At 44.4% G+C, this 144,179-nt stretch overlaps 7 protein-coding genes and 3 pseudogenes across 11 annotated transcripts; 5 read left to right on the forward strand and 5 right to left on the reverse strand.

Moving 5' to 3' along the window:
* The first annotated feature begins 4,628 nt into the window (after window positions 1-4,628).
* Window positions 4,629-5,225, forward strand: LOC136505717 (uncharacterized). Its single transcript, XM_066500859.1, has one exon. The coding sequence runs from the start codon at window positions 4,684-4,686 to the stop codon at window positions 5,026-5,028; it is 345 nt and encodes a 114-aa protein (XP_066356956.1). The 5' UTR covers window positions 4,629-4,683; the 3' UTR covers window positions 5,029-5,225.
* A 23,752-nt stretch (window positions 5,226-28,977) lies between these two features.
* Window positions 28,978-29,304, reverse strand: LOC136503063 (pollen allergen Lol p 2-A-like). Its single transcript, XM_066498264.1, has one exon. It carries the CDS (start codon window positions 29,302-29,304, stop codon window positions 28,978-28,980), a length of 327 nt encoding a protein of 108 aa, XP_066354361.1.
* A 12,589-nt stretch (window positions 29,305-41,893) lies between these two features.
* On the reverse strand, window positions 41,894-42,659 carry LOC136505788 (pollen allergen Phl p 2-like). The gene has a single exon (XM_066500936.1). It carries the CDS (start codon window positions 42,583-42,585, stop codon window positions 42,223-42,225), a length of 363 nt encoding a protein of 120 aa, XP_066357033.1. The 5' UTR covers window positions 42,586-42,659; the 3' UTR covers window positions 41,894-42,222.
* Window positions 42,660-53,476: 10,817 nt separating this feature from the next.
* Window positions 53,477-70,149, forward strand: LOC136503064 (uncharacterized; annotated as a pseudogene).
* Window positions 70,150-75,569: 5,420 nt separating this feature from the next.
* LOC136505545 (pollen allergen Phl p 2-like) lies at window positions 75,570-76,327 on the reverse strand. Its single transcript, XM_066500722.1, has one exon. It carries the CDS (start codon window positions 76,241-76,243, stop codon window positions 75,881-75,883), a length of 363 nt encoding a protein of 120 aa, XP_066356819.1. The 5' UTR covers window positions 76,244-76,327; the 3' UTR covers window positions 75,570-75,880.
* A 4,198-nt stretch (window positions 76,328-80,525) lies between these two features.
* On the forward strand, window positions 80,526-86,096 carry LOC136506057 (pentatricopeptide repeat-containing protein At3g02330, mitochondrial-like). 5 transcript variants are annotated; one of them, XM_066501181.1, is made up of 5 exons: window positions 80,526-80,975; window positions 81,121-82,593; window positions 82,689-82,770; window positions 82,893-85,738; window positions 85,968-86,096. In XM_066501181.1, exon 4 carries the CDS (start codon window positions 82,970-82,972, stop codon window positions 85,598-85,600), a length of 2,631 nt encoding a protein of 876 aa, XP_066357278.1. In that variant the 5' UTR covers window positions 80,526-80,975; window positions 81,121-82,593; window positions 82,689-82,770; window positions 82,893-82,969; the 3' UTR covers window positions 85,601-85,738; window positions 85,968-86,096. The 5 variants fall into 5 exon arrangements, with proteins under 5 accessions (XP_066357278.1, XP_066357277.1, XP_066357276.1 ...); XM_066501180.1 differs by having other exon boundaries at window positions 80,526-80,909; XM_066501179.1 differs by having other exon boundaries at window positions 80,526-82,593; window positions 82,659-82,770.
* A 2,783-nt stretch (window positions 86,097-88,879) lies between these two features.
* Window positions 88,880-99,842, reverse strand: LOC136503065 (disease resistance protein RGA4-like; annotated as a pseudogene).
* A 2,613-nt stretch (window positions 99,843-102,455) lies between these two features.
* On the reverse strand, window positions 102,456-104,774 carry LOC136505854 (ATP-citrate synthase alpha chain protein 3-like). The gene is made up of 5 exons (XM_066500990.1): window positions 104,640-104,774; window positions 103,308-103,484; window positions 102,937-103,179; window positions 102,733-102,784; window positions 102,456-102,637 (listed from the first exon to the last, which is right to left on the reverse strand). The coding sequence occupies exons 2-5, from the start codon at window positions 103,425-103,427 to the stop codon at window positions 102,504-102,506; spliced, it is 549 nt and encodes a 182-aa protein (XP_066357087.1). The 5' UTR covers window positions 103,428-103,484; window positions 104,640-104,774; the 3' UTR covers window positions 102,456-102,503.
* Window positions 104,775-121,701: 16,927 nt separating this feature from the next.
* LOC136506147 (WRKY transcription factor 6-like) lies at window positions 121,702-123,822 on the forward strand. The gene is made up of 3 exons (XM_066501262.1): window positions 121,702-122,146; window positions 122,289-122,396; window positions 122,974-123,822. Exons 1-3 carry the CDS (start codon window positions 121,731-121,733, stop codon window positions 123,566-123,568), a joined length of 1,119 nt encoding a protein of 372 aa, XP_066357359.1. The 5' UTR covers window positions 121,702-121,730; the 3' UTR covers window positions 123,569-123,822.
* Window positions 123,823-134,750: 10,928 nt separating this feature from the next.
* LOC136503066 (transcription factor WRKY45-1-like) lies at window positions 134,751-136,497 on the forward strand (annotated as a pseudogene).
* Window positions 136,498-144,179: the final 7,682 nt, after the last annotated feature.

Here is a 144,179-nt window from a genome sequence, read left to right on the forward strand (position 1 = left end):
TGTTTCTAACGTGTCCAGTGAGAATTAATGTGGAGGCTTCGTTGAAGCCTCTAATTAGTAATATTTAGGAATTATTTTTTATTATCTTTCATAATAGTAGGTGGGTAATTAGATACAAAGTTAGGAGGCCATTTTAAATTATCTTACATAATGATAGATGTGGTTAATTTAGATGAGTCTTATGGGGTTAATTTGAATTATCTTTCGTAATGATAGTGTGTAATTTATATATACAAATTGAGGGGGTTATTTTGTATTATCTTTCATAATAGCATTGTGGGTGATTTAGATACAAAATCAGAGGATTTCATTATGTATTTTTTGTAATGGCTGAGGTAGATATTTCTTATAAAACAGAATAGATCCCATGATTATTATTAGAGATGACGATTACATTCTACCAAATTAAAGATAAGATCTTTTTTTATTATTGTGAGAATTCTTTTAGATTTATTATTTTTCTAGCATGCTAAGGCTTTGTTAGTGCCTCTAATTAGTCATTACATTACACACCTGTTGACTGCTTCACACAGGCCTGGGTCGCTAGCTAGAATCCAGAAAGTTTCGCTAATAAAGGTAAGTACCACTAATCAATTTTACTATTGCTAATTGGAGGTCCCACGTTGATTCTTACTATACGCGCTAGAAAAAAAGATAAATACTAAAAATTTTCACGTCAATCAGAAATATCCGACCATTAAACGAAAGACTAACTATCCGTAACCATTAGATCTATTTTGTTTTTTTAATAATAATTACCACTGTTCTTATATCTATCCTGCTAATGCACCGTTATTCTTATCGCTAAGTCTACCCATAAGACGTCCTCTCCACTGAGATAACCTCCCATCCACTCCCAAAAAAAAACTGCACGTAGAAAAATAACATCTCTCCTTAAAAAAAGAGAAAAATAACATATCTAAAATGAACCGTCTAAATTATTTATGAGTCCAGGATGGTATGTGTCATACTGTCATCCTCCTCGTCTATCCCATCTCTCGCGCCCAGCAGCCACGGTTCCATCCCTCAGCGTGTCTTTTTTTTTTTCCGTCTATTCTTCGCTCGAGTGCGGGGCGGACGCGGCGGACATCCTTCCCCTGCCTTCGGCCACGCGCGATATCCCCGCGGCAGGACGCGGACCGGCGCGGCGACCAAGCGGCCGCGGAGAGAAGACGGCTTGTTGCACAGCGAGGTCAGGCAGGCGGTGGTGGTGCTTCTGTGCAGGGGCGCGGGGCCAGGCGGGGTCGGGACGGGGACGCGGGGCTGCGGCCTTGGCCGCGGGGCCTGGGAGGCCGGCGGCGGCGGCGCGCTGTGCCGGGCCTGTGATGAGGCCGGGCCGGGCGATGCACGTGCTGTGCTTGCACAAGCCGGTGGGGGTCGGGTGGGGCGGCACACGACGGTGCGAGGCGCGGGTCCGGGAGCTGGTGGCCGGAGTCCACCCGGAATCGAAGGACGAAGACGCCGGCCATGGGAAATCTCGACGGAGAAGAAAGTGGACGAACGGGGGAATCGATGAACCAGCGACGGATTTGGGAAACGAAAAGCCCTGCCCGAACACGCGCGACGATGGCGGATGATGGCGGTGCGGAAGCGGAACAGGGTGTGTGCGGCGTAGAAGAGGTCCAGCAGCGAGCAGATCATGGAGAGCGTGAGCACAGAGCGAACAGCGACAGCAGGCAGGCGGACAGGAAGATCTTGTTCCACAGGTGGATCAGGTGCCCGCGCGGGTTGAAGAAGAGATGGTTGCCGGCGTGCATCAGGGAAGCCGCCGCGGAAACCCAGCCGGCATTTCCTGGGATCGTGAGCTTTGCCGTGCTTTCTGCTGTGGTTCTGCAGAGGGCTTGTTCTGAAGCTCTGAACCTCGATCTCATTCTGAAATCTGAAATTTCTCAGAGATGCATGGCTTTCGTCATAAACATTGATCCTGCTAAATCCTTTGCTCAGTAACGTGGCTATTCAGTTATTATCTGATGAAAGTGGCCGTTTAAACTGTAGTGAAAGTTATCCTGAGTTGTAACATGTAAGCACTTATTGGAGTGATAAACTAGACAGAAACTTAAAGGACGAAGATACGCCGCGACCGGTCGCGTGCTCACGGCCACGGAGCTTCGGCGAACCCTAGCACCCCGCGGCGGCCGCCTTCTTCCCCTCCCCCTCCCACGGTGGCGAGCTCCAGCCATGGCGCCCCCGCCCCGACCTAGCCTGGCCGCCGTCCCCGTCGCCTGGCCAGCCCGCCACCCGCTGCTCTTCAGGTATGTTTAAGTTCTGATCCCCACTGTTTGGGCACATAAAGTACATCTAGGGTCCTTGCTCCACTCATATTGAGTGATCGATTCCTAATGACTCCAAAATTTTCAGTTGGAGCAAAACTTAATTTTCTTTAATGGAGCTGGACTGCTGGAGGAATAGAGGATATATAATCATATTGCTATGGCAACTTTGACATGAAAAGTTTTTCCACGGGACACTGAATCATGTGACATGATAAAAATATTTGGTTATATATACAATATATAAGACATGTTAATGAATCTATTTTTCGTTTTATTTTTTTTACAAATTTTATCTTGTTTTGTATTTTACGGTAGGGTTAGCATAGGCAATATACTAGTAGATAAATAAATAGCCTAAAATCTAATTGCCTGTAAAAGCAAACTCCAGCGGCACGGTCAGTTGGTTATAAAATATCAGCACAATTGTAGGGACTACGATTCACGAGGTTAGTTAATGTATTAATTAATAAAATCATAACGGCGTGTCCATGATGTTCACCACCGGTTAAGGCCAGTTTCAGTGGGAGTTTCACGTGAGTTTTATTTGCATTAAATAGGTTGCCACATAGATATTTTTGATGACATGGCAATATATTTAAGAAGAGAGAGAAGAAATAGATGAAACTCTCTTGACACGATTACCAACTCTCTATGCCTATAAAACTATAGAATGAAACTTTGTATTGAGAGTGTGTATTTCATTCAAGTTTTATTTAATTCTATATGACATGGCAGTCTTAAAACAACGCCTTGAAACTATCCACTGAGTCTGGCCTAATAATCTTTTAATATAAAATCCAATAGAAGCTTAATCTATTAATATCACATCATTTATAATAAATCAACCCCAACAATTAAGATTTGCAAAAGAAAAACATATGTGCTGAACTATCCGTAAAAGAGGTTTGATGTGTAGAAGTCTAGAAAACCGAGACAATGCAATTTTCCTCAACCACAGAAAACAAGGAAATCATCCATCCATCCATACTTATCTTAGTATTACTAATTAGAAGCTCCAACAGAGGCTCCATGTTACTCCAAACAGAGGCTCCATGTTACTCCAAACATTTGTCATCAGACGCTCCAAACATGTTACTCCATATTTACTTTTTAGACAATGCAATTCTCATCAGACGCGCCAGAAAAAAGATAAATCTTATAAATTCTCACTATCGTCAGAAACATGAGGCCATCTCAAACAATGGTAGCCGTTAGATCTATTCCATTTTCTAAAGAAATACTGATCCACATTTGTCATTATGAAAAACAATGTAAAATAACCCCCAAAATCTATGTATAAATTACCCACTACTGTCATTAAAAATATATAAAATAATCACCTAAATTTGCATAAAACCCATTCCATTATTGGTCGTTCCTGCACCGAGAATAAGAGGAAGAAGGGTGGGCAAAAGGTGGTTCGCGATTGTCAACCCCAAGTCCAACATTTGAACATGTGTGTGTATATGTATATTAAGTTTGATGACATATTTACAATGATATATTTTTTGTTTTGTATAAAATATAAAAAAATATGTGTGCACTGTACTCACAAACATAGTTTGAATTTTGGTGGTAAACTTATCTGTAAAGGCGGCTCTGGATCCCACCCGCCGCTGAAAATTCATTTGTGGAGGCCGCCCTAACTCCCAGCCGCCTCCACAAATCCCATTTCTAGAGGCGGTTGGACAGCCACCTCTGTAAAGGACAAGAGGAGCTAGCCACGTCCACAAATCCCATTTCTAGAGACGGTTGGACAGCCACCTCTGTAAGGCACAAGAGGAGCCAGCCGCCTCTATAGAGGCATTCCAGTAGTGATGGAGTCTGATTTTAAGATGTATTAGGTTTCTTTGCAACATACAGATAAGTTTGCTAATGGTTTAAAAAACAAATCAAGAGCATTTCAAGAGAAAATTAGCCTAGCTATATGAAATCATATGGACGACAGTCCTTGAATTATGCTTGGACAACCAGAAGTCATCTCTGAGACACGGATCATCTATCAGAAAAGCTGAGTTATTGATTAACGAACAACCATTGCGGTGCCCGCCTACCCTAATTGAGTTATGGATTGGCAAACAACAACCGCCATGGATGCCTAACCAAGACGGCACAGATGACAGAACTTTATTAGTTACATGCATGACACAGGTAGCTGGGCACACTACTAGCTAGACTCCACAACTTGATCCAATGTTCCTGATGAAAAGGTGCTTCTTTAATCATTCAAGAGCAAGGCACAACAAGCCCGTCGCCTAGCTTCACGTGTATCGTTAGGCGTGCTGTTGCTGTCGCACTCCACAGCAACCACCGCACCCGCCAGATCCCATCGATACAAAACCGCCCCCAACACTCCCTGCCGCATATGCACTGCCGCACTAGTTAGGAGAACACTTGCAACCACACAATAATGGAGCGGCAAACTCGACTCGTCCTGCTCGTCTTCGCCTTCTTTGCCGCCGGGGCGCTCCTCACCAGCTCCGCCGAGGCCGAGGCCGCGGCCGCCGACTTGTCGGCTGGTGCTCAGGCCATGCCGTCGTCTCTGCACGCGCTGCGGCGCGTCGAGGACGACGCAAGCAGCTTCGTGGAGAGCGTGGAAGAGGCAGCGTACCCGCGGAGGAGGGCGCTCTACGGGGGCGGGTCTATCGGCTACGCGGCGCTCGCCGCGAGCAAGGCCGCCTGCTACGGCCCGTGCCCCGCTCGTGGGCAGGCCTATAGCCGCGGCTGCCTGGCCATCTACCAGTGCCGAGGTTAGAGTTAAACAGCGCTGTAGCATGCAGTTGATCTCAGCTCCCGGCCTGTGAGGAAACGCGGTCGTCCTAACATGTCTGTTTCTTTTGCTAGTTCTCGTTTTTTTTCTTTTGCAAGTAATTCACTATGGAGTGGTCCATATGTTGATGTGTATAGTCTTCGCTTTGTTCCCCCAATAATAAATGTCTATTTATATAGAGAGCTCATGTCACTAAGGATGAAAACGGTCGAACTCGGTCGAAAAACTCCTCAACCGTTTTCTACTTTTACATTTGAAATACGAAAGCGAAAGCGAAAGCGGACAAGCCGGACACGAAAACGAACACGAACTTACGGAATATCTAGAATTTCGAAAACGAACCAATTCGAGCGGAATTATGTCGAACACGGTCGGTATGCGAAAATTCAATACGAAATACCGACCCACAGTGCATAGCATTAAACAAGTGCACGACCAAATACATAACAAGTTCACAACTAACAAGTGCATGATCTAGTTCAAGTGCATAGCATTAAACAAGTGCACGACCAAATACATAATAAGAGAGATGAGGCTGGGCGCCGTCTATAAGAGAGGGCAGCTAGCCACCGGCAGAAAGAACACAGCTGCGTGGTGAGCAGCCTGTAATTGGGCTGTATGACCTGTGCAGTTGGCCAAATTCGGTTTAAACCGAATTTTGAATTCGGAATATTTCAAATTAAAAGTAGAAAAGTAGAAAACGGTCGAAAAATGTGTAAACCGTTTTCTACTTTTACATTCGAAATACGAAACATCTCAAATGCGAAAACGAAAACGGTAAAGTCGGACAAGAAAATGCGGATTCGGTCGGATTAAATATAGAAAACGATGCGGTTCGGTTCGGGATATTTCCGTTCCGTTTTCATCCTTACATGTCACTACGTGATAAACAGTTTATAACAACGGAGTTTTTTTTAGGGGCAGCTGGCATTGGAGTAGCCCCTACAGTGGCGTGCTCAGGCTCCAGCACAGCAACCGCCCCTACAAATGGCACAGTAATACGAGCCGCTCCTACAAATACGTCGATTTGTAGGGGCGGCTGGTGTCGGTGCAAAAAGTGACCAACACGTAAATATTTGTAGTTTTGCCATATGTTGTGATCGGATGTGGCCTAGCACTAAATGACACAGGGTTTATACTGGTTCAGGCAACGTGCCCTACGTCCAGTTTCAGTCGGTCAATGACTTTATTCCTAAGCCCAGGTGCTCGAAGTTTGCTGTGGGGTTACAAACGAGTGAGAATAAGATGAGGGGTGTCAGAGGTCCGGTCGAACTCTGGACCGAAGGGCCAAGAGTGATGGGAGCTCCTACGTGCGCTGAGTATTAGAACGTATGCTCTATGTAGCTTTTGAGTTCTAGAGCCGTGGAGCTGTTCGAGTGCATAGAATGTCTAAAGCTAGCAGATAGAGAGCCTAGAATGACCGTCGACCGTCCTCCTCCTAGGAGGGAGCGCATCCCCTTTTACAGGTGGAGGGGACGACCTTACAAGTTAAGAGACAGAGAGTGTGTGTTTCCTAGTCTTGTTGCCCACGCCGTCGGGTACAAGACAGTTTGTCGGCGTCCACAATACTGTTGACGTCCAGATGCATGTGGTAGGCTCCATCGTTTTTTTGGTATGGACAAATGTCGGCACCTACCATATTATAGGACAAATAGTCAGTGCCCACAATACTGTTCGTGTTCTGACATGTCTGGAAGGTTGCAAAGCACCCTTCTGGCATGCCCTGACTAGTACTGTTCTACAGGTGTACAGGGTACGGTCCCTCGGTATTACGGTTTGACTTGAGCGCCTTGCCTTATCTGCTCCGCCTGATTTCTTGGGTCCTCACTGAGTGGTGTACCCCGGCCGGTCGTTCCCAGTTTGCTCCGACCGCGTCGGTAGGAGAAGAGCCGTAAGCAGAGGTTCGGTGTATTCCGGTCGGAGAAGCGGGCCAGAGTCAGAAGCGAGCGTCGTCCCCACCTTAACCAGGCCTTCTGGTCGGAGAAGCGGGTCGGAGCCGAAAGCAAGTGTTGTCCCCTCCTTGGCCAGGCCTTCCAATCGGAGGAGGGGTCAGAGTCGGAAGCAAGCGTCGTCCCCTCCTCGGCCATGCAGTTTTGGTCGGAGAAGCGGGTCAAAGTCAGAAGCAACCATCGTCCCCTCCTTGGCCAGGCCTTCCAGTCGGAGAAGCGGGTCGAAGCCAGAAGTGAGCGTCATCCCCTCCTTGGCCAGGCCTTCCGGTCAGATACTGGATCGGTCTTCCAGCCTATCGTTAGGTATCTGGGCCAGCCCAGGAGTTGCAGCGTCATTTGTAATGCCCTCTGCTAGGTCGAGCTTTTGCTGGGAAGTGGGCCCATTAAGGACCTCAGGTTTATGAACCCTACAAGGAGCCCCCGAGCCCCCGGGTGATTCAGGTAGAATCATCTGGGGTTTTTTTGACTTGCCAGCTGGGTGTGCGCGAGCGCACCCGATGGGTGTAGCTCCCTGAGCCTGCGTTTGACTAGGTGAGTCAGTTGGAGGCTGAGTATCTTGGTACTCTTTCCTAGGGTCACTAGACTCCTGTGTTTCTTCTAGGTTGGGGTGTTCGCCCGTGTTTGTCCCACCCACGACCTACGCGGTTGGTTGGTTTCCCGAGTCGGCATCGGGCGACCCGAGCCCCTGAGCCCTGTTGGATTTGGTAGGGGTTGGTCTAGTTTCGTGCAGTTACCCCATCCATGGTTTTTCGCAATAGGAGGGGCTGAGCTAACGTCGGTTGCCTCAATGGTTCAAGTGACGTGCTCGGTGAGCTCTTTAATGGACACGTTTGAGCGGAATACAGGTCCATCAGTTCATAACTAGGGTCGGCATAGCCCTCATGTGGCATTCCACTACTCCTTAACCTACCTCCCAACCGATGCCTTAGCCTGTTCCAAAGACCGACTCAGGTGGCCCACTGGCCTCTCCTCGATGGAGATTCTGTGGGCATGGCTCGAGGTTAGGATCGAACGAGAAGGTCGAGATGACCCTGTGTGCTTCTGAGCAGATCAGGCGAGGGCCGCTAGGGCTCATCTACATTTTCACCCCTGGCTCTGTTTGACGTGAGGCGGCCTCGAGCCCTTCGCGGGCCAGCCTTCGAAACCCTGGTCGGTCGTCGCTCATGTCGAATGAGGCGACTACCGCTTCGTGATGCAACACTGAAGCGTTGTGATGCATCAATTGCATATGCGACGCTTTGGATGTATGGGATAAATGAATGATTGCATGGATGAATGTGTGAATGCATTCATGATTGCATGGATGAATGAATGATCATGCATCAAAAAATAAAGTAAGACAGTTTGGTAAAGTTACCTTGATGACTTCAAGTGACATGTTTGAGGAGCTCTTCTCGGATATGTCCGTATGGGATCCATGTCCGTCGTTCGTGATAGAGACGGCATAGCCCGCATGGGGTATCCCACTGCTCCTTACCTGTCTCTCGGCCATCGGTTGAGCCATCCGATTGACTCAGGTAGCCCATTGGTCTCTCCTCGATGGAGATCCTATTGGTGAGCCCTTCCAAACCCTACCCAAGAAGGTGGAGGGTCGTTTGCATGCGGTTGCGCCTTGTTTCCTATGCCTAGGTTGCGGTAGTGGTGGGCCCTACCCAGGCCATATCCCGCTTTAACCGGGTGACATTTCATTGGGCAGGGTGTGTCCCATCAGTTAGGACGCATCCCACCACATGCCTATCCACATTAAATAGGAGAATGGAGAGGGTTGTGATCCCATTCCTTTGCCTTTCTCCATCTGTCCGCCTCTCCTCCTTCCTTCTTGCCAAGCGCATTCGTGTGCCACAGCAGGTTCCTAGGAGAAAGAGGGTAAAATGAGGGAGAGGAGAGCTCATAGATCCGTTCGTTAGTCTAGAGCACGATGTTGAACTAGAGGCCATCCAACCTAGATGAGGCAGTGCGGGCAGCCTTCACCGAGAAGGGGCTGCTTCCCCTGAAGGAGGTGGCGCATTGGAGGGCTCCTGCTCTAGGGGAAGTTGTTCCATGACCTCAAGCCAATGAGGTTGTCTCCTTCCTCGCCTTCCACGAGTGCGAGCTAGAATATCCCAGCGCACTGGTTCTTGCACGGGCTCCTCAATGAGTGGGGCCTGGAGCTACAACACCTCAATCCGACTGGGGTGCTGCATGTTTCAGGTTTCGTCACCAGTCTGTGAGGCCTTCCTCGAGATAGAGCCACACATGGACCTCTTCTGTCGGTTCTTCACCGGGCGAGCCTTGTCGGAGGGGAAGCCGCCTAGGACCATGCCGGTTGGGGGCTTTACCTTGCAGAAGAAGCCGAGGCCGTCAGGGCTCCTACCCCGCGTACTCCCCCTATGACTCTAATCGAGGGTGGCTATGGGGAGTGGTTCTACATCAGGAACCTAGCAGGAGGCGCCATTCCTGTTGTTCACCGAAAGAAGGCCGAAGAGGTGGGAGAGCTGGTCGTGGGGTCTCTCTAGTCTATAGAACAAACTAGAGGTCATCGAGGTGGAGCTCTAGAAGCTAGTGCAACACTAGCCTCGTTGGGCTAGTGGGTGTTCTACACCTTCTTCTGCCATCGTGTCACCCCGCTGGCAGAGAGGAGGTGGCCGATGTGGAACTACTCCGACCCCATAGATCTTGACTGCGCATCGCCGGAGGAGTTGGTGAAGGATGAAGTCTGGAGCCGACTCGACCAGGTGCTACAACTGAGGGATATGGAGACCCTCGAAGGAAAGCCCGGACCTCTCCACACCACTAAAGCTGTCCAATCTGATATGCTCCCCTCTCCTTATTCCGTGACCTTTTTTCTCTTGCTCTCCTTTGTTTTGACTTCGAGTTATCCGTTTCAGTAGGGACTCGCCGGTTACAAATCCTAGCCGCATCTTCCAAGGTGATCGGAGGGCGTGGCTCGATAAGCTGCCCTGAAGGAGGCAGCAGTCGCTAAGAAGAAGAAGAGAGCTGAGAAGGCTCAGAGGCGGGATGAGAAGGAGAAGGAGATCGCCCGGTGGGTGTGGGCCAGTGAAAATCAGAGCGACGTGGAGGCGGAGCTCGAGTAGGAGGAGCCCACGGAGATGGGTGGTGATGCGAGCACCTCAGAGGATGATGGAGATAGGGGTGTCATCGCAACCTTGATGGAGCGTCGTGCGCTATGACCCCGTCTGTCGGTGGTGGGCATGATACAGAGAGGCACCACGACGTTCCCATGTCAAGGAAGCATGCCACGAGCTCGAACACTATCGTCGAGCGAGAGGCAAAGCGGGCATGGGCGTCGCACCCTTCGGAGGCATCGTTGGCTTCACCCCCCTGCTCCGAGCATGGCAGGGCAGGCCAGCCGATCGGAGGAGTGTGCTCGTACCCCTGCATCTTTGAGGTCGGTGCGTGCGCATGACCCACAACAGGGAGACACCCCATCAGTTGCTCTGGTGGACGCACCATGAGCCAGCGGTCGCGGTGACTCATGGGGCAATCAAGAACCGACCAAGTCGACTCCCCCCTTGATCGATGTGAGGGGGCGTGGGTCACGACCCATGAGCGGTCCTCGTCTGGCGGGCTCATTGCCAGTGGGTCAGGGCTTTAGGGCCCTGCTGCTTTCGTCCAGGTATGCATCTTTGTTCCTTTTTGGTCTCATAGTTGAGTTCTTTGAGCACGACCGACCTGTACTTTTTTTACAGCGGCTAGGGACTGATGGGACTGGGCATCGCCCTGCCTCCCGTGTGGGAGGAGTAGAGGCCCATCCTACAGCAAATCACGACGAGCGGCGGGGAAAGCATATTGGCAGCGATGTGACCTTCTCTTCTAGGGTTACGCCTTCCCGGCCGATCGTGAGTACGACAACGACGGCAGTGGCGATCCCCGTGGCGATGGCAGAGGTTGGGTCGGAGGTGGCCCTTGCGATCTCTGCCCCAACAGCCATGGTGGAAGAGAGGAGGGAGACCGGGCTCCCTACCTTGCTCGGTGGAGGAATACACGGCTCACCCTCCTGGTCGGAGCTAGAGGGGTCAGGAGGAGTCGTGACCAGGCCAAAGGCAAAACATCCTCTAGCGGGCCATGGAGTTGAGATAGTGGAGATCCCCTACTCTAGTGAGGCAGGTGCTAGGGTGGAGCCAGCGGCCATCCCACCGTCGCAGGAGCTGGCGGTGGTCCGGTCGTCATACGATGTTGTGGCGGCTAGATCTTCCAGTGGGTTGGGGGCAACCCATGAGCTGGTGTGGCCCTACCCTGGCGACCTGAGGAAGGCATGGTTCATCCTTCACGATGAGGAGGAGGTTGCGCTCAAGCACTTCCTGGAGGAGAGAGGACTATCGATGGAGTCCGACCTCGCCCAAACAAAGGCAAAGCTCAAGGAGGCCTTAGAGTGGGTTGAGCTCGTCCATCAGGCAGTCTCAATTGACCTACCATGCGTCACTGAGGTAAGCCTTCTATGTTTTTAGTGTTTGTCCTGAACCCTTTGGTCTTCCACTGGTTGTCTTAAGCGTGCTTGCTTCTCACTTTATAGGAGGTAGAGGCGACATCGATCCACAAGTCCTGTTTCCTTTGGGAGGAACACGATCGGATGGAGCGGGAAGCCAGTGATGTCGTGGTGGGTTGACGAGCTTGAGCGCTAGCTAGGAATCCAGTTCACCACTGAGTCCCAAGACCTAGGCGGCCAAGGCAATAGGAGTGTGGACGGATGGAACTGCTCATGGCAGAACAGGCGACTGCTGCCGAGTGGGGAGTCAATGTAGCGAAGGTCCACCTGGTGGAGACCGAGGCTATGCTCTAGAAGTCCATGGAGGCTCTAGGAGATGGAGCGGAAGGCCCTATCAGAGGCTGATCAAGAAGTGCTCGTGCTTCGAGGGCAGGTGCTTAGGGGTGGAGGAGTCGAAATGCTCGACTACTCGAGAAGGTCACCTAGCAAGAGGAAGGGCTCTCCATCCTCGAAGGCACCCGCCTTGGTATGTATCTATTCCGCCTTTGGTTGATGTCTTGGTTTTTCCATTCCCTTGCTTCTTAACTTGTCATGATTTTTCCAGAACTGGGTGGCAAAATTGGTTCTCTAGAGCAGGAGCTGGAGACGGCCAAGGCGGCGATCGGTCGGAGCATGGAGGCGCTAGCCAAGTCCCTCGAAGAGCAACATGCTCTCAATGGGGAGCTCAACTAGATCTGCAACGTCGCCCTAGGTGGTCATTTCCAAGGTGTTCGGGTCGGTGCTGAGCACAAGCATGCCCGCCGTCCAGTTGGCGGAGGTCCTGAACGAGGTTTGGGCGCTCATCTCTGACGGGATGTTCTATGAGACGTCGGGGGGGGGGGGTTGACTTTAGTGGCGATGCACCACCCAGACCTAAACTTTGCCACCATCTGCAGATAGTACGCCGACAGCTGGAGCGTGGATGCCATCCATGCACTCGGGGAGATCTTGGTGCCATACGCACAGATGGTTGCCGAGCAAGTCTTTGTGCAGTGGGTGATGGAGGCTTGTCCTTCAAGCATGGTTGAAGGTGCGCACTAAGAAGGTGTCATCCCGCCTGTGGATGGAGTGGAGACCAGGTCAGAAGCGAGCGTTGTCCTACTCTGACCAATCCAAACATCGTCCCATCAGAAAGCGAGCGGGCCTTATCCTTGTCGACCGAGCCGTCAGCCGATGCCGCCTGGCGGCCACAATAGAATTTAGAGTAGAAGTAGTTAGTATATGTAAAAGTTAAGTTCGTGGGAAAGCCCCCATGTGAACAGTTTGTTTACATTCATGAATACTTCAATTCTGTTTTGTGATGGAATCACTCATAAGGGGAAGCTTGTCCCATTCATTCCTTGTTTTTACCCTAGCATAGATTTGTTTTTTATCCTTTCTTTTTCGCACCTGCCTGTTCGACCCATAGGCTGCAACCTTAAGAACCCGGGCGTGGCCCGGGAGGCTTAGGTGCTCATAACCATAGGTCATAGCGGGGTGTTATCGGTTGGGAGTTTAAAACAAAGTTACGTAGGGTAATTAAAAGAACAGACTACCCTTTCGTTCAAGTAAAAAGTGTTTACTATATGATTGTAAAAAAGAGAGGTGGTATCATACCCTCATGGAGCCCCCGAGCGACCTAGGCTAAGAGTGCTCGGGCTGGGGTGCTTGTAGGAGCAAACATTGAATGAAAGAAAGTGGTAAGACTGAGCTTTTAGGGGAAGAAATGACGTAACTGTTCGATGTTCCAAGTGTTGGTGAGAACATTGCTGTTGTCGTCCTTCAATCGGTAGGCGCCTGGTTGGATCACCTCGGTCACCAGTATAGGGACCTTCCCATGGTGGAGAGAGTTTATCTTTCTCCTTGGCTGATTGGGTTCTTCGAAGTATGAGGTCTCTGACCTCGAGGATCCTCCCTTTGATTTTTCTTTCATGGTACCTGTGGAGAGTTTGCTGGTAGCGAGCAGGAGCAGATGACGACCGTGATCGAGGTCAGAGGGCAACACTGCTTCAGCTCCATAGGCTAGGGAAGAAGGGTGTGAACCCTGTGGATCGGTTCGGGGTCGTTCTTAGGCTCTAGAGGATCGCTGGGACCTCTGCAACCCATCACCCGGATGTACTTATTGAGTCGGTCAAAAATGCGAGGCTTGAGTCCTTGGAGGACCATGCCAACTGTCAGTGTAAAAAGTGACCAACACATAAATATTTATAATTTTGCCGTACGTTGTGATCGGATATGGCCTAGCACTCAATGACATAGGGTTTATACTGTTTCAGGCAACGTGCCCTACGTCCAGTTTTAGTTAGTCGGTGACTTTATTCCTAAGTGTAGGTGCTCGATGTTTGCTGTGGGGTTACAAACGAGTGAGAATAAGATGGGGGTGTTAGAGGTCTGGTCGGACTCTAGACCAAAGTGCCAAGAGTGATGGGAGCCCCTACGTGCGCTGAGTATTGGAATGTATGCTCTATGTAGCTATAGAGTTCTAGAGCCATGGAGCTGTTCGAGTGCTCAGAATGTCTAAAGCTAGCAGAGAGAGAGTCGGAATGACCAGTTGACCATCCTCCTCCTAGGAGAGAGAGCATCCCCTTTTATAGGTGAAGGAGGACGGCCTTACAAGTTAAGAGAGAGAGAGTGTTTCCTAGTCTTATTGCCCACGCCATTGGGTACAAGACAGTTCGTCAGTGCCCATAATACTATTGACGCCCAGATGCATGTGGTAGGCTCCATCGTGTTCTTCTGGTATGGCAAATGTCAGCGCCTACCATATTGTAGGACAAATGTTAGTGCTCACAACACTGTTTATATTCTGACACAGTCTAGAAGGTTGCAAAGCACCCTTCTAGCATGGTCTGACAGTACTGCCCTATAGGTGTGTAGGGTATGGTCCTTGGTATTAGTGGTTTGACTTGAGCGCCTTGCCTTATCTGCTCTGCCTGATTTCTTAGGTCCTCATCGAGCGGGCGTCCCCACCCGGTCGTTCCCTGCCCGGTCGTTCCCGTTGGCTCCGACCATGCCGGTCGAAGAAGAGCCATAAGCAGAGGTTTGGTGTATTCCCGGTCGAAGAAGCGGGTCAGATTCAGAAGCGAGCGTCGTCCCCTCCTTAGCTAGATCTTCCGGTTGGAGAAGCGGGTCAGAGCCGAAAGCGAGCGTCGTCCCCTCCTTGGCCAGGCCTTGCAGACGAAGAAGCGGGTCAGAGTCAGAAGCGAGCGTCGTCCCCTCTTTGGCTAGTCCTTCCGGTCAGAGAAGCGGGTCAGAGTTGGAAGAAAGCATCGTCCCCTCCTTGGCCAGGCCTTCCAGTCGGAGAAGTGGGTCAGAACCGGAAGCGAGCGTCATCCCCTCCTTGGCCAGGCCTTTCGGTTGGAGACTGGATCACTCTTTCGGTCTGCCATTAGGTATTTGGGCCGGCCTAGGACTTGCGCGTCGTTTGTAATGCTGTCTGCTGGGCCGTGCTTTTGCTAGGAAGTGGGCCCATTAGGGACCCCAGGTTTATGAACCCGACAACTGGTATGTAGAGGCGGCTATTACTAACCGCCCCTACTATGTTCATTTTTGCTCTACTAAGGGGGGGAGGTTTTGATCTTAAATACTTTCATGGAGAGGTTGCACAAGGAAAGAAAATGCTATTCCAAGCTTTTATTTGAAGTTTTAATGGTTGGTTAGTGATCGTAATTCGAGTTTTGCTTTTCTCTCCCTTCTATGGTGCTTGAGCTTTGTATGAAGCAAATTACACTCTAGTTTTGAAGCTATTAGTGTAAATTAGTTAGATAAATGAGATTACACCATTTATTAGTTGATCTTGCTTGATTTTAGTTGAGATTACACACTAGCTTCATGTACATGTAGATTTAGATCTAGATCTAGGGTTTGTTTTTTTAATTTTAATTATGTAAATTTATGTTTCATGAAATTGGAATAGGGTTTGCATGAAAGGTAGTGGGTAAAATATTAATTGTTGCAAATTGTTGTCTTTGAAATTATTTATTTCAATTAATATATATATATATATATATATAATTATTTATTGATAAATAGGCCATTAATTATTTACCCTCTACCATGGTGTGTGTTTGATATGCTTCATGTAATTTTATTTTATATTTATATATATCTGAAGTATATAGAATTATTATTAAGTAATTAATTATTAATTTGATTCATTTACATATATATCTGAATTAGTAGTCCTTTAATGTATTTTCTTTGATTGTTGTGTTTTAAAAGATGGAGTACAGGAAGTCTTGGATGTATGGTTCGTTAAGGTTCAAGGCAGGTTTCCGTGAAGTGGTGGACAAATTTATTGAAGCCATAGAGAAGTATGCAGCGACGTTGACGGAGAATAAGGATACAATTGTTTGTCCCTACAAAGATTGCAAGAACCTTATGGCATGGACAGATGCGAGTATCATCAGAGAACAAGTGATTGTGTGAGGATTTGTTGAGGACTACACAGTGTGGATTCATCATGGTGAAACAATGGTTGTTGATAATGACGACGATGATGAAGAAGACGACGCTGAAACCCTAGAATATCTGCCCAATACTCAGAAGAGCTTGATGTACAAATGGATCCTGAGTTTGGCAATGAACAAGGTGGTGATGCTAGTGGTTGGGATGGTAAGGACGAAGGTGGTGCCAATAATGATGGGGGAGCATGTGTTGGTGATGAAGATGATTTTGATGATTTGGAGGAAATGATTTGGGTCCTTGGACCAGAGATTTTACTAAAGAGCCCAAAAGATCTAAAAAATTTGGAAAGGGTAACAAAAGCATCGAAGGAGACTATGTATGGTGTTGAAAAGGGTTGTCCGACACATTGGACATTGCTACATTTTATGATTGAGCTACTCATCCTGAATGCTAAGTACCACTGGTCAGACTGTAGTTTCAATGATCTATTGCGTCTCCTATCATGGGTGCTGCCACACCCAAACTCAGTCCCCACCAACACATACCAAGCGAAGAAGGTCATAAGTTCATTGACAATGGGGGTTGAAAAAAAATCCATGCATGCCCCAACCACTGTATCCTTTTTTGTGGCAAAACGTTCAAGTCACTAGATAAATATCCCCGGTGTGGGGCTAGCCGGTACAAGAATAATGACCTTTACGTTGGGGATGAAGCCTCCACGTGGAAAAAGAGGAATAAGAAGGGTATAAAAAGGTGGTACAAGAATCTCAACCCCTAGAGGACACTCCATTAGGCAACGATGCAAAGCAGAGAAGAATTTCTGCCTTGGTAATGTGGTACCTACCAGTGACCGATCACTTAAGACGTATCTTTCTAAACCCTAAAGAAGCCGCACTGATGACATAGTGGGATGATAAGCGCAAGGTGGATGGTGATAAGATTGCACGCCTGGCTGATTGTAGTCAGTGGCAAAGGATCGATGAGAAGCACAAAGAATTCAGTGATAACCCAAGGAATGTACGGTTTGGCTTGAGCACCAATGGAATGAATCCCTTCAATGAGAGGATGAGTGACCACATCACTTGGCCAGTGATCTTGACCATGTACAACATGCCAACGTGGTTGTGTCAGAAGAGAAAGTACCTTCTCCTCATTATTCTTATTTCTAGCCCTAAACAACCAGGCATTGATATAGACGTGATCCTCGAGCCTTTGATGCAAGAAATGGAGAGGCTATGGTGGCATAGGGAGCCGATGTATGATGCATTCTGAAAGGAGGGCTTCATATGTAGAGCAATAATATTTGTTACTACCAATGATTATCCCCACGTTGTTTGCTTTGTCTGGACAGATCAAAGGGAAGATGGGATGCTTAGTTTGCTTAGATGGTACTACATGGGTGTTCCTGGATGCATCCAAGAAGATAGTTTACCTAAGGAACCGACGCTTCTTAAAGACAAGTCACAATTACCATAGTAAATTGTTTTTTAGAAGCACACCTCCTATCGAAGGCATACCTTTCAAGAAATAATCGATTTTCTTTCAGTATCTGCCTTATTGGCCAGACTTGGAGGTCCCCCATACCATTGATGCTATGCACGTACAGAAGAATGTCTTTGAGAGTCTCATTGCTACCTTGATGGACACAGACAAGTCAAAGGATGGTCTGAAATCATGGAAAGATATGGTGCAGCTAAACGTGTTGCCACAGCTTCACCTGGTACCTAAGGCTAATGGAAAATACACTCTGCCCATAGCGTGCTTCAACCTAACACTAGAAGAGAAGAGAGCTATATGCACTTTCCTGAGGGGGGTCAAAGTCCTGACTAGGTTTTCAGCGAATGTGAAGAAGCTAGTGTCGATGAAGGACTTATCAATAACACACTGCAAGGCTCACGATTGTTATGTGACGCTGATAGTGTTTCTACCTATTGCAATCAGGGCTATAAAGCCAGAGTTCTTGAAAATGGCCATCACCCGCATATGCCACTTCTTTTTGAAGATCTCACAGAAGACGATTGGCAAGAAAGAGCTGAGTGACCTATATGAATTTGTGGTGGAGACACAAAACCAACTAGAGATGTGTTTACCTCCTGCTTTTTTGATATAATGCCACATCTCATGATTCACATGGTTCATCAGATATAGGCGCTGGGTCCTTGCTACTTGCATGAAATGTGGTCCTACGAGCGGTTCATGTCGGCTCTAAGCCGATACGTGCATAATCGAGCATACCTAGAGGGCTCCATGATAGAGGATTATAGCACTGAAGAAGTCATCGAGTGTTGTCAAGAGTACCTAAAAGTACAGAAAGGGATTGGTAAACCCGATTATTGTCACAAGGGTAGGCTGGATAGGAAGGGCACCAGTGGTAGAAAAGTGTTCATCGACCATGATTACAAAGAAGTGAGTCAGGTGCATTATAGTGTCTTGCAGAGTACACAACTGATGCAACCATACAATGATGAACACTTGGCTATGATTATAGCTAGAGAGAAATGGTCGTTCAGATGATTGGGTCATGAAACAGCACAAGCAATGACTAACTACAAGGTTGAAGGATCAAAACATACCGCCTGGAGAAACCATGGACTCTATTACGATCAGTAGGTTGACGGAGGGGCCATCAAGACAAGTGACATCTTGGAAAGCTTATGACATCAATGGGTACACGTACTATACCCACACAAAGAATAGTAAATATGTGAACCAAAACAGCGGCATTCGAATAGAAGCTCTCGATGGAGTGGGGCGAAAGATCCAATACTTTGGCATCATTGAAGAGATATAGGAACTTGACTATGGAAGGGATATAATAGTGGCCCTGTTTTGATGCCGCTGGAGCAAACAACACTAACTGAACGAGATTGGATTGAGAGTCCTAGACCTTGAGAATCTAGGCTACCAAGATGACCCTTGGGTGCTCGCTTCACGTGTCGCACAAGTTTTCTATATGCCTGACCCACAAAGTAACCTCCCCCCGAAGAAGAAGACAAAGCACGTGGTTACCTTTGGGAAACAACACATTATCGGAGTTGATGGCGTGGATGATGTTGAAGCTTACAATAACTGCGATGAGATGCTGCTATTCACAGACTTTCCTAAAAAGATCAGTGTTGTAGAAAAGAACCTACCCAAAGATATATTGCCATGGGAACGAAAATGTGTCAAGGGAAAAGTTGTTATAGCGGGCTAGCTAGTTGTTGAACATGGAGTGTTTGTGTAAGTGTGTGTGTTTGTAAGACTTCATTTATGTATGTGTGTGAGACTATATATTTATATATGTGTGAGACTATATATTTATGTATGTGTGTGAGACTACATTTATGCATGTGTGTGAGACTACATTTATGCATGTGTGTGAGACTACCCTTTGCAACATCTAGATAAACCTATTGCAACATCCACTCTATTACTACTAAAACAGCTGTAAAACGTAGACACTTGAAACATGCACTTATTACCACTGCAACATGTTTGGACTACTATTGAAACACTTAAAACAAGCACTTAACACTTTATGAAATAAAGAAATGACCAAAATAAAAGTTGGAGATCTTGACGAGTTATACAACTTTGATATTCATCACATGTACAGCTGAAATCATTTAGTAGTTAAAAATCAGGTTTGAAGTTGTCATTTTATGAAATTCAAACTTTGAATTATCTAAAATTAGTGACAAAGATAGATGACCAGACTAAAATTATAGAGCATGATTTTAGAAAATTTTAGGGAAAAAACCATCACATTTGGAGTTAGTATGAGGGAGAAAAACTAAATACAAGTTTCAGCCACAGATTAAAAAGAGAAATCACACTTGTTCATCATTGATCATCATGAACAGTTGTGATTTTTTTTAATCTTTGGATAAAATTTGTAACTAGTCTTTCTTCCTCATACTAACTCCAAATGTCATGATTTTTTCCTAAATTTTTTCTAAAATCATGCCCTATCAAGTTACTGTGTTGATTTGGTCATTCTTTTCGTTTGACAAAGTTTGAGCAATTCAAATTTCCAAATTTGAAAAAAATGGCAAGTTCTAACAAGATTTTGAAACACCAAATGATTTCAGCTAAGAAAGTGATGAATACCAAAGATGTATAACTCATTAAGATCTACAACTTTTATTTTGGTTATTTCTTCATCTGATAAAGTGATAGTAAATATTGTTCACAAATCAACATGTCTCTCATATAGTTCATGAAACTGTGAGTGATATGTGAATTTGTGAACAATGTTTACTAATACTTTATCAAATGAAGAAGTGATCAAAATAAAAGTTGTATATAGTGATGAGTTCAACAACTTTTATGTTCATGACTTTTGTAGTTGAAATCATTTAAGGTTTCAAAATCTAGTTTGAAGTTGCCACTTATTAAAATTCAAAATTCAAACTATTCAAATTTTGTCAAATAAAAAGATGACCAAAATAAAAGTTGTAGATAGTGATGTGTTCAACAACTTTTATGTTCATGACTTTCTTATTTGAAATCATTTAAGGTTTCAAAATCTTATTTGAAGTTGACATTTATTGAAATTCAAATTTTGAACTGTTCAAATTTGGTCAAATAAAAAGATGATTAAAATATAAGTTGTACATCTTGATGAGTTCTACAACTTTGATATTTACAAAATTTTCATTTGAGGTCATTTAGTGGAGATGAAATTATTTTAGTTGTTTTAAATTTCAAATTTTCACTTTTTAAAATATTCTTTTTGTAAAGAACAAAATATATAATTATATCTATATATATATATCATGAAATTGTTTATATATATATATTTATTTATACATGTATAGAATAATCAAAAAAGTATTATATAAATTTACATTGTTGTCTTTATATATAAATTACAAAATTGTTAATTAAAATAAATTGAAAAATATTTGTAGGGGCGGCTTACTCAGGAACCACCCCTACAAATCAATTTTTAGGGGCAGCTGGTGTTTTAAGCTGCCCCTACAAATGACCTTTGGTATATAAGCAAGAGCTCGTGGGAGGCCGAAATTATTCTAAGTCCTGGGCGCTTTCTTCATCTCGGATGTCGGCAGACTGTCGAATTTTTTCTCCGCCGCCCCCATTGCCACCACTGTCGTCTCCATGGCTTACAACTACCTTCTTTGACCTCCTCCATCCTCACCTAATTGCACCTCCGTCCACCGTTCCCCAACCGCCGCCTTTCCGTAGGCCACCGGGGCGGCTAGGGTTTGCCAGATCAAGCGCGCAGCGCCGCCTGCCCTGCCATCGCACTGTCTGGGACCTATACCTTCGACCTCACCGGTCTGCGTGCATGCTCTGATGACTTTGGCGGGGGCTAGGGTTTGAGCTCCGCCGACTCGTCTGCGTGCTCTAGCTGGCGTCCCCGCCACCGGTGCTCCCTCTCCGACCTCGACCACCGAACTCGTCGGCCCACGCGTTCTCTTCGGCATCTACTTCTACCGCCGCCGCCTCCCATGCTCTCTAGCATCTGCTCTCCTCCAACGATGGTGGCCCGGCTGCCTGTGCTCTCTGACGTCCAGATCCCCGGACACCGCGCACAGCCGCCAGCGTCCCTCTCTGTCAGGTCTTCTACAGGTACTCCCAACCCCTTCTCCATTCCCCGGCCCTGCAGGTCTTGTGTGATGGATTGCAGGCGGCATTTCTCAAGTTTGTAGTGATTGGCAGCGACATTTCTCAAGTTTGCATTGTTTGCCTAGTCTGAATTGTTGATTTCATTTCTGTTGCTATCAACCAGTTGTATTACTTAGCTTGTGAAGTTGGGAAATGTCTATCTAGTTGCATTTAGGGTATCTCTATCATCCCCTGAGCATGGTTGGGCCTTTGGTTACCTACAATGATGTTCTATCATGCATCCATGTAAACACACAAGTATATGCTGGGGTATTTGAATGGTCTAATTTGATGATTGAGGCCTACTGTACCATATAAGCAAATAACCATGTCACATTCACTTAACTAGTTATATTGACCGCTGATATACTATATACATAAGATAATTTGATGAAATAGTTTGATGAACTTATTTGTTGTTGTCTTGGACTGGTGACATGCAACCTTCAGTATTAGAGGTGAGCTTAGAGTGGAGGTGATCAATTTAGGTGTTTGGGTTAATGCTGCTGAAAACTGCAGCCTGTGCAGTTTGTGTTGGGATAATAATTTTTTTTTAAATGTCATTTTCTAGGAAACTTGTTTATACAAAAGTCATAGGGGATTTAGTCATCTGTGCTGTCCAAAAATTTCATGATTTTATCTCCTCAGGTTTGGAAGATATGAATTTTTGAAGTTTGTTGTTAGGTTTGGACTGTGTGCTATAAAGTTCTAGAATTTTGTGTATTTCGACCTAGTTAACATCAAAACTAGCTCCTATTGATAACTAGGAAGTTGTAGTGCTTTTATTAATCTTTCCATGTTGTTATGAAACAAAATTTTTTGGTTGGGTAGAACTCTAGATATGAATTTCTGAAGTTTCAGCTTAGGTTATGTCCATGTCTGTGCAACAAAGCTTCCTTGTGCTTTTGGGCCTCTATAAACTTAGATTTATTTAAATAACTATAATGTTGTTGTCTAGTATTTGTATTTTATTTCTTGTCTATGTATGCAAAAGCTTAGCTAATATTTTCTATAAGTATCTAAAGCAATGTGCTAACCATGGCTCTTCTCTTCTCTTCTCTCTTATCTGTTGCTGACCATAGCAGTGTGCTCTCCTCTCTTATCTGTTGCTGACCATAGCAGTGTGCTCTCCTCTCTTATCTGTTGCTAATAATGAGACCAATGCTGCTGTTTCTTAGCTATTTTTGTCATCAGCTGCTGCTCTATGTTTGCTAAGCAGTTGTTGCTTTTTTTTTTGCCAAATCTCCTCTCATTTGTTTTGCGGATGATGAAATTATCCAAGTCCATACATTATATGGAATATGAGCTGATGATCAAGAACTTGTGAGGAACTTGGCATCATTACCGGCCACCCCTACATTACCTTCTCCTCTCTTCTCTGTTATGATGCCTCGATGCTCCAAGTTTATGATCAAATGATGATTGATATGTTTCTGAGGCCTCTACTACTGCTACTACTCATTTTTTTATATATTGTTGTTATATAGGACTACTTTGGTTTATAGACCTTTTTGATTTCTTATACCTTCTTATATACCTAAAGCACACTTTCTTGCATCTATTAGAACAAAGCGCGAAATAATGCCACGGACACCAAACAGTGTAGCCCGATGCCCCGAGCATGATGAGCAGCCAACCTATGAGGAGCAAGCACTAGAGGACCAGCTTACTCAGAAGTAGTCCGATAAGGAGTTAGAAAAGGATCTAGAAGTGATGCTTACTCAGGAGCAGTGTGACGAGGATGAAGGGAGGACCAGAAGGAAGAGCAGGAGAGGCTACTGAAGGTGAAGAAGAAGATAATGATGATGATGAGGACTCAGAAGAGGGATATGTAAGTCCCGAGGATCCTTTCCCATGTGAAGCCAGAAGGAGGCCAACGGAGGAAGATTTGGACAAGGATTTTGACCCGAATGAGGAGGTAGGGATAAGGCCTTAGCTTGTAAATTTTGCTAAAGCTTTGGCTTGTGTTACCTCTACTAACACTTTGATCTATCGTATATACAGGTCCCTTCCTAAAACTCAGAAAAGACGATGTCGACGTCCATGACATCTCGCTAGACAAGACAAAGTAGAGGAAATGAGAACAGATGCAACAACCACCAAGACAGACATTGAGGCCTCTACTCCATAACATCAAGACACAACCACGAACATGACTACCAAGCCAAAGAGGAAACAAGGGGATAGAAAAGCAAACCAATATCTAGATAAGGCATGCTATGTGATAACGGAGGTCGGGCCAGTAGAGGAGATCCTTGAGCCAAAGGAATTCAGAGGACGATTCCATAATGTGATCAGGGCCCTAGTAAGAGATAAATTGAACCTAGCAATCCCTAACTGGAAAGAGGTACCAGAGAAGAAAAATGATGAACTATGGGATAAGCAGTTGAAGCTCAATTTTAGATTTCTGGAGTGTAAGCAAGAACTAGTAAAAAATGCTTTCAAGATCATGGGAGAGTCATTCCGACGTTGGAGGTCGGAGCTCAACAAGAAGTATATCCAAAAGGGGTTAACTCCCTTCAACGAGTTCGGCAACATAACTCTTAGTCAATGGGAGGAGCTCATGGCTCAAAAGACTTCACCAGAGGCATTGGAGCTCAGTGCCCGTAACACCGAGCTGGCAAAGAGGAACAAACACCACCATCATCTAGGTCCCCGGTGGCTACTATGTCAAGGAAGAGCAGTTTAGGAACATGGACGAAGAGGCCGCAGCTTCTGGGAATATCAATGTTAAGAATTTGAAGGTACACTCAAGGAATTGGATATATGCGAGGAGTACAGAATCATCTAGTGGTAATCTTAAGTTTAATAAGCCAGAGACCCAAGAGGCAGTATCAAGGATACTGAAATATGCTGAACATAAGGAGAAGGGCTCATTCAATCCTTCCAGAGAGAGGGACGAGCTTAGCCTTGGCTTGGGAAACAATGAGCACATAGGCCACACTAGGGGGCTAGGGAAAAGGACGGACCTGGAAGCACGAATTCGAAGAAGATAGGCACATGTACAAGAAACATGGTAGAGACTTGAGAGGCTAATCTTGAGCTCCAAGTGAAGGCTCTAGTTGCGCAGGCGCTGGAGGAGCAAGGACTATCTACGGAGCCACAGACATTAATGGCGCCGCCAGGAGAACTGGCATTAGTTGGCATCCCTCTAGAAGTTCGTAGCAGCCAAGGTTCGTTCCACTGCAGCCACAACCCTCGTCGATCGCATACGGGAACCAATTAGTTGCACCTTGGTGTTTCTTAGCGACCGGTAGAACATTGTGATGGAGGTGGCAACGGGTGTGGCACATCCTCCCGTTGGCTTACACCACAATAATAAGATACTGCCAGGACTACACTAGGGTTGAGGTGCATACCATGAAGCCTGAGTTCATGCAGTGGAGGATAGACTATGCAACTCCCGAGGGGCTGGTGTTACTCGGAGACATAATGGGGCAGTTCATCCTCTGGCACAAATAGGACATTATATTGACTGCTTCTTCACCGCCTCCCCCTCTCTCAAATTTGGAGTGAGTTGTTGAGGACGGGGAGATATTTTCACCATCTCATGACCACCACATTCCTGAGATGCCATATTCTACCCCACCTCCTAGCGAGCATGTGCCTGATAAGCCACAACCTTCTCCAGCTCGTACCGAGCAAGTGCATGATGAGATGCCACAATCTTCTGAACAAGCGCAGCCAATACATGAACAACGAGTGCCTCCTGAAGAAGGTGATGCACAAGAAGATAAGGACGTGCCTGAATGAGAACTTCAAAAGAAGCATCCAATCACCATAAGGTCAATTTATGTTTCGATGAAAGATGTCTCGTTGGTGCACAAGTGGTATTCCCATGACCAGTTCAAGCCGGAGAACCAAGTTAAAAAAAGTCCCAACACAGGCTTCTAAGGAGGTCATCACTTAGCAAAGTCCACCAAACAGCAAAGAAGTATCCAAATGTTGATGCCATCAAATGGTCAAAGGATTGCCCAAAAACATATGAAAGAGGCAAGCCCTTCCTAAAAACCGGGACATCCAACGCCTACCACTTGGAATGAGAAGGTTCCATGATTGGTACTTGCGTGTTCTCCTAATGAGCATAGACCTCGTACAAGCATGCTTCCCCACCGGCACATTTGGAAGCCAAGTCAGAAAAATATCTTTGACTTCAATGACATGCAGACATGCTTTCACCTTGGAGCAATGGAAATGAATCTAATTCGCATGTGGTGCCTGTAAGTCCTTGCCCTCCCGATATGATATGAATGTAATCTTTGGATTTTGTTGTAACTAACCCACATCATGATTTGTAGAATACAAGTGCACATTGTAAAACAAATGCCAAGTGTGAAAATCGGGTATATAGACCCTCAAGCTATAGCACATACAAATTTTAATTACCCTAGACAGTAGGAAATTGGATGCCAAAGAGCTAGCTGCTGGAAAGACCCTTCGGGAGAAAGAGGACATCCGTGAGAAGAAACTAAGGCAAGAGTCCCTTAAGGTTTCGGCATACATTGCCCTGGCTTTTAAAAGTCTCCAACAACACTCTACTATATGGCTACCATACTACTTCGAGTAAGTTCAACTCTATACTTGAAGCTTTGTTCGATATATTTTATTCGATGCAAAAGAGCTTATCTAGTTCTATGATTAAATTCATACAGCAACCACTAGATTTGTATAGGCGTCGATGTCGGGAGGAGCATGGCATGGGTCTTTGATTCAATAGATAGCGACCCGGTGACATACAAAGACTTCATATCGATTATCAAGAGTATACATATCGATAATCCTCATTAGCTTATATATTTGTATACATACTTGTAATGTTCACTTTTGGATACTAACAAGTTGCATTTGCTAAAATAATTTGAATAGAGCATTCAGGTTCTATGTCAATGAACATCACAAAAAGCATGATCTAGTAAGGAAGGAAAGGCTAGCTATAAAAACACTATGTGCGGTAAGTGTAACTTACTTTAGTACTCCATTACATGGCTGTCAAAAGCATTACTTAACATTTCCATATGCAAAACACATAGTGCCCCAAGTAGAAGCCTGGGAGTGTACATTATGGATACTATGTATGTTCTATGATGAGTAACACCGGTGCCTACAGGAGACACCCCTTAAGGATAAGTTTGAACCTCTTCACCCGTAGTATAAAAACTTTGCACATGATATGAAATACTAAACCAAAACTTGTTCTCTTGTAGTGGAAAGAAGAGAAAGAAATGAAAAGAGACCCATACAAGGATGACCAACTCTTAGAGCTCGTCGGTGACCTTTGCAACTTCATATTGGACCAGATTGTACACGTCAAAGGCACATACCATGACCGATATTCTAACTTAGGTAGAAATCCTCAGTACCAACACCTTCGTGAGACTGAAAGGCTAGCTCTAGGCAGTTGATAACAATGTGTATGGAATTTGACATTGGTCTTACCTTGTGGGATGGTTTGGACTTGTGGAACGAGTTAGACTTGTGAATTATGTCTATTTAATGATGGATTGTATATATTCTTGTGAATTGGAACTTGTAATGGTAGTTTATATAATGCTCTTGTGCTTGTGGTCAGATTTGAATTATATATGTTCTGGTCAGATTTGAATTATATATGCATATGTATATATGTTCTGGTCGAATTGGAATTGTAAATTTGAATTTTTTTATGGAAAAATGTACTGTAGGGGCGATTCTAGACTGAACCACCCCTACAAACACCAGTCGCGTCTACAAAATCGATTTGTAGGGGCGGCTAATAACACCAACCGCCTCTACAAATCGATTTGTAAGGGTGGTCTGGGAACCGCCCCTACAAATGCATGATTTGTAGAGACGATATGGTAGGGGCGGCTGGCTGAGCCGCCTCTACAAAGCCTCACCAGCCGCCCCTAGAAACCATTCCTGTAGTAGTGTGCCTTAATTGGTTAGCATCTCACGTATGGAGGTTTACATTAACATGATTCCTCACTACAAGTTCATCCCCTATCTTAATATACAAGTCATCCACGTCATATCCCAGTAAATTATCCACGTCATCGTCCACTGATAATCATATCATCGTACCACACTAACTTTGAACCTCTTAATGCAGACAATCCACATCACCTCCACTAAGCTAAATTACTACTTTCAATATATAAGAAATACAAAAGACATTCATATATTACTGATTTGAAAAATACTTGGTCTGACGAATTAAAATCACCATATAATCTTTTTTTACGGAAATGACCATGTAATCATGTGAACATTCGAGTGGTGCGCACACTTTGATGTTTTGGTATTTTTCCCATATCTTTCTCCTCCAGACTTTAGTTTTAGTGGTCTTTATTTGTTCGAAAGCTTGTAAAAATATTTACAACTTGAACCTAACATCATACAATTTTTATATACTCTAAATCTAAATTCATAAGACAAGTCCTATTTATTCTTCTTTTTATCATGGCTTTAATGTTAGTGATCTAAGAAAGGTTGTGAAACACATCTTGGCATTCATGTTAGTCCAAGTGATTAGGTTACCATTTCAATCACCGAAACCATTAAGAATTGTGGCAAGGTCCATGTATCTATAGTGATTAACAGGGATGGTGACTTAAGGTGCCGCCCTATATATAGTAACATTTACATAGGTGGGCATTGTCGTATGTTATGCTTTGCTTATGATGATTTTCACAAGCGGTGACTTGGTCGTTCTTCCTCTATAATTGAAATAGGGTCTATGTCGATTGATCCTTTTTACCATAGCTTGGTATTATCTCAGATTAAATTAGATACAACAATCAGAGAAGTATATGAATGTTAGGAAACAACGAGGAACATGCAACATGGATAAAACAAAACAGAATTCGTTGGCCCTAACTAGCCCTTAGCCAAGATAAAACTATAGTCAAATTTTACTAAAACAAGCATAATTAATGATTCCAAAACATGCCATCTTTATACGGAATATTCTAGGTCCTCTTTTTTGCTGGTTTGTTTTTTATTTGGCCAATTTAGACTCCTAGTCACTTCTTAGAACACACCCCTTGACAATGCAACATAGTGATGATCATATGAGAAGACCGGTCCATGAAGTTAAATTCTATATTAATTGGTTTGTGATAATAGTTTAATGTCATGGTTTGGTCCATTTAGGCATTTGGCAATTTGTGTTGAAAAAGATCACATGTAAATTCAACTTCCATAGCATTTCTGACATGCTACACATGGTAAACATGCTTTATTGATTCTCACATACATATATGTATTAGAAGTTTAGAAAACCAAAGTACATAGCCATCTAGATGAAGGTTGACAATAATATTTTACCATACATAAACAATATTGTAAAGTGTGTACATATATAGCTCCACAGTAACACACAGGAGAACATAGTATACTTTATTTTGTGGTAGCCTACCACAAAATAACCATAGAAAATGAATTTTTGGCATGCTCGTTCGGTACCCTTGGTCTCTCTAGAAATTTTATTTTAGAGGTCAATATAATCTCCATGCGGCAGAGGAGCACATATGTGTCCATTACTTAGACTTGTTCGCCGGTCTTGTAAACTACGCCGGCCTTAAAGTCGGCAGGGATGACATCATCGACAACACGGTAGCCACCAGCCTTCACAGCGAAGCGGAAGGAGATAGGTCCCTTGATTGGCTCCTTGCTGTCGAGGGTAAAGGTCTTGGCTGGCGACTCCTTGAGGTCATCCGAAAAATCCGTGGCGCCCTTCGGCTTGACGGACACCTTAGAGATGGCGACGTTGGTGATGAGGGATAGTTTAGTGGACCTAGAATCCTTACCGATCGTGAGGGTGAGCTCGGTGCCGCATGACCCGCTGGCAAACAGTGCCACAAATGCCATTGCCGCAAACAGGAAGGAGAAGGATGAGGAGGTCATTGGTGAGCTAGCAAGTAAGTTGGCAGAACCTTGTTTATTTCTTGATCGATGGAGAGGGATGGATGGATGTGGGATGTGTGTGGGGATCGATGTTGTAGCAGGCCGCTGCGTATTTATGGGTGTCGGAGGCAAGCAAATTAGGCATGGACGTACGGTGAGCCCCATAACTACCGGAAAAACGTCCTTTGCCCAGAGCCGCGATTTTTGCCGAGAGCAAAAACGCGGGATCTCGGCAAAGAAACCGTTTGCCGAGCGCGGCTCTCGGCAAACACGGGCCGTCGGGAACTCACAAGATTGCCGTGGGCCTGCATCTTGGCAAACAACAACTCTCGGCGAAGTGGGCCATTTTGCCGAGAGCCCCGCTCGGCAAAAAATGACCTTCGGCAAAATGGGCCTTTGCCGTGGGCCGCACTCTCGGCAAAATCAGGCTCTCGGCAAAATATTGCCATGGGCCCATCGCCGTGACTTGCCCTGACGGCATCACCACTTTGCCGAGAGCCCCAACGTTATGGCTCTCGGCAAAACTGTTTGCCGAGAGCTGCTCTCGGCGAATATTTGCCGAGAGCCCCTCCCAGGCTCTCGGCAAACGTGGTTTCTATATTTCATGTGCATGTGTTTCTCTTCTCTTAACTCTCTCCAATTAAATTGTTTTTTCTTTCATATGCTCCAAACTTTTTTTCTCTATACACATACTACAGGTTGTACTCAATATTAAAATTTTGTGTATTTTTGTAATTATTTGCTATATATAATTAATTAATTGCATTTCAAGGAGTTTTTTTAATCGATTAAAATTTGAACAGCGATTGATTTAAACACGGGAACAAATTAAGTAGAAAATGATATTCATGCTATTTATGCATTATTGGGGGCAAATAACATCTTGTTGACGTTTTTTTCACCTTTTATTTTACGAATCGAAGACCACGAACATATGTCGCCGAACGATTTACAAATTCTTAATAAAAGGAAACGAATTCGGAAAATTGTGATATTTGCAATGAAGTCATGGTATCACACTTGGAGGCTGTGGTAAAAAATTGAAAATGTTTCGCGCAAGTGGTTGCGTATGATTCTTATAATCTGAGACATCTCCGAATAAGTTTCATAAAGTTGAGAAGGATCCACTAGGATTTTCAAACAATGTCACGGTCGAATTAGTTTTGGAGTTCCAAACTTTTTGTATAGCCATTAGAGAGCATAAGTTGCAACACGGCAAAATTTTGTATTTTTCCGGAGCCGTTTGCTATTTATTAATTTTTTTTGGATATTCTTTGCCGAGAGCTTCAGGGGATTGCTCTCGGCAAAGCTTCTTTGCCGAGAGCAACTGGGCCCGCTCTCGGCGCAGATTTCTTTTTTTTTACCTAGCCTGGATCAATGGTTTGCCGAGAGCTGGCTCTCGGCGAATAGGTTTGCCGAGAGCTGCTCTCGGCAAATATTTAATTTTTTTTGAGAAATATCATTTTTTGTTCAGTTTGTTAGACGAATAAAAAATATTTAAAAAAACTTTTGTTTGAATAAATTTTTTTTGTGCAGTTAGCTAGTTAAAAATTTCGAACGAAATTTGAAAAAAAAAACTTTGCCGAGAGCCGGATCGGGGGGCTCTCGGCAAAGGTGGAAGGTTTGCCGAGAGCCTCCCAGATCTGGCTCTCGGCAAAGTGCCTTCCCACTTAACCGTTTCGGGCCTTATCTCTCTCACTCTCTCGCCGCCGCAGCCCCAAAACCCACTCCTGCTCGCCCCAGCCCGCCACGCCGGCCACGCGCGCTGCCGCCACCGCTCCGCCCGAGCCTCGCCGCCGCCGCGAGCCACGCCGTTGCCGCGAGCTACGCCGCCGGCCGCCCGAGCCACACCGCCACCGCAGCCCGGCCGCGCGCACTGCCGCCGCCGCTCCGCCCGAGCCTCGCTGCCGCCGCGAGCCACGCCGTCGCCGCGAGCTACGCCGCCGCCCGAGCCACGCCACCGCCGCAGCCCGGCCAGCCCGCCCATCCCGCCACGCCCGCCCACGCGCGCCGGCGGCGGCCGTAGACCCGCCCCAGCCCCTCCATGGCCGACCAGGCCGTCCAAGCCCGCCCAGCCCTAGCCACGCCACGCCCCGGCGCCGGCCGTGCCCCTCCTCTCCCGCCCCACCGCGCGCGCCCCTCCTCGTCCTCGCCCTCGGGCTCGTCCTCGCCCGTGCCCTGACTCGCCCTCGCGCGCGCCCCGATTCGCCCTCGTCCTCGCCCGTGCCCCTCCTCGTCCTCGCCCTTGGGCTCATCCTCACCCGCGCTCTGACTCGCCCTCGCGCGCGCCTCGACTCGCCCTTGGCCTCGGCCTCGTCCTCACCGTCGGCCTCGTCCTCACCGTTGGCCTCGCCCTCGCCCTCGCCATCGCCGCAAAGAGGAACAAGGTATACTAAGTAGTATTAGTGGTAGTAGTAGTGAGTAGTAGTTAGTAGTTGTAGTAGTGGTATTAGTAGTGGTATTAGTAGTAGTTAGTAGTTAGTAGTTGTAGTAGTGGTATTAGTAGTGGTAGTAGTAGTTAGTGTAGTTGTAGTTGTAGTTGTAGTAGTTAGAGTAGTAGTAGTTGATAATTAAGCTGCATGTGGTTCCTTGATATATATGTGGTTGTCGGCCATCGTGCCGTGGTTTTCTTTTAGGTTTGGAAACCTCACCGTTCAGGGGAGATGCTGCCGAATTTTTGAGTTGACGTTATTTTCCTTCTTTCTTTCTTTTTGCAGGAGCCGGGTCGGAGTACCCCGGTGTCCCCAGGTCTGCCCGCACCGCGTCGCCTCGCCACTGCACCGACCCACCATGGCCTCGCTAGCCTGACTTCACCGCCACCTGAGGTATAACCACTCTTTCTTTGTCCTGGTCATGTATCTCCACGTAACCCAGTTAGGTGTCTCCCGTTCGAAAGAGATACGATTAGAAATATGCAGATCTTTGCATATCAATAACCGTATCTGTTTCGAATTGTCCACGTTTTTTTGGACAGCCCGAGGATGCGCAGATGGTGTTAGTTTCCATGGTCTACTCCGATCCGAGATAGAGTTTCGACAGTACCTTCCTGTTGTTCTCTGGATACACAATCTCCCTGTCGGGACGTGTATTTGGAGAACAGCGGGGAGGTGATGCCGAAATTCTATTTCGGATAGGACCAGACCATGGGAACTAACACCATCGACGCATCCTCGGGTGGGATTAGGACCTATCCTTACCTATTAGATGGTAGGAACGACGTGTAGATGCAAGTCCATGGTTATATTTATTACTTGGTGATATATATGTTAGAGGATGGATGACCGTGAGTGGATGTACTCGGGCCGCCGGAGCGCCCGTGAGATTACCAGAGAATGGGTCGACAAGACCGAGGCTTTCATCAAGCAAGTATTTGACCAGGCTCCCGGAGCAGCGTGCCGTTTTTTGTCCCTGCATCAACTGTAAGAACAGAAAGAGGCAGACAAAGGAGGTGATGACTTCACATCTGGCTAGGACATGGATTTATGAAAAACTATACCCAGTGGACCCACCACGGTGAAGCCGATCGTGTGAGAGAGGAGGTGGTGAGACCACAGTGTCGAGGATTACAATGCTGATGCCGGGGTAGCAGCTTGGTTAGATGACTTTCACGAAGCACACTTCGCTGAAGGATGTAGGCAGCAGGAGGAGGAGGAGCCAGAGGCAAGCGCAAAGGCGTATTACGACATGTTGTCTGCGGCAGGGAAACCCCTTCATGGCCACACACAGATTTCAAAGCTTGATGGCATTTCACGCTTAATGGCCTTAAAGTCCCAGTTCAACCTCAGTCGAGAGAACTTTGATGAAATGTTGACAGTTATTGGCTCCATCCTTCCGGCCGGTCACCTTCTGCCACAGAACATGTACGAATCGCTAGAAGGTCCTTCGTGCACTTAAGATGCCATATGAGCAGATACATGCTTGTCCGAAGGGCTGCGTCCTCTTTAGAAAAGCACACGCGGATGCAAAGTACTGTCCAAAGTGTAAATCCTCTAGGTATCTGGAGGTAGACTCTGGTGATGGTGAGAAGAGGCAGAGTCTGTACCCTAGTGAAAATCCTACGGTACCTTCCATTCATACCGAGGATCCAACGGCTATTCATGACAGAGGAGTCCGCGAAACAGATGATATGGCACAAAAATGGAAAAAGATACAGTCCTGAGAAGATGGTACATCCAGCCGATGGTGAAGCATGGCATCACTTTGATAACATTCATCGTAACAAAAGTGGGGAGGCACGTAATGTGCGTGTTTCACTGGCAACAGATGGGTTCAATCCTTATGGAATGATGGCTGTCCCATACACTTGTTGGCCCGTGTTTGTTATCCCTCTCAATCTCCCCCCTGGCGTCTCCTTCCAACGACAGAATGTGTTCTTGTCGTTGATAATTCCTAGAACACCCTGGGAATAACATGGGTGTGTTCATGGAAGCCTTTGTTCGATGAACTGGTCCATGCTTGGGACCATGGTGTATGGACATACGATCGAGCTACAAAGACAAACTTCAACATGCATGTTTGGTATCAATACTCCATGCATGACTTCCTAGCATATGGGATATTCAGCGCTTGGTGTGTTCACGGGAAGTTTCCATGCCCCTTGTGCAAGGCAGCTCTGCAGTTCAATTGGCTGCAGAAGGGCGGCAAATATTCCGCGTTCGACAAACATCGACAATTCCTCCCTGCTGAGCATCCATTCAGACAAGACATCAAGAACTTTACTAAAGGTGTCATGGTTACAGACCCCGCACCACAGATGATGACCAGTGCCGAGGTTCATGATCAGATAGATGCTCTCCGGATCAATGAAAAAGATGGTAGGTTCGTGGGATATGGTGAGGAGCATATGTGGACTCATAAGTCGCCCTTGATGATGCTCCCCTATTATAACGACCTTCTTCTTCCACACAACATTGATGTAATGCACACCGAGAAGAATGTTGCCGAGGCGCTTTGGGCAACGATCATGGACATTAAGGATAAGACGAAGGACAATGTAAAGGCGAGACTGGACCTGGCAACGATATGTGATAGACCAAAGCAACACATGCAACCTCCTAGAAGCGGCAAGAAATGGACAAGGCCTAAGGCCGATTACAGATTGAAACCTGGAACAAAAGAGAGAAGTATTAGAATGGTTCAAAACATTAATGTTCCCTGATGGGTATGCAGCGAATCTGAGGAGGGGAGTGAACTTATCTACCTTGCGAATCAACGGCCTGAAGAGTCATGACTATCACATATGGATTGAGTGTCTTCTTCCGGCGATGCTCCGAGGCTATGTCCCTGAGCATGTGTGGAAGACGCTAGCCGAGTTGAGCTATTTCTTCCGCCAGCTTTGTGCCAAGGAGTTATCTCGTAGCGTGGTTGCAGAATTGGAAAAAATAGCACCTGTGTTGCTCTAGTAAGTTGGAGATGATCTTTCCACCCGGCTTCTTCAACCCGATGCAGCATTTGATTCTGCACCTCCCGTATGAGGCACGAATGGGGGGGCCCGTGCAGGCCCGTTGGTGCTATCCAATCGAGAGATGTCTAAAGGTTCTTCGGAAGAAATGCAGAAACAAATGCAAAATCGAGGCTTCCATGGCGGAGGCATTCATTTTAGAGGAGGTTACTAACTTCACACAAGCATACTATGGTGACAAGCTTCCTAGTGTGCATAATCGATCCCCCTCGTTACAATGCTGGTGAAAATGAATCAAAACTCAGCCTTTTCCAAGGGCAACTTGGAAGTGCGAGTGATGCGACCTCATTGTTGTTGAAAAACGAAGAGTGGCTCACAATCATGATATATGTGTTGACCAATCTTACCGAAATGGAGCCGTACATGCAGTAAGTGGCTTCTTGCACGAACTTGTTAATTAAATATGCCGTCAACATTCTGCATCCAACCTCCTTGTTTCTCGTTGTTACATGGAGTTTATTAATGAGAACTGGCATCTATCAAGGGAACCTACCCCGCAAGAACGTGACACCATTCTTCATCAGGGTGCGGGAAATGGAATTTCCGATTTTATTTCTTGGTTCAAACAAAAGGTACTATGCAATTTAGCTCGTTCGCCGATTGACATTCCCAGTTGCTTGTACATTCCAATTTAACGATCTATCCTCCTTGACCTTGCAGAGCCAAACCGATTTGACTATGAATCCAGAGTTGAGACAGGTTGCCAATGGCTTTGAACATAGGGTCAAGTCATTTTCTGGTTATGATGTGAATGGATACCGATTTCACACAACAAGACACGAGCAGAGCCGGCCCAATCGAAGAACCACGAATTCCGGAGTTTTTACTGGCGGCCTTGATGGGGCCGAGTATTATGGAAGAATCGAAGAAATATATGAACTTAGGTTTCGTGGTCGCAAACCTCTTAACCCTGTCGCATTCAAATGCCATTGGTTTGATCCTCAAGAAACGAGACGAAGTCCTTCCCTTGGGCTAGTAGAAATTCGACAGGATTCCGTCTATGGCGGAAAGGATGTCTATATTGTGGCTCAACAGGCCACACAAATTTATTATCTCCCCTACTCGTGCCAAAGGGACCCTAGTCTTCAGGGTTGGGATATTGTGCACAAGGTATCGCCGCACGGTAAAGCACCTTCCCCAAACGCCGAAGACTACAACTTCGACCCAAACACATATGATGGAGAGTTCTATCAAGAAGAGGGCCTACAAGGGACTTTTGAGATTGACTTAACCGGAGCTATGGAAATGGAAGTAGACAATGAAATGGATGTTGATGTGGACGAGGGGGATGAGGTGGAAAATGCGAAGGACTTGGCGTTACTTGAAGGATTACATATTGGCAATGTCAATGATGACATAGTTGCTCCTTTGGAAAGTGTTGAACATTTCGATATGGCTGATAGTGATGATGAGAGCTATGATCCAGCTAATCCCGATGGGGATGATTATTTCTAATACATGTAATATTATGTTATTTTGAAATTATGCTTTATTTATTTTGCATCTCTTTATAATAATGTCTTGTTTATGATCTATCTAATCTGATCTTATTGTTTATGTCTTCTAGGTGATTGTGCAAAGATGGCAGGCCGCAGAGCTTTGCGGGCGGTCAGGTCGCTTTACGACATGGGGGGCAGTACACCAGGGCCCTCAGGTGAAGCTGGGGGGTCGGCACCACCTCAGGGGAGGAGGAGGAGGGCGGCCGAGAGGAGGCCTAGGGCGCCACCGCCTCAGCCTGCAGCAGCAGCAGCACCAGAGCCCGAGGAGGAGCGGGAGGAAGAGCAGGTGGACGAGCAGGCTCAGTAGGGAGAGGCCGAGCTGCAGGCCGAGTAGGAGGCCGAGCAGCTAGGACGAGCAGGAGGAGCGGGAGGACGAGCAGGAGGCCGAGGCAGGAGGTTCCAGTTCCACCTGGAACCTCGGGTGTCTACCAACGAGGTCCGGCGAGCCTACCTGAGCGGCCGATACCTGATGCTCTACGCCCGGTCATTCGACCCATTGGGCAAAAGTACGTAACTTTTACATTTTTTTCGCTCCTACATATGATAGAATCACAATGGAAACTAACAGTTTTTTCTTAATCACTTACGCAGGTCTTGGAAGGTCGTGGTCCCAGGTGCTCACAAAAGGTTGCCCAATGGCATCCTGGGTCTTCTCTGCAGGGAACACTTCCCAGGCTTGGTTCGCTACGCCGAAGCTCTGGAGCCGGCCTACACGTACGAGCACTACGTCGCCGCCCCTGATGCGGAGGACGAGACGGGCCGCACGTATGAAAGCGTGGCGGAGCGGGTTATGTGCGAGTTTTGGGTAAGTCTTCCTCCCACTACTTTGCTCAATACATTGCATTCGCCAGAGTTTCTTGAACCAATGTATTGATACATCTTTTCTATATGCAGGACTTCTTCAAATGCGCCGAGGACTACGAGGCGAGGGCGGCCAAGGCGTTGGCCAAATCTTTTAGAGGTCGCATCTCAGACATGCATTACGAGGCGCGGCTCCAGGCCATCATCGATTACTGTGCCGTCTACGAGCATCGGAAGGTAAAGAAAGAAGATGCAAGATTAATGCATCTGACCAAAGAGCAGTACCTGAAGGTAAATATACAACATCAATATTGATTTCTTCTGAGATTGGGTAGGCTTGAATTGTTCTTATATCTAGTCAATGTACTTGATGTCGTACAGGTGCCTCCTGGCTGGTGCGCCAATAAAACGCGGGCCTGGCAGATGATGGTCGACAGGTGGGTGAGTGGCAATTGGGCGGATAACCACACCGTCCTCCGGGAACGGCGTTTGCTGATGCCAGGTGTATCACACCACCAGGGCAACCTTAACATCCACGAATTCGGGGCTAGATGGGTACGTGACTTGGTGTAGCTTCATTTATTCTTTCAGACATTTATTCCTGCATGATTTATAATCGTCTTGTTTTTCTCGCAGTCGGCTGCACATCAAAACCAGCCATGTGGAGAGCTCAAGTCATGGGTTCTGGCCCACAAGGGCAAGGCGACAGACAACATCGACTGGAACCCGGACGACCCAGCCGAGTCGTTCACCAACGAGAGCATCCCCGAGCGCATCAGTCAGTACACCGAGGCGGCAAGGGGAGTCCATGGGGCAGACTGGGATCCGCACACCGCGGACATTGACGGCGACATCAGTCATGAGGGTGGGAGGAGGCAAGAAGCATGGGCGGTACCTCATCGGCAACAGCACGCTCGACCCGCACACCACTCCCACTCTCTCATAGGTCCGGACAAGCAGCACGAGCGGTAGCGTGCCCATACGCCCAAGGCAGGACACTTCGACGCATCGTGTGGCAGCACTACAGGTTATTTCTGTTTTATTCGTCGTTCATTGGTTTTACATTCCTCGAAATTGCTTGTAACAATGCGGTGAAAAATTATAGGCCTAGGTGCATGCGCTCGAGGAGCATAAGGCTAGGGTGGAGGAAGAGCGACAGAGGGAGCGGGAGGCCGAGCGACAGAGGTGGGAGGCCGAGCGGGCGAGGTTTGACGCCTTGGCTCAGTACGTGGCAAGTCTTGGCGTCACGATGGGTCGTCCAGCGCCACTAGAGTTGTTCGCTCCTCCACCGCCTTACCCATACCCGCCTTACTCATACGTGAGTTCAACTTCTCTAACAAAAGCTCTTTACTGTGCATGTCGGCCATCGTGCCGTTGATATGTGATGGGAGGCCTTCGTGCCGTTGATATATATGTGTGCCGGCCATCGTGCCGTTGATATGTGGTGGGTGGCCATCGTGCCGTTGGTTTTCTTGCAGGTTTTGGAAACCCCACCGTGCAGGGGAGGTGCTGCCGAAATTTTGATGTGTCTAGGCTTAGATTACAATTTTATACCTAGTTCTGCAAATTTTGACTTGTCTACGCTTAGATTACAATTATATGCCTTAGTATTACTATAATTACTAATTTTTCTTCTCCTTTGTGCAGAATCAATCGGCGGGTTCGAATGATGTGCCTGAGCAGCCGTCGTCGGGAGGGTCGTGGCACCAACCGTATCCACAACTTCCGCCGCATCAGCAGCCGTCAGGAGGGTCGGGGTACCAGCCACATCAGCAGCCGCATCAGCCGCCGTCGGGGTACCAGCCGCCGCATCAGCAGCTGCCGTCGGGGTACCAACCGCCGCAGCAGCAGCCGCCGTCGGGAGGGTCGGGGGGGTGGGAGCCTTGGAGGTGAGCCTGTTGTTCTTCATCATGTATTAGCACTTTGTGACATGAACTTGTGTGAGATGAACTTAGCACTTTGAGATGGACATGTGTTTAGATGGATGACATATTTGTGATATATGTGATGTGGATGACATATTTGTGATATATGTGATGTGGATGATGTGTTATATTTGTGAAATATGTGTTGTTGAAGCTGGAAATATAAACAAAAATAAAAAAAATGCTCTCTGGACTCTTTGCCGAGAGTAGGGCTCTCTGGGCTCTCGGCAAATCTTCCTCTTTGCCGAGAGCCTAGCTCTCGGCACATCTGCCTCTTTGCCGAGAGCTTGGTTTTCGGCTCTCGGCAAACCTATTTTTTTTTTTGAAAACCGCCTCCGCAAATATTTGTTTTTTTTAACAATTCTTTGCCGACGGTCGCTCTCGGCAAAGAAGCTGTCACACCGTTAGCGTTCGGTTGGCCGTTACTAGGGCAACCCAGTTTGCCGAGAGCTATAGTTAGCCGAGAGCCTTGACATTACTCTCGGTAAATATTTTGCCGAGAGGGGCTCTCGGTAAAGAATCCTTTGCCGGTAGATGTTTTGCCGACGGCTCTTTGCCGAGAGCTGCTCTCGGCAAATAGGTTGCCGAGCGTGAACTCGTCTTTGCCGAGAGCTTCGGGCTCTCGGCAAAGGCTGGGAGTCTGGTTTGTTTATCGGTGGACACTTGTTCAATTGCCACAAATAGATCTGGGCTAGGCATTCCCGGTTGTCTTGTTGTCAGTCAAAAGAAGTGCAGGACATGCAGACCTGTCAGAAATAAAGCATGGGCATGTAACCCTCAACGTTTTTAAAGTACTGTTTTAGAGTAAAATACCATACAAGTCACTATTCCCCTTGACACACTTAAAAATTTAGTACTCCTTGTATCCCAAAATATACAACGCACACCCATTACAAAATTCAAATCTGTTAATTTACACCATGTTCGATTGATCGTATTAGCCATACTTATCAGCCATGATACAGTGTTTTTCTCTCATAACAAAATAGCATCAGCCGACTTATAAGCCACAGAAACGATCAAGTGAATAGGGTGTTAATTTTTGGACCAACACTAATACTCGCTCCGGTACATTTTATCTGGCGCAAGTTAGAATTACACGGTCTTCTAGATTAGACTTTGACCATTCATTTGCTTTATATTATATTATTTATGCTTATAAACTTATAATCATTGGATAGTATAATTTCTTACAAATCTAATCATATAAAGTTCGTATTATAATAGTTAAATATTATTAGCCTAATTATTGGTCAAAGTTTTTAAAGTTTGAATCTTGATATGCGTGTGCGGAGGTTGGTGATTGTCTCCGGCTTCGATCGTGTTGATTACGAGGGGTTCTTGACCTTTCCCGACGGAGAGCCTAAAGGTAATCTAGTGGATTGCTCGTGGCTTGTGTGATCTTCATCTTGTGTTGGTTGTGTAGCACCCGATTGCAGGTTTGGCATGTGATGCCAATTAGCGCGTGAACCTCCAAGTGAGTGAATCGCCACAATGAGTAGTAGCTTGATGGCTAGCAAGTGAACCTCGATAAAAAATCTTATGTCATCTTGTCCGAGGATTTCATTGGCTATCTTGTAATTGATTGATTGGCTCCATCTTGTGATTGGCACACTCCTCGACACGTCGGCATAAACATCACCACCTCTCTTGTATTATATTCTTAGTATAGCTAAGCTCTTTGGAGTAATTAGTTTTGAGAGCTAGCTTGTGTCGGGTCTAGTGGTTAGTGAGGCTCTTTAGTTAGTCTTTGAGAGCTCACTAACTTAGTGTAGTGACATAGCCATTGTGTGGTTAGAGACTATAGATACTAGAATTGTGGTAGGTGGCTTGTATTTTTAGTAGGCTAGCGCAGCATTCGCTTCGCCTCATTTTTATCTAATCGGTTTGTTAAGTGTTGTTGTAAAATTTTTTATAGGCTATTTACCCCCTCTAGCCATTAGGACCTTTCAACCGACTTGGTGCATCTACGGCTGATAAGTTAGTTGGAGTGGTCCTAAGTCGGTTTGGGAGGTCCCACATGTCGGCCGACGTGGGTTATGGTCACCCGACGCCCCCCTGGCACGTCTGCCGTCAATCTTGAGTCGGTTTGGTGCTCCATGGTCCACATTTGCTTGGGTACAAAGTTTGGTCAGGTTTGGAGTTCGTTTCCTTCCTCGGTTTGTGGGCCCATGGATCCATGGGAGAGGCCACATGGACACCATCTCCACCCTTGATGATGAACCGTCATTGAATCAACGTTTAGGATGCCACTGGAGTGTGTTTCTAGATGGTGGCACGGATCAGTGGCGTGGACGAACCTTGGTTTTGGGTTCCCCATCATGGGTTGGCTTCACCCAGCCCTCCATTTGGTCCAATAGCATGACCAAGGCCTCCCTAGAGTTCTCCATTGAGTGTAGAGGCTATGGACCAAGTTTGGGGGCCATTGGACACAAGTCTAGGTCGCCGGACGCCGGACGCCTTAGGGGGTTGCCCGACGTCCATCTCTGCCAAAACTCTGCCTGACCCGTCTTGCAATCTTTCGGAAGGCATAACTTTGTCATCCGGACTATGAATTGGGTGAACCAAAACTCGATTCATGTATCTTGATGAGCTTTTCGACATGGTGTAGTCAAAATGAGCATTTGATGATGTGTTTGTGCATGTATATGGCCATCTTGTTCTTACACTTACATAGTCATCACAACTCATGGAAATGGTTAGAAATAAGCCCCGTGACTATGGTTTATGTCATTTATATGACCACATTAGGCATGGTTGATGGTATAAAAAGGTCTGTTAAGTACCATCAACAATGGTTTGGTCCATTGGGCAATTTGTGTTGAACATGATCATGTGTAAATTCAACTTTCATTGCATTTCTGACATGCTACACAAGGTAAACATGCTTTATTGATTCTCACATACATATATGTATTAGAAGTTTAGAAAACCAAAGTACGTAGCCATCTAGATGAAGGTCCACAAATACTATTTTACCATACATAAACAATATTGTAAAGTGTGTGCATATATAGCTCCACAGCAACACGCGGGAGGATAACATAGTATACTTTATTTCATGGTAGCCTGCCACAAAATAAGCATAGAAAATGATTTTTTAGCATGCTCGTTTTGTACCATCGGTCTCTCTCAAATGTTTATTTTAGAGGTCAATATAATCTCTATACGCCAGAAGAGCACATGTGTCCATTACTCAAACTTGTTCGCCGGTCTTGTAAACTGCGCCGGCCTTAAAGTCAGCAGGGATGACATCATCGACAACACGGTAGCCACCAGCCTTCGCAGCGAAGCGGAAGGAGATAGGTCCCTTGATCGGCTCCTTGCTGTCGAGGGTAAAGGTGTTGGCTGGCGACTCCTTGAGGTCATCCGAAAAATCCGTGGCGCCCTTCGGCTTGACCGACACCTCGGAGATGGCGACGTTGGTGATGAGGGATAGTTTGGTGGAGCTGGAGTCCTTACCGATCGTGAGGGCGAGCTCGGTGCCACACGAGCCGATGGCAAACAGTGCCGCCAACGCCACCGCCGCAAGCAGGAAAGAGGACGACGAGGAGGCCATTGTTGATCTAGCAAGTAAGTTGGCAAAACCTTGTTTATTTCTTGATCGATGGAGAGGGATGGATGGATGTGTGTGGCAATCGATGTTGTAGCTGGCCTCCGTGTATTTATGGCCGGCGGAGGCAAGCAAACTAGGCATGGACGTACGGTGAGCCCCAAAGATCGCTGGCTGGCTTGTTTATCAGCGGACACTTGTTCAATTGCCAGAAATAGCTCTGGGCTCGGTATTCCCGGTTGTCTTGCTATTACTCAAAAGAAGTGCAGGACATGCAGACCTCTCGGAAAGCATCGGCATGCAACCCTCAACGTTTTCATAGTACTGTTTTTAGAGTAAAATACGGTACAAATCACTATTCCCCATGACACACTTAAAAAAATTTAGTATTCCTTATATCTCAAAATATACAACGCACACCCATGTCAAAATTTAAATCTTTCAACTTAATTTTCTGACCAACACTAACGTACGCATACTGCAATCCATATCTACTCTATCTATCTATCTATCTATATTATTATTATTATTATTATTATTATTATTATTATTATTATTATTATTATTATTATTATTATTATTATTATTATTATTATTATTATTATTATTATTATTATTGTTATTATTATTGTTATTATTATTATTGTTATTATTGTTATTATTATTATTGTTATCATCATCATCATCATCATCATCATTATCATCATCACTATCTTTATTATTACTATTATTTTTATTATTGTTATTATTATTATTATACTATAAAAGAGCGAAACAATAACACACCCCCATCAGGATCCCACCCATCCATTGTCTAGTCTTTTGGATGTGTTTTCAAAATTCAGTATTAGCCGATAAAAAATTCCACTCCGCCCTAACGAACGGGCCTGGATTGAACGTGTATTCTATTCTAATTTTCTCCGGCCACGCCAAGCACTGCTTTTTTTTAACATGGAAAGGCTTTCCATTACTCGTAACTTGCTGCCAAATCGTTGGCAACCAGTTCACGCATACAACTTGGAATACTGTCCAAAACCGGCACAGCACCCACACTCAGACTGGCCCCAAGGGAGGCGAGAATATCAGCTACCAAGTTACATGAACGAGGGATATGATTTACAGCAAAAGAGGCAAAGTTACAAGCCAACAAATCTTTCATCTCCCATATTAGTCCACTTGCTGAAGAACGATTCGTAGTCCGTGGACTTCATCGCCTGAGCCACCATGGAGGCGTCTGTTTCCAGGATCATTCTTTGCATTCCTAAATCAGCCGCCCTTTGTATGCCCTGCAAACAGGCTATAATCTCAGCATGAAAAGCTTCACCCACATTCTCCAGTTTACCATAGCCTGCGCTGATTACTCCACCATCCCACTCCCGAATCACGAAATTCCATCCTCCAGTTCGTTCGCCGGCAAAAAAAGCTCCGTCACAATTGAGCTTGACTGTGTTTTCCGGTGGTGGCTTCCATGATTTCCGGGCTGATGGCTGACTTACATTCTCCTTGGCTTGTTTAAATGGTGACCATTCTTCAGCATATGAGTTGATCAACCCTGCTAGATGGCTTCCACTTCTCTGCTGTCCTCCTTCCCTGACACTGCATCTTTCAGACCACCATATATAGAGAAGTGTAATCGCCCTGCTTTGTATGCCCGGTTCCAGTTTCAGGATTGCTTCCAATACCTCCCTCGCCGAAAGCATTTCCGCCAGTTCTTGTCTTACTTCTTCAAGCTGCACCTCTGCCCATATGTGACGCGCAGGCTTGAATTTGAAAAACAAGTGTGCTCCATCCTCATCATATCGCCCACACATGACACAGCTCTTATCAATTTTCACTCCACGCCTCCACAGATTGACTCCAAGCACAGCTTTTTTACTCACCCAGATCGACAATTTGGTATAATCACTAAGCTCTCATATGTGATTGGAGTGTATCATCCTCAAGTCTAGCAAGACCCTGTAACTTCTCTACTCCACAACCCGCTTAAAATGTCCGATTGGAAGGGTATAAATAGCCCCAAGCGAGCCAACATGCTGCTCCAGTGGTCATACTTCCTGAGAACACTAGATGATATGGTGAAATAAATGTAAACACTGGATTATACTGTGAATTCAACTAGATGTTGCACCAACGAACAATGGTAACATTTTTGTGAACATCGGAAGGTACGGTGACACAAAAAATGGTAATGATGGATCATCATGTGATCATACAATACTTTGTGCTTTGCTTCTTGTTGTTAGCATATGATAGAGTTAGACCTAATCAAATGCCAGATCGAGGCCAAAAAGATTGTCGGGGTAATATTTTTGGACCATTCTCACCCGTTGGACACATCGGGCCAGTTCGGGCTATTTCTCGGGTTTCCAAGGTTGGCTCAGGTTACAGGTAAAAAACATGGTTGAAGCCCACACAATGCACTTGTTGGGTCAGGTGGCCCATGAGCAATTCATACAATGGCCCTAAAATCCTTCAAACCGGAACATCCTTTGAAACTATTTTCAGGAAACTGGCTTTTCAATTTTTGGTCATACCTTTTTGCTTCGAACTTTGTTTCAAATGACCTTGTACAGTATAGAAAGCTTGTGACGTGCTGTGTAAGATTTTGCAAAAATACTTCACTTGACTAATAAAAATTCACATTTGATCATCATGTGAATACCAGAATGTTGCGCGCACTTTGATGCTTCGGTATTTGAGCCAGAGGTCCTTCTTCCAAACGTTGTTTCGATGGCAATACTGTCCATGCAGGATTTTGCAAAAATACTTGGTCCAGCGAATTAAAATGACCATATAATCATGTGAACATTCGAATGGTGCACACAATTTGATGTTTTGGTATTTTCCCATATCTTTCTCCTCCAGACTTTAGTTTTAGTGGTCTTTTACTTGTTCGAAAGCATGTGAAAATATTTACAACTTGAACCTAACATCATATAATTTTTATTTACTCTAAATCCAAATTCATAAGACAAGTCCTATTTATTCTTGTTTTTATCATGGCTTTAATATCTTTGTGTGATCTAAGAGAAGTCATGAAACACATCTTAGCATACATGTTAGTCTTAGTGATTGGGTTACCATTTCAATCACCAAAACCATTAAGAGTTGTGGCTAGGTCCATGTATCTATAGTCATTGACAGGGATGGTGACTTAATATGGCAGCCCTATATATAGTAACATTTACATAGATCAGGTGGGCATTGTCCTTATGCTCTGCTTATGATTTTCACAAGCGGTGACTTGGCCGCTCTTCCACTGTAATTAAAAATGGTCTATGTCCATTAATCCTTTTTACAGTAGCATGCTATTATCTGATATTAAATTAGTTACAATCGGAGAAGTATATAAATGTTAGAAAACAATGAGGAACTTGCAACATGAATAAAACAAAATAGAATTTGTTGGCCTTGACTAGCCCTTAGCCAAGATAAAACTATAGTCAAATTATACTAAAACAAACATAATTCATGATTCCAAAAGATGCCATCCTTATACAGAATATTCTTGGTGCTCTTTTTTGTTGGTTCAATTTTTTTGTTTGGCTTGTTTAGAATCCTAGTCGCTTCTTAGAACACACCCCTTGACAATGCAACATAGTGACGGTCATATGACAAGACCGGTTCATGAAGTTAAATTATGTATTAATTGGTTTGTGATAATAATTTCATGTCATGGTTGTTGACACTAGATATGGCAAATAGATAAATCCGCAAGCGCACGGATGTCAATGTAGCTTTCACCCGGGAGTATTCCAAGGTATCGAATTTCCACGGGGAATGTGAAGTTGACTAGTTAAGAAACAAGAGTGTCCAATGATAGAACAAGGATAGGTGATAACAGGTAGAGATGATCTCTGTTGTTTCTAAGATACTAAGGCAAGACTAAGGAAGGTTATATCATGATTGTTTACTTTGGGGCGTACCTGCCCTAACCTCACCCAAAGGGTTGATTAGGCACAAAGCACAATGAGCCCTACGATTTAATAACTAGAACCAACGTGGTGGAATACAGAGGATGGACAGAGCTATCACCACCTGCCACCAACCACAATCTATTCGGGGATCTAGCCGTAAATATAGACAAGCTATAGCCTAAGCACCATGCTTAATCTATAGACTCACTACTCCAATCAAGGCCTCGATGAAATAAGATCGGAGCACTCTAACCAAACGGTGAAACTTGTAAACAACAGAAATATAAACAACACTTAAGTAATGCAAAAGAACAGAGTTACCACACAGAAGATGTCGGACTTCACTCGAAGAAGAGCTTCATCCGCCGAGGCACAAGTGGAGAGGATGCCGACAACCCTGGCTCCTCCCCAAACTTTTCCTCACTCTCTCCCTATCTTCTACTTCTAAGTGGAGAAGCTACATAGCTTCGCCTTGTGACTATTCTACTAGATATGAATGAGATGATTACAAATGGAGATCTACACCACTATTTATAGCCTCCCAAGGTCGGTTCTTGGAGGGGGGTACTTGTAGAGAGCTGAGGAGGTCGGTTGGTAGGTCGGTGGCATCGATGGACCTACTTGGGCATCGGTCGACACTTGGATGCACCGACTTGGTGCATCTATGGCTGATAGAGCTCCCTAGAGTCAGTTGGAGTGGTCCTAAGTCAGTTTGGGAGGTCCCACATGTCGGCCGATGTGGGGGTACGGTCGCCCGATGCCCCCTGGCATGTCTGTCGTCAATCTTGAGTAGGTTTGGTGCTCCACGGTCCACATTTGCTTGGGTACAAAGTTTGGTCAGGTTTGGAGTTCGTTTCCTTCTTCGGTTTGTAGGCCCATGGATCCATGGGAGAGGCCACATGGACACCATCTCCACCCTTGATGATGAACCATCATTAAATCGACATTTAGGATGCCTCTGGAGTGTGTTTCTTGCTAGTGGCATGGATCGGTGACGTGGATGAACCTTGGTTTTGGGTTCCCCATCTTGGGTTGGCATCACCCGGCCCTCCATTTGGTCCAATAGCATGAACAAGGCCTCCATTGTGTTCTCCATTGAGTGTAGAGGCTATGGACCAAGTTTGGTGGCCATTGGACACAAATCCAGGTCGCCCGACACATTAGGGGGTCACCCGACGTCCATCTCTGCCCAAACTCTGCCTAGCTCATCTTGCAATCTTCTAGAAGGCATAACTTTATCATCCGGACTCTGAATTGGGTGAAACAAAACTCGACTTCATGTATCTTGATGAGCTCTTCAACATGGTTTAGTCAAAATGAGAATTTGATGAAGTGTTTTTACATGTATATGGCCACCTTGTTCCTACACTTACATAGTCATCACAACTCGTGGAAGTGGTTAGAAATAAGCCCTATGACTATGGTTTATGTCATTTATATGACAAAATTAGGCATGGATGATGGTATAAAAAGGTCTGTTAAGTACCATCAACAAGCTCCCCGACACTGAACCTTTGCTCGTCCTGAGTAAAGGATTCAAAAAAGACAGATGACTAAGTAAAGATTCAGGTGAATTTGATGCACAACTTTCTTAGGATATGATGTAAGCATAAAAGATATTCCAAGTCACATACTCATACCTGTGGGTTTTGAAATGGCTAGAACATCACCTTAGGCGGTTGAGAATTGGAATAGTTCTGACTTGAAGACATAGATCACTTCTCCACAAGTGAGATTGAATTTTTGACAAAATTTTTCAAAACAAAACATAGCTCATATTACTCCTCATATGTGGTTCTCTCAAATCAATCAGTGGTATTTGTGTATGTGTCCTCACCAAGATCTTTTGCTATTGCCTCAAGGCCCTACAACTATCGCTTATGTGGAGTTTTGGGTACGAGAACTTGAAAGGCATACTTAGAATGTTTATATTGTAAAGTCAAAGCATGGATCTATGGAGAAAATAACATACAAACATGATCAAGAGTGCAAGTGTGTGGATATGAGTGGAAGGTGGACTCCTTAAAGTTTCTCTCTCCAAGTCTAGAGCTTGAGAGCATGGGCTATCTTTGATGCTCATCCTCTCTTTTTTTTGCTCAACATTTTTTTCATCATCTTTTCCAACTCTTTTTTTCATAACATATAGCCCATGTCTATGTTTTAGACTTCTATGGAGAATGGAGAGAGATCTTGAATACATGGAGTCTTTATTTTGTGGAAAGGTGAAAATGCATGTTTTTGCTTACTCTCAGTGTAAGAGTATAGCATATATGGGTGGAGTGTATGTGATCTTGATCATGTAAGCATGGTGCTTCACTCACTAGGGTCACACAATTTGACAAAACTCAAAACAAAATCTAAGCAGCAAGAAAGTGTGGGTTTGTCAAGATATTGCCTATGGCTCTAGTAGGACATTTATACCACAGAGGAGTTATGAAGCCATGGTTTTAGATTTTGTTCAAAACAAAAGTCTCCAAAACACTTGATTAGAAAGAAGGACTAGTCTTGTCATCACTATATCACACTTCACAACAACTTAGGTAATGTTATCCTAAATAAGTAAGGTTCGCACAAGCATTAAGTGAAAGACAAGGAATAAAGATTATGCAAGCCAATCTCACAAGATAAGTCATGATCAAATCTTGGGGGTCATGTTTTAGAGTTCATCAAGTTTTAATAACATGAAGAAATTGGCTTTTTATGCATTCATTTTCAGGGAGATAAATGTAGGAGAGGGGTACCAAGATACAAACCAGTGTCTCATATTGAGATGAAGTCCAGTGAGTTGATGTTGATGTGTGAAAGTGCTTCAGTGTATAGCCTCGATGTTTTTCATCGGAGAAGTAGTTTAAGTTGGGGTTGGGTTGCTCAACCCCCACACCTGTTCCTTCGCATCTGTGCTTATTCAAAGACACAAAGGGTGAAAAGCAACATGGTTCTACTAGTACAAATGTACTAGCGAACCAAAACTTTATTCCTCTTATTAAAAAGCAAACATAGGCATATAACATGATTGGAAATGAAACAAAAGCACCTAAACATTTATCATGCCAAAGAAGGAGATCAAAGGTGAAGAAAAAACTTACCTATGTCATGTATATTATTAAGTCAAACAAAGTTCCTAGTGAAAGTTGTGACACTTCTCAAGCTAATCATTAGAAGTAATGATATATAATAAAAAAGGGGCAAATAAACTCACATTGAATAATATGTGATATGTGCAATTCATCATACCAAAACAATGTGGTGAGTGGATCTCCTTATGATTAACCCCCACAAGATAACATTTGAGATCATGAAGCTATTTTGTTTTATTTTATATATATAATATACTTTTAATATACTTGGACCTTCATGTGCCCATATTCTATTTGTTTTTTTTACTTGGACCTTCATGTGTCCAACTTTTTTTATAGCTCCATGTATCTCTTCACAAAAAGGCAAAAAAGTGTATTTATGAAGGAGATAGTTCAAATCTTTGAAGTGCCACTAGTTCATAAGGTCACAAAATTTATCTAAACTCAACATGACAATAGGTTGCACAAGAATAGGTTCATGTTTAAGCATTTGTTTTAGAGATGCGAATATAAAGGCAAAACATGACCATTCAATTTTAACATCTCAATCTACAATGTTCCTATGTTGGATTAAGACAAGACAAGATAGAAGAACATGTGCACAAGAATTTGAGCAGATTCATGTTAGTGCCCGGTCGGGCAACCTAAATCCAGGTCGACCGACCCCCACATATGTTAAAATATGGCTACAAGCTTTTGTGTAGACTTCCATATATCAGGTTAACATGAATTCAAAAAAGTTGGCTATGATTATGAACTTGATTGATGCATTTAAATGTGCATTTCATATGTTTGCTTGCATGGCACAAGTTTTAAATTAAAGTTCCATGCATGTGTGGTGTATGCTAGTTGTAGATTTGAATGATGAAATGAAAACTAGCATGCAAAGGTTGAGTAACTAGACTTGTGCTTATTTTATGAAAACTAGACCATTGCTTCTAATGTTGATCTCATGTGGTATTCTAGTTTTTGTGTATGTCTAGTTACTAATGGTGCAAAGGATGGTATATTGGTGCACTCCGATTGGTATCACGCCTCAAAGGTCCATCTCTTATACCTTAGCATCATTTGGTAGACATTACTCTCCCACAACTCAAATCCATGCATATGTGCAAGCTTCAATCCAAACTCTTAGCACATATGTAGTGGGAGCAATTGCTACCAATTAGGGGTTCATGAAACTTGTCCATATCAGTTTTACACATGGTAAATATGCTTGGGCAAGCAACAATGGATTCAAATGAATTTCAATTCACATCTTTGTGTAAGGGTTGTCATCAATTACCAAAAAGGGGGCGATTGAAAGCTCTAGTTTGGTTTTGGTAAATTGATGAAACCCTAAGTGCTAACCTAAGTTTATCTAAGTGATCATGAGATAGGTAGCACTATTCCAAGTGGTGGAGCAAATGAAGATCATGTTGATGGTGGTGATGGCCATGCTGATCAAGTGCTCGGCTTAGAAAAGAAGAAAGAGAATAACAAAAGCTCAAGTCAAAGGTAAAACTTGATAGGAGCTTTTTGGTTTAGTGATCGAGACACTTAGCGAGTGTGATCACATTTAGGATCGATAGCTTGTACTATTAAGAGGGGGTGAAACTCGTCATGAAATGCTGGTTATCAAAGTGCCACTAGATGCTCTAACTCATCATATATGCATTTAGATCTAGTGAAGTGCTAACACCCTTGAAAATGTTTGTGAAAATATGCTAACACACATGCACAAGGTGAAACACTTGGTGGTTGGCACATTTGAGCAAGGGTGGAGAAGTTGGTGAAATGGAGGAGCTGTCTCGGGGTGACCGGACGCTGCCTCAGGAGTGATTGGACTCAGCCTCCCTACGTCCGGTCAGTTTTGTAGTAAGGGCTGCCCTCGGTCTTGTGACTGGACGTAGCACAGTGAAAGTGATCGGATGCGTAGGACCTACGTCCGGTTAGGGGATGACGTAAGCTAACGTCAGTCGCTCAGATTGGCGCGCAGAAGGAGAAGAACTGACCGAACGCTAGCCTGGGTCCGGTCATGGTGCTTCTGACGCGTCCAGTCATGATTTTTTGCCTCTAGATGCTTACTGTAAGTGACCGACACTAGGATCTCATGGGAAGCAGCGCGTCTGGTCAAGGCATGGCAGTGGCTCATGCACATGGGCTGACTTGGCACCAGCATGTCCGGTCCTTGGGACAGCATGTCCGGTCATGACTTAACACATGGCGCGACACTAACTAGCCATTGGTGATCGACGGGCATAGTTCAAGGCAGGGACATGTGGCGCACATCCATTGACCAGACGTTGGCTTGGGTGCGTCCAGTCGCCCTAACCAGCATGTCTGATCGATGTGCAGTGGGCTGCTCTGTGAGCCCAATGGCTCTATTTGTGGGGGCTCTCTATTTAAGCCCCATGGCCAGCTCAAGCTCACTTTCTTGGCCATTTGTATTGACATAGCAACCTTGTGAGCTTAGCCAAAGTCCTCCCACTCATCTCCATTATTGATTCATCATCTATGTGAGATTGGGAGTGAATCCAAGTGCATTACTTGAGTGATTGTATTTAGAGGCACTTGGTGTTCATGTTTCCCTGTGGGATTCGCTTGTGACTCTTGGTGGTTGCCACCACATAGATGGCTTGGAGTAGTGTGGATCGTCGAGCGGAGGTTGGTTATTGTCTCCAGCTCCGACCGTGGTGATTGTGGGGTGTTCTTGACCTTTCCCCGGCAGAGAGCCTAAAGGTACGCTAGTAGATTGCTCGTGGCTTGTGTGATCCTCATCTTGTGTTGCTTGTGTGGCACCCTGACTTGTGGGTTTGGCGTGTGATGCCAATTAGCGCGTGAACCTTCAAGTGAGTAAATCGCCACAACGAGTACTAGCTTGCCGACAAGCAAGTGAACCTCGGTAAAAAATCTTGTGTCATCTTGTCTAGTGGATTTCATTGGCTATCTTGTGATTAATTGATTGGCTCCATCTTGTGATTGGCACACTCCTCGACACGTTGGTATAAACATCACCACCTCTATTGTATTACATTCTTAGTGTAGCTAAGCTCTTTAGACTAATTAGTTTTGAGAGCTAGCTTGTGTCGGGTCTAGTGGTTAGTGAGGCTCTTTAGTTAGTCTTTGAGAGCTCACTAACTTAGTGTAGTGACATAGCCATTGTATGGTTAGAGACTATAGATACTAGAATTGTGGTAGGTGGCTTGCATTTTTAGTAGGCTTACGCACCATTCGCTTCACCTCATTTCTATCTAATCTGGTTTGTTAAGTGTTGTTATAGAAATTTTTATAGGCTATTCACCCCCCTCTAGCCATTAGGATCTTTCAAGTGGTATCAGAGCCATGGTCACCATGATTTGAGGCTTAACAACCTTAGGTGTTAAAATGGCTCAAATGAACAACACCAAGAAGTCACCCCAATTTGATGGCCTCCAATTATCCTTATTGGAAGGGAAGATGACAACATGCATCAAGTCAATCAATAGAAAGGTTTGGAAGGTGGTGGAGACTGAGATTGCCAATGAGGAGGCTCCCACCGCTGCCAAAGAGGTGCTACTCCAAAACAAAGACATTGCTCTTAGTGCCATTCATGATGCATTGGATGATAGAACATTTGAGCAAATCAAGAACATTGAGAGGGCTCATGAGGCATAGAAGAAGTTGGAGGAGTAATTTGAGGGCACTCAAGCCATGAACGGTGCAAAGACATACAATTCTCAATGAGAACGTTTGCAAGCTTTAAGATGAATGAGGATGAGAGTGTGCCGGAAGTGTTTCATAGGCTTCAAGTGCTTGTCAATGATCTCAAAGCACTTGAAGAAAAAGTGAAGGTACAAGGACTTCTCCCACAAGTTCTTGAGATGCTTACCTTAGAGATTTGGCACATTGGTCACTATTCTAGTGAGGAGTGATTTGGACACAATGACACCAAACCAAGTGTTGGGAGATGTGATAACCGATGACATCTATAGAGATGATGATGAGAAGGAAGAAAAGAAGGAGAAGAGAGATGAGAAGAAGGATGACAAGAAGAAGAGTGTGGCATTCAAGGCCACATCATCCAAGGGCAAGGCAAAGCAAGAATCATCAAGTGAAGATGAAGACTTGAGGTTTGATATGATGGATGATGAGAAGGTGGCTCTCTTTATGAAAAGATTTGGCAAGTTCATGGTGAAGAAAGGCTACCTGTGCTAGATGAAAGAAGTCTTCATCCAAGAACAAGGAAGAGTCAAGGAGGTGCTTCAAGTGTGGCAAGTAAGGATCATCTTGTTGCTCAATACCCATACAATAGCGACAATGATGATGATGACAAGAAGAGCAAGAAGAAGGACAAGAAGGAAAAGAAAGAGAAGAAGGACAAGATGACCTTCAAAAAGAAGACTGAAGGGTGGTTCATATGTGGTCATCTTAGGATAGTGATGCTTCCTCAAGTGATGGTGATGATAGTGATGATGACAAGACCACCAAGAAGAAGGCTCTAGCAAGCATTGCTATAAATGAGAAGCCTTCTCTCTTCGACACTCCATCATGCTTCATGGCTAAGGCCACTAAGGTACAAACTTGTGATGATGGATATGATGAGGAACATGATAATGAAAATGAAAGTGAAAGTGATGATGATGAACCAACTAAAGATGAACTACTTGACATGTTAGATGATGCTAAGGAACACTTTGACATTAAAAGAAGGGAATGCAAAGACTTGCATAAGGAACTAAAAGCCCTTAAGCAAGCCTTTGATGAGCTCAATGCATCTCATGAGAGGCTAGAGGAAGCCCATGAGAAGCTTGGCAAGGCTCACAAGAAGCTTGAGAAAGCTCATTCCTCTCTACTTGATGAGCAAAATGTGAAAGAGCATGTTGAAACATGTGATATAGGCTTAACTTATGATATAATTGATGAATCATTCTATAAGCCTATCATTGTTGCTCACACTAACCCTTCTTGTAGCACTTCCACTCCTACCTCATCTAGTAGTGATGGTTTCACTTGTGATGCCTCACTAATGGTTGAGAATGAGACCCTCAAGAAGGAGGTCAATGAGCTCACTCGCGCCTTAGGCAAAAACCTATGGTGGTAAGGACCGCTTGCTTATGTGCTTGGGTAGCCAAAGAGCTTCTCTCTACAAAGAGGGAATGGGCTATACCTCCAAGAAAGGCAAGACAGCCTTTGCTCCTCACAAGACTAGTTTTATGAAGAACAATGGTCGGTTTTGCACTAGTTGCAAGCAAGTTGGTCATAAAAGAGCATGACTACAAGAACAAGAACAAGAATGCTAATGTATCCTCAATTAAGCTTGATTCTTTCTATGAGCTTACTAAGGGTACAAATGGTGTGAAGTCTAAGTTCATTGGTGCACCATGGATGGGCTCAAAGAAGAAAGCCATTTGGGTACCAAAGAGCTTGGTAACTAACCTTAAGGGCCCAAGCAAGTTTGGGTACCTCAAAAGAATTGATCTTCTTTTGTAGGTCAATTATAAAGCCAGAGGAAGGCATTGGGTTCTTGATAGTGGGTGCACTCAACACATGACCAGTGATGCAAGAATATTCAACTTAATCAACACCAATGATAGTAATGGCTATGATAGTATCACATTTGGTAACAATAGCAAAGGTAAGGTCAAAGGGCTTGGTAAGATTATAATATCCAATGACATAAGCATATCCAATGTGTTGCTAGTAGAGAGCTTGAACTTTAATTTGCTATTCGTGGCTCAATTGTGTGATCTTGGATTTAAGTGCTTATTTGAAGTAGATGATGTAGAAATCGTAAGTGTAGATGGCTCTAATTTGATCTTCAAAGGCTTTAGATATGAGAATCTATACTTGGTTCATTTCAAAGCTAGTGAAGCTCAATTGTCAACATGCTTGTTCACTAAGTCTAGTATGGGTTGGTTATGGCATAGAAGGTTTGATCATGTTGGAATGAAACAATTAAATAGATTGGTTAAGCATGACTTGGTTAGAGGCTTAAAAGATATTGTGTTTGAGAAGGATAAGTTTTGTAGTTCTTGTCAAGCCAGCAAACAAGTTGGAAACACCCATCCTAAGAAGAGCATAATGAGCACTAGTAAAGCATTTGAGTTATTGCACATAGATTTGTTTGGGCCAACACAATACACTAGCATCGGTGGAAACAAATATGGCTTTGTGATAGTGGATGATTACACTAGATACACTTGGGCATTCTTTCTAGTGGACAAGAGTGATGTGTTTGCAACATTCAAATCATTTGTCAAAGGCATACACAACGAGTTTGAAATAACCATCAAGAGAGTTAGAAGTGACAATGGAAGTGAGTTCAAGAATACAAGAATTGATGAGTTGTATGATGAATTTGAAATTAGACATCAATTCTCGGCCAAGTACACTCCACAATCAAATGGCCTTGTTGAGAGGAAGAATAGAACACTCATTGATATGGCAAGGTCTATGCTTAGTGAGTACAATGTGAGTCAATCCTTTTGGGCTGAAGCTATCAACATGGCTTGCTACTGTAGCAACCGCTTGTATTGTCACCTATTGAAAGAGAAGACACCTTATGAGCTCTTGAATGGTAGAAAGCCTAACATTGCATATTTTCAGGTCTTTGGTTGCAAATGCTATATCTTGAAGAAAGGCACTAGATTGGGCAAGTTTGAGAAGAAGTGTGATGAAGGATTCTTACTTGGATACTCCACTACAAGCAAAGCATATAGAATGTGGAATTTGGCAAGTGGTACTCTTTGAGGAAGTTCATAATGTTGAATTTGATGAAACCAAGGGTTCCCAAGATGAGAATGAAAATTTGGAGGATGTTAGAGGCATTCAACTTTTAAATGGCATGAAACATGTATGTTGGTGAATTAAGGCCTAGGCAAGTGATTGATGAGGAAGATGATCAAGTGCAAGTGATCTCAAATGTGCAAGTTGATACAAATCAAGCAAGTACAAGTGGCTCTCATGACAATGTGCAAGATCAAGTGGCAAGTTCATCATCTCAACCTAATGATCAAGCAAGTGCAAGCAATCAAGTTATAATACTCCAACCAACCAATATTGCAAGAGATCATCAATTGGATACTATAATTGGAGATATTTCTAAAGGTGTGCAAACTAGATCAAGATCCATTGAACCAAAGAAGATAGATGAAGCATTGAAGGATGTTGATTGGGTGAATGCAATGCATGAAGAATTGAACAACTTTACAAGAAATCAAGTATGAGAACTAGTTGAGAGACCAAAGAACCATAATGTGATTGGAACCAAGATCAAGCAAGATCAAGATGGGATAGTAGTAAGAAATAAAGCAAGATTGGTAGCATAAGGTTATATTCAAGTAGAAGGTCTTGACTTTGGAGAAACATATGCCCCGGTTGCTAGATTAGGAAGCAATTAGAATCTTACTAGCCTATGCTTGTGCCCACAACATCAAGCTCTATCAAATGGATGTCAAGAGTGCATTTCTCAATGGCTACGTCAATGAAGAAATATATGTTGAGCAATCTCTCGGTTTTGAAGGTGACAAGAAGCCCGACCATGTGTACAAGTTGAAGAAGGACATTGTATGGCTTGAAGCAAGCACCTATGAGAGGTTGAGGGATTTCCTACTCTCTAAAGGGTTCATGATGGGCAAGGTTGACACCACTCTTTTCACCAAGAAGATTGGCAAGGACTTGTTTATGTTGCAAATCTATGTTGATGACATTATCTTTGAATCAACTAATCAAGACTTTTGTGAAGAGTTTGGGAAGATGATGGCCAATGAGTTTGAAATGTCCATGATTAGAGAGTTGAGTTACTTCCTTGGTCTTCAAATCAAGCAATTAAAGAATGGTACATTTGTAAGTCAAGGCAAGTACATCAAAGACATGCTCAAGAAGTTTAGCATGAATGAGAGCAAAGCCATTAGTACACCAATGGGAACAAATGGCAATTTGGATAGTGATGAAAGTGGCAACATGGGGGATCAAAAGTTGTATCGGTCTATGATTGAAAGCCTACTCTATGTGACTGCATCAAGGCCGGATGTCATGTTTATTGTGTGCATGTGTGCAAGATTTCAAGTCTCACCAAGAGAAAGTCATTTGAAGGCAACAAAGAGAATATTGAGGTACTTGAAGCATACACAAAATATTGGTTTGTGGTATCCCAAAGGAGCAAAGTTTGAGCTTGTTGGATATTCAGACTCCGACTATGCGGGATGCAAGGTTGAAAGGAAGAGCACCTCGGGCACTTGTCAATTGTTAGGAAGATCACTTGTTTCATGGTCATCAAAGAAGTAAAATAGTGTTGTATTATCAACCGCCAAAGCCAAATACATATCCACCAGTAGTTGTTGTGCACAAATACTTTGGATGAAGACCACCTTGAATGACTTTGGAATCAAGTTCAAGAAAGTGCCATTGCTATGTGACAATGAGAGTGCCATCAAGCTCAACAACAATTTGGTTCAACATGCAAGAACAAAGCACATTGATGTCCGCCACCACTTCATAAGACATCATCAACAAAAAGGGGACATTACAATTGAGAGTGTAGGCATCAAAGATCAACTTGCCGACATATTCACCAAGCCATTAGATGAGAAAAGGTTTTGCAAGCTAAGGAATGAGTTGAACATATTGGATTTCTCAAATATGTGTTGATGCACCCCCCCACACACACTGATATGACATGCCTCTCCTTCGAGCAATCCAATAAAAGTTGATTGGCATGCATACATCCTTTGCTAAGGACTTGTTTAGTGCATTTAGTCATTCCTCATGTCTTATAGGCTCATTCATGAAAATCAAATGAATTTGATGCTTTTATGGTACCACTATTGCTTCTATGCTTGACTTGATCTAGTGATAGCATATGACATGTTTGCGGGCTTTTGAACCTAGTGTTTAATCTAGAAAATGAGCTATAAGTGTTTAACTCAACATGGTACAAGATAACCCTTGAAATGAGGTGTGAAGAAGCTTGTCCTTGGATCAAACCTAGTTAAATATCTTTGGCAAGTGTTCTAGATTGAACCAAATTTGGAAAAATGATCCTCACCCCATTGATTGACATTGATAATCTTAGCCTATCTAAAATTGAACCTTTGTGGTTATTGATGACAAAGGGTGAGAAATTGCAAAAAGATAAGGTTAAATGACAAAAGGGGAGAACTTTGACATAGGGGGAGAAATATGACAAAGGAAAGGGATCAATTAAAATTTTTAGCACACAAGTAGGGGGAGCAAGCTCATAAACTTGATTGATGCATTTGAATGTGTATTTCATATGTTTGCTTGTATGGCACAAGTTTTAAATTAAAGTTCCATGCATGTGTGGTGTATGCTAGTTGTAGGTTTGAATGATGAAATAAAAAACTAGCATGCATAGGTTGAGTAACTAGACTTGTGCTTATTTTGTGAAAACTAGACCCTTGCTTCTAATGTTGATCTCACGGGGTATTCTAGTTTTTGTGTATGTCTAGTTACTAATTGTGCTAAGGATAGTATATTGGTGCACTCCGATTGGTATCACACTTCAAAGGTCCATCTCTTATACCTTAGCATCATTTGGTAGACATTACTCTCCCACAACTCAAATCCATGCATATATGCAAGCTTCAATCTAAACTCTTAGCACATATGTAGGGGCAGCAATTGCTACCAATTGGGGTTCATAAAACTTGTCCATATCCTTTTACACATGGTAAATATGCTTGGGCAAGCAACATGGATTCAAATGAATTTTAATTCACATCTTTGTGTAAGGGTTGTCATCAATTACCAAAAAAGAGGCGATTGAAATGTCTAGTTTGGTTTTATTAAATTGATGAAACCCTAAGTGTTAACCTAGTTTATCTAAGTGATCATGAGATAGGTAGCACAATTCCAAGTGGTGGACCAAATGAAGATCATGTTGATGGTGGTGATGGCCATGGTGATCAAGTGCTCGGCTTGGAAAAGAAGAAAGAGAAAAACAAAAAGCTCAAGGCAAAGGTGAAACTTGATAGGAGCTTTTTGGTTTAGTGATCGAGATACTTAGCGAGTGTGATCACATTTAGGATCGATAGCCGTACTATTAAGCGAGGTGAAACTCGTCGTGAAATGCGGTTATCAAAGTGCCACTAGATGCTCTAACTCATCGCATATGCATTTAGATCTGGTGGAGTGCTAACACCCTTGAATATGTTTATGAAACTATGCTAACACACAGTGCAGAAGGTGAAACACTTGGTGGTTGTCACTTTTGAGCAAGGTTGGAGAAGGTGGTGAAGTGGAGGAGCTTGTCCTGGGGTGACCGGACTCAGCCTCCCTGCGTCCGGTCAGTGTTGCAGTAAGGGCTACCCTCAGTCTTGTGACCAGGACATAGCACTAGTGAAAGTGACCGGACGTGCAGGGCCTGTGTCTAGTCAGGGGATGACGTACTGCTGTCAGTCGCTCGAATTGGCGCGTAGAAGGAGAAGGACTGACATTGACGCTAGCCTGGGTCCAGGTCATGGTGCTTCTAACGCGTTCGGTCATGAATTTTCGCCTCTAGATGCTTACTAGAAGTGACCTGACACCAGGATCTCACAGGAAGCAGCGTGTCTAGTCAAGGCGTGGCAGTGGCGCGCAGCGTGTGGGCCGACTTGGCACCAGAGCACGTCCGGTCATGACTTAACGCGTGGTGCGAGACTAACTAGCCGTTGGTGATCGATGGGCACAGTTCAAGGCAAGGACGTGTGGTGCACATCCATTGACTGGACGCTGGCTTGGGTGCGTCCGGTCGCCCTGACCAGCACGTCCAATCGATGCGCAGTGGGCTTCTCTGTGAGCCCAATGGCTCTATTCATGGGGGCTCTCTATTTAAGCCCCATGGCCAGCTCAAGCTCACTCTCTTGGTCGTTTGCATTGACATAGCAACCTTGTGAGCTTAGCCAAAGTCCTTCCACTCATCCCCATCATTGATTCATCATCTTTGTGAGATTGGGAGTGAATCCAAGTGCATTGCTTGAGTGATTGCATTTAGAGGCACTTGGTGTTTATGTTTCTCTGCGGGATTCGCTTGTTACTCTTGGTGGTTGTCGCCACCTAGACGGCTTGGAGCAGTGTGGATCGTCGAGCGGAGGTTGGTGATTGTCTCTGGCTCCGATCGTGGTAACTGTGAGGGGTTCTTGACCTTTCCTCGATGGAGAGCCTAAAGGTACTCTAGTGGATTGCTCATGGCTTGTGTGATCCTCATCTTGTGTTGGTTGTGTGGCACCCGGTTGCGGGTTTGGCGTGTGATGCTAATTAGCGCGTGAACCTTCAAGTGAGTGAATCGCCATAACGAGTACTAGCTTGCTGGCAAGCAAGTGAACCTCGGTAAAAAATCTTGTGTCATCTTGTCCGAGGACTTCATTGGTTATCTTGTGATTGATTGATTGGCTCCATCTTGTGATTAGCACATTCCTCCACGCATCAGTATAAATATCACCACCTCTCTTGTATGGAAACGCTATACGTCAACCACATGATTTACTTGTCACTGTCAACCAAATTTTCCAGCGTTGGATCTTGACTCCGGCCCCAGAGCTGCCGCTCGATCTGTCGGATGCCTGCAGCATCACACCGCCCCAGCCCTTTGAGCGTTGGATCTGATCGATTCTATTTCTCATCTCTAGGTGGACTTACTGCTTGCAGATGCTAGGGTACAGCCCGCGCGCCGTCCTCCCCGCCGTGACCTCGTCGCCAATGATGAAGAAGCAGCTGTAGCAACTCATGCCGACGCAGCAGCAGCAACAACACATGTGGCAGTACCATGTCTCGGAGTACCAGCCGAGGCCAGATGCTACGCCTTCCTCGATGTCGGTGGCGGCAGCGTGGCATGACATTTCGAAATTTTGTGAGGATTTTGTATTTTTAAAAAAATTTGTGAACAATTTGACATATATTTCTCTGATGTCTAGAATCCATAGAAATAATTTGTAATTTTTTTTGAAAAATTTGGTATATATTTGTGTTATTCCCAACTTACATCACTCTATCCAATAAATTACACTAAAAAAATTATTATAAATATAGTATTAAGACAGTGTAAATATAGCTAGATGACTCTATTAGTGTAAGAAAAAAATTCAGTTGATAGGACGAACCAAAACAACTGAATGTCACTAGACGTATCCCTCTTGTATTACATTCTTAGTGTAGCTAAGCTTAATTAGTTTTGAGGGCTAGCTTGTGTCGGGTCTAGTGGTTAGTGAGGCTCTTTAGTTAGTCTTTGAGAGCTCACTAACTTAGTGTAGTGACATAGCCATTGTATGGTTAGAGACTATAGATACTAGAATTATGGTAGGTAGCTTACATTTTTATAGGCTAGCGTAACATTAACTTCGCCGGAGCCAAAACCATTGCGTCCTTTAACATGGCGATTAGTTCAAGTCATTAGATAAATGCCCTAGATGTGGCGTCAGTCGGCATAAAAATAATGACCTTTATGCCGGTGATGAACCCCCATGGTCGTTCCTGCACCGAGAATAAGAGGAAGAAGGGTCGGCAAAAGGTGGTTCGCGATTGTCAACCCCAACTCCAACATTTGAACATGTGTGTGTATATGTATATTAAGTTTGACGACATATTTACAATGATATATTTTTTTGTTTTGTATAAAATATAAAAATATGTGTGTGCACTGTAGTCACAAACATAGTTTGAATTTTGGCGGTAAACATCTGTAAAGGCGCCTCTAGATCCCACCCGCCTCTGAAAATTCATTTGTGAAGGCCGCCCTGACTCCCAGTCGCCTCCACAAATCCCATTTCTAGAGATGGTTGGACAGCCACCTCTGTAAGGCACAAGAGTAGCCAGTCGTCTCTACAAATCTCATTTCTAGAGGCGGTTGGACAGCCACCTCTGTAAGGCACAAGAGGAGCGAGCCGCCTCTATAGAGGCATTCCAGTAGTGGAGTCTGATTTTAATATGTATTAGGTTTCTTTGCAACATACAGATAAGTTTGCTAATGGTTTAAAACATAAATCAAGAGCATTTCAAGAGAAAATTAGCCTAGCTATATGAAATCATATGGACGACAGTCCTTGAATTATGCTTGGACAATCAGAAGTCATCTCTGAGACACGGATCATCTATCAGAAAAGCTGAGTTATGGATTAACGAACAACCATTGCGGTGCCCTCCTACCCTAATTGAGTTATGGATTGGCAAACAACAACCGCCATGGATGCCTAACCAAGACGGCACAGATGACAGAACTTTATTAGTTACACGCATGACACAGGTAGAGCTGAGCACACTACTAGCTAGGCTCCACAACTTGATCCAATGTTCCTGATGAAAAGGTGCTTCTTTGATCATTCAAGAGCAAGGCACAACAAGCCCGTCGCCTAGCTTCACGTGTATCGTTAGGCGTGCTGTTGCTGTCGCACTCCACAGCAACCACCGCACCCTCTGTTCATATAATATGGGCTTGGCACATATAATATTTAATAAATTAAATAAAATTCTATGGTACGTAACATTAAGTGTTGTATGGCTTAATACCATACGAGATTTTGACTGAACGCTGACTCAGCTTATATGGTTGGAGATTATTCATCTAAATTGAGAAGCTGAGAAAATGATAAAGGCGTGTCACACGCGTGCGCGCCACCGCCGCCGTCTGCCGGGCCGTGGCGAGGCCGGCGAGCGGGCGAGCGTGGCCAGTCTTTTGCCACTTAAATCCACATTATCACGGGAGTTTCGCTCCTTGATGGTGGGGGCGAATTGACTGCATCAGTTACCGTCTCTTCCGCTTCCCGTTTCCTGGGATTCTCCGCTGCCTTTGTCTCCTTCCCCTGTCACAGTCATATATCCGAAGTCCCGTCAGTCCAGACCCCCTCTCCCGAAAACCACTCCCGAGAGAACCACAGATCAGCAGCTTCCTGGCTTTCCCGTCCGCCTTCGTCTCCTTCCCCCTGTCGCAGTCATATATCCGAAGTCCCGTCAGTCCAGAACCCCTCTCCCGAAAACCACTCCCGAGAGAACCACAGATCAGCAGCTTCCTGGCTTTCCCGCCCCGTAACTCTGCGCGCACGGAGTAGCGGGAGAGCAGGTGCCTCCGGAACCCTCGTCCGCCTGAGATCCCTGCACGGGGTGAGCGGCGATTAGGTTTTTGGGGAGCGATCCGCGACTGCTTGTCCACGTACATCTTCTTCCTGGTGATTGCCTGCGGAACGTCAAGGCGTCTTCTTCCTGGTGATCCGTTCATGGGACTGCACTGCAAACATCTTCCTGCCGTGACTTCGAGCAACGCACTATGTCGACTAGTGCGAATGGAGCCTCCGATGCCCTCGGCATGGGACCCTCCGCTGGGTACAGTCTGATTTCTGTACTTTGTGTTTTTACTGTATTCACCAGTATGTCATCTCTGCAAGCTATAGTGTTCATAAGAAATATACACATGCACATATATGTCATCACAAACCTACTGATGTTATTTTTCTGGATTAAACTGATAATTAAATTGCCTAAATTCCTAACAATTCCAAAAACCTAATGTTAGGCAATTTTCTGTCAGTGGTTTTGCTGCTGCTTTGAAGCCAAATAATTTTGATGTCAAGAATTTCATGATATGGCGTGCCAAGATGGTATTGTGGTTGACTGCGATGAACTGCTATCACGCCGCACAGGGGAAGCCTGAACAGTTTACTCCTGAGGAGGAGCGAAAGTTCTTGGCTGCCGATAACCTGTTTCGAAGGCGCTGTGATTAGTGCACTTCATCCCAAGTATGAGAAGAACTACATATCTTGCACATCAGGCAAAGAGTTATGGGATGCTCTTGAGGCAAAGTTTGGGGTTTCTGATGCTAGCAGTGAGCTTGTACCTTATGGAGCAGCTGTATGACTATAAAATGGTTGAAAACCGTTCTGTGGTCGAACAGGCTCATGAGATACAAGGCGCTAGCGAAGGAACTAGAACATTTCCCATGTCTGTTGCCCGACAAGTTTGTGGCCGGCGGTATAATCGCTAAGCTGCCACCTTCTTGGAGGGATTTTGCTACTTCTCTAAAATACAAGAGACAAGAGTTTAGTGTGGCTGAGCTTATTGGATCTCTTGATGTTGAGGAGAGGGCGAGAGCAAAAGACAACCTGTGGAAAATGAGTTGAGTCTTCCGCTGCCAATATGGTGCAGAAGAAAAACTCATTTGCATCTCGTAATAAAAAGAAGAAGAACATGCAAGAGAACAACAATGCAAAGCCTAAGCAGACTACATAGTTTAAGAAGAAAAACAATAAGAAAGATGGAGGTTGCTTTGTTTGCGGGAGTGATGAGCATTGGGCAAGTGCGTGCCCAGATCGTAAATATAAGCAAGAAAAGAAATCAGCAAACATGGTCATTAGCGAAACTGGAGGAGGAACATCTGGGTATGGTAATCCTTTACCCTTTGTTCTTTCAGTTTGTCTTTCACCTGAGTGGTGGCATGAACAGCGGTGCTAATATTCATGTGTGTGCTGATGTTTCTTTGTTTATTTTCTATCAGACCGGCAGGAGTGGAGCCTTGCTGATGGGAAACGGTTCGCATGCGCGTGTTCTTGGTGCTGGTACGGTCGTTCTGAAGTTTACTTCGGGAAAGACAGTGCTGTTAAAGAACGCGTAGCATGTCCCCTCTAGTCAAAAAGAACCTTGTTAGCGCTTCTCAGATGTGTCGCGATGACATTAAAATTGTGCTTGAGTCCAATAAGTGTGTTGTATCGAGACATGGAATATTTGTTGGAAAAGGTTATGATTGCGGAGGCTTGTTCCGCTTATCTTTGCTTGATGATGCGTGTAATAAAGTAGTGAACAATGTTAATGTTTCGGATGAGTCAAATATATGACATTCACGACTTTGTCACATTAATTTTGGCTGTCTCACGCGGCTTGCAAATCTGAATTTAATCCCGAAATTTAACTTAGTCAAAGATTCTAAGTGTCAAGGTGTGTGTGCAATCGAAGCAACCGCGCAAGCCTCACAAGGCTGCTGAGGCGAGAAACTTGGCACCATTAGAACTCAGTTCATTCTGATTTATGCGAAATGAATGGCGAATTGACTCAAGGCGGTAGACGATACTTCATGATATTTATAGATGATTGTACTAGATTTTGCTACGTGTATTTATTAAAAACAAAAGATGAAGCGTTGCATTATTTTAAGGTCTATAAAGCTGAGGTAGAAAATCAACTTGAGAAGAAAATAAAGCGTTTGCAGGTCCGATCGCGGGGGAGAATATTTCTCAAATGAATTTTCTGAGTTTTGCGCGGTGCATGGAATTATTCATGAGGACGCCACCATACTCACCACAGTCCAATGGGATTGCAGAGAGAAAGAACCACACTCTAACTGATTTGGTTAATGCCATATTGGAGACTGCAGGGACTATCTAAGGAATGGTGGGGTGAGGCTATATTGACAGCGTGTCATGTCCTGAATAGAGTGCCCACAAAGAACAAAGAAATCACACCATTCGAGGAATGGGAGAAGAAGAGATTAAATCTCTCTTACCTGCGAACTTGGGGTTGTTTGGCAAATGTGAATGTGCCAATAAACAAAAAGCAAAAGCTTGGACCAAAGACTGTTGATGGTGTCTTTCTTGGTTATGCTATTCATAGCGTGGGTTATAGATTTTTAATTATAAACTCTAGTGTTCCTGAGATGGTTGTTGATACAATCATGGAATCTAGAGACGCTACATTTTTTTAGAATGAGTTTCCCATGAAAAATGCACCTAGCACAACTAGTCATGAATTTATAATTCCCCATGAGCATGAAAATTTTATTCTGATAGAACAAATTGAGGAACCCTATGTGCAAAATCCTGAGGAGGGATGACACTATAGTCACCAGAAAAAGCAAGAGACAGAGGACTGCAAAGTCTTTTGGTGATGACTATATTGTGTACCTTGTGGATGACACACCAACGACCATTGAAGAGGCATATTCCTCTCCTGATGCTGACTTATGGAAGGAAGCAGTACGGAGTGAGATGGATTCTGTTATGTCTAATGGAACTTGGGAAATAGTTGATCGTCCCTATGGGTGCAAGCCTATAGGTTGCAAGTGGGTGTTCAAGAAAAAGCTTAGGCCTGATGGTACTATTGAGAGGTACAAGGCAAGGCTTGTGGCTAAGGGTTATACTCAAAAGGAAGGTGAGGATTTCTTTGATACTTATTCACCGGTTGCCCGATTGACCACAATTCGAGTTTTGCTTTCCCTGACAGCCTCTTATGGTCTTATCGTTCATCAAATGGACGTTAAGACAGCTTTCCTAAATGGAGAGTTGGAGGAGGAGATCTATATGGATCAGCCTGATGGGTTTGTAGCAAATGGTCAAGAAGGCAAGGTGTGTAAATTATTAAAGTCATTATACGGCCTAAAACAAGCTCCTAAGCAATGGCATGAGAAGTTCGACAGAACTTTAACATCTGCTGGCTTTGTTGTGAATGAAGCTGACAAATGTGTGTACTATCGGTATGGTGGGGGTGAAGGAGTCATTTTGTGCTTATATGTTGATGACATACTAATTCTTGGATCCAGCCTCAAAGTGATCGAGGAGGTGAAGGAATTTCTATCTAAAAATTTTGAGATGAAAGATTTGGGAGAGGCTGATGTTATTCTTAATATCAAGCTTCTAAGAGAAGGTGATGGTGGGGTAACTCTGTTACAAACCCACTATGTGGAAAAGGTGCTGATGTCGCTTTGGGTTCAGTGACTGTGCACCTGCTCCTACACCTTATGACCCTAGCGTGCTATTGAGGAAAAATCAGGAGAATAGCAAGGGATCAGTTGAGATATTCCTAGATCATTGGTTCGCTCATGTATCTTGCTAGTGCAACAAGGCCTGACATCTCATTTGCTGTGTGCAAGCTGAGCCTGATTTGTGTCAAAACCTAGGAGATGATCACTGGCGTGCTCTTGAGAGAGTGATGCGCTACCTAAAAGGGACCATGAGCTATGGTATTTGTTATACCAGACATCTGAAAGTGCTGGAAGGCTATTGTGATGCTAACTGGATTTCTGATGCTGATGAGCTTTATGCCACAAGTGGATATGTAGTTTTCGCTTGGAGGTGGTGCTGTTTCCTGAAAGTCTTGCAAGCAGACTATCTTAACGAAGTCTACAATGGAAGCAGAACTCACAGCATTAGACACTGCTAGGATCTGAGGCTGAGTGGCTTCGTGATCTCCTTATGGATTTACCGGTTGTTGAGAAACCCATACCAGCTATTTCTATGAACTGCGATAACCAGACTGTGATTACAAAGGTTAACAGTTCCAAGGATAACATGAAGTCCACAAGGCATGTTAAGAGACGACTAAAATCTATCAGAAAATTGAGAAACTCAGGAGTAATAGTGTTGGACTATGTTCACACAGTCTAACAATCTGGCAGATCAGTTCACTAAGGGTCTATCATGCAATGTGATAGAAAGTGCATCGAGAGAGATGGGTTTGAGACCCACTTGAAATTTACTATAGTGGTAACCTGTTCTATGTGATCGGAGATCCCGTGAAGTAGGACGGTGAAACAAGCTAGTAGTAAATTATGAGGAAAGATCCTTAGTAAGACTCATTTCTGATGCATATCTTTCCTTTCTATAAGGCAGGCTGGCTTTTGCCTTAATGCGTTCCAAGTGGCTTGTCAAAGCAAAGATGTTGTCCTATAGAATATCTTTTGAGGAATACACCTATATGAGTCAGACATGCTGGTCACAGTCTATGAGATTTGGGTGATCTCTAAATACTCATGAAAGGCTACTGAAGTATGACTTATATGCTTCAAATAGAGGGGATGTCTTTTACTGCCCAGTATCAGCTAAGGACTTTAGTGACATTCACCTCACACAAAACTGTCAATTCAAGGCTTAGTCCATTGTTCAGTTGTGACTGAGTGAAACTATTGTTCTAGATGGATGTTCAACTAAACAGTCTCCATCGAAACACTGGTATATAAAAGAAATATGGTTCTGAGACTACTTTGTTACAAACCCTAGAGTTTGGTGAGGATTGTTGGATATAATATGGGCTTGGCCCATATAATATTTAATGAATCAAATAAAACTCTATGGTACGTAACATTAAGTGTTGTATGGCTTAATACTATACGGGATTTTGACTGAACGCTGACTCAGCTTATATGGTTGGAAATTATTCATCTAAATTGAGAAGATGAGAAAAGGATAAAGGCGTGCCACAAGCGCGCGTGGCGCCGCCGCCGGCCGGGCCGGGCCATGGCTGTGGGCGTGGGCCGAGGCCGTGGCGAGGCAGGCGGGCGGCGAGCGAGCGGGCGTGGCCAGTCTTTTGCCACTTAAATCCACATTATCAAGGGAGTTTCGCTCCTTGATGGTGGAGGCGAATTGACTGCGTCAGTTACCGTCTCTTTCGCTTCTCGTCTCCTGGGATTCTCCGCTGCCTTCGTCTCCTTCCCCTGTCGCAACCATATATCCGAAGTCCCGTCAGTCTAGACCCCCTCTCCCGAAAACCACTCCCGAGAGAACACAGATCAGCAGCTTCCTGGCTTTCCCATCCCGTAACTCTGCGTGCACGGAGTAGCGGGAGAGCAGGTGCCTCCGGAACCCTCGTCCGCCTAAGAACCCCTGCACGGGGTGAGCGGCAATTAGGTTTTTGGGGAGCGATCTGCGACTGCTCGTCCACGTACATCTTCTTTCCCGGTGATTTCCTGCAGAACGTCAAGGTGTCTTCTTCCTGGTGATCCGTTCATGGGACTGCACTGCGAACATCTTCCTGCTCGCCGCGACTTCGAGCAACGCACTATGTCGACTAGTGCGAATGGAGCCTCCGATGCCCTCGGCATGGGACCCTCCACTTTGTACAGTCTGATTTTCTGTACTTTGTGTTTTTACTGTATTCACCAGTATGTCATCTCTGCAAGCTGTAGTGTTCATAAGAAATATACGCATACACATATATATCGTCACAAACCTGCTGATGTTATTTTTCTGGATTAAACTGATAATTAAATTGCCTAAATTCCTAACACCCTCCAGATCCCATCGATACAAAACCGCCCCCAACACTCCCTGCCGCATATGCACTGCCGAACTAGCTAGGAGAACACTTGCAACTACACAATAGTGGAGCGGCAAACTCGACTCATCCTGCTTGCTCGTCTTCGCCTTCTTTGCCGCCGGGGTGCTCCTCACCAGCTCCGCCGCGGCCGCGGCCGCCGACTTATCGGCTGGTGCTCACGCCATGCCGTCGTCTCTGCACGCGCTGCGGCACGTCGAGGATGACGCAAGCAGCTTCGTGGAGAGCGTGGAAGAGGCAGCATACCCGCGGAGGAGGGCGCTCTATGGGGGCGAGTCTATCGGCTACGCGGCGCTCGCCGCGAGCAAGGCCGCCTGCTACGGCCCGTGCCCTGCTCGTGGGCAGGCCTATAGCCACGGCTGCCTGGCCATCTACCAGTGCCGAGGTTAGAGTTAAACAGCGCTTTAGCATGCAGTTGATCTCAGCTCCCGGCCTATGAGGAAACGCGGTCGTCGTAACATGTCTGTTTCTTTTGCTAGTTCTCGTTTTTTTTTCTTTTGCAAGTAATTCACTATGGAGTGGTCCATATGTTGATGTGTATAGTCTTCGCTTTGTTCCCCCCATAATAAATGTCTATTTATATAGAGAGCTCATGCCACTACGTGAAAAACATTGTGTAGCAACGGAGTTTTTTTAGGGACGGCTGGCATTGGAGCAGCCCCTACAGTGGCGTGTTCGGGCTCCAGCACAGCAGGCGCCCCTACAAATGCGTCGATTTGTAGGGGCGGCCGGTGTCGGTGTGAAAAGTGACAAACACGTAAATATTTGTAGTTTTGTCATATGTTGTGATCGGATGTGGCCAAGCACTTAATGACACAGGGTTTATACTGGTTCAGGCAACGTGCCCTACGTCCAGTTTCAGTCGGTCAATGACTTTATTCCTGAGCCCAGGTGCTCGAAGTTTACTGTGGGGTTACAAACGAGTGGGAATAAGATGAGGGGTGTTAGAGGTCCGGTCGAACTCTAGGCCGAAAGGCCAAGAGTGATGGGAGCTCCTACGTGCGCTGAGTATTAGAACGTATGCTCTATGTAGCTTTAGAGTTCTAGAGCTGTGGAGCTGTTCGAGTGTTTAGAATGTCTAAAACTAGCAGAGAGAGAGTCAGAATGACCGTCGACCGTCCTCCTCCTAGGAGGGAGCGCATCCCCTTTTATCGGTGGAGGGGACGACCTTACAAGTTAAGAGACAGAGAGTGTGTGTTTCCTAGTCTTGTTGCCCACGCCGTCGGGTACAAGACAGTTTGTCGGCACCCACAATACCGTTGATGCCCAGATGCATGTGATAGGCTCCATCTTTTTTTTTGTATGGCAAATGTCGGCACCTACCATATTGTAGGACATGTCAGTGCCCACAATACTGTTCATGTTCTGACATATCTAGAAGGTTGCAAAGCACCCTTCTGGCATGCCCTGACAGTACTGTTCTGCAGGTGTACAGGGTACGGTCCTCGGTATTGCGGTTTGACTTGAGCACCTTGCCTTATCTGCTCCGCCTAATTTCTTGGGTCCTCACTAAGTGGTGTCCCCGGCCGGTTGTTCCCAGTTGGCTCCGACCGCGCCGGTCGAAGAAGAGCCGTAAGCAGAGGTTCGGTGTATTCCCGGTCGGAGAAGCAGGTCGGAGTCGGAAGCGAGCGCCGTCCCCTCCTTAACCAGGCCTTCTGGTCGGAGAAGCAGGTCGGAGCCGAAAGCGAGCGTCGTCCCCTCCTTGGCCAGACCTTCCAGTCGAAGAAGGGGTCAGAGTCGGAAGCAAGCATCGTCCCCTCCTTGGCTAGGCCTTTCGGTCGGAGAAGCGGGTCAAAGTTGGAAGGAAGCATCGTCCCCTCCTTGGCCAGGCCTTCTAGTCGGAGAAGCGGGTAGAAGCCGAAAGTGAGCGTCATCCCCTCCTTGGCCAGGCCTTCTGGTCAGATACTGGATCGCTCTTCCAGCCTGTCGTTAGGTATCTGGGCCAGCCCAGGAGTTGCACGTCATTTGTAATGCTCTTTGCTGGGTTGAGCTTTTGCTAGGAAGTGGGCCCATTAGGGACCCTAGGTTTATGAACCCTACAGGAGCCCCCGAGCCCCTGGGTGATTCAGGTAGAATCGTCTGGGGTTTTTTTTTACTTGTCAGCAGGTGTGCGCGAGCGCACCTGATGGGTGTAGCCCCCGAGCCTGCGTTTGACTGGTGAGTCAGTTGGAGGCTGAGTATCTTGGTACTCTTTCCTAGGGCCGCAGACTCCTGTGTTTCTGCCGATTGGGGTGTTCGCCCGTGTTTGTCCCGCCCACGACCTACGCGGTTGGTTGGTTTCCCGAGTCGGCGTCGGGCGACCGAGCCCCTGAGCCCCGTTGGATTTGGTAGGGGTTGGTCTAGTTTCGTGCATTACCACATCCGTGGTTTTTGCAACCGGAGGGGCTGAGCTAACGTCGGTTGCCTTAATGGCTCAAGTGACGCGCTCGGTGAGCTCATTAACGGACACGTTCGAGCGGAATCCGGGTCCGTCGTTCGTAACTGGGTCGGCATAGCCTTCATGTGGCATTCCACTACTCCTTAACCTGCCTCCCGGCCGATGCCTTAGCCGTTCCAGAGACCGACTCAGGTGGCCCGCTGGCCTCCCCTCGATGGAGATTCTGTGGGCATGGCTCGAGGTTAGGATCAAACGAGAAGGTCGAGATGACCCTGTGTGCTTCTGAGCAGATCGAGCGAGGGCCGCTAGGGCTCATCTATGTTTTCGCCCCTGGCTCTGTTTGACGTGAGGCGGCCTCGAGCCCTTCGTGGGCCAGCCTTCGAACCCCGGTCGGTCGTGCGCTGTAGCATGCAGTTGATCTCAGCTCCCGGCCTGTGAGGAAACGCGGTCGTCGTAACATGTCTGTTTCTTTTGCTAGTTCTCGTTTTTTTTTCTTTTGCATGTAATTCACTATGGAGTGGTCCATATGTTGATGTGTATAGTCTTCGCTTTGTTCCCCCATAATCAGTCTGTTCGGGAGGCCGTAAACGATCGTGGATTATTTACTGCTGGTTGATTTGGTGTGAGAGAAAAATACTGTTCCTGGCTGGAAATTTACGATCGTTTACGAACAAGCGAACAGGCTGAATAAATGTCTATTTATATAGAGAGCTCATGCCTTAATTGGTTAGCATCTCACGTACGGAGGTTTGAATTAACATGATTCCTCACTGCAAGTTCATCCCCTATCCTAATATACAAGTCATCCTCGTCATATCCCAGTAAATTATCCACGTCATCATCCACTGATAATCATATCATCGTACCACACTAACTTTGAACCTCTTAATGCAGACAATCCACATCATCTCCACTAAGCTAAATTACTACTTTCAATATATAAGAAATACAAAAGACATTCATATATTACTGATTTGAAAAATACTTGGTCCAACGAATTAAAATCACCATATAATCTTTTTTTTTTTTGACGGAAATGACCATGTAATCATGTGAACATTCGAGTGGTACGCACACTTTGATGTTTTGGTATTTTTCCCATATCTTTCTCCTCCAGACTTTAGTTTTAGTGGTCTTTATTTGTTCGAAAGCTTGTAAAAATATTTACAACTTGAACCTAACATCATACAATTTTTATATACTCTAAATCTAAATTCATAAGACAAGTCCTATTTATTCTTCTTTTTATCATGGCTTTAATGTTAGTGATCTAAGAAAGGTCGTGGAACACGTCTTAGCATTCATGTTAGTCCAAGTGATTAGGTTACCATTTCAGTCACCGAAACCATTAAGAATTGTGGCATGGACGTACGGTGAGCCCCATAGATCGTTGGCTGGTTTGTTTATCGGCGGACACTTGTTCAATTGCCACAAATAGATCTGGGCTAGGCATTCCCGGTTGTCTTGCTGTCGGTCAAAAGAAGTGCAGGACATGCAGACCTCTCATAAATAAAGCATGGGCATGCAACCCTCAGCGTTTTTAAAGTACTGTTTTTAGAGTAAAATATCGTACAAGTCACTATTCCCCATGACACACTTAAACAAATTTGGTACTCCTTGTATCCCAAAATATACAACGCGCACCCATTTCAAAATTCAAATCTGTTAACTTACACCATGTTCAATTGATCGTATTAGCCATACTTATCAGCCATGATACAGTGTTTTTCTCTCATAACAAAACAGCATCAGCCAACTTATAAGCCACAGAAATGATCAAGCGAACAAGGTGTTAATTTTTGGACCAACACTAATACTCCCTCCGGTATATTTTATCTGGCGCAAGTTAGAATTACACGGTCTTCTAGATTAGACTTTGACCATTCATTTGCTTTATATTATATTATTTATGCTTATAAACTTATAATCATTGGATAGTATAATTTCTTACAAATCTAATCAAATAAAGTTCGTATTATAATAGTTAAAAATTATTAGCCTAATTATTGGTCAAAGTTTTTAAAGTTTGAATCTTAATATGCGTGTGCGGAGGTTGGTGATTGTCTCCGGCTCTGATCGTGGTGATTGTGAGGGGTTCTTGACCTTACCCCGGCGGAGAGCCCAAAGGTACTCTAGTGGATTGCTCGTGGCTTGTGTGATCCTCATCTTGTGTTGGTTGTGTAGCACCCGGTTGCAGGTTTGGCGTGTGATGCCAATTAGCGCGTGAATCTTCAAGTGAGTGAATCGCCCCAACGAGTACTAGCTTGCCGGCAAGCAAGTGAACCTCGATAAAAAATCTTATGTCATCTTGTCCGAGGACTTCATTGGCTATCTTGTATTCGATTGATTGGCTCCATCTTGTGATTGGCACACTCCTCGACATGGCAGTATAAACATCACCACCTCTCTTGTATTACATTCTTAGTGTAGCTAAGCTCTTTAGAGTAATTAGTTTTGAGAGCTAGCTTGTGTCGGATCTAGTGGATAGTGAGGCTCTTTAGTTAGTCTTTGAGAGCTCACTAACTTAGTGTAATGACATAGCCATTGTGTGGTTAGAGACTATAGATACTAGAATTGTAGTAGGTGGCTTGTATTTTTAGTAGGCTACCGTAGCATTCGCTTCGCCTCATTTTTGTCTAACCGGTTTGTTAAGTGTTGTTATAGAAATTTTTATAGGCTATTCACCCCCTCTAGCCATTAGGACCTTTCAACCGACTTGGTGCATCTACGGCTGATAAGTCAGTTGGAGTGGTCCTAAGTCAGTTTGGGAGGTCCCACACGTCGGCCGACGTGGGTTATGGTCACCCGACGCCCCCCTGGCACGTCTGCCGTCGATCTTGAGTCGGTTTGGTGCTCCACGGTCCACATTTGCTTGGGTACAAAGTTTGGTCTGGTTTGGAGTTAGTTTCCTTCTTCGGTTTGTGCGCCCATGGATCCATGGGAGAGGCCACATGGACACAATCTCCACCCTTGATGATGAACTGTCATTGAATCGACGTTTAGGATGCCTCTGGATTGTGTTTCTAGCTGGTGGCACGGATCAGTGGCATGGACGAACCTTGGTTTTGGGTTCCCCATCATGGGTTGGCTTCACCGGGCCCACCATTTGGTCCAATAGCATGACCAAGGCCTCCCTAGAGTTCTCCATTGAGTGTAGATGCTATGGACCAAGTTTGGGGGGCCATTGGACACAAGTCCAGGTCGTCGGACGCCTTAGGGGGTTGCCCGACGTCCATCTCTACCCAAACTCTGCCTGGCCCATCTTACAATCTTCCGGAAGGCATAACTTTGTCATCCGGACTATGAATTCGGTGAACCAAAACTCGATTCATGTATCTTGACGAGCTCTTCGACATGGTGTAGTCAAAATGAGCATTTGATGATGTGTTTGTGCATGTATATGGCCATCTTGTTCTTACACTTCATAGTCATCACAACTCATGGAAATGGTTAGAAATAAGCCCCGTGACTATGGTTTATGCCATTTATATGACCACATTAGGCATGGTTGATGGTATAAAAAGGTCTGTTAAGTACCATCAACAATGGTTTGGTCCATTGGGCAATTTGTGTTGAACATGATCATGTGTAAATTCAACTTTCGTTGCATTTCTGACATGCTACACAAGGTAAACATGCTTTATTGATTCTCACATACATATATGTATTAGAAGTTTAGAAAACCAAAGTACATAGCCATCTAGATGAAGGTCCACAAATACTATTTTACCATACATAAACAATATTGTAAAGTGTGTGCATATATAGCTCCACAGCAACACGCGGGAGGATAACATAGTATACTTTATTTCATGGTAGCCTGCCACAAAATAAGCATAGAAAATGATTTTTTAGCATGCTCGTTTTGTACCATCGGTATCTCTCAAATGTTTATTTTAGAGGTCAATATAATCTCTATGCGTCAGAAGAGCACATGTGTCCATTACTCAAACTTGTTCGCCGGTCTTGTAAACTGCGCCGGCCTTAAAGTCAGCAGGGATGACGTCATCGACAACACGGTAGCCACCAGCCTTCGCAGCGAAGCGGAAGGAGATAGGTCCCTTGATCGGCTCCTTGCTGTCGAGGGTAAAGGTGTTGGCTGGCGACTCATTGAGGTCGTCCGAAAAATCCGTGGCGCCCTTCGGCTTGACCGACACCTCGGAGATGGCGACGTTGGTGATGAGGGATAGTTTGGTGGAGCTGGAGTCCTTACCGATCGTGAGGGTGAGCTCGGTGCCACACGAGCCGACGGCAAACAGTGCCGCCAACGCCACGGCCGCAAGAAGGAAATAGGACGACGAGGAGGCCATTGTTGATCTAGCAAGTAAGTTGGCAAAACCTTGTTTATTTCTTGATCGATGGAGAGGGATGGATGGATGTGTGTGGCAATCGATGTTGTAGCTGTCCTCCGTGTATTTATGGCCGGCGGAGGCAAGCAAACTAGGCATGGACGTACAGTGAGCCCCAAAGATCGCTGGCTGGCTTGTTTATCAGCGGACACTTGTTCAATTGCCAGAAATAGCTCTGGGCTCGGTATTCCCGGTTGTCTTGCTATTACTCAAAAGAAGTGCTGGACATGCAGACCTCTCGGAAAGCATGCGCATGCAACCCTCAACGTTTTTATAGTACTATTTTTAGAGTAAAATACGGTACAAGTCACTATTCCCCATGACACACTTAAAAAAAATTAGTACTCCTTGTATCCTAAAATATACAAAAGGTGTTGGGGCTGGCGACTCTTGAGGGTCGTCCGAAAAATCCGTGGCGCCCTTCGGCTTGACCGACACCTCGGAGGATGGCGACGTTGGTGATGAGGGATAGTTTGGTGGAGCTGGAGTCCTTACCGATCGTGAGGGTGAGCTCGGTGCCACACGAGCCGACGGCAAACAGTGCCGCCAACGCCACGGCCGCAAGAAGGAAATAGGACGACGAGGAGGCCATTGTTGATCTAGCAAGTAAGTTGGCAAAACCTTGTTTATTTCTTGATCGATGGAGAGGGATGGAATGGATGTGTGTGGCAATCGATGTTGTAGCTGTCCTCCGTGGTATTTATGGCCGGCGGAGGCAAGCAAACTAGGCATGGACGTACAGTGAGCCCCAAAGATCGCTGGCTGGCTTGTTTATCAGCGGACACTTGTTCAATTGCCAGAAATAGCTCTGGGCTCGGTATTCCCGGTTGTCTCTTGCTATTACTCAAAAGAAGTGCTGGACATGCAGACCTCTCGTCGCATGCAACCCTCAATGTTTTTATAGTACCTGTTTTTAGAGTAAAATACGGTACAAGTCACTATTCCCCATGACACAACGCACAACCCCATGTCAAAATTCAAATCTTTTCAACTTAATTTTCTGACGCAACACTAATTTATGTATACTGCAATCCATATCTACTCTATCTATCTATCTATCTATCTATTATTATTAGTATATTATTATTATTATTATTATTATTATGATTATTATTATTATTATTACTACTACTACTACTACTACTACTACGACTACTACTACTACTACTACTAACTACTACTACTACTACTACTATTTATTATTATTATCATCATCATCATCATCATCACTATTATTATAATAATAATAATAATTATTATTATTATTATTATTATTATTATTGTTATTATTATTATTATTATTATTATTGATACTATAAAAGAGCGAAAGAATAAAAACACACCCAACTGGGTCCCACCCACCCATTGTCTAGTCTTTTGGATGTGTTTTCAAAATTCAGTATTAGCGTGATAAAAAATTCCACTCCGTCCTTAACAAACAGGCCTGGATTGAACCTGTATTCTATTCTAATTTTCTCCAGCTGTGCCAAGCACTGCTTTTTTACTCACCCCGACAATTTGGTATAATCACTAAGCTCTCATATGTGATTGGAGTGTATCACCCTCAAGTCTAGCAAGTCCCTGTAACTTCTCTACTCCCCAACCCGCTTAAAAATGTCTGGTTGCAAGGGTATAAATAGCCCCAAGCGAGCCAACATGCTGCTCCAGTGGTCATACTTCCTGAGAACACTAGATGATATGGTGAAATAAATGTAAACACTGGATTATACTGTGAATTCAACTAGATGTTGCACCAACGAACAATGGTAACATTTTTGTGAACACCGGAAGGTACAGTGACACAAAAAATGGTAATGATGGATCATCATGCGACCATACAATAATTTGTGCTTTGCTTCTTGTTGTTAGCATATGATACAGTTAGACCTAATCAAATGCAGATCGAGGCCAAAAAGATTGTCGGGGTAAAATTTTTGGACCATTCTAGCCCGTTGGACACAGTCGGGCCAGTTAGGGCTATTTCTCGGGTTTCCAAGGTTGGGTTCAGCTTACAGGTAAAAAACATGGTTCAAGCCCACACAATGCATCTTGTTGGGTCAGGTGGCCCATGAGCAATTCGTACAATGACCCTATAATGCTTCAAAGCGGAATCAATCGTTTGAAACTATTTTCAGGAAACTGCCTTTTCAATTTTGGTCATAACTTCTTGCTTCGAACTTTGTTTCAAATGACCTTGTACAGTATAGAAAGCTTGTGACAGTGCTCTGTAAGATTCTGCAAAAAGTACTTCACTTGACTAATAAAAATTCACACTTGATCATCATGTGAATACCAGAATGTTGCGCGCACTTTGATGCTTCGGTATTTGAGCCAGAGCTCCTTCTTCCAAACGTTGTTTCTATGGCCATACTGTCCATGTAAATTTTCTGAAGTAATGTACAAGATTTTGAAAAAATACTTGGTCTGGCGAATTAAAATGACCATATAATCATGTGAACATTCGAATGGTGTGCACACTTTGATGTTTTGGTATTTTCCCTTATCTTTCTCCTCAAACTTTAGTTTTAGTGGTCTTTTACGTGTTCGAAAGCATGTGAAATTTTTTACAACTTCAACCTAACATCATACAATTTTTATTTACTCTAAATCCAAATTCATAAGACAAGTCTTGTTTATTCTTGTTTTTATCATGGCTTTAATATCTTTGTGTGATATAAGAAAAGTCATGAAATGCATCTTAGCATACATGTTAGTCTGAGTGATTGGGTTACCATTTCAATCACCAAAACCATTAAGAGTTGTGGCTAGGTCCATGTATCTATAGTCACTGACAGGGATGGTGACTTAATGGCTGCCCTATATATAGTAACATTTACATAGGTCAGGTGGGCATTGTCATTATGCTCTGCTTATGATGATTTTCACAAGTGGTACGGTGACTTGGCCGGTCTTCCACTGTAATTAAAAATGGTCTATGTCCATTAATCCTTTTTACAGTAGCATGGTATTATCCGATATTAAATTAGTTACAATCGGAGAAGTATATAAATGTTAGAAAACAATGAGCAACTTGCAACATGAATAAAACAAAACATAATTTGTTGCCCTTGACAAGCCCTTAGCCAAGATAAAACTATAGTCAAATTTTACTAAAACAAACATAATTCACGATTCCAAAAGATGCCATCCATATCATGAATATTCTAGGTGCCCTTTTTTGTTGGTTCAATTTTTTTGTTTGGCACGTTTAGAATCCTAGTCGCTTCTCAGAACACACCCCTTGACAATGCAACATAGTGACGGCCATATGAGAAGACCGGTTCATGAAGTTAAATTATGTATTAATTGGTTTTTTATAATAGTTTCATGTCATGGTTTGGTCCATTGAGCAATTTGTGTTGAAAATGATCACGTGTAAATTCAACTTTCATTGCATTTCTAACATTCTACACAAGGTAAACATGCTTTATTTATTCTCACATACATATATGTATTAGAAGTTTAGAAAAGCAAAGTACATAGCCATCTAGACGAAGATCCATAAATACTATATTACCATAGATAATAAACAACATTGTAAAGTGTGTGCATATATAACTCCACAGCAACACGCGGGAGGAGAACATAGTATACATTATTTTGTGGTAGCCTACCACAAAATAAGCATAGAAAATGAATTTTTGGCATGCTCGTTGTGTACACTCGGTCTCTCTGAAAAGTTTATTTTAGAGGTCAATATAATCTCTATGCGGCAGAAGAGCACATGTGTCCATTCCTCAGACTTGTTCGCCGGTCTTGTAAACTACGCCGGCCTTAAAGTCGGCAGGGATGACGTCATCGACAACACGGTAGCCACTGGCCTTCGGAGCCTTCGCCGGTTGTCTTGCTGTCAGTCAAAAGAAGTGCAGGACAACGTTTTTATAGTAGTGTTTTTAGAGTAAAATACGGTACAAGTCACTATTCCCCATGACATACTTAAACAAATTTAGTACTCCTTGTATCCTAAAATATACATCGCACACCCATTTTAAAATTCAAATATGTTAACTTAATTTTTTGGCCAACACTAATGTATGTATACTGCAATCTATATCTACTCTATCTATCTATATCATCATCATCGTCATCGTCATTATTATTATTATAATATAAAGAGCGAAAGAATTACACCGGCCCACCCAACTGGGTCCCACCCACCCATTGTCTAGTCTCGTGGATGTGTTTTGGTTCTAGCGTGACGAAACTTTCTGATTGGGAAAGGATGGCCCGTCTCCTTCCTCTCGACACGGGCGACCCGTGTACCGCGGGCGATGCGTACGACGCGGCGAACGCGGGCCAAGGCGAGAGCGTACCCCATGCGTGCAGGCTGGTTCGGCGGGACGGGTCCAAGCTACAGTGGTGGGCTCGAGCGCGCTGACAGGAGGTGAGCTGGTTCCGCCTTCTGCGGATGCCGTCCTCAACGCGACTCCTTCGCAGTCGCTGAGTTCTGGGCCATGGCGGGACCAAGGTTGTGATCCAGCGTAACGAGAGCGCTGCGACCTCTCATATCTCCCCAGTGCGTCGTCCTCCTGACGCCGCTGCGGGAGAAGGCGGAAACCCCCCTAGTGGCTCCTTTCCAGCCACGGTGGGAGGGGGTGCGGAGAGGCAGACTCGGCTGCCGCACGTGGTACGTGATCATCCTGATGCCGATTTGAGCGCTCGGCTTGTTCATCTATGGCGCCATAGCTCTGAGGTTGGGGTTTGCGGTGTGATTTCTGTGCGGGATTTGGGGGATTCATCGATCTTCTCCATCTACGGGTTCAGCACCCCTTCGTGGTGTTGTCCTGGTATCATCTGGTTGGTCGACCCTTGGTGGTGATACTAGATCGTTCTCGCAGGTACTCCAGGCTCCTCCGCAGCCAGGGAGAACCGTGAATAACCCTCAGCAAACCAGGGGCGATTCAATACTGGTTTTGGTTTTGGTGGCAATCGCGGTGGATTTCGTGGGGGATGGCAAGGCAATCGTGGCTGGATACCTAGGGGCGCTGGTAGAGGTGGTAGTAGATTCCAAGGTGGAGGGGGGCGTGGATTTGCAAATCGAGATCAGGACCCAGTAAAGTAGGAGCCTAATCCGGTGTCACATGGGGAGCAGAAAGAGGATTCTAATCCTAGTCAGATGGACGATTCAGTTGGCCCTTGATTAGTTTACCCCAAAATTCAAATTTTGGCACTATGCAAAAAGAAGATTCCCCGTCACATCAAACTTGCGGTATATGTATGGAGTACTAAATGTTGACGAAATCAAAAACTAATTGCACAGTTTGGTTGTACTTTGCGAGACGAACGTTTTGAGCCTAATTAGTCAACGACTAGACAATTATTACCAAATACAAACGAATGCTACAGTACATGTACAGTGATTTCGCCGGCGCCGATTCGGGCAACTAAACGCGGCCTTGGTGTTGAAAACTCAGTTAACAACACGACCCAAAATGAAACAACAGAAGATCAAACAGCTCTGGATGGGGGAAATGAGGGAAGAGAAGCTCATAGAGAGCAACAATTCTGTCAAAGGTGTGGAAGTGTTGAACATCCCTCTTATGATTGTCCAAATCCTGTTATATGCTCCAGATGTAACAAGGAAGGACATGACAAATTCGAGTTTTAGCTCGGTATAAACAGAAATTCCGAAATTTACCGAATACATGTATGAGGCCCAGTAAATAATATAGCCCACCAGCCCACATGAGTAGTCATCCTTACTCACAGAACCGTAGCCAGCCCACCCCATCCATCCCCAGGCGCAGCCGCGCAGTCACCCCAGCGCCGTCGCCCACTCGCGGACTCGCCCTCACGCCGCCGGCCCCCACGCGGCCGCGCCGTCGTACCCGCCCGGTCGACCCCCGGCCACCGTGCCGCGCCACCGCCAGCAGCCCAGCAGGGAAGCGCGACACCTGCCACTGCCCTGCCAGGCACTCTTCCTCCCCCGCCAGGCCGCCACCGCCAGCAGGCGAGCCGCACCGAGCCGACGCTCCATACCCCCGGCGGCGCCGGCGATCCCTGTGGCTGTGGCCTCGGTGCGTCCGCGGTCCGAGGACCGAGCCTCTGGGTGACCGACTATCGGAGTCTCGGACGGTCCACGGGCGGACCGCGGACGGCCGCTACGCGCTTCTCGCTAGGCGGCGGCACGACGAGAACGCGACGGCGAGTCGGTGACACGGCGACATCACGTCAAGCGAGAGGGTCGCGGCCGCCCCTTCTGCTGTGCTGTTCTTCTGCATCTGGCAGGCGGCAGCGCTCCCCTTCCCCCCGGCCACCGCGCTCTCCAGGCTCCGCTCCGACCTTGGCATCCTCGTCGCAGGCAGGAACCGGTAGGTGTAGGTCGGGGAGAGAGCAGCCTTTTCTGCTCAGGCTGAATCGATGCCACTTATTACAGGTGCTGGCCCATTTTGATTTGATTTACCAGGCAGAAAGGCGAGTCCTTTGCAAAGGCCATTCTGAGTTCGACGCCCGCGAGGCCAGGCATACTTCATACATCACAGCTCAAGGTGAGAACAGAATACAGAACAATACCGCATCTAGTTGTTCAATTTCGATTTTCAAATATTCGGTGAATATCAATGTTAGTAGTTCCTAACAAGTAATAATCGCATTGCAATTTGCAATATAGGAGGCTAGAATGGAAAGATAGAAAGATGTGTCGGAGAGTAGTGTTGGAACTCAAGAGAGCCGGACATTCATTAACACATGACCGCCACCGGCCACGTCACACGCTCCCTGAGCCCAGGATTCCCCGGCCGCCCTCCGCCCGCTCAGGCGGGGTTCCTCGTCACCGCCACCTTCTCCCACCTCTACCAGCTATGCGCCAGCGCCGGGCGCTCGGCCCTAGCCACGGGCCAGGCTGCGCACGCGCGGATGCTTGTGTCCGGGTTCGTGCCCACCACGTTTGTTTCCAACTGCCTCCTCCAGATGTATGCCCGGTGTGGGGGCACCGCCTACGCCCGCGGGGTGTTCGACGCGATGCCCCACCGGGACACGGTCTCGTGGAACACCATGCTGACGGCGTACGCTCACGCGGGTGACACCGGCACGGCCGCGTCCCTCTTCGGCGCGATGCCGGACCCAGACGTCGTGTCCTGGAACACGCTGCTCTCGGGCTACTGCCAGCGCAGCATGTTCCGGAACTCGGTGGGCCTGTCTATTGAGATGGCTCGCCATGGTGTCGCTCCTGACAGGACGACACTTGCTGTCCTGCTCAAGGCATGTGGTGGCTTGGATGACCTGGCGCTCGGTGTTCAGATCCATGCGCTGGCAGTGAAGACAGGGCTGGAGATGGATGTCCGAACCGGTAGCGCTCTCGTCGACATGTATGGCAAGTGCAGGAGTTTGGAAGACGCGCTGCACTTCTTTCATGGAATGGGTGAGAGGAATTCGGTCTCATGGGGTGCGGCGATCGCTGGATGTGTTCAGAATGAGCAGTACACGCGGGGGCTGGAGCTGTTTGTGCAGATGCAGAGGTTGGGACTTGGGGTCAGCCAGCCGGCTTATGCCAGTGCCTTTAGATCCTGTGCAGCAATGCCATGTCTGAGCACTGCTAGGCAGTTGCATGCGCATGCCATAAAGAATAAGTTTAGTTCTGACCGTGTTGTTGGGACAGCAATCGTGGACGTGTATGCGAAGGCTGATAGCTTGGTTGATGCTAGAAGGGCATTCTTTGGTTTGCCTAACCATACTGTGGAGACATGCAATGCCATGATGGTAGGGCTTGTGCGCACAGGGCTAGGAGCTGAGGCCATGCAACTGTTTCAATTCATGACCAGGTCTGGTATTGGTTTTGATGTAGTTAGCTTATCAGGTGTTTTCAGTGCTTGTGCTGAGGTTAAGGGCTACTTTCAAGGGTTACAAGTCCATTGCTTAGCGATTAAATCAGGTTTTGATGTGGATGTTTGTGTCAGAAATGCAATTCTGGATCTATATGGGAAGTGCAAAGCATTAGTAGAAGCGTACCTTGTATTCCAGGAGATGGAGCAAAGAGATTCGGTGTCTTGGAACGCTATTATTGCAGCTCTCGAGCAAAATGAGTGTTATGAGGATACTATAGCTCATCTAAATGAAATGCTGCGCTCTGGTATGGAACCTGATGATTTCACGTACGGTAGTGTTCTTAAGGCTTGTGCAGGTCTACAATCTTTGGAATATGGGTTGGTGGTTCATGGCAAAGCTATCAAGTCTGGACTTGGTTTAGATGCTTTTGTTTCAAGCACTGTTGTTGACATGTACTGCAAATGTGGCATGATCACAGAGGCTCAGAAACTTCATGGCAGAATTGGGGGGCAAGAACTTGTTTCATGGAACTCTATCATATCAGGTTTTTCACTCAACAAACAGAGTGAAGAAGCACAAAAATTCTTCTCGGAGATGCTAGATATGGGTGTAAAGCCTGACCATTTTACTTATGCCACTGTTCTTGATACTTGTGCTAATCTGGCTACCATTGAGTTAGGGAAACAGATCCATGGTCAGATTATCAAACAGGAAATGCTTGGAGACGAATATATCTCTAGCACTCTTGTAGACATGTATGCCAAGTGTGGGAACATGCCAGACTCACTGCTAATGTTCGAGAAGGCGCAGAAACTGGATTTTGTATCATGGAACGCTATGATATGTGGCTATGCGCTCCATGGCCAGGGATTTGAAGCCCTAGAGATGTTTGAGAGGATGCAGAAAGCAAATGTTGTGCCAAACCATGCAACTTTTGTTGCAGTTCTGCGGGCATGCAGCCATGTTGGTCTGCTAGATGATGGATGCCGGTATTTCCATCTGATGACTAGCCACTACAAATTGGAACCTCAACTGGAACATTTTGCTTGCATGGTGGATATACTAGGATGCTCAAAGGGCCCACAGGAAGCCCTAAAATTTATCAGAAGCATGCCTCTTGAAGCAGATGCTGTCATATGGAAGACTCTGCTAAGCATTTGCAAGATTCGTCAAGATGTTGAAGTGGCTGAAACTGCTGCTAGCAATGTTCTACGGCTAGATCCAGATGATTCATCAGTTTACATTCTTCTCTCTAATGTATACGCTGAATCAGGGAAATGGGTTGATGTTTCAAGGACTAGAAGGCTAATGAGGCAGGGACGGCTGAAAAAGGAACCTGGTTGTAGCTGGATTGAGGTGCAATCCGAGATGCATGGTTTCCTTGCTGGCGATAAGGTCCATCCCAGATCAAGGGAGGTGTATGAGATGTTAAATAATTTGATTGGTGAGATGAAACTCTCTGGGTATGAGGTTTCATCAGCACTGTTTGCTGAGGTTGATGAAGAGGGGAGCACATCTGAGCAAGATGACTTCATTGGAGTCGTTGGTGATTAATCTGTTTTGTGTTGAAGATGTCAATACCATTATGAAGCTTTGACCTTTTGTGTAAATTTGATAGATTCCTCCAGCAGAGATAGTGACACTACATATGGCAGAGGCAGAAACTCGAAATTTTCTACATGGACACGCCATGTAAGCATATTCTTGTTGATCTTAGGATGCATGGAACTGACGTCTGTTGGCATGACAGCAAGTCACAACCATGTCTGCATTTTTGCCATTATGTGGACTGACTAGAAAATATACTAGCAAAAAACAAAAAAACAAAAAACAAAAAAAAAGCTGGCCATATCTTATAATCTGATAGATAAGGCAGTTATTGTTCTTTCCACCATTTGTACTGATTGTGGCCTGTATACAGGGAACTGAGTAAAATTGGCACAAGGGGAGATGCAATTCCCCATTCCTTTCACATCATCAAAAAAATGTTGGTTTGATTAAAAATGCTATTGGTTCTTTGATTAGGTCGAGCAAGCTTATTGATTGTTCAGTAAGTTCAGTGTTTCTCAAACAGTACCTTTAGATGCTATACTATGTCTTTTGCCCAAATGTTTGCGAAAGGCGGTGCAATGTTCCTGTGCAAGCCTGCCACCGCCTCTTACATCTCATGTCACTAATTTTGGGAGAATTTCATGATTATCATTATTTTTTTAATGCCGTTTGCTGTTCTCTTCAAGAACAAAGGAAGAATTATATGCTTGTTTCCACTATATGATTATGATCACCTGTTTGTCCATTCTCTTCAATTTTTAAGCGTTGTGCTCATTAGTTTTTTACATAGTTTCATTGAAACTTTTCTAACTTAAGTGTATTTTCATTTATTTCTAACAGTGAATGTTCAACCTGCTTGTGACAATTATTGCTTATACTTGTACATGTAATTTCGAACTTCAAGGTTTCTATTCCGCTCCTTGTGTGCATGACCTCAAACTCTCATTTAATTAATTTTGGTGTTTTGTGTGTGTTCCATCTGGTACTTGTTTAAGCCTAAAAGGAACTAGGAAACTCCAGTCTGCATATTATGAACTTGAAGTCTGAAATCTGAATGTGTCCATAAACCCCAACTTTCATATCCATTAATTTGTTCACGTGCAGGCATCTTGGAAGACAAGCAGGTTGCATCTTGCAATGTCAGCTCCCAACAGTGATAGCAACATGCAGCAGCTAGTCCCTATAGCACCACCAGGAAAGGCTTCTAGTGGCGACAGTGGGAAGGAGCTAGTTGTGGCGGATCCTGTAGGAAAGAGTTCAGGAGGTGTAAAACTGCGAGAGGATGAGGAGGACCTGGAGGTGAAGCTCAGGCGCATCATGGAAAATGTCCCTGTGCGTGTCAGTAACACATCAGGCTCCTCTGCTGGCTCTGGCTCGGGTGATTTCCACCAGGTACTCTTCTTCCCTCCCTTCCTATGTGTGTAGATACATCAGTAGGGACTTTCCTTTAAGATCTGGGTTTGTTGAAAATTTTCCCTGTTTCGTGTGGTATTTTCAGTTGCAGTAATCACCTCTTGTTTTATAACAGCTACATTGCGATTTATTTGTCAATTAACATGTGAAAGGATGGATTATATTGCTAGGAATGGAGAAATGTTATAATTTATCGCCCCCTGAAAATTATCTGATTAAACTAATTAACCCTTTTGTTGCAAAATTCAGCGGTGTTAGAATTTCAGCTAATACTTTAGCATTAAAGACTTACAGTGGTTAGTTTATGCTGTTGGGATGTTGAAAAATACTGATGCTGTGTCATTGGATTGAATTAAAGTATTATAGTACAACTTTGTAGTACTTTCTATGGTCTAAACTATGCTTCGTTTAATACATATGGACATTGTCTACAATGCGACACTTTAACTAGCAATTTCTAAAAGTATGATATTTCGAACAAAAAGAAATGAATAGTATGAAAAGTTGAACACACTTTCCTGATGGATATTAGTAACATCAATCTTATGTTACTCATCTATGTGTGTTTTATTTTGTACATTAATGGTCACAGGTTAAAAAAACTTTACCAACAGGAATCCTTAAACAACTTGCACTTATGATTGGAATATGTGCAAAAAAGTCTTTTGGCAGACATACTTTGTAACTAGTGCTACTTAGTAAGACAGGAAAAACAGGATTATTCATGCTGGCATTATTTTTCTGCTTTAGAACTGAACCTAAAATTGTCGCTTGCTGCACTCATTAGTCATTACGTAGTAACCTTTCACTGTAGATTGAGTCATCCCCCTCCTCGCTGTGCCATGTTGGAACTTCTTTTAGATGCTGAATAATGTCAGTCTTGTTGGCATCTGCTTTTATGATCGAATATGTATTTCCCCACCCCCTAAGTTACGTACCAGGATATGGGATTGGCAAATCATGGAACTTTTGGTCATGTGATTCTAAACCATCTTGTTTATTGATTTTTGTAATGTGATTCTAGATTCATATTCCAATTTTAGCAAATCATGGATTAAGTGATTTAGGCATGAGAAATGATCTGATCTGTAAGCACCCTTCTTTTTACAGTACCGGCAAATGAGGAGGAGAGAGCAGGACCGGATAGCGCGAATGGATGCTGACTACCAGAAGAGAAAAGAGATTGCTGAGTTCCAACTGCGGAGGGAGGAGAGGCTGAAAGCAGCTGAGGAGCGGACAGCCAAGAAGCGCCTGAAACGGCAGAAGAAGCAGCAGCGTAAGAAAGAGAAGCGAGCTAAAACTGGTAACAGTGGTGGCGAAGAACCTAACAGAGTGGAGTCATCTGATGACGATGAAGGTTCGGATGATGATGACAAGTCTAAGCAATGACACGTTAATTTCATTTGAAGATGACTTCAGACTCTGGTTATCTGGGCAATGAACTAAAACATCTATCCTTTTTGTAATAGGCCGATCGGGTACTGTTGATTTTACTTCTGCCAAAGTGATGTTTTTGTTTTTGTAGAAGGATAAGAATTCAGGGAAGCTGAATTGCAGTACCATTCCATTCCAGAGGTCTTGCCATAGCAGACAAGTTTTCCCATCAAAGATATTCACTTTGGCTATGCCTTTGTAATTGTCAAGTAACTTTTTTATATCTTTCCACCAAAAGGATCCTTTGTTGGAATTTCCTAGGAGTCTTCCATTCCTAGGAGTCTTCCATTCTGGTAGTAGCTTTCTCAAATTAAGCTTACTCAAGGTAGGTCTTCTCTATTCAGAAATTTATGCAACAATTTCATCAGTAGTGCTTCATTATGGGTTCTCAAGTTCAGGGCACCTAAACCTCCTTTATTTTTGACCTTCAGACCATGGGCCAGGCTGCCTTTGCTAGTTTCCTTGATTCTAGATCTGCTCCTCTCCAAAGGCAATGTTTTCTACACTAATCTATCTGGTCCAGCACTGAAATTTGCAGTTTAAATGGGCATGGCAGTGATTACAGAGTTAGTAAGCTGGAGTCTCCCTGCTTGATTAAGAAATCTGGTAGTGGCAATGAGTCTTCTCTCACATTTGTTTACCAGAGATGAGAAATCAATGACTTTGGGCTTTCACAGTCCCAGGGGGAAAGCCCAAGTACGTAAAGGGGAGACTTCCTTTTTCACAGTTGAAGATTCTTGCTTAGTGATCCAGCTGCTGTTCTGATAAATTTATTGGCACCATCATTGATTTGGAGTAACTAACCTTCAACCTAGTGGATTGTCCAAATGAGTGGAGTACACTTTTCAGGGCAAGAAGCTGCCTAGCTGATGCTTCCATGATAATCGTAGTAATCATCTACATATTGGATTTGGGAAATCATTAATGTGCTGCAAGTTCAGGGGGAGATTGAGGATTCCTATCTCTCTCATTTTGTTGATGATAGACTGGAGGAGGTCAGCTGCAAGCACTACATCTCAACAGATGACAGCTTAATTTATGAACGTGGGTATCACACAGAATGCACGCCATGTTATGGCGAAATTAGGTGTTTGTACACCTTTGGCCCATTTTCATGCTCCGTCGCTATTTTCTTCCACTCATCAAATTCATCGTCTCCAATAGACGAATGAAGTACAACCTCGTTGAGATGTTTGAGGTGCTGGATTCCCCTGAATTTACTGCAAGATGCAAACTCTGGACAGAGCAGATGAAGAGAGGTGACGGCGCTCATACCTCCTTCATGAATATGCACTTCCGGAAGCTTTGGGGGCGTCGAAGCACAGCGGCCAGAGGCTCAGGAATCCATCTTCTTTCACAACGAAACGGCCGCCCCAGAACGCATGCCGACCCTCAACAAGCTTCAAATAAACCAGCTGAGGTAACTGTTGAAGGCCAGATAAATCTTCAATGCTCAAACTTGTATTGGACAGCTGCAACTCGTAGAGAGCAAGCAAGGTAAAGAAATTAGGCAGTCTGCTTAATCTTCCCCGCAGCTTGATGGAGCTGAGCATGCTGGGACCTTCTAGTAATACAGAGTCGAGGAAGTTTATGGACTCATCCCCAAAATTAATTGATAGAGATTTGAGGCCATTATGTTTTGAGATGCTTTTCTGGAGGGAGTAAGCTAAATCTTCTGAATCGATGGTAATAGAATGCTTGCACCATATCTTAACCTTCTCCAGAAACCTCATGCGAATCAGGATGAGCTCAGAACCACCACCATTTCTGTCCATGACAAATCCTGATATTATCCGCAGGACACTTTTCTTGGAGAAGAACGCCTCCACCTTACTCTTCTTCTCATCTTCTAGTTCTCCAGGTAGCTCAAATTGACCAAACAGGTAAGCTAAATTTGGGAGCACTAATACTTCCATAGGCAGTTTGTTTACCTGTCTCTCGAATATCCAGTCTGTAAGCACCCTAGTTTTTTTATTTTCTTGGGGATCTGACACACATCGCTACCCCTTAAACTCAGGTACTTGAGCAAGATCAGCTTGCATATGCAATGAAGAGTCCAGTCATCAATGCCCCTGCAACCTTCAAGATCCAAGACTCGCAGAAACTGGCAGCCTTCGAACTCAAAAAAAGGCCACCGTTGCGGATCGTCAACGACCTGACATGATTCAATCCAATTGCCTCTGCTATTTTTCCACTTTGTGTTGTGCTGCCGTGAACAGACAATCGGCGGACAGGATGGGCTCCTTCCTTGTTGTGGAGGGGCTCATCCTCTCGAATTAGGGTGACCGTGTCTTTTGAGACCGCTTTGTTGACGAGGAAATCTAGCATGACATCATGAACACGGAAACTCTTGATCACGGAGTTACTGCCAATCAGCACCGGTTCAATGAGATTATTGTCAACCAACTCACCAAAATGGTCACGCGCAACATGTTCTGCACTGCGAGTGACATCTCCGGAAACCAGTCCCTCAGCTACCCATCTTCTCATAAGGCTCTTCCTCCTAATGCAATGACCCTTTGGGAATATGCTGAGATAAAGCAAACAGGACCTGTGATCGTGACCACGCAGGCTATCGTAGCACTGCATAAGCACTCTTTCCAATTCGTCAAAGGCTCCTGGGCCCAGTTCAAGTAAATGTACATTTTCTCCTTTCTCACGCAAATATTTAGCTACACTAACAAGGGCTAGTGGCAAACCATCACATTTGGCTAAGAATTCTTCCAAAGCATGCTCCAAGGCAGGCGTAGGACCTGCTCGGTTTCTGAGCTCTAACCAGAATAATTCTCTTGACTCGGAAATTCCAAGACCTCACATTTTGTAAATGTATCTCTCAGGGCTACAGGCAGCGGCGATTGATTGGGTGCTTGTGGTCACGATTATTCGGCTATATGGAAGAGATTCAGCCAAGGCACCCCGTATACCGTACCACATTCCTTTTTCTTGCAGGCCATCAATGATGATCAGGCACCTAACAAAGCAAAAACAATGAACAAGCTTTTCAGAACAGAAACTGATCGATTTTGTTTCCATCATATCAGCTCTACAAATTCTAATAAGCATTGTGCATAAACTAATGTGGATGTATATATGTTAAATAGTACTGAAACACATTGAAAGATAAAAAAAGTACAATCCCTTTGATGGTCTTTGTTTTTCTTAGAATTGTACACCCCCTACTGTCATTAAATATAGGTTTTGTGCTTCTTATGGTCTCCAATTAACAATTAAGTAGGAGTACAATTTACTATATTTTTATCACCATAAATAGTATGCGACATGTTTTACTTCATGGACGTGTATGCATAATCTGAACTGAATAATACTACAATATGGTGAAGGTTCAATTTACTCCCACAAACTTTTCAAATTGGATCAAATAACATCTAATGATTTCTATCTTTTTTAACAAGCTGTGTTTTAGTTTCAAGTTTTTGTGTGATAGCTGACATTGTACCCTATGTTCATTATAAATATTACAGAATCTTCATAATTAATTGTCGGTTAGAACACTAGATACGAGGTAATTTTTTTCCTAACATAGGTGCATGTGTCAAACTTCGTTACTAATGAATTTGATCTATCTAAATTACAGAGTTGTATGCTCCAACCAATTCACACACAAAAGTTTAAGCTGATGAGGGAAGTTTTTATATTTTAACACTCCCCAACACGTGGAGACTCTTTTACGCGTTAGACGTGGAATAGAAGCAGACAACAATTATTTTTATTTAATCTTGCCTGCTAGGATTCAAACTCGAGGCATATGGCTTTGATATCATATTGAGTTGCACAATCTGTTCAACCTAAGAGCTTAAGGTGATGGGGAAGCTGGGCAATTAACTTTATATTTCAACATGAATAGCTCAGTGGAGTATCTCAAGTTGTTATTGTGCATAGGAGGTCAGATGATAAAGTAAATTGTCGAGAGAGCAGTTAAATGGACTTTTTTCCAACATGAGAAATAAAATAAAACTATCTCTTCGAGTTGTAAATATATTTTGCTAGCCACAAACAAATTGCATGGTCCACCTAATTGTAATGGTTTATTTAGTATTTTCAAAGATGTTACTGTTGTTCTATGCTATTTTAGTGTGTAATAGTATTCAAAGAATCTAAATATCTTTTATCTGCAAAATATAAAGGGAAGGAGGGAAAAAGATGACGTTCTGCCGGCCGACAAGATGTACTGCAGTTTCGTTAGAAGATACTGATAGGTGGTAGTGGCTGATGGATGATCATCTTGAACTTGTTGGGTAATCATATTCAGCATGTCCTGAGCAGTGTTGCATTCTGTGGCCGCAATCCAAGCACGGCGATGGAACTTTCCTCGGACTTCAGGGTCGTGATAGACTGCTGCTGGCTGCTGCGAGAGCAGTCTTCCAAATTCCGCGGCACCCCGCAATGGAGATCACCTTCTGCTGGTCTTCTTGCTCATCGGACACTAGTAGCAACTCCAGAATCTCCTTTATGGGTTGATCCAAGCCGACGAGCTCATCTCGAGGCACATACGGAGGAGAACTGGTGAGTCCAGCTGGGGGGCCAGGTGAAGCAGCAGCAGTGCCTCCACCGTGGCTCCATATGGTGGAGGTGGACTGTTGCCAGTGATGTAATATCCTGAACCTATGCTTCAATGGCACGATGTGGCTCATATGCGCGAGATTGCGCGCCCACCATCTTATGCGCATTAATTTGCTTCTTTCATGTGAGGACATGAAATGCAATTGATTTTGTATATCTATGAAATCCTCAGTATCATAAGCCAAGTTCTGCAGAAGTCGGATCCATCTCTCTTGCAGAACCCTTGGGTTATTCTGCATTTCCTTAATCGTTATGGTCATTTGTTCCCACTCTAGATTAATTGATGACATCTCAGTTTTTACATGGAATCCTTCAAGCATCACGAGTTGCCTGGTGATGTATCTCAATATATGCCTAGTCAATACGAGGACACCATCCACGGACCTGATCCACCTCTTTTTCCCTACATTGCAAAAGATGGCCGCTCTTATTACAATTTCTTGCTGTAAATAAAGAAGGAACAAAATATCTCCCAATGAACACTTCACATTCTACGTTCATGGCTAGTCTGAAATTTAGATCATTGATTCTGTCAAGTTTACAGTTTTTCAGCTCATGCTTATATCAGACAGAAGAAGATATTGGATGGGTCCGGTGTTAACAACACCTAACCCAAGCTCATGTCGTGATTGGCAGCAACCCTAAGGGTTAATTGAAGTCAGCCCCAGCCCCAAAGCGTATATAAAGTAAGACTATAAAAGATTATTTCAGTTTTTTTTTGAAGTAAAAATTATTTCAGGATTAAGCCAATTCTCTCGAGAAAACCCCTATCAAACCAATCTATTAGACACTGCAAGGAGTTGGAAGCCTGAGTTCCTTCTCAGGACGGTGTACATCTACATCGATTTTTTCATCAATAGGACTCACAAACTCCTAATCTGGTGAAGATTAGATCTATCACATCATCGACAATGTTTCCTGTCCTGCATCGTCTACAGAGGCATTCATGTGGTCATCCGGTTCGGGTTAGACCCCAACCATCTAATTTCCGCATTAGTTAATTTTGTGATTATGATTAAACTAAGTTTAAGATCCTGTCCATGCTAAGTTGTTATAAACAATCGGGAACAAGGGCCTGCTTAGATCTGACATGATCATAATCAGAATTCCTTAAGTTTCAATGCCTCTGTTTTTTGTTAATATAAGATCAGATCAATTAAGCATGTTATAAGTGCCGACTGATAATAATTAGATCTGTTCTACTAAAAAAAAGGGACGTACCCAGTGCAGAGAGCTCCTGCTATGTGTGTGGTCTAGGAAAGGGTGTTAGTGGCAAGCCTTACCCTCGCCTATGCATTGCGAGGAGACCGCGACTCGAACCCGGGACCTTCCGGTCACAGGTGGTAAAACTCTACCGCTTACACAATGCCCGCCCTTCTGATCTATTCTACTGTAACACCCTAAAATTTACATCATTTTAAAATAGGTTAATTTGATTTATTTATGCATTTTGTGAGCACTTGAACTTAGAGAAATAATAACTTTTGTTAAATTAAAATCAACTATAAGGTCTAGCTACATATTTGTGTTGCTGCATATTTATTTTGTGATGATTGGGTTTGATCAAAATTGCAAAAGAAATTAAATTAGATTTGAATTTTGATTTGAAAATGTGTTTAGGAAAAAGAAAAGGGATTTCTCCTCTCACTCCCCTCTCTCTCTCTTTTGGCATGTTGGCCCTAGGGCGCAGCCCTTCCTCTGGCTTCTGGCCTGCTGGCCCAGCCCGCCACCACTCCTCCCTCCCCCTCTCTCACTCGCGTGGGCCTGCTGCCGGCCCATCTCTCCCTCCCGCACCGGCAGCCCGCTCCCCTTCCTCTCCCTCATTGAGACCGGCAGCTCGGGCCCGCATGTCAGCCATTTCTCCCACCTCACCACCGTCTCCTTCACGGACTCTGTTCTGGCTCGGAGTCCGCCACCGGCTCCTTAAATATCGAGCCCCCGCACCCCGCCACCCTCACCAAACCCTAAAACGCAAGCCGCCACGCCACCTTGAGCCCTAGCAGCACCGCACCGGCGCCGTGCAACTCGAAGCCGTCGAGTTCCCGACCTCCGTAAGCACCTTGTCGAGCTTCGCATCGAGTTCGCGAAGTCACCGAGACTCTTCTTGCCCTTTTTTCTTGCTCCGGTTCGCTCACGCCGTGACGCCATTGTTCTCAGGATAGACGTCGTCCGCCCCGTCGAGCTTCATGCCGCCGCAGTCTCGTCTTTGTCCGCGAAAAACCCTTGGGTAGGATCGCCATCGCCTCCTCTTGCTTCCTGAGCTCTCGGTTCGCTCCGCCGTGGCACATAGGCCTTGATTCATGTGCACTGGCGAGGTTCTCGTCGCTGGCAATGGTGGACCGCCGTGCTCGGCTCTGTTCCGGCCAGTCGGTTTCTCTCTCCCGCTGGATCTAATCCCCACCGTCCAACTCAGATCTAACGGTCCTGATCGACCAATACCCCTTCGGCTAGAAATTTTGCATAAGAGCACCTCTAGTTTGCTGATTTTAAACCCGCAGTCCACTCCAGATTCAAAATACCAATTTTGATTTATTTCAATTCAAATAAAATTCATCTATTTACAGATTTTCCACTAATTTTGTTTTGCTTATAAAAACTTCGTTTTAACTCCGTTTTGATCCGTTCAAGTTGCGTTATATTCGTAATCGTGTAATCTACAGGTTCATACTACTATCAAACATGTTTTCAACTTTTGAAATTTGAGGTTAGATTTAATTTATTATTTTACTAAAGGAAATCTTGTTTAATTCATAACTTCTTCGTTATAGCTCCGATTTTTGTGAACTTTGCGTCTGTGTGTTCATAGCGAGACATAGATTCGTGTTACAAACTTTTCATCTTGATTCTATGCTGTTGATGTATTGTTCTAATCGATAGCCTTTGTTTGTTGTGCATGATTGTTTCTGGATGCTTGTATGTTGCTGTGTTGATCAAGTATAGACGGTGAGCGATTCGTGGGTGATCAAGAGTACTACTTTGACGAGCAGGGTCATTAGAAACACTTTGATCAAGGCAAGTATAGCATGGGATCATCCTTATTTCCTATTAATCTTAATACACTTAATTCATATGCATGTGTCTTCTTGAATTAAGGATTTCCTAGAATTAGACGTATATCTTATCACCTATAGGATATGCATTAGGTAGCTAATGCCAGTGCTCAACGAAACCATGATCTTGTAACTTGATTAATGGTATATACAATAAATATTAAAACATGATTTTTTAGCAACTTAGTAAAAGGAGGCTGGAGTATTTAGTTACTTTCTAAATGCTTCAGATTCTTCTTTCTAAGGACTTATCTGTAAGTGATCATCCAAGACTTCAGATTCTTCTCCCTAAGGACTTATCTGTAAGTGATCATCCAAGACTTACAATACAACTGTGAGGGCCACATGGCTCTGGCTTTAGTCAAGTATGAGGATCTTTTCTAACTTGTTAGTGGTTACCTTTATGGCGCAAGAGGGGCTTGACGAGTCAGGTATAGGACAACCTCTACTCCTATGTGTATAGCCGCGAAGGAATTGTGCCATTCGAAAGGGGTTCCTACATCTGCTTGCCAATTGAAAACCTAGCGGCCCTAACTTGTTAGACGAACCTTTGAAATGCTTCATAGTGTACCATGCCTGCTCACCTTGGTAGAGTTTTGGGGCCTTGCAAACCTCGGGCAAATAGGAAACACGACTCACCGTGAAAGTGTACAATCTTTGCAGAGTGTAAAACTGGTATATCAGCCATGCTCACGGTCACGAGTGGCCTTGGAACCTTTATGGAATAGATGATCACTATTAATTATTTGTTTATGCTATTCATTAAACATGTTTACATCGATCATGTGTTTACTACGGGATTATGACAACTTGATGCTACTTATATGCTAAAATTGTGACAACTAAAAGCTAAATGCAGTCAAAATCGTGTCAAGTTTTTAGCCTCATGAACACCATGTTACACTTGTTGAGTACGAGATGTACTTATGCTTGTTTATTTTCATTATTTGGATAAAGTTCCGGATGGATAACAAATTGCTATGGTAATGACGATTTCCCTTATAGGATTACTAGTCTTGTGGTCAACCAGTTGACGTCTCTGTGCTATGGAGCTTCCGTGAGAGAGTTATCTTTATACTTCCATTATATTTATGTGAAGACTATGTGATAATATTCGTGATGTAATAAACACTTGTGATGATACTTTTCATAATTTGTCGGCTTATGTGTGTGATTGATCTCTAGATGCACATAATATTATGCATCCTATTTTATTCTTAAAATTGGGTGTGACATCTACGTGCCCAAGATGAGATTAGCCGAACATAATTTTTAATACAACTTGACGTCCTAACGTAATTAGATACTGTACATATATTAGACCCTTATTAATTCTAACAGCAACGGTGAGATGCGGGTACTTGTTCCTATAATTATGTTGATTCTATACTGAACATTATTTTTTCTATTTTCTCTTAGTTTTTTTCAAAGTCGTTTAGAAGGAGAACAGAACAAAAATCAGCATTAACCAATTTACGGTAAAACAAGAATACTAAACTGATGAATATATTTGGGGTTCTAAAAACCATAGAGATATATAAAGCACAAGAAGAATACTCCTTCCATCTCAAATTAAATCAACTTCTAGAGTTATCCGAAGGCAAACTATTTTAAGTTTGACCAAATTATAGAAAAGAGCACCAATATTTATGAGATCAAATTAGTATCACTGCATACACCGCGAAATATATTTTTATAATACACTCATTTGGTATCATGTTTGTTATTACCCTTTCATATAAAGTTGGTCAAACTTTATAATTTGACCTATGGTAATTTTAGAAATTGATTTATTTTGAGACGGATGCAGTAGATATTACCTGGACGATGCCTATGCAAAGAGATTGCTGATGATGGAGTAATCCTTCTGCCAAAAACGGTTAGCAGCCATTAAAACAACGGTTTAGCTCTATTGTCTGCAGAATAGAGGAGAAGAGTAATACGAGGATTTTTTTTTTTTTTGGGTGGGGTGGGGGGCGGGGGGGGGGGGGGGGGGGGGGGGGGGGGGGGAGCGTAATTTTTTTTTTCGGAAGGGGTGGGCCTTAAGCTTACCTACTGTCAGCTCTTGTGTTTGTATCTTCCTGTGAACCGATTTCTTGAACTCCATATTGTACGTGCATCTAAGCCTTGATTTGGTATCATATAAGTATTTGGTAGTGTCTGGCGGCCATAAAACATCTAATCCACCCACTGGATGTTAATCTTACGAGGGCTAAAGGCGGCCTCCAACGCAGACTGTGCACCCTTTCTACGGTGCTCATCAACTTCAGAATCTCCAATTTTAGCAGAGATCTCTTCAAGGCCTGTCAAGTGCTTGAAGCCAGCATAGAACAAGCTGTATTGCTTAATTGTGATAGCACTGAAGCCTAGCTTCATCCTTCGCATATTAGGCATAGGCGCATAGCTCCATCCCTCCTTAAATTCCACCGATGGTGCAGTACAGACAAACTTGAAATACTTGAGAACTGGGAATCCATCCTCATGAAAGATGATCTTTTTTTCAGGAGCGGTCTTGACATACAGCGAGAGAGCAGCAAGGGCAGGTATTTTTTTTGAGGATATCAACATCATAACTCGAGAGCTCCCTAACTGCAATCTTCAAAACAAATAGCTTGCGAAGCTCACCAATATAATCCATCTAGGGAGGAATGAAAAGATGCCAATCCGCGGTGACAACTCAAGCCTTTGAAGAAGGGCTGGAGGAGAATACATGCTCACCAAGGCATCAAAGGGAACATTAATAGCTGAATCACTGGTCTGCAGAGTATTTGCATTAGAGGAGCCTGCTGCAGGTAACAGAATTAGGGACTTCAAATTTTGGAGTTTTGAGAGAACCAATGCAACACAATTCATGGTTTCTTGAAGAATATCATAAGGCAGTGTAGGACAAGTGAGACGAAGACACGGAGATTGGTCAGCTTGTCGAGGCTCCGAACATTGTCTTCTGAGTTTCTGCTGAGATCAAAGCACCCTAATGTCTGAAGAGATGTCATGCAGCCAATATCTTTGGGCAGGTTTGTGTCACTGGGAACAGTGAGGTGCAACAAGCCCCCGGTAAATGAACAATGTCTGGTGGAACTTCACTTGCTGCTGAATCTATCTTAAGTGTCTCCAAATGTTTTAGAACATGCAAAGACCATTTGATATTCAAGCGAACATTGCTTGCTATCTCCAAATATCTCAGTCGAAATGATCTGCAGACAGTTGTAAGGTCGAGGCTGATGTGATCCTGCTCACTCCAAAGGTGGAGGATGAGGACACGAAGGAATCGAAACTCCTCTGTCGATATCAAGCACTGATAAAGTCCAAAAAACACCAGTGACCGAACATGTGATAGTTTTAATCTTGCCGGTCGTTCTGCGTCTTCTGCATGCCCAAAATCGAGAGACAGTCGACGCACTTTATCAGCAAAACTTATGTTGGTTTTAGAATGATCGATAGCTGTGACAAAGTTCTCTTCTGTGGGCCTGCTCATAATAAGATCAAGCACCATGTCATGCACTGTAAAGGATAACACCTGATCATGCATTGTACTTCATATCTACAGGTTGGATCATTCTCATGCTAACAAGCTCATCAAAATAGGTACTTCCAACTTCGACCATCTCTTCCCCTTGTTTCTGACAGATAAAACCTTCTGCTATCCACTGTTTTACCACGTCATTTTTCCAGATTATGTGGCCCTCTTGATATATACTGAGATATAACATGCATGCTTTCAAATGATCAGCAAGGTTGTTGTAACAAAAGCTGAGTATCTGTTTCATTTGGTCATGTTACCTCTAGGACCTTAATTGGCAACAAGAGTCGAGTCCGATTTACCCTTGCATCAACAGTCGAGTCTAGTTTATCCCTAATCGAATTAGTCGTTGGATTTGAAAAAGAAAACCTTCATTTTTGTACACCAATGGCAGACAACAATACAAACCTTAACTTTAGAAGACGGACAAAATATTCTCGCCCCCCCCCCCCCCCCCTGCCCCCTTTGACCATTTCAAAGTGGGTTTTCTTTGGAGGATTTCACTGTTGTGGCGGTGCTCAAATGTCAAGTGAGCTATGGTTTGGTGAACGAAAGGAAGGAGCGATCGAGAGGCAGGCAACGGTGGGATGGTGGCGTTGTGTGGATGTGGATCCACCTCGATCGAGGAGATCCACCCTCCATGGATCCGCCATGTAGTGACCATGAGAAGGAGGGGGCAATGGTGGGTTGGCAGCGTAGACAGAGAGAGGTGGGGGAGATACGGGCAGTCGGAACAGAGGAGATGAGAGAGAAAGAGATGGGGCTGGTGGCGCATGGATCGGAGTGGTGTGGATTTGAGTCATCCACCAACAGCAGTGGATAATTTTTTCGAGTTCACACACTTTCCTCACAGACTTAGGTTATGTGACGCCCGTCTTTGTTGGGTTGCAGATGGACCACAACTATATATCGAAGACGTGTTTTCTATCTGCTATATGTGTTTCTTGGATACATGTTTGGGCGAAGACCATATCACAGATGCACACCTCTTGTTTCGTCTCTGATGTGGTGTCTTGTTTGTGCTATTCTCGCATAGTGTTGGTTTTTTGTCGTCTTTAATTTCATAACATACTAATACATTTTCTTTGAAGTTGACAATAAACCAAAACACCACACGTCGTCGTCGCCGCAAAGAAGAGATGCAAAATTCCGTATGATTTAACGTTGCCGCTGCATGCTCGCTCGCTCTTAAAAGGTAATTTTTGTTACGGTTATTTTGAGGAGAGGCTAGAGGTTGAGGATGAACTTTTAGCACCCTCTGCTCTGAACTTTCGTCTAGATCCGTCGCTGTCAATTAAAGTCGTAGCTCTCAATCGATAGATGCGGGTCTCGTCGAGGAGCTCGTGGGTCACGCTTAGGTCGCTCGCTCAAGCTAGGTAGGTAGCTGTCGTACGTTGGTAGGTAGGCTCTCTCCATCTCGGATTCATCGGGTTTGTTTTGCATTGATTATTAAGTCAGAACATTATTAATTTGTCTGATCGATTAATCAGATTAATTAATTTATAAACACCTCGGATTCAGCTCTTTTAGTGACAACTAACGTTTCTGATCTCATTGGTATGTTCTGCTGTATGTTTCTCTAGCAAGACAAAAAAAAAGGGAGTCATGCATGCATGTGTGATGCGTGCCAAATTAACGCCAACTCACCTAAATTACCCATGAGCTTAGCTTAGCTTGTTCTGGTTGCCAGCAACTAATAACGCAGCCGCAGTATATACACAACTGGATTCAGGTTCTTTGCCGAGTGCCTGAGGCACTCGGCAAAGCCTTTGCCAAGTGCGGCACTCGGCAAAGAACACACGGCAAAAAATTGATCGGCAAAGCCCTCTTTGCCGAGTGTCTTTTATCGGGCACTCGGCAACTTTGCCGAGTGCCCCGGTGACACTCGGCAAAGAAAAGCGACCGTCACGGCGCCGGTTTGGTTGACGGTCACTTTGCCGAGTGCCAACCCTGCAGGCACTCGGCAAAGATTTTTTATTTTTTTTAAAAAAAATTCTTTGCCGAGTGCCAACCTTTCAGGCACTCGGCAAAGATTTTTTATTTTTTTTTAATTTCTTTGCCGAGTGCCAAGCCTTGAGGCACTCGGCAAAGATTTTTTTATTTTTTTTTACAAAATTTATTTGCCGAGTGCCAACCTTCAGGCACTCGGCAAAGATTTTTTTTATTTTTTTTTTAAATTTCTTTGCCGAGTGCCCTCTGGCTGGCACTCGGCAAATATTTTTTTTAATTTTTTTTAAATTTCTTTGCTGAGTGCTCTCTTCCCTGCACTCGGCAAAGTTTAATTTTTTTTTAAAAAAAATTCTTTACCGAGTGCCATGGTCAGAGCACTCGGCAAGATTTTTTTTATTTTTTTTAATTTCTTTGCCGAGTGCCCTCTGTCCGGCACTCGGCAAAGTTGGAATTTTTTTTAAAAAAAATTCTTTGCCGAGTGCCATGGTCACAGCACTCGGCAAAGCTGGAAAACTGGTTTTCTGGACGCCCATTTTCCAGCTTTGCCGAGTGCTGTGACCATGGCACTCGGCAAAAGAGTCCTTTGCCGAGTGCAACACTCGGCAAAGTGACCCAAAATGACAATTTTTAATTTTTTTTACATTCCATCATGCCAAATAAATTCATACAAACATATATCACATATATATCTCATCCATCACATATATATCTCATCCATCCACACATATCACATCCATCACAATATATATCACATATATAATAATAAGTGCTCAAGTCCATCCAAATAAATCCACAAGTCCATCAAAGTCCACAAGTCCATCACCAAGTGAACAACAAATGAAAAAAATACAACATGCACTCATTATGATTAACAATACAGTAGAAAAAACTATATTTTTCACATAAATATGGCTGGTATGACTAATATGAAGGAAGCAACTGGGATCTGTGAGGTACATCAAAAGCCTGAATCATACTTATTAAAGTTCTTGAAAGCAGCTGTGTCATCTAGTTCTCCTCTCATATCCAGAGGATACGGTTCACCATTTACCAAGGTAAATGGGTTCATCTCAAGAAATGAGAAATCCAAGTCTGCAAAAGAACCAAAGAGCATCACACGTTGAGTGTTGAAACCGGAAAAGCAACAACTACAAACTGTCTGCCTTTGAAAAGCAAGGGTGAGGTACCTTGGAAAACAGAAAATACACCTCTAATGAAATCACCTATTTTTGTGCGGACCTGAAATTCAAGCACGGATCATCAATGAGAATCAACTGAGAATTGATGGTTAATCAAGAATCTGAGAATGACCAGCAGCAACGAGTTCCAAGCCTTACTGGGAACAAAACAAATGGTATAATAAATAAACAAGTAACAGTGCAATAGCTGACCTCCAATGGCAGGGTGGCGATCAATGGAGCACATGCGTCAGGTGTCATTTGCTTCTCTGTGGGAAGAAAGATAGTCTTAACCTTGTCCCAGTTCTCCTCGATCTCAATACCTCCACACTCTGAGAAACTAATGGTGCTGCCAAGCCTTTCTGATACAATCGAAAGGTAATACTCTTGGTCATGCGGCACAAATGGCTCAACTATGAAGGTTGTAATTGGAGCTTTGCAGCCACCCATCTCGACCTAGATACATGAGCAAATTCAGTCATACAGATTATAAATAGCTTTAACGATCAGGTTTGTGCTGGTAAAAGCATATGGCAAGATGACCTTCAAAAAAAAGCATGGCAAGATGCTAGTCATGACAGTACCTCAACTCCCAACCGATCCTTGACAAATTGGCGAACTTGGGCAAGATCTAGGTTGAGGGCCACAAGTCCACTCTTCCCACGTTTCCCAAAGAGCATGTCGGGTTTCACAACCAACTTCATAGATGAGAGCCATGGCTCCTGGTTTGCAAGCTCAGTGAAATCCGTTGACTGTGTGACCTGTGATTAAGCATTCTGAAAATTCAATCAACTGGTCTTGAGGAATATGTAAAAAACAGGGATGCTATAGTGAATGAAAGAAGATAACTAATATAGAACATCAGAACCTGAAGAACCTCCCTTGAGAGTAATCAAACTCGATCTGTGTAACTGTATTTCTACAACCAATAAACCCAGCTAATGCAAAACACTAAGCAAGTGCACCTTCAAAGAGAACCCAAGTAAAATGAACCGGTTGTTTCCTATCTGTTGAATGGCAACTAAAAACGAAGACAATCTGTTGGTGTTACCTAGATGATCTACTGGTTTTTGACACAGACCCAGTTTATCAGTGTAAAATCAGGACTCGTCACTCTGATCCAGCATTTCAATTTGTGCAGCTTGTGCTTTTGAAAAAGCTTACCCCAAATAACACTAAATAAATCCACATGATGCTCTTTTCACAAAGTCACAGCCAGCCAGCCGACAAACAACTATAGCGTCAATACGAAACTAGCTTAGCTCTGTCCTAGCTTGCGCCATTTGAGCTTCAAGTACTCTACATGTATCAGGTATACCAATAAATCATACTGCAAGAGCAAGCAAAGCGACAAGGTACAAGCATACTAAATTCCCCCTCCAACATTGCATCTCGACTCAACACACAAGGTAGAACTAATCAATCTGAACTATCTTAGAAAACTAAGTACAGTCAGTTCAATTCCCCCCTTTTCATCATCCATGTTTCTGATCTAAAAAATACAATAAAATCATTTCATGTATTTTATGATTTTATCATGGCTGATAGGAACTGAAAAACAAAAATAAGAATTTGGTACTGCACCGAAGGTAGGAGAACTAAGGCTCCTTGTTCAGCACAAACAGATATGCTGCTGGATGGTAAAGCTAGCCCTGACCTGACGACGCTATGCAGTAATGAACTTTTGATTTGACAGTCAAAATTAGCAGGGCCATATGCATCAGCAATTCAACATGCTATTTTAATTCGTTTCGATCCAATCAGCTGATATATGCATCAAACTAACTACATTTTATGCTATCAAAGAACCGCATTAATAAGCAATGCCCTGGTGTTGATATTTATGGTACTAGCTAGCAATCCAACAGGCATTGGAACTCTATAGGGTCCGAGTCCTCAAGCAGAAGGCCACTCACCTTGATGGAGGCGGATGATCCGAAGCTGAAGGCGCTCGCTGCCGTCTTGTAGCCCAGCTCCACGGTCTTGCGTGCTCGCGGTGGAGTCTCGCCGAGTGCTCGAGTCGCCGTCTGCCCGTCTCAGTGGCTTGGCCTCTCTGCTCCTGCCTCCTGCTCCGTCCTGCTGGCTGCTGCTTGCTGCGTTGCGGTGAATGAACTGGCCGCTGGCACGGGCACGCGGGCAGCGCTGGCGCGGTGGGGCGGGCGGCGTGGGCGAGCGGGCGCGCGGGCAGCGGCGGCGCTGGCGCGGGCGCGCGGGCGGCCGGGCGGCGTGGGCGCGGCGCGCAGGCGGCCGGGCGGCGTGGGCGCGGCGCGGGGGCGGGGGCGGGGGCGGGCCGGCGTGGGCGCGGTGGCTGGCTGCGGCTGTCTGCTTGCCCGGCTGGCCGAAAGCGTTTAAGTCCCAACCGCTCCTTTGCCGAGTGCCGGATCATGCAGGCACTCGGCAAAGATTTGATTTTTTTTTTTTAAAAAAATCTTTGCCAAGTGTCCCAGATCTGGTACTCGGCAAAGATTTAATTTTTTTTAAAAAAAAAATCTTTGCCGAGTGTCTTAGATCTGGCACTCGGCAAAGAATTTTTTTTTAAAAAAAATACTTTGCCGAGTGCCCCTAGCACGGCACTCGGCAAAGATTTAATTTTTTTTATAATTTCTTTGCCGAGTGCTCCTGTGGATGCACTCGGCAAAGAGAAAATTTTTTAAAAAAATTTAAAACCATCTTTGCCGAGTGCCTTATGCTTGGCACTCGGCAAAGACACCCTTTGCCGAGTGCCATGTCCCGGCACTCGGCAAAGTTTTTTTGTTTTTTTTCTTTTTGGCTTTCAATTTTTTTGTGCAGACCTTTTAAAGCACCAGGAACTCCTAGTTACAATTTGGAGATTTTTTGTGGCTTTTTGATATATTTAGTTACTTTATTTCGTTTACTTGAATTTTTCTGAAAAATAGAAATTTGAACTGCACGTGGTACGAATAATGGAGTTTAATGATTCAAAAATTGATAGTCATGTTAGTGAGTGTTGTGAGAGGCCGTATCCAGGAACGGACCCGAAATTTCGGACATCTTGTGTCACGAAACATGTCCGCGAAATTGCGTGTGAAGTGTTTTTAAATTCTATAAAAAGCAAACGAAGTCCGAAAATAATGAAACTTGTTGAGATGTCGTGATATCATATGTGGAGGCTATGATAAAAATTTCAGAAGATTTCGTGCACGTTGTCAAGTACGATGCTTACAAACTAGGACATCTCTACATGTGATATCAGATCTCACATATAGAGATGTCCTAGTTTGTAAGCATCGTACTTGACAACGTGCATGAAATCTTCTAAAATTTTTATCATAGCCTCCACATATGATATCACGACATCTCAACAAGTTTCATTATTTTCGGACTTCGTTTGCTTTTTATAGAATTTAAAAACACTTCACACGCAATTTCGCGGACATATTTCGTGAACAAGATGTCCGAAATTTCGGGTCCTGTTCCTGGATACGGCCTCTCACAACACTCACTAACATGACTATCAATTTTTGAATCATTAAACTCCATTATTCGTACCACGTGCAGTTCAAATTTCTATTTTTCGGAAAAATTCAAGTAAACGAAATAAAGTAACTAAATATATAAAAAAGCCACAAAAAATCCCCAAATTGTAACTAGGAGTTCCTGGTGCTTTAAAAGGGCTGCACAAAAAAATTGGAGGCAAAAAACAAAAAAACTAAAAAAACTTTGTCGAGTGCCGGGGCATGGCACTCGGCAAAGGGTGTCTTTGCCGAGTGCCAGGCATAAGGCACTCGGCAAAGAGTGTTTTAAATTTTTTTTAAAAATTTCCTCTTTGCCGAGTGCATGCACAGGAGCACTCGGCAAAGAAATTATATAAAAAAAATTAAATCTTTGCCGAGTGCCGTGCCAGGGGCACTCGGCAAAGTATTTTTAAATTTTTTTTCTTTGCCGAGCGCCAGATCTGAGACACTCGGCAAAGAATTTTAAAAAAAATTAAATCTTTGCCGAGTGGCAGATCTGGGGCACTCGGCAAAGAATTTTTTAAAAAAAAAATCAAATCTTTGCCGAGTGCCTAACAGCAGGCACTCGGCAAAGAAGGCCATGACCGAACGCCGTTTCGCGGGCAGCCTATGCCGAGTGTAGATATTTTGCCGAGAGTCTGGCACTCGGCAAAGAAGTCCTTTGCCGAGTGTCCTTGTTTGCCGAGTGCCCGGCACTCGGCAAAGAACTCTTTGCCGAGTGCAATTCTTTGCCGAGTGCAACACTCGGCAAAGAAGGTCTTTGCCGAGTGCCCGATTTTCTACACTCGGCAAAGAATTTTGCACTCGGCAAAGTCTCTGTTTCCAGTAGTGATATATGCATGTAAAAAAAAATGACGTTGCTGCGAACCTCATGTCATTATTCAGTCATTCACGTACTACTCCTAGGAGTACGTGTGGCCCTTCATGGGCACTACACACACTGACACAGTGACACGTACTGCTACCGATTGTCCACTAGCAGACAACATTGCCCTCGTCAACTCGGAAGTCGTCTCTACGGATCGGAGAGGGGACGGCGGACGGGCGACCGGAAGAATGAAACAAAGAAGCAGATCGACAGCTAGCGGCAGATTAATACTAATCACTGCAACAATTAAGAACGAAGCCAACACACAAGCACCGCTGGTGTACGACACGTACGTGTGGACTAGACTTTTGGCGATTCGGGATACATACATACTGGACGTAGATAGACACTCCTTGTACGATCCTATGTTGCTTGCTAGCTTGGTCGTCTAGCTCACCGTGGGCCCACCGTTTTATTCAACTCGCCGATTACTGTATTATTCAATCTTGGCACCGTACATATACTTATGTCATATACAGTATATATAATAACCCGTCCCTCCCTTTCACTCACTGTTGCTTGGCTATGTGCTATATATGCCATTCAATTATGGCGTTTAAAAATTTAATGAACGCATGGCATCAGTAGAAAACACATGCGCTAGCTGCATCTACTTCCTCTGTCCCTGATTAATAAATTAATTCTTAAACTTTGGTTAAGTCCAGTTTGTTTTAAGCTTGGCTGAATTTATAGAAAAGAGGGCAAAGATTTAGCAAAATACGGCCGTGCGTTGCAACGGCTAAAAAAAGAACTATCAAACGTTAACGCGAGACAATTACGAGAATGCCTGATATACCGCACGGCTCGCGCGGCTGACATACCATGGTCCCAAATACACCCTATATGTACTCATCATGAATTCAAAATTAATTATCGTTGAAGACATAAATGATTCGGGTCGGTTGCTGCGAAGTTGTGAACATGGGAAATAAACTAATTAAAATGGAAGTGTCTTTGTCATATATATGCAACGGCGTCTCAATAAGTATATATTCACACACATATTTTCCATTCCATGTGACATCCTCACACTCACTCAAAACGGTGTGGACACACATGTATGGCAGTAGTGATCGATGCCGTGCTCTAATTTGTGGACTTTTCCCTTTCAAAAAGAGAAATTGTGGACTTTGTGGCTTGCAACAGCCAACAGGCAACATCCCCCCTGCGCAGCTGCGCTGAAGGAACAAATGAGTAATGCTCGTTTAGTTCTCAAAAAAAAATTCAAAAAGTGTTACAGTAGTCATCACATCGAATCTTATGATACGTGTATGGAGCATTAAATGTAGACAAAAAAAAACTAATTGCACAGTTTGATTGAAAATTGCGAGACGAACGTTTTAAGCCTAATTAGTTCATGATTGAACACTAATTGCTAAATAAAAACGAAAGTGCTACGATAACCAAAATTCCAAAATTTGCCAACTAAACACGCACTAACCGCTATAGATGTGATGTGGATATCCAGCGACCCGGGTCCCGAGATGATCGACAATGAATGCGTGATGACATCACTAGTGTGCACGCAATTCAGGACCATGTGTCAAACAAATTGTTTTGTTGATGGGGAGTTAGGATGGAGAGGCAGTCTAGGATTGTGAGATGCATGCTTAAATCGTGTACCCAGTCGTGTTTGGTTGTCTTTGTTGTTGGTCCCGTACGAGATGTGATCTTGTTTGGTTGCATGCATGGATAAGAGTTTTGAGTGTGTGACATATGGACCCTTTATACCATGGGTGCATCATGCCGTACTGCATCGCGAGGGAAGTGGAAATTGAGAAGACAGAGCCGTGCGGGATGATGGAGAGCAGCGGAATGAAACGAAGCAAGCAAAGCGTGCAAGGCAGGGAACCAAACACGACAGAGGAATGAGGTGAAGCAGGCAAAGGGTGCAAGGATGGCCTGGTTCGGGCAACCAATCAGCCCTTGAGCGTACGTCCTGGCCCATGCAATGACAGGTACGACACAAATTAGGGTCGGCACATCTCTGCTTCATCGGTGAATGAGTTTTAATTGGCAATCTGTGCATGCTTTACCGGTATAGTTGGAGCTGTTATGGTGTACTGTTTGATAAAACAACTTCTTATGGTAAGGAAAAACAAAAACGACAATAATGCCCTTCCCTTTTTTTTATTTTTTTATTTTTCTTCACACCTTATATTCTCTTTCCTTTTTCGCTCTCTTCCTTTTCTCCTCCTTATCCTCCCGTGCTCGCTTCACATGCCATCCCGGCCGCACCAAACACGCTCCGCCGGCCTAGACTCCGTGAGCCTCGGCGACCCCACTCCGCTGGCCTCTACCTCGTGTGCCCCGGTGTCCTCTACGTGCTCCGACGGTCATGTGTCGTCTACGCTTTGATGACCCACGTCCTGCGACGGCTCACACACTCCGACAACCCTGCGCCATCATGCGCGCGCCCGGTGACCCGTGCTCCCGGAAGCGCCATCGATGCTGGAGCCGAGCTAACACGTAGCCCTTTTTTGAAAGTTTTTCACAAATACGCCCATAGAGGAAAGATTTTAGAATCTGGACCCTTAGGTCGGTGCTATCGATGCTGGCGCCGAGCTAACACATCTTGGCGCTAGCGTCCCTGGCGCCGAGCTCTTGGTCTCAAGACCCACGTGGAGGTGACATGGCAGGGAGCTCGGCGCCAGCCACCCTGGCGCCGAGCTCGGCGCTGTAGATCTTGGCGTCGAGCTCGGCGCCAGGGTGAATGGCGCCGAGCTTGTGTTTTAACCCCGGCCCCAACCTTCTTGCCCGAGCCTTCTTTCTCTTCTTTCTCGTCCCTCTCGGGTTTTTTCTCTTCCCACTTCGCCCTACCTCACGAATCGGCATATTGGACCTTAGAAACTTTGATTTGATCCGTAGATCTTCGAGAGCAAGGTATCCTCGCTCCCCTCCTAGTTTTTTCGCATCGATTCAGTATATATTAGTTGGATTTTTAACCTAAGAATCGTCATTACTTAGGGTTTCATTCTATCCCTCAATATTTGTATTATACAACCGTAGGATGATGCAAAGGCGTGGAAAAGCTAGCAAACCTAGGCGCATGTAGTTATGTTATGGGTTAATTGTTGTGCATCAAATGGGAAACCCTAGGTTTAGGGTTTAATGTTAATTGCTTTCGGTTCTTAGAACGAAATTGGTAGTATTGTAGTTATGGTTCTCATTGACATTTATTTGTGATGTTTTGATTTATGTTTGTTAAATTACATCCGTTTTGTTAGATGCAAGAAATGTTTCGGGAGGAGTTTTGGCGAAAACGGGGTTGTCCTCGAGAATTATACCCCGACGTGTCTAGCAAAGATGCCCCCATCCCTCCTGGCCTCCCTGTCTCTAACTATGACTGTGGTTTCCAGGCCCATGTTTTTCAATCCAAAACATCCAGACACAGCGGCGCGGTGCTTCTACACATGCAGTCGTTTTAATGTAAGAAATTGTTTCCACTATCTTTTTTCTTTATTTGTGTAAGTATGCTACTAATATTTTGTTGGAATCTCATTGTGTAGGACCATGAGAGGTGCTTTTTATTTTAGTGGATCGACGGTGCAGACAAGTTTGATCCTAGGTACCTCCTTTTCGACGATTGGTTTAGAGGGAGACATCCACGTGAGCACTTCAAGTGATGGGTTCCACCCCCCCTAACCCTCTACCAATGATGGCGAAGGAGAAGCACCTAGTCGTAGTTAGACGACTAGAGGAACCTCCTCTGTGCGATTACGGAGATCGAGCTATGATAAACCCTGAGAATACGTTGGAGTTTATGTGTCCAAACAAGCATGAAGTAAGTGCAAAGTGTATGTGTTGAAATCTTGAGCTATATGTGTTCTTATACTAATGTCACCTTATTTAGGTGTTTGCAATGGCGAAGTGTCGTTTCAAGGAGTGGTTGTATGGTCCTAAGAACCAATGGCCGGAAGAACCGCGAAAGGTTAAGGAAAAGAAGAAAGAAAGGGTAATTTACAAAGCACCTCCTGTCATATGCGAATGTGGTGTTAAATCCAACTATGGCCTAGTCCCTTCGGAGCTTGGAATATGCCATTATTGCGGCCATATGGTTGAGTATGATGAGGTTGGTTATTTTTGTGGTAAACATGAAATCGTATTTTGTTTCTTTTACTAAGATATATATGATATAATATTTCTTTTGAACAGAGCACTAGGAAATGCAGGTGGGAATGTTATGATGGTCAAGCTAAGTTCTTGGATGAACTGAAGGGGAGGCAAGTAATTGCATGGAAGAGGGGATATGGACCTGACTACGTCAACCTATTCGTTAAACATCACAAAGAAAAGATACGTGAGTTTGCTAGACAACGCGATATTTGTAACCCGATCGATGTTGGGCTTAACAAATGGGGATTAGAGAGGCGGATGATGTTAGAGGAGGAGAGGGCAAGGAAGGAGGCAAGGGAGGAGACAAGAGTATAGATGCAGGTCTTGAACGAGCATGTTGTTGCATTATGTGCCCATGAGTGCTTGAAAGCCTTTTTTCGTTACCTAATTTTAAATGTAATATAATCGCGTTGTTAACTGATTGCATTTTATACATGAAGGGATTGGTTGCAGTGAGGAACATGCCGCAGAGGTGGCTCGTGTAAGGTATGAGAAGAAGAAGTTAGATGAGCTTAGATCGCGAGCTGGTCGCACCGTTCAATCACCGATTTTGTTGTCTGATGAGGGGACAAGGATGAGGACGACGGCACTAGCAGACTAAGTGAGCTCATTGCTCTAGCAGAGGTGGGTTTGCAGGCGCAGGAGGCTGAGGATGATACTGGCAGACTGAGCGAGCTCATTGCTCTAGCAGAGGCGGGCTTGCAGGCGGAGGAGGATGACGACGCATTTTTCACTCAAGCCGCAGCGGCCACAGATGAAGCGGAGCCCACTAACTATAGGCGACAGGCAGGTCAGAGCAACACAGGTGAGCCTAGCCATAGTAATAGGGTTGTGGTAGAGGACTGGTACTCGAATGATGAGTTGCTTACTCAGTATGTTTCAGACTGATGATTTGAAAGTGCATTTGCCCCCTATGTCTACTGTCGGCACGTACTTCTGGTATTATTATGTTGTTTAATGTGGCATAGTATTGGACTTTTCATTATGTTGTTGTTTTCATTATTTATGGTCTTAATATTCCACTTAATATTATGGACATATTGAAAATGCATTTGTGCCTTTTTAGCAGTGTAGTATGATTAATGATTCACGGAAAAAATTCGCAAGAGTTTCCCTTGTTTAGGAGCATCCTACAGTTACAAACAGAGACATCATTATATATTCCTAAACATTTAATCATCCAAGGAGCAAAATGCAACCACAACGAACATCACAACCAACATAACATGTCCTTGCACAGTACAAATAGTCCACAATGTCCATACAAGTCCGAAATAGTTATAGGAAAGTAAATACAAAATCCATAATAGTGCATACTAACATCTACCACAACCCTCAATGCCTCCTACTCTTGCCCTTACCCTTGTGACCGAGAGCGCTCATACCTGGAGTGTAAGGGTCATGCGGACTGGCGTCGCCTAGTGCCTAGAGGCGGTGTAGGCTGAGTCGAGAGAGCGTCATGGAGCTGAGAGGGCCAAGCTCCTCGTGCCTCTAGGTCCACGTTCGTCATCGTCCTCATCCTCAGTCCTCGTCCCCTAGTAGCTGCTTGGCTAGAGGAACCCAAGCCTCCTCTACCTGTGGAAGGAACGTATACGTCTTGCGTCGTGTCTGTCCTGCAACCACAATGAGCAACCGCACGACGTAGCTGACGTGATAGCCTCTGTTGTACAAAATTATGTTAACTGAAAGAATATAATGTATTAATAATATGTTTGAAAGAATATTTTGAATCTTATGTCTAGGAAGCTAAGCATGTAGTCGTCCCTGACTCTCGACCGAATGTGCTCAATCTCTTCAATGGAGCATTTGAGTGTATTGCCCTACAACAAAGTTCTTAGTAATAATATTTCTAAACAGATAGCAATAGGTTTTGTTTTCTTTTGTACAAGAATCTAACGTATTATAAGGGTGATACGGCTCGAAGGTGACACTAACTAAAATAGATAACTCCTAATGTTGGTCCAAGAACGCCTAATGTATTGGTATGCAATTTAACGTAGAAAAATAAGGCAATTGACTTACCACTCTGTCTAAGATCGGTCCTGCCTCCACTTGCCTTCCTGCACGAGTAGATTGGTCATACGCCATGTCTTCATCGTCGGAGAACTCGATGTCGGCGTAGTCATCTTCTGTCCACTGTACCCTTAGCCTACAATGTGTCGCACGCTGGTACCAAGCTTGGTACCGCTTGAACTCACGGTTCATGTGCGGCTCGTTGTTCTTGTCCAAGTTTTCGTGCATCTCCTCCCATTGCTCAATGTAGAACTAGTGGTGCTTCTCCCAGTCAAAAATCTTTCTGTTCTTCTGATGATCTAACCTGCACGTATGTCATCGTTACTTGAATCCATGTACATGTCACCATATTAATAGAAATGGACCATCATGAGACATTTGAAATAGCAAAACGCTTACTTGTGTAAGTCAACGCCAGTCGAGAACGGAGCCGTAGGCCAAAGCTGTCTCACTCCAAATTGGCATGCAACTCTATCTGGTAGGTGGAACTCGACAGCATAGAAGCAGATTAGAGGGCACCTCACCCTATAGAAGTCATCGTCAAACCGACAAACGTTGCTCAACTAAAAAGGAAGTGCACCCTCTCCATCGTACGGCTCCCACTCCACCTGCAACATGTTCAAATAAGATGTTAGATGGTATACTAATCCATTTTAAACCAGCATGGGAAATAAAATTTACTTACACTAGATGCCGTCAGCGTGTCTAGCTCGTTTATGAACTCAATGTACGCCCGCTCTAACCTTGCGTACGGAACCCTGACCTGGTCCCAAAGGTATGCCCAAGTCGGCTGCCGACTTGGAGGCTGACCTTGGAACCACTCACGATGAGCCAGAACCTCTGGACGGCCAACTGGAAGATGCGCCCACATCCACAGCTGTAACAGGTACACGCATCCACCAAGTGATGCGTTAGACGAAGTCCGACGACACCCCTCGCACAGCTGCCAGTATAGAAAACCCAAGACTGCAGAGCCCTAGCTGTAGTGACCCGCCTGGTCCCAGTCACTGAGGCAGTGGACCCACATCTAGGACGCAGTGTCACCCGTGATGTCGGGGAAGAGAACGTAGGCAAACAGGTGTAGGATCCATGCCCTGCTGTAGTACCCAACTGTCTCATCTTCTGCCTCCTCGGGGCACTGTGTGAACTCTTGCCGGAGCCAGGAGATGAGAACTACAGAAGTGCATGAACAAATAGCCATGAATGGAGGCAATGATTGAATATAATACCTGTCAACCAACGCAGTTATGGCCGCTGAGTTGAACTTGGGCAACCCACGACGAACCTAAAAAGAGATGACATCCAAGCCAGCTCTTTGCAGGAAAGGAGTGTACCTGTCGTCGTACCACATGTCCAAGAACCCACTGTAGGTTCTAGGACGAAGGAGCGGAAGGTCCTGCATGGAATAAAACATAGTCTCCTATTACTTCACGAACACATGTATGCTCACCAAAAATTGAACAAAACGTATAGATTATTACCTGCCCCTGCGCTATGAGACGTCCTCGGTGGGTCTCCTTGTACGTCGGGTCGAGCAGGTGGAATTACGCCATCCTACAACAAAAGTCAATGAATTAGAAATTCAATATGCAATGAAACATGAACTTCGAAATATACAAGTAATTGACACAATTACATGCATAATTAATTAAATGAATACGACAAATATTAAGTAATATAATCAACCAATAATCGCACCTCACTAATCTGCCAATGGCAACTTCGTGAATTGTGGCTAAGTCTACCACACTTGCCGCACTCGTACTGCTCAGAGTCAGTAACAAATGGGGTTCCTCTTCCACGCCTCGTTCTTTCGGGTATCTGATCCATAACCATCCTGTGCCTCGTCCTCTTCCTTGATCCATGCTTGTTCCAATGGTAAGCTGGATCCGCAATGTACTTCGGCCCATTATATGGAGACCACTCTCTAGGGTCCTGGAAAGGCATGAAGCGAGGGCTCCATGTGTGCACAAGCGTGCCGACACTAAACTTGTGAGGTATCTTGCTCTTGATATTATAGTTGCGATGCCTAGCTGCTGCCACCAAATGGGAACAAAGAAAGTGGTACCGCCTTGGTTTACCATAAGTGCATTTGAAATCTTGGAGGACAACCACATGCATCCTCGACTCTCAGACCTCGCCATCGGATGTTGTACTGCCCCTATGCTCGACCTGATAAGTCCCTGTGGTGAGATCAAAGCATGTAACCTCATGTGTGCTAGCCCTTTCATTTGCCTTCTCTAGGTGTGCCTTCGGTTTCAGAGCCCATATCTCTCCATCACTCCATAACTTCAATGCATTGGCGTGTCTATCGTTGAACCAGGCCACAAGCTTATAAAAGGTGAATTGAACGATTACATTCACAGGCATACCATGTATCCCCAATAGCAACTTATTGAATGACTCCACCATGTTTTTGCACTAAAACTCGTACCTCCATCCACCGGCATCGTGAGCTCTCGTCCATTTCTCCAAATTCCTCATCAAACCAGTGAGCCATTGTCTACCTTCTGTATTTGATGCGGTTCTGACCTGCTCTAACTTTTTCTGAAAGTACTTGTCCTCAAGCTGTCGAGCAGCCTCCTAGAATAGATCAAAGTTACCCTTCACACCATCCTTCCAGAGTAGATTCTCGGCAAGGTGCCGAGTACACCAACGATGGTGCAAAGGTGCATACCCCTCTATCTGCTCTCGCACGACATTAAGTATGCCCTGGTGCCTATCAGATATGACGCCAACCTCCCTGCTAGGCCCAACCACGTGTATCCAGACTAGCTTCAAGAACCATCCCCAACTGTCATTGTTCTCCTTCTCAACGAAAGCAAATACCAAAGGAACCAACTTGTTGTTCGCGTCATAGGATATGGCTATAAGAAGAGTGCCCTGATATTTGCCAATTAGGAATGTACCATTAATAGAGAAGATGGGACGACAGTGCCTAAAGGCCTCGACACACTTAGGGAAGCACCAAAAAGCATGGAAGAATATCTGCCTCCCATCCTTCTATGCATTTGGTTTTGGGATATACTCATAATGCATGCTTGGATTCACCGCTTTGATTGTATTGAAAAGTACTGGCAGCTGCTCGTACCCATCCTCCTAGTCCCCATATATCATCTTCGACGCTCGCTGCTTAGCCCTCCAAGCTTTACCATAAGTTATCACATAACCTCCATACAACGCCTCAACGGTCCTGATAATTGTCCTCACCTTCATGTTGGGTTCTCCCTGCAGTATTCCCATCAACCGCTTGGCAATGAGGGTACATGTCAACTGCCGATGCCTCAGTGTCAACTTATGGTCAGCACAATTGTGTGGCCCAACAACTTTTATGATCTTCCACTTTTTGGTGACCGTTTGCTTCCTTGCACAAACCCTCCATGGATAGCGTTCCTTGTCACACACAACTATGTAACGGTGCTCCGCATATGGATGCAAGACCTTGTAAGGTCTCTTTCGTATCACTGCAAATGCCTGCAGCCACCTCTTCAATGCACGGAGGTCATTGAACACCCTCCCATTCTCAATTACCATGTTAGGGCCGGCCTCAAGAGCTTCTAGGAGCTCATCATCACATCCTTTTGCACATGCCTGATCGGAATGAGTAAGATCGCTGAACTCATGAACTCTTGGATCATCGCGGCCGAGAAAGATATGCCTCAGCATCTCAACATCACTCTCTGTCAGCTCTCCAATAGGGCGATCATCATCAGAATCAAGAGCCCTTGCCATCTCATATGGCTCCGAATCATGCATAATTTCAACACTATTAGAGCTACAGAATCCATCTCCACAGTGCACTTACGCAGCAACAGGGGGGCACATCCACATTCTCAGGAATGTCTCCTGCAACATAAGTAGAGAAATGAGGAAATAATAAAAGAAATGGATGTAAGAAAGGGGATAAACTCCCAAAGCATGCGGTTAAGACACTTACTCGGATGATTCTGTGTCAAAGGGATCTCATGAGGAGGATCTGCCATAACAACATGAGTCTGACAAGCATCTCCAACTACCGCATTGGGGGTAGATTGAGCATCGGGAACCATAGGTGCAACATCCACATCCATATCAAGTTCCGGGACGGGAGGGTCGATGTGTGCCTGTTGACCCATTGGTGGGGAAAACCCATGAGGGATGGGATCAACTAACACCCAACGCACAACCACGTCTAAACATTATAGCTGGCTCTTCGTAGCCGATCTCACATAGTTCTCCCATCGACCTGCACAACCAATTGGTATCATTCGCCTGAGAATGTTGAGAGGAGAACCTAGGTGCAATACACCATCAACTGCAATGCCATCATCTCCAAGGCAATGTAGCTCCTCCCGAGCCCGTGCAAGCATCTCACTAAATGAAGGCCTATCATTGAATAGCACAGGCACGCTTTGCATGTCAACAAACTCAACATATCCATAGCGATCATATTCAACGGTGCCTCCATGATATATGGTCACTAGGTTGTCCATCTAGTTCAAACACATAACGAAACACATGTCCTTTAGTCCAAATTAGACGCTAGATAGTACCTAACAAGTACTTTCTAACTACAAACTAAATAAATAAGATAACAACTACATACATAGATACAGTGTACTAACTAAATAGCTAGATCCTATTTAGTTAACTAAATATGTAACTACCTATCTAAGTAGCTATCTAACTATATCTATGTACCTATGTATCTATGTTTCTATCTATCTACATATATATCTCACTAGATCACTAACTAAATCAACTACCTAAGTCATCACATTAACTAGTAAATAATAAATGCCAACTAAGTAGGTACATTGCATATTCATAATTTTTACCTTTGCAACGATTGATCCGCGGACGTCGGCACGGGCAGCCAATTAGGCGAGGCCGGTCGCGGTCGACGCGACACGGCATGGTGCGGGCGCGATGTGGCCACGGCACGGTCACTACACGGCGGGCATGGCGCCAGCGTGGCACGGCGCGGCGTGCGCAAGGCGAGCGCGGCCGGCGGTGGCACGGGGCCGGTGCGGCGCGGCGCTGGCGTGGCACGAGCGCGTGGTCCGGCGTGGTGGCCGCCGCGGCCGCGGCCAAGGAAGTGGGGAAGGGCGGCCGGCATGGGCTGCGCCCCGGGCTCGGGGCCGGCGCGGGGCTAGCGCGGCTGTGGGGCTCGGGGCGGAGACAGCGGCTGGTGTGGGCTTCGGGCACGGCGCGGCCTCGGTGGTAGCGCGGTGCGGGCGGTTGATGGCGGGCTCCGGGCGCGGCGGCCGGTGGCGGGCTCCGGGCGCGGCGGCGGTGGTGCTCTGCTCGGCTCGGGCGAGGGAGATGCGAGAGAGGGGGGGAGGAAGAGAGAAATGATTGGGGCCCATACGTAATAAAGGATCGACGCCATTCACCCTGGTACCGAGCTCGGCGCCAAGATCTACGGCGCCGAGGTCGGCTCCAGGGTGGCTGGCGCCGAGCTCCCTGCCATGTCACCTCCACGTGGGTCTCAAGCCCAAGAGCTCGGCGCCAGGGATGCTGGCGCCGAAACGTGTTAGCTCAGCGCCAGCATCGATGGCGCCGAGCTAAGAGTTCAGATTCTGAAATCTTTCCTCTAGAAGCGTATTTGTGAAAAACTTAAAAAAGGCTAAAAAATAAAAAATTCAGCCGGAAGCCGCGCACCGCACCAGCACCAGCACCAGCACCAGCACGGGGCAAAGTTGGACATTGTCACGATGGGACCCACCAAAGGCAGAGGAAGCGAGGGGAAGTGAGGTTTTTCGGCTTCATTATCTCTCTCCGCTCTCTCAGCGCAAAAACGGGGACTTCGGTGGTGAAGCTGAGCAGTGTGGGAGCCTTTGGCAGATGTGCGCGTGAATCTGTTCGTGAAGCGGCCGGTGAAGCCATACCAAATGGGCCCGTATAAGGACAGTCGAGGTCCACCGCCCACTTGCTCTTCATCACAAAAGGAAAAGTCTTTATTTAATAGTATGCATATATTTGTTTAGAAGAAGATCAATTATTGCAAAATAGTTAGTTTTCAGGATGTGTATAAATAATTAAACTATATACTTTAGAGGCTGATTTCTTGCACAACTCCTAATAAAAATACCTTATATTATCTAGCTTTACACGTGTCATTATCATGGGGGTTTGTTTAGCAGAGCTCCCAAAGTAACTTACAAGTTAAATTCAGAGAAAACTTTCTTGAGCAGTATTTTATAGAGAAGCGATTATATGCTAGTTATGTGAAAAGATTTCTAAATAAACAAGAAAGCTAGGGGATAAAAAAAACTGTATATGTTATCCTGACGTAATTACTTTGTACACCGAGTTTATTCAAGAAAATCATAAAAACCACTTTCAGCCAGGGGAGGATGCAGCTTGAGATGCAAGACGGGGCTCGATTCTTCCTCTTCCCACTTGTCCTCCCTTCTTCCCTTTCTTTCTTCCTACTTTCTATTCTTCTTCCTTCTACCTGATCACGCTAATAAAAGATTTTTTGACAGTTTTGAAGTTTTGACAGGGTGATGGTTATATGCCGATGGATGTGAGGATGTCGGTAGAAAGAGGTTGGTATTTTATAATCTTATTTCTGGTGTTAGGTCTCTTTTGCTAATGTGGAAGGTGCGCCTTGAATACGGGGATGTATACGGCATATAATTTGCATTGTGTCATTGATATAAAAGCGGGCCGGGGGAACATTCTCTCTAAAAAAAATTCTCCAAATTTGTTCAAAATGGCATGAATAATTTGCTAGGTGGTTAATCGTTAATTGGTAAACCTCATGGAGTACAATGGTAACAAGTGTTCTGCATGCATTGCATGGACAGCTACCTCTAATTCCATCGCCCCCACTTAGCTCTAATAATACTACATAGTCTTGTCTCTGTAATTAAGCGACTCCATTAGCCCCACTTACCTCTGATTCCAGTCATATGCATGGTCATGTTATCTTTAAGCCCTTTGGAACAAATAATTGTTGGAGGAATTTTATGGGGCATTAGGTTTGTTGTTGTAATTTTTCCTATGTGTTCCCTTGGAACAAAGAATCGGATACATGCAAGAATCCAACAAAATTCCAATTTAATTTAGCACATCAATCCATATATAGAAGTTTTCGAGTAAACTAATAATTAACATGAGGTCCAATCTCTTGGAAACTCTTTATGAAGTTGAGAATAAACAAAAACACTGCATGTCATCGTCACAAAGAAGAGACGAGAAATGGAGTAAAAGAAAATGGACTTTACTAGCGTCCGTGTGTGCAGACGTGCATAACTCCGCCTGCTCACCTTCCTCCTCGCGACCCTTCCTTCCCCACCCCTGCCTCTTCCTCCGCCGCCCCCGCCCAGCAGTTGCCTCGTCGCCGACCGCACCCCGCCCACCTCCTCGCCACTCATGTACAGGTCTGGACGCCCACCGCCCGCATCGACCTCCTTCTTCTCCGCCATGGCCATGGGCACCCTCGCCCCAACCTAGACTGGCCACCTCCTACACCGTCGGAACCCTAACCGCGGCCCTCCCACCATCCCACCGCCTGGTCGGCCTACTACCTCCCCCAAACCCCTTCTAAGCCCGCTGGAGTTGAGGAAGAAGGGACAGAGAGAGATGGTGCACCACATGTCACCGTCCATGGTAGGGTTGGGGGCGGTGGTGCGGTCGGGCACGGGCACGGACGCGTGGAGGTGGCGCGGGCATCGCGTACCTGTGCATCCGATGGCCACGGTGCGCACATGGGACGGCCCACACGGTGTGCGTGCCGCACCGAGCGCCCCTTAGTAAAGAAGCATTCCCGAAACAAAATTGAAGTAGTAGTACGTACTAGTACCTTGTATATGCAAGTACGGACCTCGTGCAACACGTACATACATATACATACAGAAACTAGAGGGAAACCCGCGCTTCGCGCAGGAAGGGGAAAAGAGGAGGTATGCACCATGAAAAAAAAGAAGAGGAAGGGAAAAAAAGAGAAGGCGAAATAGTAACGGGCGAAAATAAAAAGAAGACAAAACAGTAACGGGTGGCGTTGCTACAATCAGCCTGTTCGGTTGGCTGGTTCGTATCGTTGCTGGTTCGTGAAGAAGTACTGCTGGCTGGTTTGTGTGAGAGAAAAATACTGTTTCGACTGAAATTTTACGATCGTTTACGATAAGTCACAGCCAAACGAACAAGCTGAATAACGGGCGGGAGGTACAGTAACGAGTTTTGCTGTAGATGAACACGAAGATGAAAGATGAGTCTGAAGAAAACCCGTTACTATTGATGAAAAGTGATCCTCACCAGGTTACAGGCCAGCTTGCACACATCCGGCGATCGCGGGCCGGCCGCCGGCGGGCCTACACGCGGAAAGTTTATTTTCGGATCCGATCCATACCGGTAAAAAGGCCACGTGTGCATACGCGTGTGGGGGACCATGAATCCATGATGCATCATGCATGTGTGATGTCCCCATAGCAGTCTGGCCTCTGGTAGCTAGCTGCTCTTTATAAACAAGCAAGAGTGAGCTGCGAGCTGAGAAACTAAACATATCAGCAGCAGCAGGAGTCGGAGCTCCTGGCATCTGGCGAGCGATGGCGGCGGCGCTAGCAGGGCGGGAGGAGGAGCTCGTGGCGCAGCTCCGCGCGCTACTGTTCTTACCTGCTGCTGCTACCCCGGCGCCGCCGTGGACACCAGCGCCTCCGGCGGTTAAGGCGGAGTCCGCCGCCGGACTACCGCTAGCTGCCATCGTGGCCCGTACTACTACTGGCGGCGGACGCGGATCCGGACCTGCTGCTGCTGCTGCTGCTGCGTCGTCATCGGCTACGGCCGCCTCCGCCGACGCGTCGTCGTGCGGCGGCGCCGGACGACGGCGCCGACAGGGTCAGGGGAGCAAGAGAGACCGGGACGACGACGGCAGCGACGCCAAGGACGACGAACAGCACGATGAGGCGGCTGCTGCAGCTGATGCACGGCCTCAGCATTATCCTCCTCCTCGCTGCAAAAGAAGGTGCGTACGTGGTCCATGGCTCCAGCAATACAGCTCCAGCTCCTCCGATCCGCGTCCGTCATCACGCCACGCTGCACGAATGGATCCCCGGCCCCGCCCCCCTGCCCTGATCATTTTGATGACTCGACTCTTCCATCTGCAGGAAGAAGAAGCAACAGAGCAAGTCGATTGTGACGTCAGTGCCCGATTTCGATGGGTACCAGTGGAGGAAGTACGGGCAGAAGCAGATCGAAGGTGCCATGTACCCCAGGTAATTATTTTAATACTCTATTATTAATATTATTTTAATACTCTATTATCAGTTGCCAGATCCCTATGATTCAATTACGGAGTAGGTGTACTACTCAAGTATCAGTACCCTTTGCTGCTGTCCCTTCCATCAGTTTGGGTCGGGTCCCCTGCTAGTGATAGCTAACCAAATATGACTGTCGTGACACACGTTGTGCCTTGTGGCATGCAATGCAGTCAAGCACACCATTGACCGATCGATCGAGACAGTTTTATGCTTGCAAATAAAAAGCTGCATTTTTTTACAGAATTATAAGCTGATTATTACTGCCTCCAAATCTTCACAGTATTGTTTTGCTATAACAAAAAAGGAAGTGTCTAGTTATCTGTTGAATCTGTCAGATTCTTTATATATATATATATATATGCGACTCAGTAGACAGTTGTAGCACAAATCTTAAAGCACAAAATCAAAGGTATAGAAATCTGACAAATTTAGTACCCAAAAATCTTTCGACAGATAAATAGCAAAAGTTAAAAAAAAAACTTTCAGTGCACTGAGTTACTTGGCGCCCATTATATCTCTCTTATCCATGCAGGAGTTACTACAGGTGCACATGGAGCGCCGAGCAAGGCTGCCCGGCCAAGCGGACGGTGAAGCGCAACGACGACGGCGGTGACGCCGCCACCACCACCCCAGAGTACACTGTGGTGTATGCGGCGGAGCACACCTGCACGGCCAACGACTCGCTGGAGGCGCCGGTCATCCTCGAGACGACGACCACCATCGTCGTCCCTGCTGCTACTGCTGCCAGCACCACCACCACCAAGGGACGACGACCTCAAGATGACGACAGTACCTACACTGATAGCATCGTTCCGACTACGTCATCTGGCTCTTGTTCTACTACCACCACCATCTCCACCGGCACTGAATCTCCGGTGATCTCCGGCGACGACGTCACCTGCTGGAGCAGCAGCGATTATAACTACGCCGACGACTACTACTGCGGCGGGTTGTTCGCCGACACCCATAGGGGTGGCTGGGCCACTGGACCGGCAGACTCGGCGTCGTTGGAGGAGATGGAGGACTTGACCGGACCGATCCGGTCACCGGTGCACGTTCCCGTGCCTTGTTGGACCATTGACCAGCTCGTCCTGCAGCTCGTTAATGAGCCTGTCTGCCATTTCTAATGAGCCTGTCTGCAGCCGGGCAGTCCCAATGGTGCATTGATGATGGTTTCTATCCTCATTAAATGACTTGTCACGTAGGCAAAACGCTGATGTGGCAACGCAATTAATGAAGAAAGAGAGCAAAAATCATAGAAATGGTTTCTTCATGAAGAAACCAGGTCTTCTCTTGACCCAATGCATCAAGAAACCATGAAATCGCCATTGGGGAGAAACCACCAGTTTCCAGGGGGCTCGTGCCGCACTCCCATTGGAGGAAGAAGATAGAGCTGGGAGAGAGAAAGAGAAAATAATTATTACTCATAGAAACCATGAGTTGAAAAGCGATACTTTTTTGGTGCGGTATCCTATGTTATAGAAACTACTAGTTTTTTTCATTGGGACTGCCCTAAGGAGCCTCCGCATGCATCTCCACATGACCACATGCAACGACGTTAGCCTTTGTTTACATGGGAAAACGAATAGACGCTCTGAGGATTAACGAGAGCATGGTGATTAAATGAAAATGGACACACTTGAAGTTCTCCATGGTCACCGTGCCCGAGGCGCTTAAACGATTTAGACTTTTGGATGGAGGGAGTAAAATTGATTTCAAAAACTTTTCAAGCTTAGACAAGATTTGTATGAATGCTTAATATTAAATCGAAATAGAGATTTCTAATTACATAACTTTTCAAAAAAGTATTTGGATACACTTTGAAAATTTATTTATGTAATTTTTATGATAAAATCTATTTGACCTTCGGAATTATTAACATAGTCTGATTTACCTCCTAGCAGCTGACGTGGCGCCATGTTAGCGTGTCTGATGCGGTGCCATATTAACCAAAATCGTTGTCGAAACCAACCGTGGAAAATTGGACGATTTTAAAAGATGGACAAGAAAAACAAAGTTTTCTGATTGGGGGAGGCAAATTGAACTTTGGCGAAAGTTGGGGAGGTCACATGGAGTTTTTCCAATCAATTATCAATTATATTCTCAGGGGGGGGGGGAATCCTTTTGACCTCTCTAAACTATTGTCGGTCAAGGTTTCCTCAAACTCCAAGATGGATAAACTACCTCCCTCAACTCTCAAAACCATTTCACTTACCTCTGTACACAGGTTAAGATGGTTTACAAGGCAATTTTATCCTTTTTAATTAAAATATATTGGTTAAAACTAATAGGGGTTTCAAACAAAAAAACTTTAAGCTTCTGCAAATTCTAAAAAAAAGAAGATAGGTTGGAACACGAAAAATCCAAATAAAATAATTTGAGCTCATAAAAATATGTCTAGAAGGTTTCAAAATTTGGGCTTAGTTCTAGAAAAATAGGAAAACATACATAAATATCTGGAAAATCCCCAAAATATTATCGCAATGTTCAAACATATTTTAAAGTGTTCCTGAAGAAAAAAAATGAGATCCAACAACTATTGCGAATAAGGGCCTATTTGGTTCGTCTAGTAGCTACTAAATTTAGTAGTTTTTAGTCACTTTAGTAACTTTTTAACCAAACATTACGACTAAAAACTACTAAAAGAGCTTTAGTGCTCTCTAGTAACTCTGGAGTTACTAAAAATGACTAAACCGTTTAGTAGCTACTAAAGTTTAGTAGCTCGAACCAAACACCCCCTAAAACATGCAATAATGTTGAATACATTCGAGGTCAACAAATTTATTCGGTATTTTGGATGCAACATACCGAAATTTGGCTATCATTTTTCTTTTGTCTTCATAGTACTTGTCCAACAAACAAAACCTTCATTTTAGCTTATTCCAGGATGTAATAACAAATTTAATTATATAGGATGATAAATATAATAAATCTGTGCCTGTGCGTGCAAAATTTCAGTTGATGATGCGCCGCGTCAAGTCCGCGGCGGGCGGCCAGCGCAGGTGCCGTATGATTTAAAACGTTGCCGCTGGTAGCTCTAAGCTGATGCATGCATGTGTAGGGGCCAGACCGCCAGAGAGTGAGAGAGAGCATCATCGTGTGGCACGAGCAAGAAAAGGAGAGCGCACACAGGATGACACGAGGACGATCACGTGGACCTACGTTTTTTTTTTTTTTTGATATAGAAGCCTTTCGTTTCCTTCGTTCGTTTCGTGGTCCATCCACAGATGTATGCTAATCTCTCTCTCCCAAAATAAACGTGGTATTCGTACCATTCCATTTTTTAAGTTTGATTATATTTATATAAAATATTAGCAATATTTATATCGCTGAATAAATTTATTATAAAATTAGATTCGACGATCTCTAATGATACTAATTATGTAATATAAATATTAATATTTTCTTATATATATTCGGTCAAAGTTGAAAGTGTTTGACTCCTTAGGAAGAGAGAACGACACTTATTTTGAGACGCAGGGAGTAGTAGCTTAGGCCCCATTTATCCGGTAACCTTTAGGCTCCAGCTGTGCGCTAGTAGAGGAGCCACCGAAATTGGAGGAAGCTACAAATTATGCCTTTTTCTAATTCCATGTCTATTTTATGATGAGAGAGGAAAAATGATTTTTATAAACAATACTGCTACGATTATTGGTATAGGAGAAGCCAGAGCCGTAATAACTAAGAGCATCTCCACCAGCAACACCCCCTACTAGACATACTATCCCCATTTTGGGTAGTGGATGCGAAAAACCGAGCTCCGGCAGACCCTCTACTAGACCCCATCCCGCAGATTTGTTGGCCTCCTATTTTTCCTCTCCCACCACTATTCCTGTTGGCCCCCTACTCAGCTACCCACATTTCGGTTCGCTCATTTCCTCCCCCGCTCGACTCCACCCGATGCCCGCGGCCTCCATCCGCAACTTCCACCGTCTTGCAGGGAGCCTCCCCATGGCCTCAGGTGTTCGCCGAACTGGAGGCGGCATGACCATCCCCGACGTGGGAGGCACTTTCCTCTAGTGCGCGGCGGTCCTTCTTCAGCGCGGGGTTGGGCTCCCCGGCATGCAACGGTCCTTTCGCGGCATGGTTCTCCAAGCACATGGCGGACCTTTTTGGCGTGGGCGGACCTTCCCCGGCGCTCGCGGTGTGCCTGCGGCCCTTCCCTGTTGTTGGCCGGTGCGGTCCTTCCCTATCTCTGGCGATGGGCAAGTTTTTCAATAGCGACAAGTGAGTGGGGTCTCACATGTCATTCTCTGCTAGGATGGATTTTGTAAGCCTGTTTTACATAGTTTTGCGGGAGAAAACAATAAGAAATAGATAGTATTAAAATAGGTAACTACCTAAACAGATAAGTGGGGGGTTGATTTGGTAGCATTGCTGGAGATCCTCTAACTATGGGAATGTTTGGCATGACTTCTCCAGAGAGGCTCCTCTGTTTTTCACTGAAAAAATGACTACTCTTACAAAACGTTCAGTAGGGCTACTCCAAAACCGAAGGCAAAGCCGAAGAGAAGCCCAAACATGCCCTATTTCAAACATGTCCTGCACGATGGATGGCTGCATGCGTTGCCGCCAAGTACTGGTCATAAGGCCTTGTTTAGATCACCTCCAAATTTCAAGTTTTTTCACTCTCTCCATCACATCAATTTTTAGCCGCTTGCATGGAGCATTAAATGTAGGTAAAAAAATAACTAATTGCACAGTTTAGTTGGAAATCACGAGATGAATCTTTTGAACTTAGTTGGTCCACGATTGGACAATATTTACCAAATAAGACGAAAGCGCTACTATTCATCAGATTGCAATTTTTTGCAATCTAAACATGGCCTAAGTCGGAATATGGATGGATGCGGGTCTCGTCGAGGAGCTCGTGAGTCACCCTTGGCCTTGACCAGCTACCTGCGTAGGTCGTCGCCCATCGCTCAATATGCAAGCTATTACTAGGTAGCTAGCTAGGAAATAAAAAGGTGCTGTCGTCGTTGGTAGCTAGGGCTCTTACTCTCATGAATATATTCTCTAAGAAATGACTCGGATTGGATCCATCGGTTTCTAATTAAGTCAAAACATTTATGCCTGATCGATTATTATTAATCAGATTAATTTATAAACACCTCGGATTCGGCTTTTTTAGTGACAACTTACGTTTTTCTGATCCCATGAATCAAAACTAATAACGAAAGAATCGTGTTTAATTTATGATGAGACCATGCATTTAACTAGTGTATGTAGAAACACGATTCTTTCTGTCGTACACCACTGACCCACTGTCCACTACTGATTCAGATTCTTTGCCGCACTCGGCAAATGCCAATTTGCATTCCGCAAAGCTTTTGCCGAGTGTGGCACTCGGCAAAAAAAACACGGCAAAAAAAATTGATAGGCAAAGCCCTCTTTGCCGAGTGTCTTTTATCGGACACTCGGCAAAGATTTTTTTTATTTTTTTAAAAAAAATTCTTTGTCGAGTGCCCTCTATTCAGCCCTTGGCAAAGATGTTTTTTTTCTAAAAATTCTTTGCCGAGTGCCTCCTGGCCGTCGTTCGGCAAAGTTTGAATTTTTTTTAAAAAAAATTCTTTGCCGAGTGCCCTTTGGCCGGCACTCGGCAAAGTTTGATTTTTTTTTAAAAAAAATCTTTGCCGAGTACCATGGTCATGGCACTTGGCAAAGCTGGAAAAATGGTTTTCCGAACGCCCATTTTTTCAGCTTTGCCGAGTGCTGTGACCATGGTACTCGGCAACGGGGTCCTTTGCCGAGTGCAACACTCGGCAAAGTGACCCAAAACGGCAATTTTTAATTTTTTTTACATTCCATCATGACAAATAAATTTATACAAACATATATCACATATATATCTCATCCATCACATATATATCTCATACATCCACACATATCACATCCATCACAATATATATCATATATATAATAATAAGTGCTCAAGTCAATCCAAATAAATCCACAAGTCCATCACAAGTCCATCAAAGTCCACAAGTGCATCACAAGTATATCACAAGTCCTTCACCAAGTGAACAACAAATAAAAAAATATAACGTGCACTCATCTCGGCCACTGCGACTATGGTGAAGGCCCAACTCCATCATTCGGAGGTGCATGAGGTGGATTATTCGAACCAGCGTCAGATGGAGACTGCACAAAGGAGAAAAGATTGCATGTGAGACAAGATTTTTTTTTCATTTTTGACCTCCAAACTTTTTCTGCAGTTCTCATACAATATCTGGTACTCTATGTTCCAATGTGGCACATTTCTCAGACTTTTTCTATATTTCTTTAATTTATTTCATTTAATTGAATTTTCTTGGATAATTCAAATTATAACTGCTAGTCATTCGAATAATGAAAAAAATGATTGGAAAAATGATATTCATGTTATTTAGTATAATGTGAGGCCGTATCCAGGACCAGACCACCAATTTCGAACATCTTGTTCACGAAACATGACCACAAACTTGCGGTCGAGTTATTTTTAAATTCTATAAAAAGCAAACGAAGTCTAAAAATCATGAAACTTGTCAAGATGTCATGATATCATATGTGGAGGCTGTGATAAAAATTTGAGAAGGTTTCGCGCAAGTTGTCACGTTTGATGCTTACCACCTTATCGGCCTCTTCACGAAATCATGAAACTTCTTCGGAGATTCTTCGGTTTGCAAGCATCGTACGTGCCAACTTGCACGAAATCTTATGAAATTTTTATCATAGCCTCCAAATACGATATCACGACATCTCAACAAGTTTCATGATTTTTGGACTTTGTTTGCTTTTTATAGAATTTAAAAACACTTTGCATGCAAGTTCGCGGTCATGTTTCGTGAACAAGATGTCCGAAATTTTGGGTCCGTTCCTAGATACGGCCTCACACTACACTCAGTAACATGACTATCATTTTTTGAATCATTAAATTCCATTATTCGTACCACGTGCAATTCAAATTTATATTTTTCAAAAAAATTCAAGTAAACGAAATAAAGTAACTAAATATATCAAAAAATCCTCAATTTCTAACGAGGAGTTCCTGGTACTTTAAAAGGGCCGCACAAAAAATTTGGAGGTCAAAAATAAAAAAAAAACTTTGTCGAGCGCCGGGGCATGGCACTCGACAAAGGGGGTCTTTGCCGAGTGCCAAGAATAAGGCGCTCGACAAAGAGGATTTTTGAATTTTTTTTAGAAATTTTCTCTTTGACGAGTGCCTTCACAGGGGCACTCGGTAAAGATATTTAAAAAAAATATATTTTTTTAATTCCCCCCTTTGTCGAGTGCTCGATTTTTGACACTCGGCAAAGCAGTTTGCAATCGACAAATGCCCTGTTTCCAGTAGTGATCGTTTTCGACGGAACGCTACTAGCTGCCTAACTGCATGCATGCGTTCTGCCGTTTCTCCAGCAAGCAGAAACAAATTAAACGGGAGTCATGCATGCATGCATGATGCGTGCCAAATAAAACGCCAACTAAACCTGCTGGTTTACCCACGAGATTGTTGCAGCAGTATGTGTACTCCCTCCGTCTCAGAATATCTGTCGTTCTCGCTTCCCGAGAAACAACTTTAACAAAATATATATTAAAAAATATTATTATTTATGATACATAATTAGTATTATTGGAAAGATATTTGAATCTAGTTTTTTAACAAATTTATTTGGAGACACAAATGTTGCACATATTTTGTACAAATTGAGTTAAAGTCATGGCACGGACACAAAAAAAACGATAGATAAATTAGAACGGAGGGAGTATATTATATGCATGTAAAAAACAAAATGACGTTGCTGCGAGCACTGCCGACTGTCCCTCTCGTTAACTCCGATTCACTACTACTGAATCGATCGGACACTTCGGACGACCAGTGTAGTACAGTACCTAGTACGTGTGGCCCTGCTCTGCTTGCATGGGTACACACTGACACTGCTGCCGATGATCGATCGTCACGAGCAGACGACACATCTGTCGCCCGCCCTCATCAACGCGGAAGTCGTCTCGTCTCGTCTGTACGGAGCGGAGAGGACTAGAATGAATCAACAAACACAAGCAGCAAGCCAACACTCAACCACCGCTAGCTGTGGTGTATGTACGTGTGGACTAGACTTTTTGTTTGGCGATTCAACTCCGCGGCTGCTCCGATGGAGATACATATACATAGATACATACTCCGATCCTCTGTTATGCATGTTTTGGTCCACTCCCTCAGTCGCATAAAAAATATCATTCTCACTTTCCCAATAAGTCATTAGATAGATCGTTGAATATATGTTTATAATGAACTTATTCGAAGCTATAAATGTTGCTAATATTTTATATGATCTAGTCAAACTTAAGAAAGTTCAACCGAGTCCTATAGCGACTCTTTTTATGGGACGGATGCATAGAGTAGTTTCTTCACTAGCTCACAGGGGGCCCACCGTTTTATTCAATTCAGTCTTGGCATTCCACCGAACGGACGTTCACCGCTCTGTACCCAACACCCATAACTGTGTTCCTCTCTTCTCTTATTGCATTAGGGCGGCTCTAACAGTGCAGTTTAGAGCTAGCCGAATCGATTTTTCAATCACTAAATAGTAAATAGTGTAAAAAGCAATAGACTAACATGGACTCAAGAAATAGTAACGATGTTCAAGACTGCTTGCTGTGATCTGTGTCTCTCCTTTATATTTATCAGTTTAAAGCTAGTGATTATAGCTCATACCATTGAAGAGGCCCTTATACTGCCTCCATTCTAGAAGCCCAAAAAATATGTGATTCATTCTAGCTAGAATAGTATTCAGTCAAGCCCTCTTAAGTTTGATCAAATTTTTATAAAAGGACATTAATATATATCACACCAAATTTGTCATGCAAAACATTTTCGGTATACATGTTTAAGGTTCATAAATGTTGATGCTATTTTCTATAAACTTAACAAAAAGTTAAAATAGTTTGACTTAAATTAAACCTAGAATTGCATTTTTTTATAGAGGTTCTAATAACTACCGACGTCACATGTAGCTTGCGGTACGTGTGACACTGGAGCGAGTGCGCTCTCTCTAACACGTTGACGCCAACAAGGTTTACAATCATAATCATGGAGTGAGATCGAGTCTGGTAAAATCCCAACATTATTCGGTCCTTGGTCATAATTGTCAATTTTCATTAAAAAAAACAACCCTCTCGCGCCGTTGCGCGCACAGCTAGGTAAGCTTCTCGTTCTGTCCGTGTCGACGTGACTGAATGACTGATGTACTCTTACATTATTACCTTTTCTTTTCTCTTGGAATGAAATTTGTACTGACTTGGACAGAAAAACAAAGAGAAAGTACGACTGATCGGTGTAACTTATACTGTCTGTTTGTGAACATGGAAACTAACTAAAGGAAATTATTGTCTTTATCATATATTGTCTTTATCATATATATATATATATATATATATATATATATATATATATATATATATATATATATATATATATCATTTTGCGCTGTCCTCCATCGCAAACAGCAGTTCCCTAAATTTCTGAATTTGGCACTATGCAAAAAGAAGATTCCCCGTCACATCAAACTTGCGGTACATGCATTGAGTACTAAATGTTGACGAAATCAAAAACTAATTGTACAGTTTGGTTGTACTTTGCGAGACGAACGTTTTAAGCCTAATTAGTCAACGATTGGACAATTATTACCAAATAAAAACAAAATACTACTGTACCTACAGTAGATCTACAGTGATTTCGTCGGCCGGACTGAAACCTAAGCTAAAATACTATTTCAACTGATTGTTGTGAGAGAAAATACTGTTCTGGCTGAGTGCGCGCCCCAGCCCCAGCCACGCGGTCCAGCCAGCCGAACGCTCCATAAACATGGCCAGACGACGATCGACATGAATGCATGATGTGACGAAGAACAGAACAAGCATACTTACGTCATGGTGCTGACGTCACCGTTGTGCACGTAATTCAGGACCGCGTGTGCATGTGTCAAATTATAAAGCGCGCGTCCAGCGTCCTGGCGCCCTGGCGCATGCAATGACAGGTACTACTGCAGAAACTAAAAAAGAACACCGCCAGCTTAATTAGCTGTATTGTCGAGGTCCACCGCCAACTTGCTCTTCACAAAAGAAAAAAAAAGTCTCTAATAATGTACGTTGGAGTATATATTTATTTAGTATGAGTAGATAAATTGCAAAAAAAAAAAATTGCATCTTGCACGTACAACGAACTAATAAATAAAGCTGGCCGTGAGACATTCTCTCTAATCTAGAAAAAATTCTCCAAACGTACATACGCCAATTGGCATGAAAAATTTGCTAGGTAGTTAATGTTAATCTAGTACAATAGTACGAGTGTTCTATATGCATTGCACATGGCCATATGTATCTATTAGGTACGTAATTTGGGGTCGGTGGTAAGCAACCCATCAGAATTTGCCTCTGATTCCATTCATTTGGTCATGTTACCTCTAGGACCTTAATTGGCAACAAGAGTCGAGTCCGATTTACCCTTGCATCAACAGTCGAGTCTAGTTTATCCCTAATCGAATTAGTCGTTGGATTTGAAAAAGAAAACCTTCATTTTCGTACACCAATGGCAGACAACAATACGAACCTAATTAACTTTAGAAGACGGACAAAATATCCTCCTCCCCTTTGACCATTTCAAAGTGGGTTTTCTTTGGAGGATTTCACTGTTGTGGCGGTGCTCAAATGTCAAGTGAGCTATGGTTTGGTGAATGAAAGGAAGGAGCGATCGAGAGGCAGGCAACGGTGGGATGGTGGTGTTGTGTGGATGTGGATCCACCTCGATTGAGGAGATCCACCCTCCATGGATCCGCCATGTAGTGACCATGAGAAGGAGGGGGCAATGGTGGGTTGGCAGTGTAGACAGAGAGAGATGGGGCTGGTGGCGCATGGATTGGAGTGGTGTGGATTTGAGTCATCCACCAACAGCAGTGGATAATTTTTCTGACTTCATACATTTTCCTCACAGACTTAGGTTATGTGACGCCGGTCTTTGTTGGGTTGCAGACGGACCACAACTATATATCGAAGACGTGTTTTCTATCTGCTATATGTGTTTCTTGGATACATGTTTGGGTGAAGACCATATCACAGATGCACACCTCTTGTTTCGTCTCTGATGTGGTGTCTTGTTTGTGCTATTCTCGTATAGTGTTGGTTTTTTGTTGTCTTTAATTTCATAACATACTAATACATTTTCTTTGAAGTTGACAATAAACCAAAACACTGCACGTCGTCGTCGCCGCAAAGAAGAGATGCGAAATATAGTTTAAAATCGAAGTATACGACGTAGTACCTTATGTACACGGACCTCGTGCAATACATATAGAATTGAATACAGGGCACTGGCCACATGCAAATAATCGATAACAACAACAATAATAATAACAATAATAATAATAATAATAATAACAACAACAATAATAATAACGATAACAACAATAATAATAACGATAACAACAACAACAACAACAATAATAATAATAATAATAATAATAATAATAATAATAATAATAATAATAATAATAATAATAATAATAAATAAATAAATAATAAATAATCCGGGGTTATGATGGATCGCGCGGGCCTACACGTACGGAAATCTAGTTTTGGATCCATACTGCCAAGAAAGGCCACGTGGGCTTACGCGTGGGGACCACGAGGTATCATGCAAGTGTGATGTCCAGCCTTGCCCTAGCTTAGCTAAGTCTTCTGGAAACTGCTCCTTTTATAAATATAAATAAACAAGTAAGTGAGCCTTTGTTTAGTTTATCCATCAAAACTTTACACCATATCATATCAAATATTTAGACACATGTATGGAGTATTAAATATAGACTAAAAAAATAACTAATTGCACATATTACGACTACTTTACGAGACGAATCTTTTAAGCCTAATTAGTCCATGATTTGATAATAAAGTGCTACAGTTACATATATGATAATGACGGATTAATTAGGCTTAATAAATTCGTCCCGTGGTTTACTAATAGATTCTGTAATTTATTTTTTTATTAGTATCCGAACATCCTATATAACACTCTATGTAACATCCGATGTGACGCTAAAAACTTTACGACTGGACCTAACCTGAGCTGCGAGCTGAAGAAATATTCAGTCTGTTCGCTTGCTCATATACGATCGTGAATTATAAGCTGAAACAATATTTTTCTCTGACACCAAACCAGCCAGCAGTAAATAATCTACGATCGCTTACGACGAACAGGCTGATTATCAGCAGCTGCACAGTCGAGCACTCGACCTCACACACACTAGCAGCTAGAGGCTACAGCTCTCCTGGGTCCTGGCGATGGCGCCAGCAGTAGGGCGGGAGAAGGAGCTCCTGGCGCAGCTCCGCGCGTTACTGTTCTTGCCTTCCCCGGCGCCGGCGCCGGCGACACCAGCGGCTCCGGTTAAGGTGGAGTCCGCCGCTGGACCGCAACCTGCCACCATCATGGGAAGTGGGGGCGGAGGCGGACGCGGACCTGCTGCTGTGTCATCGGCTACGGCCACCACCAACAACGCGTCGTCGTGTGGCGGCGGCGGGCGCCGGCGCCGGCGACTGGGGAGCAAGAGAGACCGGGACGACGAGGGCAAAGCCAAAAGGACGAACAGCACGAGGAGGAGGAGCCTGCAGCTGCTCAGCCTCATTATTCTCCTCCTCCCTGCAAAAGAAGGTGCGGTAGCTAGCTAGTTACTACTGGCGTGGTCCATGCAAGCAACCAATAATTCCTCCGATAGTCCGATCTCGATCTCGATGATGCATGACTGATGGCGGTGCTGCTGACTGCAGGAAGAAGAAGCAGCAGAGCAGCAAGTCTCTTGTGACATCGTATCAGTGCCCGATTTCGATGGGTATCAATGGAGGAAGTACGGGCAGAAGCAGATCGAAGGTGCCATGTACCCCAGGTAATTAATACTCTATCTATTCATCTCCTCTAGCTAAACCGATCATCACTACTACGTAGTTGCCAGATTTATATGATTCAATTAGTCTGTAAGTACCCTTCTTCTTACATATCGTCCAATGAACAATAAACAGTAATACTTGTTCATCCCTTGTACTCCAGTAGCTTGTTCGTTAAACAAACAAAAAAAAAAAGGTTTTGAGAATAATCTCGATAGAGAATGGCGTTGTTGTCCAATCAGAAAAGCAGGAACGGAAAAAGAGAGATATAGGTGCCCCCTACCATATATAAAAGATGCCATTTTACTTTCTGCATCTTTGGACAGTGACACTAACCAAATACGTACTCTATGACTCTGCCCGTCGTGTGACACACGTTGTGCCTTGTCGCATGCAATTAAGGGTACCATTGACCCATCGATCGAGACAGTTTTATATGCTTGCCAAACTGCATACTGTATTTTTTAGGGAATTATAAGGTCACTGTTACTGTCTCCAAATTCTTAATACAGTACTCTTTTTTTATATAAAAAAGCAAAACTTTCAGTGCTGGCGCCCATTATATTATCTTATATCCATGCACAGGTGCACACGGAGCGCCGAGCAAGGCTGCCAGAGTGCCAGTCCAAACGGACGGTGCAGCGCAACGACGATAACGGCGGCGACAACGCCGCTACCGCCGCCGCGCCCGAGTACACGGTGGTGTACGTGGCGGAGCACACCTGCACGGCCAACGACTCGCCGGTCATCCTCGAGACCACAACCGTCGTCGTCCCTGCTGATACTAACACCTACACCGATAGCATCGCCGGTCCAACTACGTCAGCTGGCTCGTGTTCTACCACCACCGCCGCGTCCAGTAGCAGTATCACCACCGGGACTGAATCTCCGGCGATCTCCGGCGACGACATCACCTGCTGGAGCAGCACCAGTGGCGCTAGCAGCGATTATAATTATGCCGCCGATGACTACTTCTGCGGCGGGTTGTTCGGTGCCGCCTCCCATGGTGGTGGCTGGGCCACCGGACCGGTGGATGCGTCGTCGTCGTTGCAGGAGAGGGAGGACTTTACCGGTGCACGTTTCAGCGGCTGGCTGGAACGTTGACCAGCTCCTGCTGCAGCTCGTTAATGAGCCTGTCTGCCATTTCTAAGCTCTGCTGCAGGAGATGGAAGACTTGAGATGGATGTGTGTAGCGTCCGGATTTAACAACAAAACCAGATACACATTATATGTGAGTCAAGAAAGTCAAATCTCATATATAGCTACAAATAAGGGTAACATCAAAAGATAAATGCTCAATATGTAACGTATTTAGTATAAAAGGTATAACCTTAGACAGCAAACAGTGGAAAGACAACTCCGATCTTCAGGTGAAGACTCTAATTCCACAGGGACAACTGAGCGGTTGATCACAAGCCTAATTCCTCCAAACTCTAGTAATCTGGTACACATCCGGGATTTTTATCCAAGTAGTAAAAATAAAACAAGCGTAAGTACATGTCGTACTCAACAAATATAACATGAGGTTCATGAGGCTCAAAAGGCTAACACTGGTTTAACTGCGATTAGCTTTTAATGAGTCATGATTTTAGCAATTGAGTGACAAACAAGTTTATTCACAAGCCCATATAAACACATGATCAGATAAACATGAATAATGAATATAATAAACAGTAATCCTTAGTGAGTATCTTCATCATCAGTATCATCATTGTTCATCATCTATTCCATACAGATTCCAAGGCCTCTCATGACCGTGAGTACAGTTGTTATAACAGTTTACACTCTGTAGAGGTTGTACACTTTCACTATTAATCGTGATTTACCCTTTCGCCCGAGATTGCGAGCCTCTTAACCCTCTACTAAGGAAGGTCGACAGGGTTCATTATGAAGCCTTTTTAAAGATTCGTCTAACAAGTTAGGGCTGCTAGTATTCCCCATCAATAAGCATGAACTCCCCTTCAAGGAGTGACTAATAAAAGGTCAAAAAACCAAAATGCACTCAACCCGGCAGACAAAGGTCATACCTATCGGAGCTCCTCTTGCGCCATAAAGATAACAACTAACAAGCTAGAAAAGGTCCTCATACTGAGCTAAAGCCAGAGCCATATATCCCTCATAGTTGTATTGTAAGTCATGTTTGATCACTTACAGATAAGTCCTTAGGGAGAGAAATCTAGAGCACCATAATAACAGCCCAATGCTCTAGCCCTCTTGTTCCATGTTGATAAAAAGCATCTTTTAGTCTTTATTGCATATACCATTAGTCAAGTTACAAGATTATGGTTTCAGTTGAGCACTAGCATCATACTACCCAATGCAATACCCCATAGGTATCAAATCCTGGATATCAAATAGCTAGGAAAATTACTATGGTTTCCAAGGTAGACACATATAGTATGAATTAAATTATTAAAGTGAATAGGACAACAAGAAAGATCCCATGCTATACTTGCCTTAAACTTAGATCCTTCTTCTAGTCTAAAGCTTCAAAGGATTGCTTCTGGATTCACCACATATATCTCACCGACTGGACATGATCATAGAACACAACACAAGCATCCATGCAATCATACACGAAGCAAACAATATAACTAAATTAGAACAGTACACCAAACATATGAAACAACAAGTAAAAAGGTTTCAAAGATGTCCTCGCAAGCAGAAAAACAGTAGCGCAGTAAAATAGTTGTAACTCTTATTATGTTAATCAAATAAAGTTGTAGTTTATACCGTTGAAAAGCTTATAAAATTATCCACAAGTTTCTTATAGAACAATTTTTCAAATTCTACAGTTCAGGTTGTCGAAAATAGTGCACAACAGAATCTGCTCTAGGTTTCTAACAGCACAGGTGCATCGTCTTGTGATTTTCATCACTCCATAACCAAAATAGCTATCAGGGTGATTCTTGTCGTCAGAGAAAGATATTGAAGTCTACTATTGTCCAGAATTTTGTCATGATTTTTGGTCATAAAAAAACAGAGATATAAGCCGATAAAGACAGGTTGCTCCGAAAGACAAGATAGTGAAAACAAGAGATAACCAAAAACCTGACTATTTATTTCATTAATCCTTATACCTTAGGCCTATAAACTAAATGATATTGTGGAAACACCCCACAAGATCATTGCAATAATTATAAAGATCCAAAACAAGCATAAACATAATGATAACCAACTGAACAATAAAGGTGCATAACTCAATCATTGACTCAACTTGCGGTACTTATTGTCCTCATTATACTAGGGGTAATAATCCTAAGATTCATCTTCAGATTACGCAAGAAGGTCATGAGGAACAGTTCTAGAAGTATATCAAACTAAGGAGTGAAGATGAGAACAAAGACTTTGAAATAAGCACCAAGGTAGAGATAAATAGTAAGGGTACATATATAGTAGAGAAGAAAATACCAAGGTTCATAGAGCAAGGGTTTTTGTAGCAACTTCTAAACCTTAGAACAACCAGTTTCTACTAGGCTTGCGTCCTACAGTCAGCATCGCTCTGATACCACTTTGTAGCACCCGGTTTTAAGAACAAAATCAAATACACACCATATGTGAGCCTAGGAAGTCAAATCTCACATATAGCTACAAATAAGGATAATATCAAAAGACAAATGTTCAATATATAACGTACTTAGTATAAAAGGTATAACCTTAAATAGCAAATAGCGAAAAGACAACTTCAATCTTCAGGTGAAGACTCTAATTCCATAGGGACAACTGGCTGGTTGATCACAAGCCTAATTCCTCCAAACTCTAGCAATCTGATACACATCTGGGATTTTTATCCAAGTAGTAAAAATAAAGCAAGCGTAAGTACATGTCGTACTCAATAAATATAACATGGGGTTCATGAGGCTCAAAAGGCTAACACTAGTTTAACTGCGATTAGCTTTTAATGAGTCATGATTTTAGCAATTCAGTGGCAACAAGTTTATTCACAAGCCCATATAAACACATGATCAGGTAAACATGAATAATGAATAGCATAAACAGTAATCCTTAGTGAGCACCTTCATCATCAGTATCATCAGTGTTCATCATCTATTCCGTAAGGGTTCTAAGGCCGCTCATGACCGTGAGCATGACTGTTATAATAGTTTTACACTATGCAGAGGTTGCACACTTTCACTATGAGTCATGATTTACCCTTTTGCCCGAGGTTGCAAGCCTCTTAACCCCCTACTAAGGAAGGTCGGTAGGGTTCACTATGAAGCCTTTGAAAGATTCGTCTAACAAGTTAGGGCCGCTAGGTTTCCCCATCAATAAGCATGAACTCCCCTCCAAATAGTGACCGACAAAAGGTCAAGAAACCAAAATGCACTCAACCCGGTAGGCAAAGGTCATACCTATCGGAGCCTCTCTTGCGCCATAAAGGTAACCACTAACAAGCTAGAAAAGGTCCTCATACTTAGCTAAAGCCAGAGCCATATAGCTCTCATAGTTATACTATAAGTCCTAGATGATCACTTACAGATAAGTCCTTAGGGAGAGGAATCTAGAGCACCATAATAATAGCCCAATGCTCTAGCCCCCCTTGTTCCATGTTGTTAAAAAGCATCTTTTAGTGTTTATTGCATATACCATTAGTCAAGTTACAAGATCATAGTTTTAGTTGAGCACTAGCATCATACTACCCAATGCAATACCCCATAGGTGTCAAGGAATCCAGGATATCAAATAACTAGAAAAATTACTACGGTTTCCAAGGTAGACACATGTAGTATGAATTAAATTATTAAAGTGAATAGGACAAGGAAGATCACATGCTATACTTGCCTTAAACTTAGATCCTTCTTCTAGTCCAAAGCTTCAAAGGATTGCTTCTGGATTCACCACGTATATCTCACCGACTGGACATGATCATAGAACACCACACAAGCATCCATGGAATCATATACGAAGCAAACAATAGAACTAAATTAGAACAATACACCAAACATATGAAATAACAAGTAAAAAGGTTTTAAAGATGTCCTACACATTACTACGAGCACACAGACACGAAAAGCACTCTAATCGAAGCTATAACGAAGAAGTTATGAATTAAACAAGATTTCCTTTAATAAAATAATAGATTAAATCTAACCTCGGATTTCAAAAGTTGAAAATATACTTAATAGTAGCTTGAACTTGTAGATTACGCAAGTACGAATCTAACGCAACTTGAACAGATCAAATTAGAGTTCAAATGGAGAAGTTGCGGCCTAAAGAAAATAGTGGCAAAATTGTAAATAGATGAAAGCGTATTTTGGATCTAACTGAAAAAATTACGTTTTCAAAAGAATAAAGCATATTTTGAATCTAACAGAGGAAATCTACGCTTTGTAGAAGAGAAAACGTATTCTGAAGCTAACCGAAGGAAACTACGTTTTTCAAAAATAGAAAATGTATTATGGGGAATACGCTTTGGTCCGCGGGTTTAAACATAGAAAATTACAGGGGCTCTTTAACAAAATATCAGGGACGATGGGTTCTATACTAGAAAAGGGCAGGGGCTCTTTAGCAAAGTTACCCGCCAAAGAGGTATCTTCTAATCGAGGCCGTTGATCTTAGATCGGGCGGTGCAGATCAAATGGGGGAACGGGGGTCGCCGGAGCGGCGCTGTGCGCGGTGGCACCATGGCCGAGGAGCTCGGCTCCTCACCATAGTTCACAAGGATGGCCCTAGAGGCCACGGTTAGACTCGGGGATGGCATGGTAAGAAAGAGGGAAGCACGACAAACTCACCACGACGCTTTTCGAGGTCGGAGACGGCACGGAGGCGACGCGCGACTTGGCAGGGCGGACGATGAGCACGGCGGCTAGGGTTTCGAGCTCGGCGCGGTGACTCGGCGAGATAGTAGCTTGCTCCGAGGCTCGAGATGGAGGCGACACGGTGCAGGCTAGGTATTTAAGGCCAGGGAGACGTGGGGCACGCGACAAACGGCGGAGTCGTGGTGGCGTCGGGCTCTCGGCGTGGCGGGGAGTCTGGGTCATCGATGGCTCGGGGGGGGGGGGGGGAAGAAGGCGATGTGGCTGACAAGCGGGGCTGCCTCGTCAGTGAGGGAGCTAGGAGAAGGGGCGCGAGCGTCGGGCTGCTGGGCTTCGGCCCGGAGAAAGAGCTGGGCCTACGGCGCTCTAGCCCAAGCGGGGATGGATTCACTACTACAGAAACCATTTTTAGGGGAGGCTCATAACCCTTTGTAGGGGCAGTTTGGCCAGCCGCCCCTACCGAACCGTCTCTACAAATCATGCATTTGTAGGGGTGGTTCTCAGGCCGCCCCTACAAATCAATTTGTAGGGGCGGCTTGTATTACCAGCCGCCACTACAAATCGATTTGTAGGGGTGGCTGTAGTACTAGCCGCCTCTATAATACCAGTTTGTAGGGGCGGTTCAATCTAGAACCACCCCTACAGTACATTTTCCCGCTAAAAAAATTCAAATTTATAATTCAAATTCGACTAGAACACTGTTTGTTTCCGCGTATTCCATCCAGCGTTCGCGTTGCCGAATGCTCCGCGACCAATGTTCTGAACCATGTTCGCGTTGCCGAACGCCCCACGACCAGCGTTCTGAACCATGTTCTCGTTGCCGAACGCCCCGCGACCAACGTTCCGAACCACATTCGTGTTGCCGAACGCCCCGCGACCAGCGCTCCGAACTCCTTAGACTACAAGCACAAGAGTATTATATAAACTACAATTACAAGTCCAATTCATAAGAATATATACAATCCATCATTAAATATACAAATTCCATACACATTGTTATCAATGTCCTAGAGCTAGCCTTTCAGTCTCACGAAGGTGTTGGTACTGAGGATTTCTACCTAAGCCAGACTCTCGGTCATGGTAGGCGTCTTTGATGTGTACAATCTGGTCCCATATGAAGTTGCAAAGGTCACCGACGAGCTCTAAGAGTTGGTCATCCTTGTATGGGTCTCTTTTCATTCCTTTCTCTTCTTTCCACTACAAGAGAACAAGTTTTGGTTTAGTATTTCATACCATGTACGAAGTTTTTATACTATGGGTGAAGAGGTTCAAACTTACCCTTAAGGGGTGTCTCCTGTAGGCACCGGTGTTACTCATCATAGAACATATATAGTATCCACAATGTACACTCCCAGGCTTCTGCTTGGGGCACTGTGTGTTTTGCATATGAAAATGTTAAGTAATGCTTTTGACAGCCATGTAATGGAGTACTGAAGAAGTAAGTTACACTTACCGTACATAGTGTTTTTATAGCCAGCTTTTCCTTCCTTGCTGGATCATGCCTTCCATGATGATTAGTGACATAGAACCTAAATGCCCTGTTTGAATTATTTTAGCAAATACAACTTGTTAGTATCCAAAAGTGAATGTTACAAGTATGTATACAAACATATAAGCTAATGAGGATTGTCGATATGTATACGTCTTGAGAATCGATGTGAAGTCTTTGTATGTCACCGGGTCCCTATCTATTGAATCAAAGACCCATGCCATGCTCCTCCCGACATCGACGGCTATACAAATCCAGTGGTTACTACATGGATTTAATCATAGAACTAGATAAGCTCTTTTGCATCGAATAAAATATATCAAACAAAGCTTTAAGTATAGAGTTGAACTTACTCAAAGTTTTATGGTAGCCATATAGTAGAGTGTTGTTGGAGAGTTTTGAAAGCCAGGGCAATGTATGCTGCAACCTTAAGGGACTCTTCCCTTAGTTTTGCCGTACGGATGCGCTCTTTCTCCCGAAGAGTCTTTGCAGCAGCTAGCTCTTTGGCATCCAATGTCCACCGTTTAGGGTAATTAAAATTTGTTTGGGCTATAGCTTGAGGGTCTACATACCTGGCTTTCACACTTGGCATTTGTTTGACAATGTGCACTTGCATTCTACAAATCACGGCATGGGTTAGTTACAACAAAATTCAAAGATTACATTCATATCATATCGGGAGGACAAGGATTATAGGCACCATGTGCGAATAAGATTCATCTCCATTTCTCCTAGGTGAAAGCATGTGTGCATGTCATTGAAGTCAAAGATAATTTTCCTGGCTAGGCTTCCAAATGTGCCGGTGGGGAAGCATGCTTGTATGAGGTCTATGCTCGTTGGGAGAACAAGCAAGTACCAATCATGGAACCTTCTCATTCCAAGTGGTAGGCGCTGGATGTCCCAATTTGGTAGGAAAGGCGTGCCTCTTTCATATGTTTTTGGGCAATCCTTTGACCATTTGATGGCATCAACATTTGGATACTGCTTTGCAATTTGGTGGAGTTTGCTAGTGACGGCCTCCTCAGAACCCCGTGATGGGACTTTTTTAACTTGGTTCTCAGGCTTGAACTGATCATGGGAATACCACTTGGACACCGACGAGACGTCTTTCATCGGAACATAAACTGACCTTATGGCGATTGGATGCTTCTTTCAAAGTTCCCATTCAGGCACGTCCTCATCTTCTTATGCATCACCTTCTTCAGGAGGCACTCATTGTTCATGTATTGGTTGTGCTTGTTGAGAAGACTGTGGCATCTCATCATGCACTTGCTCGGTACGAGCTAGAGAAGGTTGTGGCATCTCATTAGGCACATGCTCTCTAGGAGGCGGGGAAGAATGTGGCATCTTAGGAATGTGGTGGTCATGAGATGGTGAAAATATCTCCCCGACCTCAACAACTTGCTCCAAATTTGGGAGAGGGGGAGGCGGCGAAGAAGCAGTCAATATAATGTCCCGTTTGTGCCAGAGGATGAACTGCCACATAATGTCTCCAAGTAACACCAGCCCCTCGGGAGTTGCGTAGTCTATCCTCCACTGCATGAACTTGAACTTCACGGTATGCACCTCGACCCTAGTGTAGTCCGG

Source organism: Miscanthus floridulus, chromosome 14, assembly GCF_019320115.1.
Source record: "Miscanthus floridulus cultivar M001 chromosome 14, ASM1932011v1, whole genome shotgun sequence".
Taxonomy (NCBI): domain Eukaryota; kingdom Viridiplantae; phylum Streptophyta; class Magnoliopsida; order Poales; family Poaceae; genus Miscanthus; species Miscanthus floridulus.

Excerpts from the sequence above, each read along its gene's own strand:
- LOC136505717 (XM_066500859.1), top strand. The coding sequence starts at position 4,684 with ATGGAGCGGCAAACTCGACTCGTCCTGCTCGTCTTCGCCTTCTTTGCC.
- LOC136503063 (XM_066498264.1), bottom strand. The coding sequence starts at position 29,304 with ATGGCATTTGTGGCACTGTTTGCCAGCGGGTCATGCGGCACCGAGCTC.
- LOC136505788 (XM_066500936.1), bottom strand. The coding sequence starts at position 42,585 with ATGGCCTCCTCGTCGTCCTCTTTCCTGCTTGCGGCGGTGGCGTTGGCG.
- LOC136505545 (XM_066500722.1), bottom strand. The coding sequence starts at position 76,243 with ATGGCCTCCTCGTCGTCCTATTTCCTTCTTGCGGCCGTGGCGTTGGCG.
- LOC136506057 (XM_066501179.1), top strand. The coding sequence starts at position 82,970 with ATGACCGCCACCGGCCACGTCACACGCTCCCTGAGCCCAGGATTCCCC.
- LOC136505854 (XM_066500990.1), bottom strand. The coding sequence starts at position 103,427 with ATGAAGTTGGTTGTGAAACCCGACATGCTCTTTGGGAAACGTGGGAAG. Across the intron at positions 103,180-103,307 it reads AGGATCGGTTGGGAGTTGAG|GTCGAGATGGGTGGCTGCAA; the intron begins GTACTGTCATGA and ends TCATGTATCTAG. Across the intron at positions 102,638-102,732 it reads TGTATTTTCTGTTTTCCAAG|ACTTGGATTTCTCATTTCTT; the intron begins GTACCTCACCCT and ends GTTCTTTTGCAG.
- LOC136506147 (XM_066501262.1), top strand. The coding sequence starts at position 121,731 with ATGGCGGCGGCGCTAGCAGGGCGGGAGGAGGAGCTCGTGGCGCAGCTC. Across the intron at positions 122,147-122,288 it reads CCTCCTCGCTGCAAAAGAAG|GAAGAAGAAGCAACAGAGCA; the intron begins GTGCGTACGTGG and ends TTCCATCTGCAG. Across the intron at positions 122,397-122,973 it reads GAAGGTGCCATGTACCCCAG|GAGTTACTACAGGTGCACAT; the intron begins GTAATTATTTTA and ends TTATCCATGCAG.